The sequence below is a fragment of the Lissotriton vulgaris genome, chromosome 2_2 (genome assembly GCF_964263255.1).
Source record: "Lissotriton vulgaris chromosome 2_2, aLisVul1.2, whole genome shotgun sequence".
Lineage (NCBI taxonomy): Eukaryota > Metazoa > Chordata > Amphibia > Caudata > Salamandridae > Lissotriton > Lissotriton vulgaris.
In genome coordinates, this window is record NC_141688.1 from 186,362,390 (window position 1) to 186,506,568 (window position 144,179).

The 144,179-nt window shown below is 44.4% G+C and overlaps 1 protein-coding gene across 1 annotated transcript; it reads left to right on the plus strand.

Annotated features, from left to right (window-relative positions):
• Nucleotides 1-2,997: 2,997 nt before the first annotated feature.
• On the plus strand, nt 2,998-69,482 carry LOC147729207 (uncharacterized). Its single transcript, XM_086959810.1, has 3 exons — nt 2,998-4,177; nt 28,498-28,520; nt 69,192-69,482. The coding sequence occupies exons 1-3, from the start codon at nt 2,998-3,000 to the stop codon at nt 69,480-69,482; spliced, it is 1,494 nt and encodes a 497-aa protein (XP_086815936.1).
• The last annotated feature ends 74,697 nt before the right edge of the window (nt 69,483-144,179 follow it).

Below are 144,179 nucleotides of genomic sequence, written 5' to 3' on the forward strand. Positions count from 1 at the left end.
ATTTATTTAACCCAGTGCTTAATTTGTAAAATATTAAGTGCAGGTGCTCAAATTTTTCTTTAGGAGGCCACACCCACTTTACCAGCTCCGCCCACTCCTTCCAGAGGCTGCACCCTCTTCCTTTTTTGGCTTCACCCACATCCACAAGTCTCAACACATCAAAGCCACCTCCTCACATCTTGAGTTCCTGCAAGAAGCTGAAGACCCGGCTCTTCACATAAGCACCTCCGGGACCTCAAGTGCCTGGATACCCTCTCGGGTGATTAGTTTGATACACAAATCAATATATCATAACATAATATAACATATGGGAAGCCTAGGAGAACAACTTAAAAGTGAGCTCAAACTAGAGAATGTGTGTAATTCTCAAAATGCAGCTTTAGGAAAGGTCATTGGAGGACTTGAGGCAGCTTTGTAAACTAAGTAGAATGTGCTTGTAATGTGCTCTTTAAAAGATAGGAAGGGGTGAAGGAAGGAATACATTAAAGAAGGCAGCAACAAATGCATGCAGTAACAGGAGTACTGGAGTGAGGACATATATGAGTAACGGATGAAAGGAGGAAATAAGAAAAGAATGTGAAAGGAAGAAAAGAAGGAATAGAGGGCGAAAGGAAGTGAATGATGTGTGATGGATGAATAGAAAGAAGAAAGGAAAGGAGCAAGATAAGCATATGGAGGGGTTGATGATAAGAAAGGAGGAAATTAAAGAAGAGGTGAAGGAAGGAGCAGAAATAAAAGAATGTAAGGAAAGAAAAAACAAAGGACAATTCGAAATAAAGCATCCTTTGTGCTCCCAAGAATCACTGCACCCACACTCTCCAGATGCATTCCTGGAGTAGAGGATGGAAGCTTTCTTGGTCAGATTGCGGTGTTTTGTGTTGTATCTGTATTGTAATGTCATGCGGAGTTGAATGCCTGTAGTGTGATTGAGAGAGGGTTGTGAGCGCGCGCAACCTGGTGAAAATCTTAAGTTCGGAGAAGAGCTTAAGTGGTTCGGGTGTATCGAACATCCAGGGTAATTGTCGACCATTGTAAAGGGGGTCATGAGGTACCATTGATCGCCATCAGGACCGTGATAGGGGGAACGCAAGAGTGAGTGTATGGGTAACGGACGCAGGTCGGAAGTTACTGTGTGTAAGTAACCTATCAGTCAAGGCGATTGTCTGGACGTTCACGGAAAGACATTTTGTCGGTTAAGGTGACAATTACAGTTAGACTGTGGGCGTACAGTCAAGGAAAGTGATCGCTTGGTCGGAAGTAATCATTTTTCAGGGTATGAATGGGACGCATGCATGACCGGGAGACGAGCTGAGAGAGGAGGGGAACTGCTGCGAAGGGGAGACGAGTGACGTCAGAGAGAGCTGCGCTGTGATAGGCCGGTTGACGCGAACCGCGCTGTGATAGGCCGGTTGGTGTGAAGCCGCGCTGGGATAGGCCGGTTAGCGAGAGCCGCGCTGGGATTGGTGGATTGGCATCAGGAAGTAAACGAACGCAGGGAAATAGGAAAAATTGTAGATTTTGAACATGAAGTGTTTTAAATGCTTGAGAGCGATCTTTAAGAGAAAAAGGAGAGAATCCTATTACGGGGAAGAGGCCCCGCCAGAGGGTACACCAGCTTGTTATATGGCTACGAATGTTGGGTTGCATACTATACTGTGGCTTGGTACTTGGAGTAAGATTACAGAAGGGAACGAGGAACTGACTTTTCCGAAATACGGAACGTTTAGATTAGAAGTGTTGCACCAGCTAAAAGCAGTTATGTCTTCATTGAGACCTTTGCCTAGACCAACACAGTTTGAGGCCCTTAATGCGTGGATTAGGGCGGCGCATGACAGGAATCAGAACAGGCATCAAGAAAGGGTGAGACGATCAGTAAGAGCAGTACAAGATGCCAAATGGGATGCGGAAACCAAGAAATGGAGGGTACAGACTATTGAAGTGGATAAGTTGTACCCAGTGAGAGAGGTTACAGGAGAAAAGAGAACCCCAGAGGAGGATGACGAAAGCGAGTCAGAGGACAGCCTGATAGGTAGGTTGTTGATAGATAGACCGCCTCCGTCCAATAGGGAGATGGAAGGTATCGAGCTCCCAAGGGAAGATAGGTTTGGCATAGAGGAGAATAGACCACTCCCTATAACGGATTGGGTACCTACCAAAGGTGAGGAAACACCTCAACCTAGTCCTGTACAGAGGGTAGTCGTAAGGTTTGTGGTGCAGAAGGTGCCAGCAACGGAGTGTGTTGAGTCTCATGGATTGCCAGATGCTCTTCAAGTACCCATTACCATAGGTCCTATAGTGTCGGTTTATAACCCAGAGAAAGTGTGAGAGGAGGAACAGGTACGGATAGACAGAGAAAGAGCTGAAATGGAAAGAAGGAACAACATGACAAATGCCTGGAGGCAATTGCCAGGATCGATAAAATGGAGCACCCCATTGGATTCAGCAGTCGATCCCATAACAGAACAGGGGGGTCAGAGAGGACCGATGGATCTGAGAGGACCACGGCCGAAATCCTTTAAGGAGTTGAGGGCTGACTTGAGGGAATGGGATGCTGCCACAGAAACACAGAGTAACAGGTCAAGAGCGGAAGCTGAATGGGGAAGTCGAGGCAATGGGACATTGTCTCACTGCGGGGCTAGCGAAAGCGGTCAGGAGTGGGACGGTAAGAGTCAGGAGAGTAGAGGAGCTACCCGTCATATCCACGGTGGAAGTAGGCAGGAGCGAGAAGGTGGAAGTACAGAGTGTGGAGGGGCGTCTCGTCTCTTTCACAGTGAGGGAGACCGAAGGACGCAAGAGTACAGGGATAGCTTTAAGTGCACCCTCCGTGCACCTGGCGATAACATACAGCATCGGAACCGCGGGAACATGGGGAGCCACGAGGTGTCTCACCATGCGTCAAGCGATCATGGGCAGGAGCGAGATCGCGGGAACATGGGGAGCCGCGAAGGGTCTTGCCATGCGTCGAGCGATCATGGACAGCAGGGGAATTGCGAAAGCATGGGGAATAATGGAGTGTCTTACCATGCACCTAGAGAAACCAGGCAGAATGGGAAATGTGGGACTATGGGGAGTAGAAAAGTGTTTCACCATACACCAAGAGAGGATAGAACTGCATGGGACCTGGAGAGATGGGAGCATGGGAGGACTCCCCATAACACGCCTGAGCCCAGACGTAGGACTCAGAGCTGTGATGGGAGAGACGTAAATGGGCTCTCTAGAGACAGCACACTGAAAGCTGTGATAAAGGCAAAAAGGCTCGATGTGACCAGTTTAAAATCTGACCTGGACGAGATAATAGATGGTGCGTTGCCTTTAGAAAGGATTGACATGTACGAGCAAGATGAGCTGCTGTTTATAGCAAAGGATATTACTCGAAAGGCAAGAGCAGCTCACGAGAAATTGTCTGAACTGGCAGACAAGTATATGGTAGACTTGTCAAGAACAAAGGCATTACAGGGTAACCATAGGTTGCATTATTCAGATCAGGACCTGGATGAGAGGAGGACAACTGGATTAAAAACACACATAAGGGAACTGATCACAGGAATAAGAGCATGGAGAGATCTGGATAAATGGGAAGAAAGGTGGTCCAAGAAAGGGACTGTCAGGCGGAGCGCGATTGTGATGTCCCCGGAGGGAGAGCCACTGCGGATGGAGGCATTCCCTTTGCGAGAAATAGCGAATGGGAGTTATGTACATGTGCCCTGGAGTAGGGGAGATTTGGCTGCGTTTACCAATTCATTTCCGAAGTTAAGAGAGAATCCTGTAGAATGGTACAAACAGGTAGAGAGGTTTGTCAAGATTTCAAAAGTACTGTGGATTGATTTGAACACTTTATTTGACATTGTGGTCCCAGGAGACTTGTGGATAGCATGCAAAGTTAGTGTCGAATGGCCCACAGCAGAACCAGAAAGAGATGCTCGTACTAATGGTCCGTCAGAAAGAGTAATGATAAAATATGAAAAGGTGATGACATGGCTGAAAGAGAAGGTGCCACCTCAGGATATAGATTGGGTGAAAATAGACCGAACTAGACAGGAACCCAAGGAGACAGTCCATGAATTTTATGAGCGATTGCTGAAAACGTTCAAACAATACAGTGGATTAGATGTAATGGATCCCAAAGACATAGGACAGTTTGTATCGAAGTTCGTTTTGGGGTTGAGACCTGATATTTGTTTGATGATTCAGCAACACTTAATTTGCTGGCAAAACAAACCATTGGATGAAATTTTGAGATACGCAAGGTATTGCAGTGATGAATTAGATTCCAAAACAAAGAAACTTAAGGAGAATTTGATGATGGTTCAGATGCAGTCGGCTGGAAAGGGTGGACAGCAACAACAGGGAACAGGGACGATGGGAAGGAGATCAAATAGTCAGAATAGGGACAACGAGGAAAATCCGAGACCTAGAATAGACTTTGCTACATTGAAAAAGACGACAAAGTGTCACCAGTGTCACCAGGTGGGACATTGGAAACGCGAGTGTCCCTATAACCCTGAAAACGGAGAACTGGAAGTAGAGGAGGAGGAAGTTCAGACCGCTCCAGTCCAAAGGGTGACAGTACCAAAAGGTAAGGTGGCCCAGGGGGGGGCTTCGGCTCCTCGAGCTCAGTGTTCCAGCAACCACCAAAGATTACGACAGGGGGCAAGACCTATAGACAAATGCCTCTTTTAGTAGGAGGAGAAGAGTGTTACTACGTTGATCCACTGACTGGACGGCGTGTGAGTAGAGAGGAGGACTGTACCCTCGGGGCAGTTCTAGAGGTGGACCAAAGAGGACCGTTTGTTGAGGCTGAGGTGGCGGGGTGTCCTACGACCTTCTTAGTAGATACCGGAGCTACTCGATCAACTTTGAGATCAGCCGTGGTTCCGGATCTGCCAATGTCGGGGGAAACAATTCAAGTGGTAGGAGTCGCAAATAGGAGAATGACTAACCCTTTGACAGAACCAGTGCTAGTGAGAATAGGAAACTACAGCAATGAACATCAGTTTGTAGTATGTGATTCTAGCCCTGTGTGTCTGTTAGGAAGAGACTTATTGTGCAAACTAAATTGCACAATATACTGCACGCCTCAGGGAGTAGAGGTACAGACTAACGACGATGATGCCACCTTTAAAGTTGCAAATTCAAGAGTATGCGTAGAACTGTATCCTACCTGACTGTGGAAGAGCTCCCTTGGGACTTAAGAGATACTGTGTCATCTGAAGTATGGGATTTCACTGGAGAAGAGATAGGATTGATTAAAGGAGTAGAACAAGTGAAAATCATGATAAAACCAAATGTTGAATATCCAAGAACGCCTCAATACAAATTGACCCCGGAGACGATTGCAGGAATAAAACCCTTGATCGACTCCATGATTAAGCAGGGAATAATGAAGGAAATCGTGGGTAGTCCATGCAACTCCCCGATTATGGGTTTGCAGAAACCTAGCGGGAAATTTAGAATAGTACAGGACCTCCGAAGGGTTAATAACATAGTTGTTTCAGGTTGTCCAGTGGTACCGAATCCATCAGTGATATTGTTTCAGATACCATTTCAAGCTGAGCGGTTCACAGCGATAGATCTTTGCCAGGCTTTCTTTTCAATTCCATTAGATGAGGAGAGCAAGTTGCTTTTTGCATTTAAGCTGGAAAATCATGTCCTAACATGGTGTCGTATCCCACAGGGGTATACAGAAAGCCCATCGATTTTCAACCAGCTACTGAAGAAAAAACTTGAAAGTCTAGTACTACCACAGAACTCGGTTCTAGTTCAGTACATAGACGACCTACTTGTTGCGTCAGGAACAGAAGAAGCTTGTAAGATAGACACCATCCCCTTGCTGAACCATTTAGCTGAAAATGGGCATAAGGTGTGTCCGAGCAAATTGCAGTACTGTCTGAGAGAAGTACAGTACTTGGGTCACCGAATTGAAAAAGGAAAGCGGAAGGTGTCACCAGACAGAATAGAGGCGATCATGAGGATGAATTCGCCTACGACACAAAGAGAGGTCAGGATGTTCCTAGGAATGGTTGGTTATTGCCGACAGTGGATAGCTAATTTTTCCCTGAAAGCAAAACCCTTACAAAAACTGACGTACAAGGAGGTGAGTGATCCGGTACCATGGGACAAGGATTGTTTGATGTCGTTCCTACAGCTGAGAGATGACTTGTGCCGTGCTCCAGCTTTGGGAATGCCTGATTATGAAAAACCATTTTCACTTTACTGTTGCGAAAGAGAAGGTTGTGCTTTGTCAGTCCTAGCACAAATTCATGGAAATGCCCGTAGACCAGTTGCATATTTTTCGGCTACTTTAGACCCAGTAGCCGCAGCGTTGCCCGGGTGTCTCAAATCCGTTGCTGCAACGGGTGTCAGCATTGAAAGGTGTGAAAGCATTGTGATGGGACATCAATTAGTGGTGTATGTACCTCATTCTGTAGAGCTGTTAATGACCAGGACCAAGACACAGCACTTGACCAATAATAGGCTCAAGCGCTATGAGCAAGTTATTCTTGCTGCGGAGAACGTGACCCTTAAGAGGTGCTCTGTTTTGAATCCTGCCACTTTGATGCCACTTCCTAATGATATAGAAGACGAAGAATGTGAAGATCACGATTGCCTTGATGTGACTGAACTATGCACCAAGCCAAGACCAGATATTGTGGATGAGCCGTTGACTGACCCTGATGAAATTTTCTTTGTTGATGGCTCATGTGTAAGAGACGATACTGGTCAGTTGAGAGCAGCATATGCTGTTTGCACCATTACTGGAGTTATGGAAGCCGCTTGCCTGGAAGGAGTACACTCCGCTCAGGTAGCCGAAATCATTGCATTGACACGTGCCTGTTTAGCAGGTAGCAAAATTCGAGTCACCATTTACACAGATAGCCAATATGGTTTCGGTATAGTTCATGACTTTGGACAATTGTGGTCTCAGAGAGGTTACATGACTTCTTCAGGTTCGCCTATTCGAAATGGGGAGTTTGTGCGACTATTGTTAGAAGCATTACAAGGCCCGGCAGCAATTGCCATTGTTAAATGTGCAGCACACACCAAAGGTACAGATTTTGTGTCCCAAGGAAATCGTTATGCCGATGAGGTTGCTCGCTACTGTGCGGAGCAAGGATACTCTTTCACGGAAGGAAAAGACAGAGTTAAACATGATGCTAGAAACAGTTGATACTTGGGATGATTTAAAAGACATGCAAGAGAACGCATCAGATTTTGAGAAAAAGACATGTGAAACTGCAGGTTGTGTAAAAAGTGAAATGGATTTGTGGATTTCAGCAGATGGAAGGGCAGCATTACCAAATGAATTAGTGAGTCCAATGGCACGACAGATACATGGTCCAGTACATTTAGGAAGAGATGCCATGCTGCGGGTATTTAGGCAGACTTGGTATAACCCAAAGTTCAGAGTTGCCGCAGAAGCAGTGTGTCAAAGGTGTGTAACATGTCAGCAATTGAACGTAGGGAAAAGGACACCAGTTACATTGAGTCACATTGGGAGGTCTGGTGGGCCTTTCAACCGAATGCAATTAGACTTTATTGAGATGCCAAAAAGCAACCACCTCAGGTATGTTCTGGTGGTTGTATGCATATTTTCCAGATGGGTCGAGGCATACCCTACACGCAGGTGCGATACACTCACAGTAGCAAAGTTGTTGCTTAGAGAGTTAATACCACGCTTCGGGGTGCCGACCTCTTTGGAATCAGACAGAGGGACACATTTCAACAGTGAAGTTGTGAAGATGCTTTGCTCTGCATTAAATATTGATCAGAAGTTGCACTGTAGCTATCGACCAGAGGCTTCGGGGATCGTGGAGCAGATAAATGGAACTATAAAATCTCGAATGGCCAAAGTGTGTTCATCGACGTCCTTAAGCTGGTCTGATGCTCTGCCCTTGGTACTCATGAGTATGCGTAGCAAACCAGACAGGAGAACAGGCCTCTCCCCACACGAGGTTCTAATGGGGAGGGCAATGAGACTTCCATCTGTTCCAACTACAGCTTTGTTGAATATCACAGATGATCTGATCCTGGATTATTGCAAGGGACTTTCTGATGTCATTCATTCTGTGTCCCTTCAGGTGCAGGCTGCTGAAATTCCATCTTCCAGAGACCTATGTCACGACCTGTGCCCTGGTGACTGGGTGCTGGTGAAGAAGCACGTCCGGAAGAACTGCCTAGACGTGCGCTGGAAGGGGCCCTACCAGATAATTCTGACAACGACTACTGCCGTGAAGTGTGGAGGGCTGCCAAATTGGATTCACGTCTCCCATACTCGAAGAGTTCCAGCACCCCTGGAAGAAACAGCTCCTCTCACAGATGAACATCCAGCTGTGGACGGCGAACCACTAGAGGGGATCAGTCAAGCTGTGGGGGTGTCGGAGGAAGCGGGGAGTGCTTCAGATTAAGCGGAAGAAAGACAAGACGACAGTGAAACTGAAGTTGCCACAGAAGGAGAAAGTTGCTGTGAATACGGCTCAGACACTGATCAAGTCAAAAGCGATCAAGAACCGAGTGTGAGGACAAGAAATAGGAGAACAAGGCGTGGAGAAGCTAGTTGGCCTGAAAGGAAGAAGAGGCTGAGCTTGAAGCCAACTCCAGAGAGAACTCTTGCTCCTATATCTGAAGACTCAGATCGGGACGAAGGTGCACAGAATCGAGAACAGGAGGGTCCAAGAAGATCAAGGAGGGTGCGAGTGCCCTGCAGAAGATACGCCACTCCTGAGTGGACCTACCTAGCAGCAGATGTCCAGTGCACGGAGATCCGGGAGGGTGAGGGAAATGACAGTGACCAGTACTGACCCAATCATAACATTGGAAGTGGTGTTGTTGGTACCTGGACTTGAGATCGAAGGGTTGCTGACACTCACTGTCCCCAATCCTCCTTATCTGAGCAGAATAAGAGAACTGATTTTAAACAGAGTAGAATTTCCGACTTTTGGTCCAACGATACCAGCACTCGAGGAGATCATTCTTCGCTTAGAACGTTTAGAATACATGATTAGAGCCGCTGGAACACGCATGATTATAGACTGCTAAAGACTTTGTAGATAAACAGATTGAGAGATAACCTAGCGCCAAGTGGAAGAAGAAGAAATTTAGGGACTTTTCCATTTAGTGGACGAAGAAGGGTTAGGGTTGTCTGTTGCTATAATTCAAAAGACTGATCTTGCAGAAGGGATTATCAGCTTCCAGGTGTGGTTCGAAAAGACCGAATAAGCAAAGAAAACACTGTTGAAGGAGCAAAGAAAGGAGACTTTGTGTTATGGCAGAAAAATAGAACTACACTGTCTTGAGATCATGGAGGCCGGCAACCCGAACCGCAAGGCAAAATGCGTAGTAGGCACACTTTTAGTGGGAGTAATTTTTCTTATAGTTTTAGTAGTTACTGTATCATATATAGTGGGACATGAAAATGAAGAGAAGGCAACAAAAGAAGCAATAGTTGTAGTGACACCGAAACCTACTACTGCTGGTCAAAGGGGGGACAATACAAAGAAAGATAAAGCTTTGCTAGCAGCAGAACCTCGTAGGTTGCACGTAGATAAATCACAAGGAAATTACAAATCAAATGCATATGCTAAATTACTTTATGAATACATTGATGCTATGGATGCAAAGGACTGCTATGTCTGCATGCAATTGCCAGCCTCTGTAGACGAAGGTATTAGATACCATCATCTTCCATTGACTTGTGGAATCACATGTAGTTTGTTGCTTAGTATATTTTATGGACACAATAGCTTTGAGTATTATTTTCAAACTTTGACGCTGTTTTACCAGAGGTGCCGGCCTACAAGCACATGAACAAGTGGGATTATTATAAGAGTGAAGATCGATTAAGGAAATTTTTCATTCCTTGGAGAACGCTGGATACTTCATATGCCCGAAGAAATAATTTGACTTGTAAAATGTCAAATTGAGAAAAAGTTTATAGGGCAGGTGGATGATCGATATAGGAGGCAAAAGATCCTAAAGGCTTCGGGCCAATGGAAAACAGATTGGACCGAGGAGGAAAAGTCACACAAAAGGAAGGGTAGTAATGGTCCAATAGCTTTAGATCGAGTGCAAAGAGGGAAACTATGTATATACAGGGGTAAAACCTACTATGAGAATGTGTTTGTGGGAGAAGTAAGTTGTGAACATGCTTTCCAAATAGAATACTATACAAAGGATTTCTTGAAGGGAATGCAGGTGATCCCGAATGTATATTTTGTCTGTGGAAGAAATGCATACGTGAAACTACCGGATAATTGGTACGGATCATGTTATTTAGCAATTGTCTTCCCCAAAATATACCATATTGAGGATCTAGAAATCATAGAGGGAGGAACTCAAGCCAGAGGGCGAAGGGATGTAAGCAATGAAGAGATAATTGGAGACGTATTTGGTGCTATGTTCCCTCTTTTAGGGATAATACTGAATGATGTCAAGATTAGGAGATTGGCAACAGTTGTAGATAGGTTGTCTGCCAGTACTGCTAGATCACTAATGCTGGTGAAGGGAGAGATGGAATCGATAAGGGCAATGGTTCTCCAGAACCGACTTGCTCTAGACGTTCTGTTAGCCAAAGAGGGAGGAGTCTGTAAGGCTTTGAATGTCCAGGAATGTTGCACTTACATTCCAGACAATTCAAAACCTCTTGAAAAATATATAAAGAACATCACTGAAATTCATCATGAGATTGAGGATCTGACACAGGTGAATGTGTGGGAAAAAGTGGGTCATGGAATGGGTAAAGTTGGAGGTTGGTTTGCCAACCTAGGGAAGGGTTTCATTTGGTACATACTGAAACCTATCATCATAATAGTGATTTGTGTAATCACATTGTGGGGGTTGGTGCGGCTGTATCAATGGTATAGATCAAATAGGTTGCAAAGATCCATGAGAGAGCAGGAGCAGAGGTTAGCTGCGATGCAGGATAACCAGTACAGGAGTCTGAGGGCTCTAGAGATGATGAAGCGAGGGAGCACTGCAACGAGTTCTGTTTGATTCAATTCATACTCTCAGGGATGGTGTTGTGATGGTGATGACCTCTAAAGGTCATCAAAGGGGGGAACTGAGAGAGCGCAAATCAAGTAAAATGCAGAGGTGCACCATATTTACAAGCAAGTTGCACCAGTCTAGTTAAAGGAACACATAAGAGTGTCGAATTTATAGAGTGCATACATAAGAGTGTTTAATTAATACAGAGTGCATATATCAGTATTAAAAGCTAATGTAGGAGTGTTTAGAGATGTTAGAATGATATTAAATTCCATGTTATGTGGCTGTTGCAGAGGAGAATGTAATGCTGCTAAAAGTAGAAATGTGTAGGCCTCATGGCAGTTCACTGAGAAAGAATACGTGCCTTTACAATTTCACATGATATGGATTACTGTTGTCATAATTTAAAGTATTATTGATCATAGAACTGAAAATATACGTTTTATAGAAGTGTTCCCTATAACCAGTTGTGTGTAATAAGTTAGAATTAAGCATGAGCGAATTTTGCGGATCTCGCGTTCGCGAATTTTGCGGATTTGCGGATTCGCAATCCGCAAAATCCGCGAATTCCCGCGAATTTGCGGATTTTTTTTTTTTTTTGTGTTCGCCCGTGTTTCTGCCAGTTCGCGAGGGTTTTGTACACTTTCGCAAATTGCGAACTTACCTGTCGGGTCGCAAGTTTCGCGAACTTGTTGTTTCTACGTGTCCAGCCTGTTTGGGACACTCTTCTTCATCACTGCCACTCTCTGTCACCACTGCCACTCTCTGACTACTCATGCCACCCTCTGGCCCACCCATGCCACCCTCTGTTTCATCACCACACCCTCTGGTTGTCCAGTGTACATTATTTTCGGCAAAGCAAAGCACACCTTCCCTGCCTCAAGTGACCTGAATTAATTTGGGGCTGATTAATGTGTCACAGAATATTTTTTTAGCTGGCACCTGCTTCCTTAGTGCGCCCTGATTAGTGATCTTTTGCACTTGCTAAGTGCTTTCATTGTTGCAAAATTAGTTACAACACCTGCCCTGCCCCAACTGACAATAATGAATTAGGGGCTGATTAATGGATTTTAACTTCCAGCCTGGCTCCTGCTTGTCTCCCTTAGCTGTAATTCAGGACCTTTGTGGCATATGTGTAACTATTCTGAGGTTCAGAGCAGGGTCACATAATAGTTTCAACTGGCAACTGAACTCTGGAGGGGCCCCTCAGGAAGCACTACAGGAAATGGCTACTAATGATGAGCCTGAACTTTTGAACCTGGTAAGTAGTTACTTTCAGTTTTGCTAAAATCGTATTTCTGCAATTTTGCACTTATTCGCGGGGCGCGAACTCACGCGAACTCACGCGAACAGTGCGAGCAGTGCGAGCAAAATCCGCTGCTCGCGGATTTGCGGATTTTGCGGGAGATTCGCAAATCTCGCGGATTGCGGATTTCCCGAAAATCCGCAAAATCCGCGAGCGGAACGGATTTTCCGCCCATGCCTAGTTAGAATACTGTTTAGACTGAGAAATAAAGGTTCATAGTGTGCACAGGCCCGTTTCATGTAATTCTAGTAGGCCTGAAGAGATAAGGTCGTCTCTTTTGATCTGCATGTGCTAGTTAGAATCAGGTTGTGTTAAGCATAAATCGTGGACCATGCTCGAAGGTTTACGACTTAGGAGATAAGCTGGAGGCCGGAATTTGGGGCCCACTTCATGGGTGTCTGTTTGCAGGTGCGAGGAGGTTCCAATCAAGTGAGTGATGAATAGAGCTCTGTTCTGGGAGACAGGCACAGGCCTGGAGGAGGGTTCAGGAATTTCCTGGGGGGTACTGTCTTGCCGGAGAAGAGCCTAAGAAGCAAGGTCAACGCTAACAATGAGCCCAGAGGAGTATCAGCATGGAAAAAGCCAGAACCAACACCACGTGAGGGGTGTACGTGAGGGGCGTCTCTGAGGGGCGTTTCTACTGTAATTGTGATTTTGTATTAGGGACAGCACCCCTGGGTGGAGAGGGCAGATGGCCTGAGGAACTTAAGAGAGCGGATGGGTAGGCAGATAGAGCATAACTGCGATGCACAGATTTACATTAAAGACTAAGGGAAAGTGAGTGATCTTCTTTGGAAGTCACCACGGCTGACACCTTTTAGGCTAAGATCTTACTAAGTAGGGATGTCACTTAGTCTAGTGTAGGGACAGTCTAATTTGGATTTTCCTTCCCTTTTGTAAATGTCGCACAAGTTACACCTTGTGTCTATTCTTACAGCCTTGATGATCTTTGAATTAGTTTTGGTGATATTCTTCTGTCGCCTAAGAGTATTTAGAAAATTCATGTTTGTACTAATGCCAGTGTATCTTTTGAACCTTATATTGAGATGTTTGTATCTCCAGTTATCTTTGGCTTTATAATAAAACTTTTAAAACTTATTCGTAGTAAGTGGTTCTTCAGAGTTGTGCAAAGCCTTAAACTGATTAACCTAGTAGAGGATTGCTTTTTACTCTATGACAGGCACAAATTAAGCACTGATTTAACCGTTTGATCAATAACATGTAAACGTGTGCCTTTAAGGAAGAGCTAAGAAGCCAGGCATAGTGATACATGGTGGGCCAAATTTATCATGGTTTTGGGTTACCCTTGTGCCACACAAGGTAGTGCGAAGGTGACGCAAAACCTAAGTGACATTGAGCAAGCTATGCAGGGCCATTGTGTGGCACTGCATGGCTTGATAAATTTGGAGTAACACCAGGCAGTTCAAATCTCTACCTTGAGTTACTCTGCCCCAGGCAGGTATTCCATGGGTGGAGCCTGGGTGTTCCCACACGTCTATCCATGGCATGGATTTTGGCTCATTCCCAGATATACCTAATGGTAAACATGGGAATATGTCAAAATGCTACATCTCCACCGGTTAGGTGTAACAACGAGAAATTTCTTTATTTCTACTTGTTTTTTCTCAATGCAGGCACCCTTGCACCATGACGCAAGGGTGCCTGCATTGGAGCTAGACTGCTATAAGCACCCCAGCACGGTGAAAGGACATGAATGAACCAAATAGTCTTAAATGTGGTGCGCTTCTGTCCTTTCTTTTTCATGAGCACAGCAAGATGGTTTGCAGCATGAAAAAATTATAAATATGGCAGTAATCTCAAATATAATATTGTTCATTAGATTTGTTTCTGTCCTCTCTAGAAGGATGGCAAAATTAAACAGGTAAGTTTCAAACAGTGTCTTATATGATCAAACTCTCTCAATTTCCAGCTTTAATTATTTAATGCTTCAAAATATTTGTAGTAATTATATAGCTGGTTATAATCTGTTATTGAGTGAGGAGCTACTACTAAATGTAGTCCTCATGTAGATCTTTTTAAAGTGTACCTTGGATACACATTTCTCAAGAATGGGGCATATAGACAGCACACCTCTAAAGACATGTATTCCCACCCTACACTCCTGGTAGCTTAATCCCTCTCACACTCCCTCTCACACTCCTGTACGACTTCTTAATGTCGACCATTCTTCCACATGTACAGTAAGAATCTGTGCAATGTATGTTGAAACATATTATGCAGATGTGATTGGCTTTCCCCAATCACTGTAGATTATAAAATATAATATTAGGTTGTAATTGCCATGCAATGTTTTTTGCTACCAAACAGCTATAGATTTGTGTAGCTTTCAGAATCACAAATGTGGCCTGATTTGCGTATGTGTTACATTTTTAGTAGTTATACATTTTTTATTTGAATTATGCGTTTTTAGTTCTGTAGCCGATTGTGGGGGCGAATAGGGTGGGTAGTAATTTAATTATATTACAATTATTGATTATTTTTTTATTCATTATTGTTTGTTTAAATGAGATGTTATAGTGTTAAATGTGTAATGTATTATTAATTAATTAATTAATAATCAGTCAATAATTAATTTTAAATAATGAATTGGTTATTTATTATGTTAATGTGTAATTCATTTTAGGAATATGTTAGACAGTGGTGGGCATGCCATAACAGCCCTCCGTCTTGACGGTCCACCCATATTGACGGCATTGCGTGAGTACTGGGGTGACAAACTGTCCACCACTCTATCTGATAAGTAGTGGCTGCAATGCCTTCATTACCCCAAAATTATCTCGACCAACACTAGGTTAAAGTACGCCCAATTCAATTACTTACACCACATGTATCTCAATCCCCATAGACACTTGTCCTGGATGCCGAGACCAGGGAGCCACATTTGCACACATGGTGTGGGACTGCACTGTTATTCAAATATTCTGGACCGCGATAGCCACCACACTCGCAGAAGCGGCAGGCATGAGGGTAGAGAAGGAGCCTGTACATTTTCTACTGGGTGTCATGAGATGCAGCTCGTCCTATAAGGGCCTGAATAAATTCTAGGACCTACCTTTGAGCATGGCCAAGCGCAGGATTGCCATGGCGTGGAAGGCACCAATGGGCCCCAAGGTCAATACGTGGATGCTTGATCTCCCTAGAGCACTGGTTTCAGAGTGCATGAATAAGCAAGAGGCAGCGATACAGGCGTTAGCGCCCTGCGACAAACTCCTACACAATGGCAGGAATATCTGTCCGTGATTGAGTCTAAACTGTCCACAACACCTCTTCCCTCCTAAAATCATTCATTGATGTGGGGTCCCTGACCCCCTGGGACTCCTGAGACCCGAGAACATATGCCCGCGGCTATCGGGCGCTTGGGCTTCCTGCCTCCTGCCTCTCTCCTTTTGAGACCCCTGCAGCTCATTCCATTGTGTTATCCCGTGCTCACCGCCATCTGCTCATTCATGGCACATCCATTAATATACGATCTACCATCTACCAAGCCCTTAACACCACATACACATCACCCACTGATGCACCAGACTGACAGACACACATATGATAGCAAATCCACAAAAAGATCGGTTCTTCTTTTTTTTTTCTTGTTGGTTTTAATTTTCCTCCTCTTCTTCTCATCTTCTTTTTCCTTTTTTCCTCCCATTCACGTCGATTTTATTGTGCAACTCTGTGAGACTCAATGTAGAAATAGTTTTGAGGAACAATGGCTCACTCCTTCCTTGATATTCCTTCTTTAATTTGACTATTTATACTGGTGCAGTGCCGCGGAGTGAAGCAGCAAATAAACCAACAAAGAGGATTGTAATGATCTCTAGATGAGTGTTTCCCTATTTCCTACCTAAGCTGCTCGAATGTATGATTGTTGTATAATCTCAATGCCAATTTGACTCGGTATGCAGATGTTCATGATGTAACCCCATTAAAAACCAATAAAATCATCTGATAATTTACTTTTTTTAGGTATGTTTTGTGGTGTTTATGTGTAAAGGGTGAGAAGGGTGAGAAGGGTGAGTAGGAATGCATTTTGAATTGAGGAATTAATAATTGGATGTTAATTAATTGTAATTATTTCATATTTATTTTAGGAAATTGTTTATAATTGTGTGTGTTGTGCTTACTTTTAAAGGGGAAAAGAGTAGGTATTAAATACATTTTAATTTCTTTATTATTATGTTTTAATTTAAAATAAGTTTTAATTTGTTTTTATTATTTTATAGTTTAAATTAGGTGTATGTTGTAGATATTATAGTGTTAAAGCATGTGAAGTTAATTAATGTTTATTAGTTTTTTATTAATAATATTTTTTTAATTGCTAATTATGGAAGAAAATGTAATAAAACATGTTTTGCTATTGGTGTGGTGTTATAGGGTAGGAAATAAGATAAATACTTTTACGTATCAATTAAGTTTTTTTGTTCGTAAATATTTACTAGTTTAAAAGAATTGTTTGTAAATGTATTAATTATTTTATTTTACATATTATTTGTAGGTTTTTGTTATATGCAATTACTAGATTTTTTTATTATTGTTTATTTATTTTAATGTTTTTTGTAAATTTTTTATTTTTTATTTTTGTTTTAACTATTTGAGTGTGAAAAGTGAATTTTGTATCTCCACTACCTAACACTTTCCCTACTGTTGCACTCACTGGAGCGGGAATAGTCATTTTCACCCCTCCGCTATCCAACACTTTCCTTACTGTTTTACTCACCGGAGTGGGAATACAATTTTTTAACCCTCCGCTATCCAACACTTATCCTACTGTTGCACTCACTGGAGTGGGTATAGTAATGTTTACCCCTCTTCTGTCCAACACTTTCCCTACTGTTCCACTCTTTGGACTGGGAATAGTATTTATTCCCCTCTTCTATCCAACACTTTCCCTACTGTTGCTCTCACTAGATTGGGAATAGTAATTTTTGCCCCCCACTATCCAACACTATCCAACACTTTCCCGACTGTTGCACTCACTGGAGTTGGAATAGTAAATTTAATTCCTCCGCTATCCAACACTTACCCTACTTTTGCCCTCAGTGGAGTGGGAATTGTAATTTTTACCCTTTGCTATCCAACATTTTCCCTACTTTTGCACTGATTGTATTGTGAAATTTAATTTTAAATATTGTGTAATAGTTAGAAAAGTTGAGATATGGACAGTGCACCAAAAAGCAACATATGCAGGACCTGTACCATAAATTACCAATATATTTTAAATGCAAAACAAGAAGTACCTCCCCTAACAAGGGGATATGAAACAACAAAACTGAATTGGAGCTGCACCACTAGCTACTAAGAAATGTACATGTGAAAATATCCACAATCATTAGAAAATCATAATTCAATGAAGAAGGTGAAAGAGTTCTGAAGTAATAATCTAAGCAGAAATATATAAATCAGTTGGCGTAATCCAATGCCCAAAACTATGTATATATAAATGTAATTGAAACGTGCAGATTCAAATGAGACTAGCACAAGAAGATGGAACAAATTTTGCTTGCGGCCGGACGCAAATCCACCACGCTGGGATGCACAAGTTAGGGTGTACAGTCTCCATCTTCATGTGCTAGTCTCATTTAAACCTGCACGTTTCAATTACATTTATATATAAATAGTTTTGGGCATTGGATTACGCCAACTGATTTATATATTTCTGCTTTGATTATTACTTCGAAGTAGAAACAGATGCCAAGTATCAGCTCTCACAACCAAGGTACAATCCAGCGATCTGGTTGTTGCCTTATAATGATAATGCCCTGAAGAAGTCCTATTTAAAAAGAGCGAAACACGTTTGGCAGTGTCCTTTCCCAGTGGTGTAACAAAACTTGAGGGGGCCCCCTGCAAAGTACATGGAGGGGTCCCCCCATTCTCTGCATCAGTCAAGAGGTCTCAGGCCAGCGACCCACCACACTGCAGGGGCTCACCCCAGCCATAAAAAAGTATTCTGTTTCCTCCATTGGTCACATCCACCCTTTTATTGGGTGATTTACTTAAATCAGTAAATACTGCTGCTGCACCCTCCAGCAAAGTTACATAACATTGCCTCCAGCCGGCCCATCAAACACATCCTCCTACTTGATGACCCACCTTCAAGTGAAGCCCGCTCAGTTAACCACCTCCAAACAAAGACCACTGCCTTCGTACCTGATACTAATGCATCCATTATACTCTACTCTCACTCCTACGAAACCCGCAGTTATTCTTTTCCGCACACCTTTAAAACCACCCCTTGGATGTCACTGTGAACCTGTGACCGTCGCCCACTGCTCGCCTGTCCACCACCGACAGAAAGACTCATGGCCGGTCCCCATCTAATCACTGCCTACCATTAAAGACAGAGCCTTTCAACTGCTGCCCTTCCCAATGCTGCTGCAGTAGTTTAAACAATCTCTTCAACTGACCACCCCAAAACAGTTCTTCCTGCTAGCCTCTACAGCACCAAAGTTGTTCCTGCTACTTTTCATCCTCTGGATGATGCACACAATAATATTATATGTACATAGGGTCTGATTTTTATTTCCTCACACCAACAATAATTGACACTAAGTACCCCACTACACCATACCTTCTGTCAAAGGCAAACCTGACAGGAGCCCAAGGACAAACACAAAGAGAATGCACAATTTTTTCAATTAAACCTATAGTGAAAATGTAGCATTTCTCCATTCACTGTCAGCCCAGCAAAGTCTGAAACCGCACAGTAGCCATCAATACCGGGAACAACTAAAGTGCATTTCCACTTCCATTCAATGGCAGCTCCTGATATAGATACCTATAACTTCTTGACAGCATCTACCACAGACCACAGCATTCTTTGTCTCCATAAGTCTAACTGAATGCTGTCGGTGAATGCTTGTCTTCCCCCTTCCTTACTAATAACTAATGGAGGATAATGAAAAAAATATATAGTATTTTCTTATGCTAATAGAGTATCAAGCACTTGCTGCCCACAGTCCTCACCAGATCCACACATATCAATATTCTGCTATTGCACCTTCCTGTTAAACCTATCATTATCTGGAGATGTTTTTTATCCCTTCCGTGAACTGGGAAAAGCACTACCTTTCACAAAAACAAGTCCTTTTAAAAACCTTTGCTACTTATACAGGCTCACAAAACACTTACTTGTTTTACTAACTGTCGTTGTAAAGCAAACAGGAAACTCATTCTAGTATTGGAATTACGGCTTAGAAGTGTGGCAGTTAATACTGAGACGTAGGATTATTTTTGAATGTCTGCCAGACACTTGTTCTTCTCCGCATGCGCACACAATGCAACTGTACAATTTAGCTTAACAAATTGTTCAGAAACGTACCGGAAGGTAAAGAAACATCCCATATTATTTTTACAAAGAAAAATAGACAAACGTCCACTTTATACCCGATGACATAAAAGCCTTAGCGTGCACTGCTTTTCCAAATCCATCCCACATAATTCAGCCCTGCCAAGGACCGAGCATCTGGCGTTAGATAAGCGCATTTCAGTGTGGTGTTCCAAATCACCGCACTGAAATGCAAAATCACGCATAACAGGCGCCTCCTCGGTTACCAGTGCTCCTACGCAATGCTGGTGTAGTATTATTTCCATGTGGCCGCCGTCTGTTTTCTGGTGCTTCCCCTGTCTCCTAAACGTGATGTGGTAAATTTTGTTATGCAGTACAGCTGCTTGTGTGGTAGTGCTGTAATGAATGTAACCCTGGGAGTAGTTTGCGTAGTAGTGCAACTGGTAGCTATGCGAAGTGCACTTCGCACTATGCGAGCTATGCATAGCACTAAGTGAACTGCATAGTGCGGTATGAAATGCTGTACACGATGATTGCACAGTGCCGGATGCTTGTCTGCACTGTGAAATCTTGCAATCGGCATCTTGCACAGTGCAAGCGCTCGAGTAGATTTGTACTCAAGTGGCAGCTTTCTCATCGTGTTCTGGTAGTTTCTCATGGCGAGCACTCGCAATGAGTAACCTGACCTCCCTGCATTGAGAATCTCGCTGGGTGGTTTATTTTCCATGCTCGCGATCAGCAACTTGATGTTGCTGATTGCGAACAAGAAAAAATCTCACCAGGATGTAATTTTGCTCGCTCGCGGTCACCAACTTGATGTTGTGGACCGTGAGCAAGCAAAAAATGACTGCTGTGCTCCGCGTGTTTGCACTGTGTAACCTGCAAATCGTGTACTAGTGCAAAGCAGTGCAAACTTTGCAAACTACGCAAGTGTAGTACTTTGCCCAGAGTTAAATGAATGTCCCTATTCTATGCCCAGAAATTTTTTCCGCATTTCCATAGTGTGTCCTTAACCCGTTTAGCGCGTCGAGCATTCTGCCCCAGTGCGGACGTTCGATCGCGCTAACGGGATTCGGACGTCCAACGGTCGTGCGCAGCACCAGCGAGGTAGTGCACGCGACGACCGTTGGACGTTCGAAGCACGGAAGGGGTTAAAGTTAGGTCTCACGAGGAGTTTTTTGCAGCGCATGCAATGTACTGGCAGCTCTACGATGTCAGCCATTTTGATTGCAGCATATGAAAGGACTGGTTCCTGACGGGAGCTAGGGGCTTGAGAAGGGCACCGGAGCAATCTGCAAAAACGGCCGCTCTGCATGGAGGAGCCGGGATCTAAGATACCAACACAATGACACCACAGCCCTGAAGTGCCTAATTTCATTGCTGTTTTGTTGTTGGGGGGTAACTGAAATAACTATGAGTAAGTATTAAAGGAATAACATGTGGGAGACTGTTTCCAGGCGATTCTACTTGTTTTCTTTTACACTTCCACATGGTAGTAATAGCTACTTTCAGCAGCAGGCATACCGGAATGAAAAACAAAAACGTTAATTGTGAAGGTCCCGTAACTCCTGTGACCTAGGTGTATCGGTAACTTTAACCTGTGTCAGAGCATTGATTTCTTCGGATGCAAGATAGAAATATAGCTGCACTGATTAAGGGTGTTACATTGAGTAATTGCAAAATGAGTGACAATGGTTTCCAAAAGTGTTATTGTACCTAGGTGACATTGTATTGATACTGCACAATACACTCTCTGAGTGCATAGACATAACCACCCCTCCTCTCCCCTTACTGCCATGAATTATTGATCCTCAGAGGGTCAGCGCCTCCAGTCATCTCTCGTAGTTCCACGTGTTACTGTGGTTAGTCACCTCGCAGCCATCCAATGCCTGTTGGCCCTCAAGCGGTCCTCAATGCTTATCTTTTGACTAGAGTCCATCAAAAGGCATGCTCTAACAGTCTACTACATTGCCTCATTCAGCTTCTCAATTTCGGGCCTCTGCCTGCTGGTGGCAGGCCCTTGAAGCCCTATTTATAAACACTCAAAAGAGGCCTCAGGTCGCACTCTGTCCAGCAGGAGTTGTATTAATGCACCTACAGACCTTGCTCCGCAGACGAGCTGATTGCGCCGAGGGTCTAGGTACCTACCATGGCGCAGGAAGCTAGGAGCATCAGAGGCACCACAGCACATACTGCTTCAGGCGGCTCGGACCTCTCCTCCTTACACTCCTGGCTAAATGGACGAAACACTTCAGACTAGGGCAGTCTATACCTCATAGTCCTAAAATATGTTAGTTCCCAGTTGCACCCTACCTCAGACAAAAGATAACTGAGGAGGCACTAGAGGGTGGGTAACTTGGTCTTACTGTGATTTTAGCATCCCAGAAATAGACTGATTACTAATAGATGAAAGCAGCTCTTTTTGGAAGGGTGAATATGACTACAGATTAGCTTTTAAAAAACACCTTTGCAGCATTTCCACGAAGAGTAACCAGACATTATGGGAGGCCTGATTGGACCTTGAATAACTGCCACTTTTAAAGTGCTGGAGTAAGTGTAACCTGGCGCAAGCAAACCTCGTATTTCTGCAGAGAACATCCTATGTATTTATTTTGTAGAGTTACATTAACATGTAGCTGATGGAAAACGGACTGGCGATTGCAAGTTTTCAGAGACAACTGGCAGGCTGGTCACCGTGAGGGTGCAGAGAGATACACCTCAATTAGAGCACATTTTCACACTGATTCACTCATAGGTGCCAAGGTTTCAGATTGGTAAGTGTGACGTTTTCATAATTTAACTGTAATAATGGTTGACATTTTCACAGTCTGACTCTGCTCAGTTTTCAGTAGCCTGCTGTTAGCTCACTTTAGTTCAGTGACTTTCTTAGAGTTTCTAGTTGCTCAAATGGGCGTAATTGTTAATATTTGTATGTTTCCCTCCTCTTCATTGCTTGATTTTGCTCACTGGATCTTACTGTGATTTGAGCATCCCAGAAATTGACTGATTACTCATAGATGAAAGCAACTCTTTTTTGAAGGTTGAATCTGACCACATATTAGCATTTAAAAAGAACTTTGCAGCATTTCTGCGCAGAGTGACCAGACATTATGGTAGGCCTGATTGGACCTTGAATAACTGCCACCTTTAAAGTGCTGGAGTAAGTGTAACCTGGCGCAGGCATAAGTCTGCAGAGAACATCCTATGTATTAATTTGATAGAGTTACATCAACATGTGGCTGATGGAAAACTAATTAGCGCTTGCAAGTTTGCAGAGACACCTGGCAGGCTGGTGAACGTGAGGGTGCAGAGGAATACACCTCAATTAGAGCACATTTTCACCCTGATTCACTCATAGATGCCAAGGTTTCAGATTGTTAAGTGTGACGTTTTTATATGTTAACTGAAATATTGGGTAACATTCACACAGTCTGACTCTGTTCAGTTTTAAGTAGTCAGCTGTTAGCGCACTTTAGTTCAGTGACTTTCTTAGAGTTTCTAGTTGCTCAAATGAGCGTAATTTTTAATATTTGTATGTTTCCCTCCTCTTCATTGCTTGTTTTTGCTCAAGAGATAGTGTCACTCATAGTCGTTGAAATGTCACTCATAACTACACTGAAATTATCAAAATTTCACACATCGCAATCTGAAACCTTGTTAGCTATACTAAGTCTACCCCACACAGCACATGTGAACATCTCATAATTCCATGCCACACATTACAACTATAAATAATTTAACCCTGCAACATTCCATACCACATAATTATGTGTTTTTGAGTGGTATTAAGTTGTGTCAATATGTTTTGTGAAGTATAATTATATAGGTTGAAGTGTAATTATGTGTAGTTGAATTGTGTTGTATGGAGTGTAATTATGTGGTTTGGAGTGGTATTAAGTTGTGTGGAATGTTATTATGTGATGTGGAGTTATGTGGTATGGAGTGAAGTAGAAATATGTGTTTTTTAATTTTTAGGATTGTGATTACCCTCCACAAAAGACAACTCTGCAACATGCTGCATAATTCCACTCCGCACAATTATACACCACACCATGCCACATAATTCACTACGTCACACAATTCCACAATTTATCCCCACACAATTCATCACACAACATAATTACACTCCACATAATACTACTCTGCACCACATAATTTACCTCCACATACTACTCTACTCCATATTGCATAAATACACACCATATAAATCCAGTCTATGACACGTAGCAACAGTCCCCATCACTACACTTCACACCAGGCCTCATAATACCGCTCAACATGATTTTCACTCAGCACACACTTCTACGTCACACAAATTCAACTCTACACAGGCCGATTCCACACCACATAATTCAACAACAAACTACATAATAGTCAAGTCAAGTCAAGTCATAAAATTTATATAGCGCACTACATACCCAGAGGGTTTCAAGGCGCTTAGGAAGGAGAGGAGGATTATTTGTCAAATATCCACGTTTTAAGCTGCTTTCTGAACGCTAGGTGATTCTGGGTGAGGCGAAGGTAAGCGGGGAGTGAGTTCCATGTTTTGGCAGCCAGGTATGAGAAGGATCTGCCTCCCATGGTGGTCTTGTTGATGCGAGGTACAGTGGCGAAGGCTTGGCTGGAAGAGCGAAGTTGGCGGGAGGGGGTGTAGAAGGACAGTCGAGAGTTGAGGCAATCTGGTCCGATGTCGTAGAGTGATTTGTGTGCGTGGGTAAGCAGTCGGAAAGTAATCCTCTTATTGACGGGTAACCAGTGGAGGTCTTTAAGGTGACCAGAGATGTGTTCGTTGCGTGGGATGTCTAATATGAGCCTGGCTGAGGCGTTTTGGATTCGTTGTAGTTTCTTCTGGAGTTTAGCGGTGGTACCTGCGTAGAGGGTGTTTCCGTAGTCCAGTCGGCTTGTGACCAGAGCGTGGGTGACTGTTTTCCTTGTTTCCGAGGGGATCCAGCGAAAAGTTTTTCTGAGCATGCGAAGAATGTTAAAGCAGGAAGAGTATACGGCGCTGACTTGTCTGTTCATTGAGAGTGAAGAATCCAGGATGACGCCAAGGTTCCGTGCGTGGTCTGTCGGGATGGGTGCATTTCCGAGGGCTTCCGGCCACCAGGAGTCATCCCATGCAGAGGGGGATTTACCTAAGATGAGGACTTCTGTTTTGTCTGAGTTCAGTTTCAGACGGCTTTGTTTCATCCATTCGGCGACTTCTTTCATTCCTTCGTGTAGGTTAGTTTTGGCGGTGCTGGGGTCCTTGGTGAGAGATAGGATCAGTTGAGTGTCATCCGCGTAAGAGATGATGTTGAGGTTGTGTTGGCGGGCGATGGCCGCGAGGGGGCTCATGTATACGTTGAAGAGGGTGGGACTGAGTGAGGATCCTTGTGGTACGCCGCAGATGATTTCAGAGGCCTCGGACTTGAATGGTGGGAGGCGGACTTTCTGGGTTCTTCCGGTGAGGAACGAGGTGATCCATTCCAGTGCCTTTCCTTGGATTCCGATGTTTCTGAGGCGTTGTAAAAGGGTGCTGTGGCAGACTGTGTCGAAGGCTGCAGAGAGGTCGAGGAGGATGAGGGCGACTGTGTCTCCATTGTCTAGTAGAGTTTGAATGTCGTCTGTTGCTGCGATGAGGGCGGTCTCAGTGCTGTGTTTGGCTCGGAAGCCAGATTGTGAGGGGTCGAGTGATTTGTTGGCTTCGAGGAAGGCGGCGAGCTGGTTGTTGACAGCTTTCTCGATGACTTTGGCCGGGAATGGAAGAAGCGAGATGGGGCGGTAGTTTTTGAGTTCGGTGGGGTCTGCTGTTCGTTTTTTCAGAAGGGCGGTGAGTTCAGCGTGTTTCCAGTCTTCTGGGAAGGTAGCGGAGTTGAAGGAGCAGTTGATGACGTCTCGGAGGTGCGGAGCTATGACGGAGTCTGCTTTGTTGAAGATGTGGTGAGGGCATGGGTCTGTGGGGGATCCTGAGTGGATGGAGTTCATCAGGCGGATGGTGTCCTCAGTGGAGATTGGGTTCCAGGCGTTAAGGGTGTTAACGGGGGGAAGATGGTCAGCTGATGGTAGGGTGGGTTGGCTTCCGGGTTGGTTGTCAAAGCTGTTGTGGATGTCAGCAATCTTGTTGTGGAAAAAAGAGGCTAGGGAATCGCAAAGGGTTTGAGAGGGGGTGATGTCATTGGAGTTGGCCGAGGGGTTGGAAAATTCCTTGACGATGTTGAAAAGTTCCTTGCTGTTGTGGGCGTTGTTGTCAAGTCGATCCTTGAATGCTGTTTTCTTGGCTTTTCGGATCAGTTGGTGGTGGGTACGGATGGCGCTTTTGAAGGCGTCCTTGTTGCTGGTGGATGGGTCTTTTTTCCAGGCCTTTTCAAGGGAGCGGCACAGTTTCTTGGACTTCTTGAGGTCATCGTTGAACCATGAGGCCTTCTTGATGCCAAGTTTGTGTTGACGTTTTTTCAGTGGTGCTAAGGTGTCGGCGGTGTTGGATAACCAAAGGGTGAGGTTGGAGGCGGCTTCGTTGGCGTTAGAAGAGAGGGCTGGGGAGGTTTGAAGGAGCGATGTGGAGATCTGCTCTGTGGTGATTTTGTTACACAACACACCACATATATCTGCAATGTACACCACAAAATCCCACATCATGCTACAATATTTAACAGCACAACACATAAGTAAACTCCACTACATACCACTCCACAACACAAAATACCATTCCATATAATCTCACTCCAAGACACACAATCCCACTCCATAACACACAATCCCACTTCCCATAATTCCAGTACACTCAATACCACACAATTACTATCCACATAATTACACTGCACACCATGACACATTATTTCACTACACAGATCCAATCCACACAGCACAATTCCACAACTAACAACTCCAATCCAAACCATATATGACTTGCATATATGCAAATACATATATTGCAAAGCCATGTATTGGAAATGCTTGTTTACCTTCCAATGCATCCCAGTAGATCCTGTTCCTGGAGCGGCAATCCTTCTCCTGGCCGTGTCATCTCTGTGCTGCCTCATCCTTTCTCAGAGGCTGTGTGCCCTGTGGGGAATGCTCTCTCTGAGGTCCTCCACCCCCATCCTTTTTCTGGCTGGCTCGGACTCTGACTGAAAAGAAACAATGTACCTTGTCTCTTTATTTCTCTTCAGTCCTGGGTCCGAGGGTGTAGCTCAGAGCAGGCTGCTCACTGCATCTGCATTAGAGCAAGTCTCTCTCTCACAGCTCTCTATGGAAGAGCTGAGGGGGCCCCCCATCACCTACTGAAGACTGGGAGCCCCCGCACCGTGGTACACCCCTGCCCTTTCCTTGTCTTATGGGAGTGCCAGTGCTACACTTGTTTACAGATGATGTTGATCCAGGTTTGGGATCACTATAGCACTTGAGGTTATTCTTTTTATTCCAACTATATAGTACAACTACATTCCTTTTACAATGATTCGATTTTTTGATTGTTATTTTAGGGGTATTTCTTACGACTGAATATGAAATATGATTTATTAGTAATTTATAACTAAATAATATATATTTGTCCATGTACTGACAATTTTGTTGCTGTACACCAACCTTCTCATTGGTAGAAAGTCTCTTTTTGTTACAGTTGAACTAATGTATTCACGAGTTTTGACACAGAATAGCAGAATGTGTATTTCTGCTGCTGATAGGGGATTCAGCTCCACTTTTGAAGTCGGTATGCGTTTACACTGCACTTTTTATTTTCCAGTTTTATCATTTTTCCCTGAGCTTTGTTGTGGTAGAAATATTCCATTTTTACCTAGCTAATCCAGGTGTCTACAGTAGTAAATGTTGAAATTCCCCTCGTGCTCTGTATACATGAGGAGACACATTTTACTTCAATGGCCAGAAGGAGGCACCCCACACACAGTAGCCAGTACCCTTCTATCCTGCGCGGTAAAGTTTGAACTGTGAAATACCCACCTGTGGGAGCTTCCTTAAGGTACCACATATGTCGATGGTTGGGTTGGTGTGAGGAAATGGGGTGCATTATTTGGTGTGGTTGTGCAACCTCACTGTGTGCTACAGTTGCGAACCCCCTGATGGCCCTTAAGCTTCTTTTGCCAAACCTTCAGCAAACCCCGGAGGTGGCGTGGCTCTCAGCAGCACGGCGTACACAAAGGAAAAAGTGTAAAGGACTTAAACAGCACCAAAACTAATAAAAAAAGAAATTGACAAGACGCTCAAGGAATCGGACACCAATTAATGAAAATAGCTTGTATTTTTATGTATTTTTTAGCATCACTACAAAAAAGTTCCACTGTAGGTTTCGGGAAATATAGAATTTACAAGATGCGGTAAATAAAAGCATTTCACTCAACTGCGATCCGCAACAGGTAACTTCAAAGAATTTGACCCACAGAAACCTTTTTATCAAAACGTTGGACTAGTTGTAATGCGATACCTTAGAAAACGTTAGGTGACCAACACCAGTAGAGAGACAATCAGGGGGACCAGGAAAGTCCACAGAAACAGTTACCTCGGTGGGTATAGCAGTCCTCAAATTAATTTATGCAGTTTGTAATGCGGTCAGCTACCACAGAGGGTTTCTCGGCACAGCATAGTGCAAAAAGTCCGATGCGAAAAGCAAAAATAACCAGGTTTTTCAAACCCTTATGAAAGCTATGATGTGAATTATGATTCCTTAAAGCTGAGGGAAGAGAGTTCCACAGTTTAGGGCCCAGACATGCAAAGGAGCGGCCTTTCATGCTGGGTAAATGAAACCTCGGTATGGAGGACAGTGTTTGATTTGAATATCTTAGCATTTGAGTTGGTTGGTAGGGAGCCACCAGGTTCTGAATGTAGTGAGACCCTAAGCTGTGTTTGGCCTTAAACATATCGCACAATGCTTTTAATGCTTAATGATCTTCAACCAATGTAATTCCTTGAGCAGATGGGAATCTGAGGAAAATTTTGGTAAGCGAAAGAGTAGCCTAGCAGCTGCATTTTGCACCATCTGAAGTGGCTGTACTAGGGTCTTGTCAGTGCCTACGTGCAATATATTATAATAGTCCAATCTGGGTATGATTAGTGCCTGGATGACCGTCCTTTGCGCTGCTAAAGGGATCAGCCAAAGAATCTTTTTTCAGCCATCTGAGAACTGTAAAGCACGTAGCAGTGTCTCGTGATTTAATGGAGAGTTTATTATCAATGAGAACACCCAGTGTTTTACCGGAGGAGACGAGGTGGGCAGTGTCCCAAGGGACTCCGACCATAGGCTAGAACCCCAAAGAGGGGCATTCTTTCCCGGGATCATGACCACTGTCTTATCCACATTAAGCTTGAGGGAAGCACCTCAGGCAAACTTATCCATTGCAATGGTTTGCTATGAAAGTGGTCTAGATGCAAAAGACGAAGGAGGCTGAAGTTGATCTGTCAGTGGAGCTAAGGTAAGGCATTATACTCAAGACTTTGGGTTCCAGATACCATAGGGGCTTGCTATGTCAAGCTTAATTTGGATAAAAGCTAGGCAGGGCATTGCCATACCTGCATGTTCCAGTTTATTACAACGAATGCTCCTTGTGTATCCATACCGCCCGGGGAAGAAAAACTATGCTGTGGAAGGGGTGGAGTTATGTTATGTTTTGTTATGTTATGTTATGTTATGTTATGTTATTTCCATTTCTAGAGCGCACAGCTGCCCCAGTTGACCTGACAATCTAACTAATATTGAGGAAGCATTGATTAATTCTCTCTCCCTGGCTAAATCTAAAATCAAAGTCTACAAATTCATTCTTTTACTGTCCCTTGATTGTTCATTCCTTACTGAAACACGGGTGAGAGATGACTCCAGTCCTGATCTAGTTGAGGCGGCACCTTCTGGCTATACCATTTCATGAATTGATCGTCAAGGCCGGAGAACAGGTGGGATGGCTATATTTGCTCGTTATGTTCTCAGCAGTACTCTTGACCCAGTGGTTCAGAACTTGGGACTCCCTGGAAGTAGCCTTGTTTGCTTAAGTGTTCGGCTAAATACACTTTTCTGGCCTTTTGGTGTATCGCCCTCTGGCTTGACGCACTCTAAATTCTTCATCTGAGGGGATTTTTATTTCCATTATGATGATCTATCTTGCAGAAACTCAGTTTCTTTTCTTGAACTCATGTCCAATTTTGGGTTTTGTCATTTAGTAAAATATACTACCTATCCCGTGGGCCACACTTTGGATAAAGTTTTTACCAAACATGGTGAATTCAGTTTTGAATATGTCCAACCTCTCAACTAGATAGATCATTGGGTGATTCTTTTTCAAGTTTTCTACTCCTGCTCTTCATCTTGGATGAGATTGGTCTCCCCTAAACATACGTCTTGCAGAAATGTTAGCAAACTTACCTAGGAAAACCTGGAACAGGCTCTTGAATCTGCTAGGGCCAGATAGGATAGTTCTATTGCAAATACCACTGAAGGCTTCTAAGCCTGGGTAAATACAGCTTTGGATATTGAAGTGCCCCTCATAGCCAGGACTGCTACCAAATGCAAGCCCTTTGCTCCCTGGTTTTCAGTAGAACCTAATTGTCTTAGGCAGGAATGCTGCAGACAGGAGCATACATGGAAAGATAATCCCCATTTTAAGGAAAAAGAGCCGCATGAAACCCTTCTTATGGGTTATAAGCATGCCATTGTGCGAGATAAAGCGACCTTTTATATGGATAAGATTATATACCCTAATACATTTTTTATGCAGCTGTTTAAACTAGTGAAGGAGCTGTCCAATCCTTCCTCTCAGTGGTCATTTAATCCATCCCAGAATTTTGGGAGACAGTAGCTATTTTCTTTCAGGACAAAATCATTTACATTTTCTCAGACTTCAGTGCAGCTTTGTAATTCTGCTACCTGTTCCCAAGAGAATTATCTTTCTGTTTTACCTCCCCCTTCAACAAACTAAGAAGTTTTTTCCGAGTCTTAGATATGGCTCTCCTAGTGACCCTTATATTCCTAAAACCTAATATTTAGCTTTGGATCCTATTGCTAATTTCCTGCAGAAGGAGTTTAATTTATCACTGTAATCTGGGTTTTTCCTAATGTCTGGTTGGCAGCGGTCATCACCCTGCATCTCAAGGAACCACCTGACGCTAATGAAATAAAAAGTCTCCGCCCCATGTCTTTGCTGCCAGCCCCTGCAAAAAGTTTAGAAAAGGTAATTAACCAAGAATTGGTTAAATGTGTTGAGACCCACTGGTTAAATGTGCTTGACCCTTCTCAGAATGTGTTTACGTCTGGTCATAGCATCGAGGCTGCTCTCATTGTGGCGGCTGATAGTATTCACTGCCTGGTCGAACACGGAGGGGTGGCTATCCTGGTAAAGCCTGTCTGTCTACATCATTTGGTGCCGTCTCGCCCGTACGGATAGTGCATCGTCTGTAGCAAGCCGGGGTCAGCGAGACTGCCTTCTAGCTTCTCCACTCTTTTTTTAATCTACATGCTCATTCAGGCTTCAAACTGTTATACGCTGACGATACTCAAATTATCGTCTCCATCTCAAAAAACTGATTTCAGTGGCGGAGAGGTTCAACCAGTGCATGTCTAGCACTAACAGCTGGATAAGAGACAACTCTTTTAAGCTGAATGCAGATAACACTGTACTTCTGTTTGATTCCCGTAAATCCATCTGCTCTAACATCTGGTGGCCTCAAGCCTATGGATCTCTTCCCACTCCTGGAAAGATAGCAACAAATGTTGGTGTTATATATGACCCCATCTTGAGCTTTGCCACACAGGTCAGTTGTATTACTAGTACTTGTTGCTACATCATAAGGATTTTGTAAAGGTTCTTCAATTATATCCCAGCACAGGTGCATCAATCAGTCATCATCACCTTAGTCACTTGGCAGCTTGATTATTGTAACCCACTGAATCTCAACATTAACAGTTCTTCTCTGAATATATGTCAGGTTGTACAGAATGTGTACGCCTGCTTTCTCTTAAACATCCCAGAGAGGCTTGCAGTCAGAGACGGCATACACGCTCTTCATTGGCTTCCAATTAGGTAGTGCATCTCCTTCAAGGCTCTGTGTATCGGTTTTTGAGAATTGTAAGACAAGGGCCCCAGCACACCTAAAAAATAGGTCTCTCAGATCTGCTTACCTTAAAAAAGTTGCAATTCCCAAATTTAGGAAAGAAAGATGGGGAGAGCGCCCCCTTTCAGCTGCTGCTGCTATGCTGTGGAACGTCATGTCCACTCATATTTCAGCAGTAGACTCCCTTGTGTCCTTCAAAAATCATTTAAAAACCTGGCTTTTTTCAATATAGTTTCCTGTTTTGTGGTTAGCCTTTATCGCAATAGCGCTTTGGTTCCTGAGGTTTTTATTGCGCTATATAATTTTTTATGATATCATATCGACCTCTCTACTCTCGGCCATGGCTTCAGTGCCGGCTGGGAGTATTTCCTGGCTATATTGTAGAGCAAAAATCTTTCGCACTTTTGCCCAGGGCATGCCTGACCTGATTATGAGTACCATTGTAAAGCATTGTGTGCTGTAGATGGCCAACAGTGACAGGGCGTTTAGATGACACACTACTGGGGTTGTTTATACAAAAGTGTGCACCCTTGTGATATTAATGCCTTTCAAGGATTGGCCCCTAAGTGCGCCTACTCCTGTTTTTCTAGGTCACTTAACACCAGGTCATAAATGGTAGTAATTACCAGTGTAGACCAGTACACGACGTGTAATACTACATTGAAAAGTGGGCAAACTTCGCTTTGCCCATATTATTGCCCACATGCGATAATCGGGGCAAAAATACACCCACTAGAAAGAGAATCTGCAACTGCACCATTTATTAACGGGTGGATTTAAATACTCATGATTTATTTAAAACGTGGTCGAAAATGTAGATGCAAACCTGTATAAATGCCAGCTTAAATAATCAATTCTGCAGCTAATAATAGGATGACAAGGATACCTGATTCCAGCTGCAACTCTCAGTTGCATTGCAGCGCCTTTTCCACCTGCGGGTAGAGTGTGGGTCTGAATGGCCATTCTGTCTTTAAAGCACTGGGATCAAAAAACTGTAGAAGGTTCTACTGAGTTGACAGCCCTTTTAACCTCCATAGCATGCAGCATATGCTGTGTGTTCTTTGCAGAATATTGGAAATCCCTCTCCATCCATGCCTATCTGGTTGAAGTAATGCAAAATCTAAATCAGTCAGAGGCGTGCATATTTTATGCAAACAGACTCGCACTCTGCTAAGTGTAAGACTGAAGCACAAAGACAATAATGTGTCAATTGATGAATAATGTATAAAGCTTCATAGTATCAGCGGACTAGATTAAAAACGCGCGCATTACTCTCAAATCACTGTGGCAATGACTTTGATGATTAGAATAATTAAGTCCATTACTGCAAATGGAAATAGTTCTTAATTGCTTCGTCGGCGCAGGAAGCAGTTGTCCCATCGAAAAGATGAATCTCTGCAGTTTGCAATGCCAATTTTTATTTGCGACATGTCACAAACATCTAGCTGAAAAGTTAATTCTGAAAGGAAAATGTCATTCAAGTTGACTTCCGACGAGAATGCATACAGATGTGCAATTTCGTATTCATAATTTGTTTTGCTTTAGAACATTTCTTCAATTGAAAAGTGCTATAAGTAACAGGTGAGAGTGAAATAAATTGGGTAATTAGCTGAGAGGGTGTGGAGGAGAATAGCCACCCCAAATAGAACACTTCTAAAGCCCCAAGGACCTCACTGGGCGTCAATCAGAAGCCACCAGCAGAAACCTGTCCAGGTCGGGTTGCCGCTAGTCAAATGGGCAGTTGCAGGAAAGGATCCTATCACTTGTATAATTGTAACCTGAACAGGAGGTCAGCGTTATCACTCTTGGAGCACACTCCTTCGTCCTGCGTACAAGAGGCAGAGAAGGTCCAGTCCTTAAGGGCTCTTCTAATTTATTTATTTATTTATGTAGTTATTTATGAATTAATTTAAGATACTATTCCAAAATATTTGTTACAAATCCGACTTCACAAGTGAATTGGGCTTGTTATAAATATTCTAAAGAGTCCAAGAATTACATTTGCGGTTGCTTCCTAGTCTGAGATAAAATTATTACATTTAATATTGGATCCCAATGACTTCCTATGTAACAGCCACTCCTGCTACAGCGAACTAGCAGCCTGATTCATGAAGCTAAATTGCGCTCGCAATAGCTGCGAAAATGCTATCGCGGGCGCAATTTCCCTAATCGTTATTCACCACGAAAATAGCGAATTCGCTAACACAGAATTGCGAAATCGCTAAAAGATTCGCAGAATCCCGGCAGTAGACCAGTTGCGAATCGGAAATAGCGAGAAATCACGGATTCTGCGAAAAAAATTGCGAAATCGCAATATCCTCGCAATCGGGATTCATGAAAAATCGCAATTAGCGAAAAAAAACAAAATCGCAGTTTGCGAGGCGCAATTTAAGGACAACCCAAAGCAGGTGGTAACCATCAAACCCATAGTAAAAAAAAAATTTGAAAAACCGTTGGCCAATCAGCAACTGGTACTGGCCTGAACAAACACACTTAAGGAGAAGCAGCATCAGCATAAGGAGTGTCACAATGCCAAGAATGTACATGGTGGTCAGGCGGCGAAGGCTACAGCAAGCAGCACGGAGGAGACGCAGATTCCAGGCCAGGATATTTCGCCAGCGGGTCACCCTGCTGGGCCAAACCAGAGAGCAAATATACGCAAAGTACCGCCTGAATGGGGCAATGATCATCAAGCTAATTCAGGACCTTGACCCCCTGATGCAGCACCCAACAAGGCGGACTAATGCCGTGCCAACACATGTCCAGGTATTGTGTAGCCTGCACCTCCTGGCCTCCGGGAGCTTCCAGGGGATAGTTGCGCCTGCTGGGGGGATATCCCAGCCCACCATGTCCCGCTGCCTAGGGAGTTTCCTTGACGCAATGCTGACCCAGCTACACCACCACATCAAATTTCCAACAAGCCTACAGGATTTGGATGAGACCAAGAATCAATTCTACAATGTCGCCCATTTCCCACACGTGATAGGATGCATTGACTGTACCCACATCCACATCTGCCCACCAGCTGCAACGGAGTACATGTACCGCAATCGCAAGTCCTACCACTCCCTCAACATCCAGATGGTCTGCAATGCTAAGACATACATCACGGACATAGTACCTGGGGAGTACACATGACTCATTCATATTCCGGCACAGCGGCCTCCACACTCGACTGGCCAGGGGAGACTTCGGGGAAGGACACCTACTTGGTAAGTACACTTGGCCCACAATGTCACACTGCGATGAAGTAGCTGCGCTGCACAGGCACTCACCCTCTGCTTCTCTCATTCAGGTGACAGTGGCTACGCCCTGCGTGAATACCTCCTCACCCCATACCTCAACTCTGCTACACCACAGCAACAGCATTACAACGTATCACACATACGCACAAGGAATTGCATTGAGAGGACTTTTGGGCTACTGAAGAGCAGATTCTGCATACTTCACAAGACAGGTGGGGCCATGTACTACAGTCCTGATGTGTGCTGCCGCATTGTGGCTGTGTTTGCAATACTACACAACATTGCTACCAAGCGCCGGATACCTGTAGACATCTCTGGCAGTGAATCGGAAGGGGACGACCGGCCACCTGCACATGTGCGCCATGCACGCGGGGAGAACCCAGCTGAAGGCCACAGACGCCGCAACCACATCACAATGAACAGTTTCTAGTGCACCCTCTCCCCTCACCCAACAAATCACAATTGCATGCAAATTCAAATAATGACAGAACGCCAATGTGTGATGCTATAATAAATATTATTGTTTGATTCACAATAATAGTGCAAGTTGCCATCCTTCTATGCAATCAGTATTGCCCCATACTGCTGCGTCCAAAACACAGGGCAGGCTTATTGTGTCAGCCTGTGCCTGTAAAAGTACATGTTAGTCAGGTGCACCTTCGGCGTGAAGCACCCAAGCGCCTCTCCGGCTCCTCCTCTGCCACCGCACGTGACCCTGCAGTGGGCCTGGTGCTACATCTCAACACCGCTACCTGTGAGGCAGACTGGCTGCTCACACTTGAGGTGCCCTCGCTGGCATCGTCCCCCCCAACATTGCCAGGTAGAGCGGGATGAAGGGCCATAACGGCAGTGGTGAGGTGCTCTAATACACTGGCCACATCCTTGCAGCATTGAATTAGCTGCTGCTCCTGCACCAGGGATCGTCGCGATAGCTGCGACGTGGCATTCCCGATCACATAGTTCGATCGAGTGTAAGCGGACAGCCGCGTCAGTAGCTGCCAGTGGCAGAGGCGGGCGGTGTAGCGCTGGGATATCAGAGCAGCTGTGTTGGCCTCCATGGCTGCCGTCATGCGGTCCATCCTCTCCCCCACACCTGCCACATTGCGGCCAATATTATACAGCTGCATCTGTATGGCCCCTTGCCGGCGTGCCTGCAGCTGGTGAATGCGTAGCATTCTACGCTCTATACTCATGCTCGGCAAGCGCACTTCCATCCCCCTCCTGGCGCTGGGTGCATTGTTCTGCAGGCGAGCCCTGCCACGCCTGCTCTGCTGGCTGGCCACAGTGGGTGGCCGCTGTGTCACCGCTGTCGCTGGACCAGATGTGGATGCTCCAGCTGCTGGTGGAGTTGAGCTAGGCGTAGATGGTGCGCCAGACGGTGGAGGTACAGATGTTGTGGACCTGGCTGCAGGGGTTGGTGCTGCGCCAGACGGTGGAGGCACAGATGTTGTGGGCTTGGCTGCAGGGGTAGGTGCTGCGCCAGACGATGGAGGCACAGATGTTGTGGGCCTGGCTGCAGGGGTTGGTGCTGCGCCAGATGGTGGAGGCACAGATGTTGTGGGCCTGGCTGCAGGGGTAGGTGCTGCGCCTGTTGGTGCAGGCTGTGTTGGTAACGGCACCTCCTCGGCATCCAGTGGTTGCTCATCGATGAGCAGCCTGTCACTGTCGCTGCTGTCTGCGCCACCTGTGAGGGGAAGTGGACGTTCATTAGTTGCATGTATCTGTCACACGTGCAGTTGCTACACGCATGCTGGATGCCATTCCCTGACTGGCTGTGGCATTGCGTACTTTGGAACCTGTCTGGCTGCATTGGGGTACTTGTACATTGTGGCCACACTACATGTCCCACAATGCTTTAGGGCAGTACCTAATGTGCACCGATGGCATGACTTTGGAACATTATGGGAGGCTATAGGGTCATGGCCATTCATAGGGGACAGGGTCGCAGTCGCATACCACTTACCTTGGCTCTCTTGGGTGGGGCGGGATGAGTCCAATCTGGTGACTCCAATGCACGCCTCGGCCTCCAACGTGTCTTCGACGCGATCCTCCAGGGGGTGTATGGAGGGACTGTAGGTCCTCCCCCTCCAGTGGCCAGGGACTCTCCCAGCCTCTCGGCAACCTTCTCCTTGGCACGACCTCGTAGGTCGTACCACCTCTTCTTTAGTTCTTCAAGTGACCTGTCTGCCACGCCCAAGGAGTTCACTGCGGCCGCTATCCCGACCCAGATTCTGCGCTTCTCCTGCTCAGGCACCCTCCTTGACTCTCTCCCAAACAGTTTAGAGTGTTTCTCCACCACCCCTTCGATGAGGTGCTCCAACTCCTGTTCGGAGAACTTCAGTTTTCTCTTGCGCCCGGTGTTGCTGGGCCCAGGTACAGCCCCCTCTGCCATTGCTGCAGTGAGATTGGGTGTGGTATTCCAAGTTTGCAGGTGTCCTTGCAGGAGCTGACTCAGTTGCTGCCTCGAGGTCTGCCTCACTGTGGTGAATGGGGGTGGGAACTGGCTGCTTCCTGGTTGTGATGTCATCACTGTGCTCGAAATGCGACTTCCCGTTTTCCCGATCTCGCGATTTTGCGATCTCGCATTTTGCAATCTCACAATTAGCGATATCGCTATTTGCGATATCGCAAATCCTACACGGATGTTGCCGAAAATAGCGATTATTCTGCGATTTTCGATAATCGCAAACGCTTTTTGCGGCCGCGTGCGAATCGCATTTTTTTCTCGCAAAAAGTCATGAATACCGATCTGTGATTTCTAAATTGTGATTCGCAGTTAATCGCAATTTGAAAATCGCAGATTCCGGTTTTCATGAATCAGGCTGATAGCTTTTACAACCTCTACACTCTAAGACAAGTTGACATTGAACTTTTACATGTCCTACTTTTTAAATACTATGACCTGCCTTATGGGTGGTTAGTCCTACATTGGGGTGACTTATTATATTTAAACGAAGATTTGGGCCTCTCAAAAGGACAGGTGGAATGTGCACTTTGAAAAATATGGTGCATTCCTTACCTTTCACTTTGCAGTTGGGCAGTGCAGAAGGTGACTTGCTCCACTGCCCTACACCAAAACCCCATAAATGAGGCCCTACGGACTTATAGGTAAAGTATATAGGTATAGGTGAGTAAAATATGCCATTCAAGGGTATGCCATGTTCATTATTTTGAAATAGGGAGCACAACTTCACCACTGATTAGCAGGGGTAAAGTCAACAGAGTTATATATCCAGCAAAATATGTTTAAGCAAAAAAATAAAAGTCCAGGGTGACCCTGAGAAAGGATTACCTACTTTAATAGTTTATCAACCTCAGAAGTGTGACCTGTAGTTCATGCACAAATGTCAGCATCAAGAGCCTAACTCACCCAGCCATCTAACCTGCTATGGAATTTCACATATCAGATGAAACTTGCTAGAAGTAAGATGTATTTTATGATATTTTGTAGGGGCAGTGGTGGGGCCAATGGTGCATAAAAGTATCTGTGCCTATTTTTTAACTGCTTTTGTAGTAGGTTACTAGTACTATATCAATATTACTCACATGCTAACATGCTGAAAATGCTAATCACAAACCTGCATGTGGAGACCTCTACCTTTGCCTTATCCTATCTTTTCTGCAGAGATCTCTGCCAAAATCACTACATCGCCACACATCTAGGTATACATTTTGGTAGTATATGTGGTATAGAGTAGAGGGAGTACCTGGAAAATAGGAAAAATGTTCTACTAAATGAGAGGGGGTTGGGGCGAGGTGAGTAGTGGTTAGGGAGTGACATGTTAATACAAACACCACCCACATAAGAGTAAGACCATTGCTATTTATAAACTACACTTCTATAGTTACTACAACCCAAACAGTGCAACATTTTAGTAAAAGTACTCCAGCCCAGCCATAAAGGTAGTCAAGAACAACATATGGGCGGTCATTACTAGACATTTTATAATTATAAAAAACAAATTATTATTTTTAAAAGGTAATTCAATCACTCTTTTACCATTTATTAATGATTTTATGTTTTTTTTAATTAGTACAGCACACACGTTTAATTAATTTTACTAAATGTGAATTAAGCATTATGAGGGTTGCTAATTCTAATTATTTAATTAATGTTTAATTTGATGAACTGCAACATTTTATTTTTTAATTATAGGTGAATAGTAATTATTTCAATTTACTGTTTTACATTTTTAAATATTTTAAATATGTTTTATTAATCATTCAACTTTATTATTTTTCCCCACACTTTCCAAACGGCAGATTTCTGCCCCAGTAGCAGAGAGCAGGATTTACGTGTGAAAAAATAGCAGTAATTTTACACCTGTAAATGTTGTCTCTAACCCCCATGTTCATGTAGTGGAGCCATATAATGGATTTACCCATTTATGGATAAACCTACACATGAATCCGTGAATACCAAAAACATGTAGACTGACACTAATGTGCAAGAATACATTTATACATCAGTACAGCTACATGCATACATTCAACTTTGTGGATACAGCCCAGAGTTTGACTGCTATTTTGAGCATACAGAGAAAAAAAACATTGTGTGAAAATGTCTTAGCATCTTTGAAATATTATTGGCCAGATTCACAAGGTGCAAAAGTACAGGAAAGAGTCAGAAATCTGCTCCCTTGGAGTTTCTCCTATATTTGGAGAAGATTTGTGACTTTCATCACTCACAAATGATTGAAATATATGACAGGTAGAGATACACATCAGTGCTTCAAGAGTCAAAGTAATGTTTATTTAGACTATTGGTCCTTAAACAACGCAAATAAATATGTATAGTTCACTAATATAACATTTATCAGTTTATATGCAATTCTAATATCATAGATAATTTCATCAACAATTTTGTGTCTAAAAACAATATCGCTCAAGAATTCAAGAATAAAGACATACCACTTCATTGCACATAATAAATAAAAGTTTTAACATTTCTACAAGGGTTTTCCCTGTCTAGAATTCGTCTACCAAAATCAAGCTAAAATCTACACCATTTGGAAAAAAAAGTCCTACTTATTGCTATATCCTTCATGTCTCACTATGGCTACCATTCCTTAAATACCTAATACATTGATTATCTTATTTCACCAAGCAAGACCTTTTTTACTGCAATCATGAACCTTCTAATAGCTATTACAATATCCAAGTAACACATATCAACCAGGATTTCTACAGTGTGGACACGGTTCTTAATTCAATATTTGGAAAAAATTGGACAGACAATCAATTTCCGCAGGGGTAACACTTTTAAAACATCCACTAATACGTGTGTAATATTGTATTTTGTGTCCCGCTCGCATGTACAGTTCTCACCGGTTGAATTATTACCAATTTTATTCAGTTGTTTTTATCCAGTGGTAAAAAGATTCCTTATTGTTAATAATTCACACCTAAACCAACGATTTGGTAATGTGTCAAAATAGGGGATCCAAAGTTCCTTCTGCCATGAATTTAGCATAAAGTGAACTAATTTTTCTCTCTCATATACTACCAATCTCTTTCCCGAGATAAATCCTTCCCTAAAGTTCTTAGTTCACCCTTTAAAGACTACTACTTGTAACGTCAGTTGGCATACTCTTACCTTCATATTTCCACATACAGATTTCAATTTCTCTCTGACTCATTTGACCCATTTTAAACCATTTTGCTGGATCTCGTTCTTACATCACTTGGAGACTCCTTGTTCCTCTCCCGAGCCTAGTCTTTTCCAAAATCTTATTAGTGCCACTTCTGCCTTCAAATTCTACGAGTTCATACCCGTCTCTATTCTTATTGCCTGTATCGGGTATGAGCCTGGTAGGGGCATTAAGGTCTTTGGGCCATATGTATGAAGGTAGCAATGAGCGATTCTGTAATAGCGATTTTTAAGAAATCGCTATTTCAAAATCGCTAATTGCTATGTATCTAGAAAATCGCAATTTTATAGCGATTTCTTTGTTATACCTTAATTGAGAATTTGCAAAGTGCGAATTCGCAATTAAGGAATACTTTCCCATTCATTTCTATGGGCCAGGAGGCCCATAGGAATGAATGGGAAATTTGCAATTCGCAATTTGCTAATCGCGAATATTTTCAAGGGTGCAGGGGTGTCCAAAGGACACCCTCTTGCACCCCTGAAATATGCAAGGGTGCACATGTGGCACACATACATGCCCGAAGTGCATGTATGTGCGTCACATGGCACTTTGAAAAATACAAAAATATGCATTTTTCAAGGGATTCGCAACTTACCACCAACTAGAAGTTGGTGGTAATTTGCAATTCCTTAAGGCAAATTGCGATTTTTTTTTGGCTTCTTACATTGCAATTAGGGAATCGCAAAATCTGTGATTCCTTAAATGCAATCACAAAATAAGGAATCGCAAATTTTGCGATTCCTTATTTTGAAAGCAGATTTCCTTGATACATACTATTGTGCCAAATTGCATTCGCAAACGCCGAAAAATTTCGGCGTTTGCGAAGTCAATTTGGCTTGATATATACAGCCCTTTATTCTTTTCCCTTCCTCATTATCACACCCACTTTTAACACTGGTACAAAGCAATTGTACTCCATAATGTAGTTTTGGAGGTATCATGGCCATAAAGGCGCTCCTTAGTCACAGTTACATTTCTTCCAACCAGTCACCAATGTAAGGGCCATAGCCTTCAGGGCCTCCATATGGGTATGCCAATTCATGGACCTTGCAAACCAGACCCTAGATAGTTATATTTGTTTTCTATTTTCAGTTTTGTGGAGCCTAGGTACCATTGAAACGTATCTACTTTTTCCCCAAATACAGCACCTTGGTTGTATCCATATTTACATCAGTGCTTAATTTCCTATAATTTGTGGGTTTTTGTAAATATGTGGAAAATTCGATTAGCAGAATATTGGCTAAAATGTAGATGTAAAAATGTAAATTTCCTTTATTCCCTGCAATCGAACCTACAAACTGGGGCCTACTTGAGGGAGTGCTCAGAATCCCTATACAAGGTTTAGTTTAGTTGTGCTCACCTACATGTGAATGGTGGCCACTCCATCAAGAACACAGATATTCCCACTAAACTCTAAACATGTTGGAAGATGAATAGCTCTTTTTGTAGATGGCCGGTCCTATCAGCTGGGAGAAAACAGAGGCCCTTTACACACTCCTTTTTGGCATAATGTCCCACATGCAGCATGTTCTAAATACAACCCTAAGTTCTGTCACGTTGGATGAACGTTTGAGTTTTGAATTCCACCACACCTGATTTAATGCATATGGTGTGAGTGAGGCTGTGAATTCAGAAAAGTGCTTTATTTTGTGCACTTAACATGACAAGGGGGTTCGACGTAGAAAAACGATGTACCTTTAACCTGGGTAACAATAAACATCTCTGGCGACATTTTATTATTTGAGAAACATTTTATTATGTTTTATGTGTACAGGAAATATTGGAAAGAAAATACATGTAAAGCAATCCATCCAGGGTAACAATAAATCCTGTGCAACAATAAACATCTGACGTCGCTTTATCATAGAATACTAATATTTATCATTGTAAACTTAGATGTGCAAACTGCATTGTGAATCAGTCCTCATGCAAATCTGCTAAACATTTTGGCAGCATAGTTTTCTGAAAATAAGATTTTGCGTACTGGCACGTACTTCTGCCATCATTACAGGGCCGCAAATGGGAAAGCTCTTTTTGGTCCATGCAGGGACATCTTAAGGATTTTGGGGGCCCTGGCTGAACGGACTTCGGGGGTTGGAACAACCTTTAATTTGTGGTCCAATTTCAGCTCCTTCATGCCTTCTTTGGGCAGGTCACTGAGTGCACGGGTACACTGGTCCAAATTCTAAATGCGTTTACATCTAATATTCAGGGTTTGTGAACTTTTTTTAAATATTGTAACCCAGAAGCAGCTCATTAATATTACTGCAAATAATCACTGTGACACCCCCCATTTCTCCAATTTGAGGACCTGAGTAGCTCTAAAAGAACTTTTTTTAGGGATGTTGCATGAAACATAAACACAACATTTCTATTCAAAATGTCTGTAATAGACTTTCACACAACACCCACATTAAAATAAATGAAAAGGAAATTGTATTTAAAACAATCTGTTTGAGAATTATTCAAGGTCATTAGGGCAAGACTCTGCAGAACAGAGCTGACTCTATGAGGGGACCCCCTGAAAGGCTGGGACATGGGGCCTGGGCCGGTGCCTACTTTGCACACACCTTAACATGTCTCTGGATTCATGAATTGCATTTGTAGAACGAGAACTGCGCTAATGACTGAACACAGCACATCTACAATGGATGCCTATTTCTTCATATGACACTGCGTCAAACGAGCAAACCCATTTGACATGTTAAGTCATTGTCATTTTTTCAGACAAAGTCGTGCTGATGACTGCAATCCATCACATTTAAATGAAATTCTACAGGGCTCATCAAATTGCAATCCTAAGTGCCTCTGCCCAGCAGACTGTGCAACATGTTTCATGGTGTTTGACTCCAGACATTTAACATGTCTTACTTGCTCGGCTCATCAGCTTTCTATTTTTTTGCAGGGACATTTTCAGCCTTAAACTGAAGCACAGAGTCCAGCTTCTTACCAATAGTTACGAAATTACATTCTAGTGACACTTGGTTATATTGCTGATTTTTGAACTCATTTGTTAAATTGTTGGCCCTTCGCTACTAAACTACTGTACACAGACTGCAAAGCAAAATGTTAATGTAAATGTGTTGTATTTGTATAGCGCGAACAGTAACCCGTAAGCATCCCGGCGCTTGTACTCCTACCACAAGGGAACCCCTCCTGGCTTTTCCTTGTGAGGTATCCACTCCTGGGCATCCCATGGTGAAACCAGGCATCCCTTGTGTATCGGGGGCCGTTGTGGAGACTAAGCAAGCTATTGCCAAGAGTTGCAGCGTGGGGCCCATGCTTAGATTCGGCACTGAGGCGAGAATATCCGGTCAGAGGAATTTAAGCCCGGTCCCGCCAAGGCAGGAATCGAACCCTAGTCCCTGGCCAGCGCTCTGCATCAAGGACTGCCGCTCTAACCATTGAGACACACTTCTCCAAAATATATTATATGCTATACTCCCCTAGATATTTTCCTGCACACAATGGCCAAGATATGCCAAACATTCACAGATCGCAACGGAACTCAGCAAGACACCTTGATCTGCTGTGTAAAATGGAGAGGGCGGGAACTCTCCATATTTACCATTATTTAATGCATTCCTGTTCTCGCCTTGTTCTGCACACAATGTGCTGGTTTGCACCAATGCAGGCACCCTTGTGCCATGGTGCAAGTGTGCCTGCATTGTAGGCAGGATTGTTTTTGTGGCAGAAGGCACACCTTCCTGTGCAAAAATAATCTTTTGAGGCTATCGTTATGTGTGCTGCAGAGTGCATATATTTCTGCTCAATACACCTTGGGAAGGCGTGGCATTTAGACACATTCCCAGGTCTACCACTCATTGCAAATCTGGGAATATTCAATCTAAGTAAATGTGGTCCTTGTGCACTAAAGCACACAATTTTATAAACATTTTATCAATGTTATACACATTTTAATAAACTTTGCATGCAATGCTGAAAAAGGGCTCCACCCAGACCACTTCGACATTTACATTCTGATTCCTGAGGTCAGGACGATTAGTGCATCATCAGGGTCAACCACCCAAAAGATAAGGCAATTAAAATACCTGACGCGCAGAGATATTAACCAGGGCTTACATGCCACTACCTTAATTATGTATCACAAGACTAGCTGGATTCCCAGGGATTTGAGTCTGGCTTTTAAGTCAATGTTATTCAAGCTCAGCAAAAAGTTCATTGACAAATGATATGCCATGTTGAACAATCCTCTCTAGATCACATTCTTCTGATTATTGAAGAGCTGTCTCCGGTACTTATTGAATTAGTAGACGAAATTCCTGGAGCAACATTAGCTAGCAGACATTTGGCAAACAAATTTGAATGCTATAAATTCAAAACTTGATTCAAAAGCAAAGGAAATTCATGAACTGGGCTGAGGTATATGCTCAGCAAAGAAGTTTCAGGAAACAAACCACCACTTCCTCTGAAGAAAGCACAGCTACCAATAGCAATATACAACCTAACCGGCCACCAATGACTCAAGCGCACAATTTTATAAACATTTTATCAATGTTAAACGCATTTAAACAAACTTTGCATGCAATGCTGAAAAAGGGCTCCACCCAGAACACTTCGACATTTACATTCTGATTCCTGAGGTCAGGACGATTTGTGCATCATCAGGGTCAACCACCCAACAGATAAGGCAATTAAAATACCTGACGCGCAGAGAAATTAACCAGCGCTTACATGCCACTACCTTAATTCAATATCACAAGACTAGCTGGAGTCCCAGGGATTTGAGTCAAGCTCAGCAAAAAGTTCATTGACAAATGATATGCCATGTTGAACAATCCTCACTAGATCACATTCTTCTGATCATATACTCTTAAGTGCATTATAACCTTGCTGTAAATGCTAACGTTGGAATGGCTGCAGGGAAACATGTTGTGTTTGGTGTCAGCCATTTTGGAATCATACCCCCCACCAGTCCTGGCAGCGGGGGTATGATTCCACCCTTCTACAAGGAGAGACATGACATATATGATGGGTAATTTTAAACAGGTTACTAGCATGGGCAGATGAAAATAATGTAATTTCCCCAATTCAATACGGCTTCAGGCCTGGTCACTCAACGGTTACCCAGTGTTTGAACCTGTACATGATTATAGGAAAATACACCATGGCCCGACAAGGTACAATTCACATGGCATTCATGGACCTATTGTCGGCTTTCGACTGTGCAGACCATGGCAGGCTATGGGATGCCATGGCAAAAATGGGTGTAGAGCAGATTCTGATTAATTTGCTAGCCGACATGCACTCCGACACAAGAGCAAATGTCCGTTACACACAAGACTTAAAAGTAACGAGGGACTTTGGAATACATCGGGGTGTCCGCCAAGGGTGTATTCTAGCCCCATTCCTCCTCAACCTTTACATTAATGACCTGGAAGAGCATCTTTTAAGTACAGGAGTAGGTTACCCCTATGTCGGGCGGAAAGGCTTGCCGGTTCTGCTCTACGCGGATGATGCAGTCCTGATATCTAGGACTGCAATTGGCCTACAAGCTCTGCTAAATTCTATCTATGCTTTTATGAAGTCCCGGGACCTGAGTATAAATAACTCAACATCTTATGTCATGAAGGTAGGCCTAGGGAAAAAAAAAAAACTCCTTTAACGTTAATGGGGGAAGAATTCCTGTAGCTAAAACATTTTCCTACCTCGGTGTCCTCTTTGATCATCAATTAAATTGGGGACCTGCAGTACAGAGAAAAATGGGAGAGGTAACTAGAGCCAATGCAGCAATACTTGACTTTGCAAGAAAAATGGGTAATAGTCCGGTGGCCGCATTGCTCCAACTCTATCAAGCTAAGAGCACTGCTATTGCATGCTATGGAAGTGAGCTATGGGGGTATGCCTTCTCTAGAGGCCTGGAGGTTGCAGAAAATAGTTTTTTAAAACGGGTCTTGAGGGTTCCAAGGGGAACAGCAAACTTTTCTGCCCATGAAGAGTTGGGCATGCCCTATTTAAGCGATAGGATAGCCGTAAATCCCTTACTTTGTTGGCTAAACTGTTGGCTAAATATCGATATACCCCTTACCCAACAAATCCTGAAAGAAGCACTAACATGGGAAAACGGGTTTAAAGTCCCTTGGATTAAATACATCAGTAACTGTTTTTCTGAACTAGGGCGTCCTGATCTCTTTGCAACGCCAGAGTCTATCACTAAATCTGATGTCATTTTTGTGAAGAAGACCTTCATTGCATCTAGGTATTTAGCTCGGGAGGAGGTCGAACTAAAGAAAGACAGTGTTCGGAAACATGTGCTACTAAAAACCTCTTTGCGCATGGAACCGTACCTGTCATGGTGCTTGTCAGGTTATGATCGCATTCTGCTGACGAGGTTTCGCTTAGACATATTCCATCTATTATTGGCCGTACCGAGGGGGGCCCATCGAGGCCAAATGTTACCAGCTTGCGGCTGCGATGAAAAGTCTCCGCAAAATCTGGCACACTTTCTATTCATCTGCCCCTTTCATACTGTACCACGGAAGCTATATTTAAAACCATGCCTCAAACAAATGTACTTTGCACAAATCAGACCAGCACTTTAGTACCTCCAACTTCTAAGCTGTGATTGCACTTTATTTGTATGCAGCTTTTTAAAACTAGCACTTACATTTAGGGAAAGCATGGAGGGGTAATTGTGTTGCTGACAGATATATTTTAACTAACATAATCAATTATATTTATATTTTTTATTGTATATTCTGCTTGTGATTCTCTATTCTATGTTGTTTTTAGCAATGCTTGTATTTTATGTATCAATGTATGTTAATTGAAATGTGCTTTTATGGTTGTTACTATGAACAATCGAATAAAGTTTTTTGACTTGACTTGACTTGACTTGTGTTGCTGTATTTTGTGCTTCACTGATACTTTAAACATTGCCCCTTTAGATAGGCCTGACTGCTCTGTGACAAGCTACCAGAAGTTGAACACAGATTATCTTTTAGTATGTATCTGACTGACCCTGACTAGGGTAGTGGTTCCTACTTGGACAGGGTCCATGCTCCTGCCAACTAGAGACTCTATATCTAACAGAACTTTCTCACCAAAAGTCAAAAGCATCACCCAAACTTCATCTGATTGCTATCCGTCCTTGTGGAACTTATCCCTGCAACATCCTGCTGCTTTGCCCTGCTGATAATTTCTGATTCCTTATTATGAGTTTGGCAATGTGAGAATGGGAGGTCAGACCAGCACCCTGCTTCCAAACTGCCAAGCTTGATCCCTGACTGCCCGCCAGATTAGGATTTTACTCCTGGTCTGGTGGGCAGTGCTTTGGCAGCCCAAGGTAGTGGGCCTTAGAAAGGCATTGCAATGGGAATGCCAAAGCAAGTTCCTACACCACATGGACTGTTAAGTCTATGCCATTCATTAGGGAACTGGGGGTCCATGCATACAGGGTGGCACACCATGTGCCCCCTTGCATACATCACCTGGCCCTGAAGCAAAAGGGTGCCCTCTAAGGCTACATTCACCGGCTCCCCGCCAAGAAAACTGTGGAAGTGAGGAAACTTGTAATACGCTTGGCGGTACTTCAGAGGCACCACCAGGCATATTGCTGCGCCACCCCGTGGACCTGGGATCCCCAGTGGTTACAGCAGTCCTTTGGTAGTCCAACCGCCAAACTCTTCATAGGGCGGTTGGACCGCTGGTGCCCACCCTGCCACCATGGCTAAATTAGTCTTATTCAGCCCCTACATCAGAAGGTAACATTTCCAATATAGATGAACCTGATTTCTGTATCTGACCCACTCTCCATCACAGTCAGCCTTAAATTATGCCTAGACCTGTTCAACTGCAACTAGATGACCACCGCTGGAGCTTTACATAATTTGGCACTATTTTCATTCCAACCTTCAAAAATTCTCATCTTCAGTTTAACCTAATGGATTGTTGCTACTTTGCTGTCAATGTATGTATCAAGTTATTCTCTAATATTATAAATGGGAGTGGGGTTTTATTGTGTTGTGTTTTCAGTTTCTTAACAGTTTTGGTATTTTACCAATGAATTACATATTTTCTTAAGTTAATCAATTTGCTCTGTGACATAGCTACTGGGGTGCAACACACATTTGGATTACTGCAACCTTTACTGGACCTAACAAGAACAGTGACATTATTACTTGTGGTGGGCTATCCTCTGCCCCAACTTATAAAACCCTTCCTCACACAGACCATCTAAAGCTGTTCTGTGCTCTTCTGGGGATACTTACATGATTTTGTTTTAAAAAAAGGAAGTCCTTTTGGACTAAGGAACTATGGGCCCGATGTAGGTAAACTCCAATTTACCACTTCTTAAATACCGAATCATACCGATTCGGTATTTGAGAAGTGGTAAATTGGAGGGGGGGAGATGTGGGTATTTCAGAATCGGTAAATACCAAATCTGTAGGATTCGGTATTTACCGATTCTGTAAATACCGAATCGGTATCCCCCATTGATTCCTATGGGCCTTGAAGCCCATAGGAATCAAAGGGCATTACCGAATCGGTATTTACCGATTCGGTAATTACCGATTTCTGCAAGGTTGCAGGGGGTGTCACTTTGACACCCCCTAGCACCCCCAATAAAGACTTGGGTGCCATGTGGCAGGCATACATGCCCTAGGGGCAGGTCTGCCTGCCACATGGCATAGGTGTGCATGCACACATGTGCATGCACACCGGAATCGGTATTTTACCATGAAGTTGTATTTCATGGTAAAATACCGATTCAGGTCCCAGGAGTCTCAGAAGAGTCCCATCTACATTAGGAATTTACTGAATCGGTAGAATTACCGAATCGGTATTTTACCGATTAGGTAATTTTACCGATTCGGTAAATGTGCAGTTACCTACATATGCCCTTGGAAACGGGCACCTACATACCAAATGGCCATTTACCGGTCGGAAACGGCCGAAATCGGCCGTTTCCGACCGGTATTAAGGCTCCTACATCGGGCCCTATGTTCAAGTTCATACCCAAAAAGACCGCATGTTGATTTTAAGAGGTTTCTCTGCATCTACTGATCCATTGTTTAAAGGTCAACAATCTAGGTAATAGGATTTGTAAACCTGAGGAAGACTCAAGTGGCATCAGTGTAGTTGCAACAGTTTAGATACAAATTTTGATGAGGTCTCACAGTTGAGTGAGCTGCATTAGACGAGCAGAGAACTGAGTTAAACATGTAGGACACCAGAGTCAGTACAGAAATGCGTTCAGATTACAATAGGGGCAAGATTATTCTAAGTAAGTTAGAGTAGCGAAAGGAGATTTAATCTAGAATTATTTCTTGAATATTAAAACCTTTGAGCATCAATAGCAGGATGGGTAGATGGACCTTATGAAAGGTTACCCAGTAACAGTGACTGTGTTTTGATCTGAAGTTAATCCCCAACAGAGATCAGGTTATGTCTGGTTGATCTATGTGGTTAGAAAATAGATTCTCATTATGGATTAGGATAATTTCTTCCAGGAAATTGGAGATTTGCATTATGGTGCCACTTTTTTGGGATTTGCCCTGAAAGGATCTATATGAGATGTGCCTGTGCCTAGCTTGGTTGCTGAATTCATATTTTGCCTAATCATGGCCAAGTTAAACTAGAAACTCTTGAGGTCTTGTGAAAGATGCCTGGGTGTGTACTCATCTAAAGTTCATACAATGCAGGGCAGCAAGCAACATTTGTGCGCTTTATTGCATGAATGGGACAGAGCTGATTGGCTCATATCTACTACAATATTCTACTCTTCAACTCTCTTCTAGTGCTGGCACAATGCAGCCACCCATGGTGCAAGTGTACCTGCATTAGGTAGCTTTCTGCGTAAAAACAGTCCAACGAGGCATATTCTTGTTTTCATGTGTGTCGGAGAATTCATCATGCATAGAAAGAGGAAGGAATGAGGAGAAACAAACATCTTTCTCTTCATTATGCCTCTCTGTAGTAGATGTATTGATTACAAGTAATTCCAACTTTAAAAACCTTTTTAAATCACGGAATGCATGACATCCACGGGTGGATGCAAAGGAACACCTATGCTCCACCCGTGGAGTATCTACCACTAAGAAATGTAACACAAAACAAACTGCTGTGGTGTTTGCACATTTCTTTACCTAGCGATGCAAGGCCATACAATTTAAGCCTTGCTTTGCTTTGTTAATCCTAAATAAGCCTTTCATTTTCCAGCATTGCCTTTCGCGAAACATGGATGTTGCAAAGGTTTTGCAAATCTGGGTCCTGATGTCTGAAAGCTATGCTAATGATGATGGTTATGGCTAGTGGGAATGGTAGTAAGCACAATATCATATCGGCAGCCTTCGACACGGTCTCACATACCATCTTACTGGACCGGATGGTTACTGCAGGAATAGGAGGGGTGGCTTTGGCTTGGCTCAGAAACTTTCTTAACAACAGACGCCAAGTCACAGTTTTGGGCCCATTCCAATCTGAAGCTAAAGTCATCAGCTCTGGGGTCCCTCAGGGCTCTAGTTTAAGCCTTGTACTTTTCAACCTGTACATGGTACCCCTGATTGAGCTAATTGCATCATTCCAGATTAGCACAATATCATATGCTGATGACACGCAGATCATTCTGGTGTTGGACAAGGAACTGCCTGGTGCCAAGGAAAACTAGAAAAATTGCCTGACGGCTACGTTTGAGTGGATGACCAACAATCATCTCAAATGTAATTCCGGTAAGACGGAAATCTTGACGTTCGGAATTCAAAATTTGTTTTCTTCGAAACACTGGTGGCCTGACAATGCTGAAGCCCCCCCCAGTACCATCTCTTCTGCTCGAAACTTGGGCATCAAATTCGATGACCAATTGTCCTTTAAACAGCAAGCGGTGGCCGTAGCTGGTATGTGTTTTCACATAATTAAATCTTTGAGGAAGTTTTTTGATCTTTTTCCTCTGCCAGCCAGGAAAACAGTTGCAGTTGCTCTAATAACTTTGAGGCTGGACTACTGTAACAGCCTATATGCTGGAATCAATAAGGCCATACTCCATAGGCTACAGATGGTCCAGCACGCAACCGCCCGGCTGGTGCTACGGTGGCCGCGCAAGTCATCTGCCTCGGCCGCACTCAATGCGCTTCATTGGCTACCAATTGGCAAAAGGATCTTATTTAAGATCCTCTTGATCACATTCAGAGCCGTTCAACAGCAAGGGCCCAAATATCTGTCCAGTGGCTTTAAACTGTATCATCCCCCATCCTCCTCGACCTCTCCGCGGCCTTCGACACTGTCTGCCACCGTACCCTAGTACAACGCCTCAGCAACGTCGGAGTCCAGGAGAAGGCACTGGAGTGGATCACCTCCTTCCTCGCCGGAAGGACAGAGAGAGTCCGCCTCCCTCCGTTCAGATCTGAAGCCACCGAAGTCATCTGCGGCGTTCCTCAAGGCTCCTCGCTCAGTCCAACCCACTTCAACGTCTACATGAGCCCCCTCGCAGACATCGCACGCCAGCACAACCTCAACATCATCTCCTACGCCGACGACACCCAGCTGATCCTCTTCCTCACCAACGACCCCGCCGCCGCCAGAGCCAACCTTCCCGAAGGGATGAAAGAGGTAGCCGAATGGATGAAGAACAGCCGCCTGAAACTGAACTCGGACAAGACGGAAGTCCTCATCCTGGGATCCTCACCCGCCGCTTGGGACGACTCCTGGTGGCCCCCCGCCCTAGGCAGCGCACCCAAACCAACAGACCACGCACGCAACCTGGGCTTCTTCCTGGGCTCCTCCCTCTCCATGACCAGACAAGTCAACGCCGTCTCCTCGTCGTGCTTCAACATTCTGCGCATGCTACGTAAGATCTTCTGTTGGATCTCCACCGAGACCAGGAAGACGGTCACCCAGGCCCTCGTCACCAGCCGTCTGGACTACGGCAACTCCCTCTACGCTGGAACCACCGCCAAACTCCAGAAGAGACTCCAGCGGATCCAGAACGCCTCAGCACGACTCATCCTGGACATCCCCCGTCGCAGCCACATCTCCGGACACCTGAGAGACCTGCACTGGCTCCCGGTCAACAAGAAAATCACCTTCCGTCTCCTCACCCACGCACACAAAGCCCTACACAACCAAGGCCCAGGATACCTCAACAGCCGCCTCAACTTCTACGCTCCCAAACGCCAGCTTCGATCGACCGGCCACGCCCTCGCCGCCGTCCCCCGCATCCGAAGAGCCACCACAGGGGGACGGTCCTTCTCCTACCTCGCCACCAAGACATGGAACTCCCTCCCCACCCACCTCCGCCTGACCCAGGACCACCTCGCCTTCAGGAAGCAACTCAAGACCTGGCTGCTCGAGCAGTAGCGGACCCCCCTCCCCCAGCGCCTTGAGACCCTCTGGGTGAGTAGTGCGATATATAAATGTGATGATTGATTGATTGATCCTACCCGCTACTTGAGGTCTGCTAGTCAGAATCTGCTAATAATCCCCAGATTTAGGCTGGTAACTAAAGGAGGGAAATCTCTGTTTGTCCTGGGCGCTAAGGCCTGGAACAAGCTTCCGCCGCATCTTCGGTCACTGTCCCATGAAAATCATTTTAGGAAATCCTTAAAAACCTGGGTGTTCATCCTCACAGATGCTGCGTGTAAGGTATGTTTCACCGAGCGGCTTTATTCCCTCCAACCTATTCCATCTGGGTTGGTTGAGCGCCAAGATACTCCTTGGAGTGGTAGGAGCGCTATATAAGTGTCCATTACATTACATTAAGTTACATTGAACGCTTGAGATGGGCAAGAGATCCTACAACCTATATGCTATGACCATTCTCCTGAAGTGAAAAGGCTAGCGTTGCTTAAAAATGGCCAGGACTGTTTTTTCTGCTAGAGTGGCATCTTGGGGGATGGACAACTTATGCCTGAGGAAGTGTGTTGTGCTATGTGTGGTCTATCACTAGATTCTGGGCAATAGGCTCTATATTTGTCGGGGTGTGTAGGGGATGACTACATTCTTGCATACATGTCAGCATTATTATATCAATATATTACATCTGTTATTCAGTCTTTATTTTAGAGCAAGGACCTCTGTCCCATCGTACATCCATTCACCTCTTGGTCCTCAGGGAGGCTAGTGGTAAATTTCCTGATGTGTTTTGGAATTTGCTTCCTTAACCCAAAAGTGATATGAGAGAAATAAGACTAAGGGGTAGATGTATCAAGAAATCGTTTTGCACTTCTCTAATAGCGATTGGTAAGGAATCGCTATTAGAGAAGTGCAAAATGGTATGTATGTAGGAATTCTCTATTTTTTAGCGATTCCTTAACATTCCTTAATTGCGATTAGCAAATTGCTAATCGCAATTAAGGAATAATTTTCCCATTCATTTCTATGGGCCAGGAGGCCCATAGGAATGAATGTGCAGTAATTCTCGAATTGCGAATTCGCATTTTGCTATTCGCAATTTGAGAATTATTTCAAGGGTGCAGGGGTGTCTTATGGACACCCTGCTGCACCCCTGAAACTTACATGTGTGTGCATATGGCACACATACATGCCCTATGGGCATGTATGTGTGCCACATGCCACCTTCAAAATAGTGTTATTTTGTTGTTTTAAAGGATTTCGCAAATTAACATGAACCTGAAGTTCATGTTAATTTGCGAGTCCTTAACCTAAATTCGCTAAAAAAAAAAGCTTCATACATGGCATTTAAGGAATCGCACATTTGCGATTCCTTAAATGCTGATGCAAAATAAGGAATCGCAATTTATTGCGATTCCTTATTTTGCTAATCACACATACATCTCAAAAAATGCAAAATGTCCGTTTGCGATTCCTTAAGGCCGAAATTCGCAGAATTTCGCCCTTAAGGAATCGCAAAAGGCTTGATACATCTAGGCCTAAGTGTCTTGTCATCATGATCAATAATGTCTCAGATACAAAAGTCTAGTATTCAGCTTTTGACCCATATTTCCATGCCAAATGCATAAAGGCTTCATTATTGTGTCCACAGCGGCAGCAGGTTGGGTCACCTTTGAGCCAATTACATTTAGTCTTGCTGGAGTATATTACGGCCTTTTTTTTTACAGAGTTATATATAGCACAAATTTGACCTGAAGGCATCGGGTATCAGAGCGCTTTACATGAGTACCAGTAGCCTTACCTGACGACACATTCATTTTTGTTAGGCACGGGGAGATTAAGGGCCAGATGTAGGTAAATTCAATTAAGCGAGTCCTTAAAAGGGATTTTTACAGAATCGCTACTAAGGACTCGCTAACTTGAATGTAGGTAGCAATTGCAAAAATATTTGCAATTCCTTAATATTCCTTAATTGTGAATCGCAAATTTCAAATTGAGAACAAGAACTACCATCCCAATAATTCCTATGGGCTCTGTTAAGCTCAAGGTAATTCCTAGCCAGACAGCCAATTATAAGATGAGGGGGCTGTTGGACCTGTCAGCCTTAGGGTGATCTCCCCCTACATTTTTCCCTTTTGCCTCCCATTTTACCGTACCTTTTTGTTGGACTTAGGCCTCTGGACGCCTCACCACTGTTAAACCGTGCTGAGGTGCAGGTGCTCTCCACTAAAACATTGTGACACCGGCATATGTGCCACAACCCCCTGCTACTGCAGTGAGGCTTAACGTTCCATAGGTTAACATTCAGAACCCCCCTTCTGGAATAATTTCTGACTGGGACCTAATACGTCTGTCATGTTTGGTCTTGGTAGAATCAGGCAGGCGAAACCTTTCCAAATATATATGGGGTTTGGGCACTACTACTCTAGAATTCTTCCTTTTAGAAGCTAGATATTTCTCTGTCTACAGTTAGTCTGGGCACTGCAGACTCCCTCCTCCCATCTGCAGACTGATAGCCTGCATACTGTTAGGTGGGATTGGTGATTCACACCAACTCCCCTTGAATCGTCTGTGACTGGCTGCCCACTGTAGCTGCTTTTTGTCACTGTGATAGCCAGGTCAGGGAAGGCAGGGAACATCCCAGAACTCCCTGGACCCTTACAGAAACCCCAGCCCCCTAGACCCTTCCAGAGACTTCTGCCCCCTTCTAGTAACTAGACTGCAGTGTATAAAATGAAGGGTCCTGGCCACACATCTTGTTTACACTGCTGGAGTACGAGGAAACTTTGTTGGAGTGAAGACTGCTGTGCCAGGAGGATTGCCACCTTTGCTGGGACTGACTGCTCCAAGGAACTGCTGCCCCAGCATGCTGCGCTGCCCTCCTGCCTGCTGATCTTACCCTGCTACGAGAGGACCTATAGAGCATCTCCAGAGTGTGTCCAGAAGAAGAAGGACTGATCCCCTGGTCAGTGGCGTAACGAAACTTGAGGGGCCCCCCCTGCAAACTACATGGAGGCCCCACCCACATTCTCTGTGCCATTCTAGAGCTCTCACACCAGCGACCCGCCATACTGCAGGGGATGCGGAGCTATTGGTATGCCACTGTCACCAATACAGCTGTTATAAGTAACACTGGATGGTGGAGTTAAAGGTTGGGCTTAGTCTGCCAGCAAGCTATCATACGTGGTGGTCCATTTATTACAGGTAGACCGGGGAAGTTTGCCCAATGTTAGGTGAGTTTCCTGATGCAGACTCTTGTCATCAACATCAGGCCCACTCATCGTTCAGTTTTGCCAAAAGTGCATCCAATGCTCCTTTTTGTTTCCGTTTTAAAACATTAGACAATGCGACAATGCAGTATTTCAAAAGCAGATGTAACTACAAAGGGCATTTTTTGATAATACATTTTTATTAGTAGGCAATAGCAATCTTTAGAGGCATTGCATAGCTTCATACACACTTTGACTCCAATTCCATCACAGTCTCCCTCTTTTTTTCTCTCTCTCTCTCCTCTCTCTCTCTCTATCTATCTCCCTCTCTCTCTCTCTCTCTCTCTCGCTCAGTCAGTCTCTCTCTCTGAGTAAGTCAGTCTATGTCTCTCTGTCATTTAGTCTCTCTCAGTTAGTCAGTCTCTCTCAGTTAGTCTCTCTCTCTCTGTCAGTCTGTCAGTCAGTCAGTCGGTCTCTCTCTCTCTGTCAGTCAGTCTCTCTCTCTCAGTCAGACAGTCTATCTCTCTCTCAGTCAGTCAGTCTATCGCTCTCTATCATTCAGTCTCTCTCAGTCAGTCAGTCTATCTCTCTCTGTCATTCAGTCTCTCTCAGTCAGTCAGTCTCTCTTAGTCAGTCAGTCTGTCAGTCAGTCATTCTCTCTCAGTCAGTCTGTCAGTCAGTCGGTCTCTCTCTCTCTGTCAGTCTCTCTTAGTCAGTCCTTCTCTCTTTCAGTCTCTCGCTCAGTCTCTCTCTCTCAGTCAGTCTCTCTCCTTGTCAGTCCCTAGGTCTGTCAGTCCCTCTGTCTGTCAGTCTCTGTATCAGTCCCTCTCTGTGTCAGTCTCTCTCTCTCTATCTCTCTCTGTCTGTCAGTCTCTCTCAGTCAGTCAGTCTCTCTCTTTCTGTCTGTCAGTCTCTCTATCAGTCCCTCTCTCTGTCAGTCTCTCTATCTCTCTCTTTCTGTCAGTCTCTCTCAGTCAGTCAGTCCTTCTCTTTCTGTCAGTCAGTCTCTCCCTTTCTGTCAGTCAGTCTCTCACAGTCTCTCTCTGTCAGTTTCTCTCAGTCAGTCTCTCTCTTTCAGTCAGCCAGTCTCTCTCTATCAGTCAGTCTCTCTCTCTCTTTCTGTCAGTTAGTCTCTCTCTGTCAGTCAGTCTCTCTCTGTCAGTGTCTCTACCAGTCTCTCTCTCTCAATCAGTCTCTCTCAGTCAGTCAGTCTCTCTTTCTTAGTCAGTCAGTCTCTCTCTTAGTCAGTCTCTCTCTTAGTCAGTCCCTCTCTCTGTCAGGCTCCCCCTCTCTCCCAGTCTCTCTCTCTCAGTTTCACTCCCTCAGTCAGTCAGTCTTCCAGACAGTCTCTTTCTCCCTCTGTCAGTCATTCTATCTCTCTTGCAGCCAGCCAGTCTCTCTCAGTCAGTCTCTCTCTCTCTCTCTCTCTCTCTCTCTCTCTCTCTCTCTGCCAGTGACTCTCTCTGTCAGTCGGTCTCTCTGTCAGTCAGTCTCTCTTTGTGAGTCTCTCTCTCTCAGTCAGTCTCTCTGTCAGTCAGTCTCTCTCTCTGTTGGTAGGTCTCTCTTTCTCCGTCAGTCTCTCAGTCTCTCTATCTCTCTGTCAGTCTCTGTCAGTCAGTCTCTCTCTCTCTCAGTCAGTCTCTCTCTCTCCCAGTCAGTCAGTCTCTTTCAGTCAGTCATCTCTCTCTACCTCAGTCAGTCAGTCTCTCTCTGTCAGTCAGTCTCTGTCAGTCAGTCAGCCTATCTCAGTCAGTCAGTCTCTCTCTCTCTCTCTCTCTGTCAGTCTCTCTCTCAGTCAGTCTCTCTCTCTCAGTCTCTCCCAGTCAGTCAGTCCCTCTAGCAGTCAATCAGTCTATCTCTCTGTCAGTCAGTCTCTGCCTCTCTCTCAGTCTCTTTCTCTGTCAGTCAGTATCTCTCTACCTCAGTCAGTAAGTCAGTCAGTCTCTCTCTCTCTCTCTCTCTGTCAGTCAGTCTCATTCTCAATCAGTCTCTCTCTCTCTCTGTCAGTCAGTCAGTCACTTTCTCAGTCAGCCAGTCTCTCTCTCTCAGTCAGTTTCTCAGTCAGGCAGTCTCTCGGTCAGTCAGTATTCAGTCTCTGAGTCAGTCAGTCAGTCTCTACTCTCCCTCCACTCTCTCCATTCTCTCTCTCCATTCTCTCTCTCAACTCTGTCCACTCTATTTCTACTGTCTCTCTCCCCACTCTCCCTCCACTGTCTCTCCACTGTCTCTCTCTCCACTTTCTCTCTCTCTACTCTCTCTCCACTCTCTCACTATCACTCTCTTTCTCTTCACTCTCTTTCTCTCCACTGTCTCCCTCCACTGTCTCCCTCCACTCTCTCTCCTCTCTTTCCACTCTCTCGCTCCACCTTCTCTCCCTTCTCTCTACTCTCTCTCCACTCTCTCTCTTTCTCTCTCTCTCTACTGTCTCTCTCCACTATCTCTCTCCACTCTGTCTATACTCTCTCCACTTGGAGGCGCGCGACATGGCGAGCTAAGATGGCCGCACCTTGAGGAGCTCCGAGATGACGAGCAGCGCTCATAAGGCAAAGACAGACTTTCTGGAGGTTTCACGCAGCTAAAACGGCTGATTCTGCGATCGGAAGCACCCCTCCACCCATGGGTATGCTTGCGCTACGAAATATGGCGGTTTGACTATCTTTTTGTTCTAATATGCTTCTCCTTCATTAGCGGCCTGCATTTTTTTTTGTTTTTTCTTCCTCATACAGCGTTTTTTCATTTTTATGCTGTTTCTGAATACATTTAATGGACTTCCTTCTTGTTATTGTCTATGCTGAACTGCTTGCCTTCTTTCTAGACTCAATACAGCTTATGTGAAGTGCCAACTGTATTTTTGTTTCGCCTCATGGGGTTATCTCATGCGTACATCTGCGACAGGGCTTCTACCCTTGTCTAACACTGTTTTTCACACATCCTTGCCTGCACTTCTTATAATGTGGAGACAGCGTTTAGCTTGTTCCAGTTCGGCATTTCTTTGCATCAGTTCTATGCACAAAAATTAATTTGCTCCTTTTGGCTCCTCATTTCAATGTCTATTGCCTTCATTTCCAGTCAGAATATGGTATGACTGTCTACGGCTCTGTGTTGACTTCTTTTTCACTACTATATCTTGGTGCTGTTGGCGGTTGTCTCTTGTTGCGCCTTAATTTTTGCTACTTTGATATTTTTGCTTCCTTGGTATTTTCTGTCACAATGGAACCTCCACATACTTCTAAGGCTCATGGTGCTGCACCTGGTACACGTAAAGACCCTGAGGCTACTGCCAAATGTCTTAAAAAAGACCCTCCATCTCCATGCAAGTCTCCACTTCCTGTCACGTTGGAGGATATTATGGTGGAATTACGCCTCATTTGTCCATTTATGACCGATACTACACAACCCTTCAGAGGCTTGATGATAAATGGTCTAGTATGGACATGAGACTGACTGATGTGGAACAAAAAGTTAGTGACGCTCAAGATGTTGTAGCCAGGGTTGCTAGTTTAACCAAAGTAGTTGATCAACTCAAAAAGACTACAGAGGATTTGTAAAATCGCAATCGGCGCAACAACCTACGTATTTATGGTATTCTGGAGGTTTCTAAAGGGTCTGATATCCTCCATTTTTTGAAGACTCAAGTCCTTCCTATTACTGGTCTCCCTAAGCATTTGGATGTCAATATTCAAAGGGCTCATCGCCTTGGACCAAAGAACTCTTCTTCTACTTCTAAACCCAAAGGTATTATTGCTTACTACCTTCTTTATACAGACCTGATGACTATTCTCCACTCTGCTAAACAACATAAACAGTTGCTCTGGTCTGGTCATAAGGTTTTCCTCACCCAAGATGTTTCCAAACCAACTGCGGCTCGACAAAATGAGTTTTTGGACCTGAGACCTGCTCTTCAATCGGTGAATACCCGATATGGCCTAATCCATCCCTGTTTCTTCAAAGTGACTTATAAGGAAAGGACTTTCAGCTTCGATGATCCTACAGACCTTCGAAAGTTTATCCATACCCATAAGGATGAACTCACGGAACTCAGCAAACCTTACATTTTCCCGTTTTATGTTTGTAATGTTCTGTATTTGCCTCTAGATATATATTGTTGTTGCATGTTCTTTTCTTCTTATCTCACAGGTTCCCCCTTCGCAGTTGTTGTTTTGCATCCCTTTTTTTCGTGCTGCCCTGATGTTTGTAATGTGCAACCTTTTTTGCTGCCATCCCCACTCATCTGTTTAGTAAGTCCCCTTTGCTTTCCCTACTTGGTTACATTGAGTCTTCGGACCTTTATATGTTCCTTTTTTTTAGCCACAATTGTTGCTTATGTGACCTAATGTATTTTTCTTATCTCCTGCTCGTGCGGTCGTCTGGTTCTTCGCTGCTCCCCCTCCCTCTTCATAGTCTCCTGTTTTAAATGTTCTCTATGACTAAAGTCACTTGGCTTTTGGTCATCTTCTTTTTTCTTACTTTACCTTTGGGGAGTTTTTGTTCCCCACTTTTCTTCTTTCTCTCTGTACTCTTTTTCTTCTTTTCTGTTCTCTCTTTCTTCCTCTTTGTTTTCCCTGGATTTTTTTCTTCTTTATCTTTCCCTTCTCTCTGTTTTAGGCAACTCTTCTAATATCCAGTTTTGTTCCTCTTATCTTTGTTATCCTCTATTGTTTGGTTTTTCTATTTTTTTTGCCATTTATTCAGGCTGCTCACCTTTTTTTAATTTTTTTATTTCATGATGCTCACTGTTATTGTCATAGCAGTAATAACTGTTATTGTCATTTCTTTATTCTATGAAAGGTTTACGTATTATAACATGGAATGTTGAGGGATTGCGTAATCTCAATAAACAACAAATGGTTTTATTGCACCTTGCTAGACTAAATTGTCAAGTCGCTATGCTACAAGAGTCTCACCTTAAGCTCGATGATTTATCAATGTTACGTAAACATGGGGTAGCTGAAATTTTTTGTTCCTCTGCTGTTAATAACAAGAATGATGTGGTTATTTTGTTTAATAAATCTTTAAATGTTTTATTGCAGAACGAATTTTCGGATGCTGATCGTAGATGGTTATATTTAGATGTTATGGTTAATAATCACCAGCTATCTTTTTGCAATGTATATGGCCCCAATGGCGTTGATGTATCCTTTTTGAATTACCTTTCCACCTTTCTTTCCCAACATGCAGCTAAGCACTCAATCTTGGGTGGGGATTGTAACCAACTCATAGACCCTTTCCTTGATAGGAAATCACAGACTAGATATGTCCCGAATAGGATGCAGAAGGGCTTTTTCAAGACCATTACTAATAGGGGATTAATTGATTCCGGGCGCATCTCACACCCTGATACCCTAGAATATTCTTTCTTTTCCCCTGTTCACAAATCACACTCATGGATTGATTATATCTTTCTTACACAATCTGCTCTCCAATTTATGCTCAAAGTCGAGATTGGTTCAATTTTGATATCAGATCACGCTCCTGTCATTCTTGATATGGACTATCCCCTTCCCTCTTCTGCGTCTAAGAGGTGGCGCTTTAACAACTCTCTACTTCTGGATACGCAATTCACTGATCAATTTCTTTCTTTTGCCCAGGAATTATTTCAACAGAACCTCTTCTCCGTCTCTCATTTCTACGTCGTTTGGGATGCTTTTAAGGCTTCTGCCAGGGGTTTAATCATCAACTTTGTATCCCGGAAAAAGTAGAAGGCTCTCTCTCATTAGTCATCACTACTTAAACAAATCAAGGCCCTATAACATAAATATTTTACCTCTAACGGCCATGACACCTTACCTCTCCTTATCCAAGCCAAATTGCAATATAACAAACTTTCTTGGGACTCTGCCAGTAACATTCTTCTCAAATTTAACGCCAAAATGTATGGTGGTCGCAACAAGGCAGGCATATCTTTAGCAAATTATCTTAAAATTAAGAAGCAAAGATCTAAGATTACGGCCATTAAGGATGATTCTGGATCTCTACACTTTTCTGACTCCGCCATAATTGATTGCTTTTCCGATTATTATTCTTCCCTCTATACACCTGAGACTAACCCGTCTTCTGATCTCATTGATGCCTTCTTCCAAAACATTCCTAACTCCCCTGACAATGCTTTTGACCTCTCTTCCTTGGACGCTCCTATCACTGATTCTGAACTTTTGGGGGCTACAGATAAAACTCCTGGACCGGATGGTTTTTCGGTTCGATTTTTTCTCCATTTTCTCAATTTCAAAGCACTTCTGATTCCTCATCTCCTTTCACTTATACATTCCTTTGTTGCCTCTGGGGAGGCTCATGGTTCCTTTACACAAGCAATGCTGTGCTTAATACCCAAAAAAGATAAAGATCCCTCTTTATGCAAGAATTATCGCCCAATTTCTTTAATAAATACTGACTGTAAGATCTATGCTAAACTTCTGACCCTCCGTATTAATAAGATTATTCCTAATTTAGTTAATATTTATCAATCTGGTTTTTGAAAAGGACACTCTATTACAGACAACTCACGAGCCCTTCTCAATATCATACACTTAGCTTCGAAATCTGATTCCTTTATCGCAGCTATTACTTTAGACGCTGAGAAAGCATTCAATAGGGTTTGCTGGGATTTCATATTTGGTTCTTTAAAATGGCATGGGTTTAGCCCTACTATCCTAAATTTTATTAAAATGTTAAACACAGCGCCTACTACATCAGTCTGGGTAAATGGTTGTCAATCCTGATAATTTCCCCTTCTCAGAGGTACCAGACAGGGCTGTCCTCTCTCTCCCCTTCTTTTCATCCTAGCCCTCGCACCCTTTTTAGAGACTATTAGACGTTCCAATGCTTACACTGGTTTTCTCTTTCAAAATGTTGATATCAAATTCACGGCTTACGCCAATGACATCCTTGTCTTTATTTCCAATCCAAATGTTTCCCTTCCTGCCTTTTTTTCTTTGTTACATACTTACTCCTATGTTTCGGATTATAAATTAAATGTTGACAAATCAGAAATCCTTCCCCTAAATAAATTATGCCTCCCCTCAATGTTTACTGCATCTGGCTTTGAATGGTCTTCCTCTCATATTAAATGTCTTGGTATTGTAATAATCTTCGAGGCCTTATTAAACTCACCACACTGAAATTCTTAAAAAACTTACAGCCCTTACTGATAGTTGGTCTCCTCTTCCTCTTTCATGGTGGGGCAGATTAGCCACGATTAAAAACGCTTCTTCCCATTGTTAATTTTTATCTTTCCATGCTTCCTATTTCTCTTCCTAATACCTTCTTTCGTACCATTAATTGTTTGTTCAGCAAATTTCTTTGGAATAATCGTAAACCTAGGATCTCACTGGCCCGTCTCCAACTTCCTTAACACTTGGGGGGTGTACATTTCCCCAATCTCAGACACTATCATTCTGCTTTTTCTCTGAAACAAATTTGGACTTTTTTGTCTGATTGTGACTCATTACCATGCACAGCGTGGAGTGCTTTGGAACAAGCCCAATGTTCTCCTTTTACCCTTCTCTCTGCTATCCAGGTTACCTTACCTACAAAACGTATGGCCTTTCCAACTCTGGTAAACTCTAAGGCTTTGGTTGGTTCCTCGCTTACTGCACACTTCCCCTCTGCTATTAACTCATTGAACTTCCCTCTCTGGTATAATAAAAATTTTAAGATTAACAATCGTGCTTTATTTTGGAAGGAATGGATTGATAAAGGTATCCTCACACCTCAACACCTGATGAAAGACAACACTTTCTTATCCTTTTCTGAGCTACAATCCCTTTATGATATTACCTCATATTCTCTTCTCATTATAATACTCTCAAGGATGCTCTTACCAGTTATTATTACCCTACAACTCCTAACTCTAGTTCTACTCCTTCTCCCGTGCACTCACCTCCTACTCCTACCCCTGTTGAATTCTCCACTCAATTCAAAGCAGCCTTCATTTATAAGCTAATATCCCATCTCCCTTCAATCAGACTTAAGTCCTCGTTGGAACTCCTTTGCGAACAGGATTTAAATCTCGATCTTCCTGTAGATACTTGGTGTCTCCTTTGGTCTAAGATTCACAATCCCTCCCGCTCAGCCAGCACAACACAGACCTTATACTATTTTTATAACAGACTATTCTTTACTCCCAACGCCCGCCAAAGATTTAAACTGCTCGATTCGCCTCAATGCTGGTCCTGTTCTCATGCTTTGGGAGATACCCTTCAAATGTTCTTCCATTGTCCTATAATACATACACTATGGTCTAATGTATGGTCCAAATTAAAGGACATTCTTTTGTTAGACATTCCTTTTCATATTCACCATTCACCAGTTCCACAACGCTGCAGGGACAGTCCTTGGTGTCTTTTCTGTCCTGACGATCCCAGTGGCCAGCGTCAGGGGCGTAACAAACGCCCCCGCAGACCGACGGAACGGGGGGCCCCACTCTCTACAGTTAATGAAGGGGGCCCCGGGACCCTCAGCTCTTCTGAGAGCTGTGCGCGAGGCTTGCGCTAAAGCAGGCCTCTCTCTCTCTCTGAAGCAGGTGCAGCCTGCTCTGAGCCCCTCACCCCCCTACCTCTGACTGAAGAGAAACAAAGTATCAACATTGTTTCTCTTCAGTCAGAGCCGGAGGCAGGCCCGGGACATGGTGGGAGTCGGGCCCCAGAGACAGCAGTCTCCACTGCTCCTCTGAGGCAGCACAGAGCCCGGTCCCCACTCTCTCCTCTCCATAAGCAAAGCCCGCCCCACAAGAGAAAAGAAGAGACAGGGACAAGGATGGGGTGGGGCCCCAGCCCCAGAGAGCAAGAGCAGGAGACAGCACAGAGCACTGCTCGGGACCCTGACAAGGGTGGGAGTGGGGCCCCTGGAGAGAGCATTCTCTAGGGCAAAGCTCATATGAGAAGGGATGAGGCAGCAAAATGGTACCCTCAGGTAAGCACTCTTGTTAGAACACACCATGGGCATCCACAGGGAGGTGGGAAGGGGGGCGGAGAAGGGTGCAAGGCAGAGGAGAGAATGCTGCAAGTCAGAAATGGGTGCAAGGCGGAGGTGGAGTAGGGTAGAAGGGGGAGGGGGAGAAGGGTGCAAGGGGGAGAAGAGAATGGTGCAAGGCAGAGGGGAGAATGGTGCAAGGTAGAAAAGGGTGCAAGGCGGAGATGGAGTAGGGTGCAAGTCAGAGAGGAGAAGGGTGCAAGGCAGAGGGGAGAAGGGTGCAAGGCAGAGGGGAGAAGGGTGCAAGGCAGAGGGGAGAATGGTGCAAGGCAGAGGGGAGAATGGTGCAAGGTAGAAAAGGGTGCAAGGCGGAGGTGGAGTAGGGTACAAGGGGGAGGGGGAGAAAAGTGCAAGGGGGAGGGGGAGAAGGGTGCAAGAGGGAGGGCGAGAAGGGTGCAAGGCAGAGGGGAGAAAGGTGCAAGGGGGATGGTGATGAAGTAAAAAATGTGCCCCCCCTGGAAACATTTCTGCGAACGCCCATGGAACGCACACTACTTTGTGAGGGAGAGTGGGAGAGAGTGGAGAGAGAGAGAGTGGAGAGAGAGATAGTGGAGAGAGAGAGAGAGTGGAGAGAGACAGTGGAGAGAGAGAGAGAGTGGAGAGAGAGAGTAGAGAGAGACAGTGGAGAGAGAGTAGAGAGAGATTGGAGAGAGTGGAGATTGACAGTAGAGAGAGAGAGTGGAGAGAGCATGGAGAGACAGGGAAAAGAGTGAGCGAGAGAGAGTGGAGAGAGAGAGAGTGGCGAGAGAGAGAGTGGAGAGAGAGAGTGGAGAGACTTTCCGCCATTACCTAAGAATGAATTGAGGGATTACAGGACCATTGTCTAAAGAGACTTACAGAACCCTCACATCTCTTCTGTGGTTATACTGAAGCAGGAAAGTCTTGAGTATATGTGCGTTATGTTATTAATGACCTAACCTTGCCTGAAGTATAGATACAGATTTTTATATTTTTATACACACTGGTGTAGTGTCTATTTGTGGTGTTTTACTGTATTATGATGGGTGGGTGTTACGCAAGTACTTTGCACATTGCCTATTGAGCTAAGCCTACCAGCTCTGCTCCAAGCTATCAGGAGGGTGGTCTAGGGTACTTTGAGACCCACCCTGATGGAACCGGTGGTACCTACTTGGGCTAGGGTACATACCCCTGCCAACTAGAGACCCCGTTTCTAACAGACAATTTTAAATTAAATCAGAATCATGCACTTTAAAAAGAAATGCTGCAAGACAATGATTAGACTTTTGCGGAACGTATAAATGCAACATGCTAGAAAAACCCCAAATCTCCACACCATAAGATGCAATAGATAAACACTAGGAGGCAGATCTACAAGAAAGTGCTGCATCGCTGCACTGCAAGCCCTTTGGCTGCCCCACGGTGCAGCACTTTCAGAGCACAAGAACGCAACATATTTACAATGATTTGTTGCATTCCTGTGCTCTCCCCTGCGCTGGTGCACAAACAGCTGCCATGCACCAGTGCAGGCACCCTTGCACCATGGTGCAAGGATGCCTGCGCCATAGGGAGATTGTTTTTGTGCAGGAAGGAGCACCTTCCTGCACAAAAACAATCACTACAGGCATTTTCCTCTTTCAATGTGTGCTGTAGAATGCAGCACGTATTGAAAGAGGAAAAAACGAGGAGTAATGATAACATTTCTCCTCGTGGCGCCTTGCTACGCCACCGCTAGGATGGTATAGCATACTGACGCATGTCCAGGTTTACGATTCCTCATAAATCTGGAAATGTGTCTCGTTCCAAGGGTGTTGCGTGGGAACACCCACAGCAGCACCTATGGAAGCCCCTTTCAAACAAAGTGCTGCATGTAAAGGGGCCATATTTACAAGGACAGGAAAAGCCAAGCCCAGTGACTTTTCCTGTCCTTGTAAATAAGGGCCAGAGAAATGCGCTGCAAGTGCATCGCAAAAATTGACGTATTGGCAGTGCTAGGGGCTTGTAAATCTGCGCCTTAGCTTGGTAGATTTTAAGGATTGCGGAAAAGATATCTTTACCCTAGATTTGAAGCAAAGCTGAATATTACTGCAATGCTACCTGTAAATGCATGGGGGAGTATTTACAAACCACTTGCGCTGCCAATGTCCCACTTATACCATGTTAAAAGTGTCGCACCGGCACCACAAGGGGCTTAGAAATAAGCCCCATGGAATCTAGTGTTAACCATATGGTTCTAGCTAAGAGACGAATAAAAAAGGATCCCCAGGTAGGGAAATGTCTTGACCGTATCAACTTTGTTGCCATGTACAAGTTGGGCTCTGGTCAAGGTGTCCTTAAGCCCAACAATCATAATAATTGGAATGTTAGTAGGTGATCAAACTTACCTATGAAATCAACAAAACTACGCAAAAGACTCTGCAGAACCTAAAACGTATCTGGAAATCAGAACCGCATTATCAGGGTAAAGTATAGCGGGTTAAGGTTGACCACCCACCAATGGTAAATCCTGTGTCTCCTCACACAAAACATTGTAAAAGCTGTTAATAAATAATATAATCAAGAATGAAGCTAAAATAGAGCCTTGTCTGTTGCCACTTTTCAAGGCAAACTTACTAATACATTCACTGAGGGTCCATAATAAACAACAGCTGCTACTACAGAATGTAAAAACTGTAAGAAGGCGACAATGTTCCAAAGTTTGGACCTATTGACTCTGTCAAAGACGGCGGTTCATTCCATAGACCCCAAATGAAGAAGTGAACCTGCCTTCATCTTGGTATCCTTGAATATAATCTAACAAAACGTTCAGACCGTGATCTATCATCATTATACCAATCTCAAAACCATATTGCACATCAGACATAAAATGATACTCACTGGCCCACATAGTAAGCTGACTTAATAGAATACAACCTATCTCCTTCCCCATAGAAAAATATAGTAGATAGGGTGGTAGCAACGTGGGTCATCTCTGTTGCTCTTTTTTAGAAATCAGAGCAATGACATAATAGGACCACGAGGAAGGATTTTGATATCTAAACGCAGTGATGATAAAAAGTGTTAAAAGAGGAGCCCATTTGTCAACATTAGATTTAAATATATAAATTGGTACAGCATCTAGCCAGATGCTATTTTAATGGGAAGTTTAATATTCATATCTCTAACTACTTCCCAACTAAATGTCAAGCGAAGAACCTGGGAGCAACAACAAAATGTTAAGCTGGACGTTAGTGGAATTATTACTAGAAGGGGCATTATAGATGGATGCAAAGTGCACAAGCCCAGAATCTGGACTGATAAGCTGAGCAGAAGGACTCCTGGCAGACTATTCTAAAGAGGGTCAATTAATTACTTTCCAAAACGTGGTAAAATCTTTACAGGAGCATCACTCCATGAAGTCTACGCTGGCTTTTAGTTTAAGCCTAGATTTCCTTTGCTTAACTGCACATTTGTATTTCCGTCAATGGGACGCTACTCTATGTCTATAGCTACGTTTCTCCTTCAAAGTTCCATATGTTTTGTATGTATAACGGAGCAAGAGTAGTCAAACCTTCCACTAGAGACAGAGGGATTGTATGAGTGAAGATCAACCTCATATTAGTGCAAATAAGAAGGAAAGAGGATAAGGTGATCTTATCCAAGGTACTGTCGTCCAAACAAATAAAAAAAGTCCAAAGTTCTGCCTCTAAACAAATCAAGACTAAATTGACTAGAGATAACGTTCTCCCAGTGAACTCTCTTCTGTCCCTGGTCTTCAGCACATACCGACCCACAGAGGGTGTGGTAAGAGGGGGCAGAATTGCCCACCCAAGAAAACATAGCACACAATGGATTATGGTCACTGTACCTGAGTCTAAAGTACTGAAAGATATAGAATTAGTATGCTTTTTATTTAAAGTGTTATAATGTCTTGAATGATCCTACAATATATAGATCTCCTGGCTTGGTTATTCCCAGAAGTATAATTTGTTGCTGAGCTTTAGGCTCCACTGTTGCTGATGCCAGAGGGTTATTAAATAATTCCAACCCAAGTCACAGTGTATACCCTCCATGTATGCAACCACCTTGCCTAATTTCTTGTCATGCTTGCTGAAGGCATTGATCAAGGCAGTGTGGCCCACACAAAGCTGGCGCAGGAGCTCTACTTACTCTGCAGTGAGGGCAGCAGGGGGGACAGGTGCAGGCTCAGGGGTGTCATGTGTGAATGTAACTCATCCCCTCTTACTGGCACAGATAAGGGCAGCACCAGAGGAAGTGGATGGGAGGCTGGCCACTGGTCACTGTGTGGTAGATGATGACGCTGACTCACCATCCCCTGCATCTAACAACAAAGATGCATCACCGCTGGTATCAGATGAAGTAGTTCTCTATGTTTCAGGCACGGATTCCTCCTGCATACTACGGTCCCCCTCAGATGCGCTGGGAAGCCCTGTTTCCCTGGCCCCCAGTGTAGCTGTGGTGCTACTTTCGCCACCACTGGTTTCCATGTCCCTGTCCCCCGTGTCCACAGTTGATTCTGAATGAGAGAGAGAGACAGGGTTATGTTAGTGTCAATATCAGGACAAAGCAATCCAATCACTGCAGTACAGGCGATGCCCAAATCGACATGCTGAACAACACACCCGGCAATCACATAGCAGCACCACACTACATAGACCACTACAGTGCCTGTAACACTGAATCTCTGCCATGACTGAGCCATGTTGAGGACACACAACACAACGCCCTGCCTGTGGATTAAGTGTAAAAGACATACACCTTGACCAGCCCACACCTAGGGGCCTGATTTGTGGACAACACTCATTACTACAGACATACCTTCAGGGTACAGGAAGGGAAAACACCGCCCACCCCCATTAGGACATATCTCAACACAATGCCAAGTGGGCCATACCAAGCATCATTTGGTACTCTGGGCCACCTCGCTGTCAGGTGTGCGGGCATCAACGGTCATGGTGCATGCAAAGTATGCATACATGAACTCAAACTCAGATAGTAGACCCTGCTGTTCCCACCCTTATAGATTACTCACACTCTACCAATACTGAAGTACCATGTGTATCTTTACACATCTGGCAATGAAGAAGAACATCATGGAGGTTCACCTTTGTGAGGGCATTTTGTCACAATGCATGACAATGGCGCACATCCCAGCAGACACAGCACAGCTCCTCCACACGAACATCACATGGTCCCCCGCTGCAACAGGCCCTGTACACATGCATCCACTCACAGCCACAGTCACCCTCCCCAAAAACACACCCCGGCCTTCTTGCCGATGCTACTTCAGACGTGCATCCAGCTCAGGATGAGTCACTGCCAATATGCGGGCCATCAGTGGAGTTATGTTGCGTCATGATAAACGCCCAGTGTGCAGTATCATACTGATGTCTTCCCACCACTTGTGGCAGTGTGTGCGTCGTCTGTTGGAGACCCCCAGGGCTCACACCTTTGCTGCAATGGCCCTCCACACGGCCTTACGCTGCTGTACCTTGAGCTGTAGGTATGGGAGAGAAGAAGGGGAAATGATCAGTCACACAGTGTCATGTACCAAAATCTATCACCACAGTAGCAAGACACCTACTCATGACTATTTTTACAGTCCCAACATCACATACTGGGGGATACCTCACAAGGGCACTCTGCATGGGCAAAAACCATGTGATTGCATGCATTCATGAAGGCTTGCAGGATCACAGATATTCACACACACACACATGCAGGATGACTGCACTGAACACCCTCGTTGGCTTGCAGACATCACCTGTCCCATGCATGTCTGCACACTAGATACATCACATTCATACCTGTGTGTGTTTTGAAGCACTGTGTGCAGGCACTGGGCCGAGTCTCTGGGTTCACAGTGATTCAGCCAACAGTGGCACACAGAAACAATCTCCCAAGCAATTCCTGTCCTGGCACCTACATGTCCAACATCCTGTGACCCTTGATGGCTTATAATGTAACACACACCACTCACACATAGAACTGCAGGCAGGTAAAAGAGTGGCATTGGGACACACACACACCCTCGCCCTGGAGACAGCTTTTTTGTCAGTGTATGACACAAAAGGCCCTATACGCCTTCGAGATCCTTGAGATCGGAGGGGCTTCATTTGGCTGTCTGTCCACGCTTTAAGCTGAGCAGAATGGGTGGCCGCTCCTTTAGGGTGCTAGCGGCAGGTTTATGGAATTCGCTCCCGGTACACATCCGAGCTCTTGAAGATTTGCTCGCCTTCAGGCAGGCGATTAAAACTTTCCTGTTTCCAGTGTCTAGTTAATTTCTTTTCTTTTATTGTGTGTTATGTTATAGCGTCTGTCAAAGCGCCAGGACGCCCCTTTGCTGGGGCAGCTGCGCGCTATAAAAATATAAATAACATAACATAACATAACAATCCCACACCCTCAGGCATATCATGCTGCAGCACAAGTACATGTACTGACACCCGACCTGCGCTACAGGTACCTCAACAATGACTTACCAGTACATTGGGGCCACCATACAGCCTTGGGTACTGTGCCAGCACCTCGTCCACCAGGACCTCCAGCTCCTCGCTTATGAATGGACTGGCACGGATCTTCTCTGTCCTTGCCATCCCTGTGGCCACAGAACACCTGTGTTGGAAGTGACTGGTGAGGGGTCCCAGACAGCAGCAGGGGAGGTTTCCAGGCAGCAGGCTCTGTGAGACTCAATCCCACAGATTTATAGCCCCCTGGGGTCATTTCTGAGCTGCAAAGCTGCAACAATTGGTTGTGTAGTTCTGCCTCATTCAAATTCATCCAATGACCGCCTCCGCAGTAGTAGAGCATGCATACCGTGATTTTCAAAATCATGCCACTGGCGATCATTGCTCCCATTGGCTGTAGGCAATGCTCCATGGCTGTGATGCACCGGAGGGTCTGGGGTACTCTACAGCGATGGGACATCGTTCAAATTCATCCAATGACTGCCTTGGCGGTGGTGGAGCATGCATACTGCTATTTTCCAAACTGCATCATGCCACCGCGATCGTCGCTCCCATTGGCTGTAGGCAATGCGCCATGGCGGTGATGAACTGCCGCGGCCAGGTGGTAGCTATCAGGATTTGGGCGGCGGAGCATGCCCACCACTATCTACACATGTTCAAATGCCAATGGCTACCGCACTTGTGAAAGGGGTGGTGCTGGTGTCGCACCGCCGGGGCCAGGCGGTAGCTACCACGTTTTAAGGCACATGCTATGGCAATGTCAATCGCGAACATTGCATCAGTAGACAGCAGCAACCTGGTTAGGGCACATGATAGGGCACACATTATCACATATGATACACAGGTGGACGCACATTATGTGTGAGGCACATTGGTCTGTGGTCCCTCCCATGTCAATAGGCATTTGATGGTTGCTCATGCTACACAGTGTAAAGCTGGTGTTAATAACGTCTTTGGAATCAATGTGTTGTGTGTCAGTGCTGGCCTTGGCAATGCATATCCCACTGTATGGTGTTGATACTTACTTCTGCTTTCATTTGTAGCTCATGCACACTAGGGACATTTTTACTGCTACTGTTATCATTGTGTTTTGGATGTTTGCCAAGTTACATACATGTAATGTGTGACAGGTACAGCACGATCATCTTACACACGTTGTTGTATGGTACGGTACAAGGTGTACTGATGTGTACTTTGTGTTTCTGTATGTGTGCATTCACATTGACCAATGTGTTGTTTGTGGAATTTGTGTATTGCTATTAAATAGGTGTGCCCTCGGTGTGTCTTATATGTCCACCCATGTGCTTTACCGTCACATCCTTACATGTATCTCAGGATAGTTGTCAGTGACATGTGTCCATTTACATCTCAACTAGGAGGAGGCCTGACACTGAAGACCCTTTGTGATCTGTTGGAGCCCCACCAGCAGCCTCGTCGCCACTACCCAAGAGCAATCACACCAACATAAAAAGTGATGGCAGCCCTCTACTTTTTTGCTACTGGTTCCTTCCAGGAGTCTGTGGGCAGCGCTGCAGGGATGTCACAACCCATGTTCAGCCTGGTGCTGAGGAATGTACTTGGAGCCATGGTGTTTTTTAAGGATAGATACATACATTTCCCTAGGGGAGCAGAATTGGCCAGTGTGAAGGGTGACTTCTATCCCCTTGGGCACATCCCACATGTTGTTGGTGCCATCGATTGTACCTATGTAGGCCTGGTGCCACCACAGGCGAGTGAGTACATTTTCAGAAATCGGAAACATTACCATTCGATCAATGTGCAGGTGGTGTGCCTTGCGGACATAACCATATCACATGTGTGTTCAAGATTCCCCGGCTCTGCCCATGACTCTTACAACCTGAGGAACAGTATTGTGCCCCGGATGATGGTAAATCTGTTACCTGAGCGTACTTGGATTGTGGGTGAGTATGCCTAGTGGTATGGTGTGCTGTGTGTGTGACCTGCTGCCCTCTGCCTTTGCAACATTGCAATGTGTGTTTGTCTGTCCTAGGTGACTCTGCATATCCCAGTCAGCCATGGCTGCTAAGCCCACTACGAAATCCTAGGACCCCGGCTGACATCAGGTACAATGAGGCCTATGGCAGTACCTGACGTGTCATTGAGCTGACTTTTGGCCTGCTCAAATTAAGATTCCCCTGCCTTGACAGGACAGCAGGAGCACTGACATTCTCACCTGGGAAGGTCTGCAAGATCGTTGTGGCATGCTGTATGCTGCATACCTAGCCATTCACAACGGGATCTACCTGCTCCTGGACGATGATGAGGACCCAAGACCCCCGCCTGTTCAGGGCCATGAGTCCAGTGATGCGGACAGTGGAGAGGAGGAAGAAGTTGACATGCGTCAACAGCTCATCAACCGCTACTTCACTTGAAGGTGTGTAAAGATGTACGACTTGCAGATTGTCTGTTGTGTTTGTTGTTGTTCTGAAGGACTATCTGCGGATGGTACAGACAGGCACATGTTGAGTAACCTGTGTGTAGGAACGGTGGCATTGATGTTCCATATGTGGAGGTATGCTGGACTCTATTTGTTAACACCTGCTGCACATGGTCTTGTATGCCTGTAGTCTCATGTTTATGTTTTGTGTAGTGTTATGTATGTGATGCCACAATGACACCAGTGACTATTGTTCTGTTGTGTCTCCCTAGGTGCTTCAGAATAATCCTGCCCTACACACTGTACATCATTTGGACACATGATGGACATTTTCTAAACTGTAAATATTGCACTAAAAACGATAAAGCACAAGATCTGTTGCATTAGGTTTTTTATTTGTAAAGTTGGCATGTGAGGGGTGCGGGAATATTTACATGAAGATGGTGTATGGGCAGTGTTTTGATAGTCATAGTAGATGAGATGCAAGAGTAGACACCACATGGATGTGGTGACCCAGTCCAACGGACAAGTGCCATTACCAAGGCAGTGTGGGGAAGGACAGTCCAAACAGTCAATGCAGTGGGGAAGAGGGTTGCTATCAGGGCTGGCTCCGTGACTGGCGTTTGGCTGGTACTTTGCCTCCGGAGACTCCCGGGCTCTTCTTTGGACGCCCCCTTTATCTTTTTGGTGGTGGGGAGCCTGCTGAATGGCCAGCCGCATCTGAGTACTCTTCCCTCTCTGTTGGCGCAGGTGAGGATGGTGCACTGTCATCCTGCGGCACAACAGAAGGGGGCGGAGGTGTTGGTTGTGGTGCAGTCCTGTCTCTCAGCAACGCCACTTGCTGGGCCATGAGGTCTACCATTTGACCAATGCGTGTGTCGATGGACCCATCAGCAGTATGAGCTCATGGAAAAGTTCATCTGACCGGCCACTTTGTCCCTGGAACTGTTCATATGCACCAGTGACTCTGGTGAAGTGGTCCAGGGATGGTGTGCCAACCTCCTGACGTCTGGGGGGGACCCTGGCCCTCCCACCTGCTCCGCTGCCACGGACCTGTTGCCTCGCCACGGTGGGTCCTCGCACACTCTCCCGGCCCTCCACTGTTGTTGTTGTGTCCTGGTCGTCCCCAGGGACAGGGAGGGTGCTGGTGGTGGTGGCCGAAGTGGCGGTGGTGGAGGCACAGGCTATGACTGCAGGGATCTGCTGTGCAGTTGTTGGTGCAGCAGACGTGGTGGTGGGGAGGATTGGGTCCTGGGACCTGTTGGGCCTTGGCACGCCAGATGGGCGGGCCTGGAGCTCATCGTCCAAACTATCCTGGGAGTCAATATCCGAGAGTCCATGTACCGGGGGTGGAGACTGGCTCTGCTGGTCGTTGTTGTCATCAGCAGCAAGTTCTTCATCACTTGTGGATTAGATTGTGAATGGTCAGTGTTGGTCTCTGTGCAATTATTCTGTTAGCTGCATGTAATCAACTGTCTATACACTACACAATTGAGAGATCTTCACTATTATTAGTAATTACATTACTAGCGAATTACATGGTGGAGTTGGAACATGAATAACTGGCACATGTAATGTATCTATGCATTGAATGCAACTGCTGCTGTGTGTTGTGGTACAGGCCACCCTCCCCTAAACAGAACTCTCCTGCAAGATGGATACCTACCTGTTAGTTTGTTTGGTGTGCTGCAATGGCTGCCACATGCTCCTGGGTGGGGGAGGACTCCAGCTTGATGGGCTGTGGGACAGGGGGCATGTTGGGAGTAGTAGTACAGGCCTCCCTCCCCTAAACAGACCTCCCATGCAAGATGGATACCTACCTGTTAGGTGAGGGTAGACAATGCAATGGCTGACACATGCTCCTGGGTTGTCGGGGGGAGGGCTCTATCTCGGTAGGCTGTGGGACAGGGGCATGGTGGGAGTAGTAGTACAGGCCTTCCTCCCCAAACAGAACTCTCATGCAAGATAGATACCTCCCTGTTAGTTTGTTTGGTGTGCTGCAATGGCTGCCACATGCTCCTGGGTGGGGGAGGGCTCCATCATGGTAGGCTGTGGGACAGGGGGCATGGTAGAAGTAGTAGTACTGGCCTCCCTCCCCCAAGCAGAACTCCAATACAAGATTGATACCTACCTGTTAGTTTGTTTGGTATGCTGCAATGCTGTCACATGCTCCTGGGTGGGGGATGGCTCCATCTAGGTAGGCTGTGGGACATGGGGCATGGTGGGAGTAGTAGTACAGGCCTCCCTTCCCCAAACAGAACTCTCATGCAAGATAGATACCTACCTGTTAGTTTGTTTGGGGTGCGGCAATGGCTGCCACATGCTCTTGAGTGGGGGAGGGCTCCATCTTGATGGGCTGTGGGACAGGGGGCATGGTGGGAGTAGTAGTACAGGCCTCCCTCCCCCAAACAGACCTCCCATGCAAGATGGATACCTACTTGATTGGTGAGGTTGGACAATGTAATGGCTGACACATGCTCCTGGGTGGTGTGGGGGGAGGGCTCCATCTTGGTAGGCTATGGGACAGGGGGCATGGTGGGGGTAGTAGTACAGGCCTCCTTCCCCTAAACAGAACTCTTGTGCAAGATGGATACCTCCCTGTTTGTTTGGTGTGCTGCAATGGCTGTCACATGCTCCTGGGTGGAGGAGGGCTGTGGGACAGGGGCATGGTGGGAGTAGTTGCACAGGCCTCCCTCCCCCAAACAGAACTCTCATACAAGATGGATACATACCTGTTAGGTGAATGTGGACAATGCAATGGTGTTTGGGTTGTGCAAGGTAGTACTTATCAGTGTGTTACTCCTGTAAGACTCAGGATGCAGTATGGCAAGCACCTTCTCCTCCCATGGTGTGAATGTTTTTGGTGGAATGGGAGGGCCACCGCCAGTCCTCTCAGCCAGCTCCCGGTTCTAGTTCCTCTTCTCCTTGACAACCCTCTTGAGATCATGCCACCGCTTCATGATCTCCTTCTTGGATCTTGGGGTTGCCCCTACTGCATTAACTCTTTGGACTATCCTTTCCCACATTTGTTTCCTTGTGGCTAATGGTGTCTGTTGCACCAGGCTACCAAACAGTTGTGGTTCCACTCTGACTATCTCATCAACCATGACTGTCAACTCACTCTCTGTGAATTTGGGCAGTTTCTGTGCTGCCATGGTGCATGGTGTATGAAGTGTTTGTGGGTGCAGGAGTGTGTGTGGTGGGTGTGGTGTTGAGGTGTGTGGTGTGTTGTGTGGTGGGGTATTGTTGGTGCTGGTGTGTTGGTGGTTGTGATGGTGGTAGTGGTGGTGGTGGTGGTGTGTGTGCTGTGTTCTTTTGGCTCTCCTGGCAGATGTGGTGTATGGCCTTCTCTTCTGGAGTGTTGCAAAGGATTGTGGTCAGTGATGGGGTTGGTGTTATGCTCAGCTGTGTGGGTGTGTCCAAATGGTATTTTGATGTCAGGTGTGTTGTGGGTGTAGGTCAATAGATTTGTATTATTTTTTGGGGATCTGTTCGTTAATTGTTATGTGTTTTGTGTATTTGTGGGGCATGGCTACTTTAATTTGTGCCATTTTTGGCATGTTTGCTGTGTTTTGGCATTGACTGCCATGTTTTTTGTGTTTGATCCGCTGCGGTAGCTGTGCTGTGGCTCTCCGCTGTCTCTCCCATTCACTTCTGTTTGTGACCGCGGTGGTCGGAAACAACGGATCGTACCGCGGGACCGTCAGGGACATACTAATTTCCCGTGAGGTGTCTCTGCTTTGCCTGCGACGGGTTGTGAGTTTCCAATGGCAGCGAACGGTTTTTGGATGTCTCCCCCCACGTCGAGCGGTTTTTGTTAGATCGCTACCGCCGCGGTTGGTCTGTTTTGGCAGTTGATCCTAATTTGACCGCCGGTTTATCCGCGGTACCAGAAGGCGGTTGTTTCCCGCCTCCATGGCGGTGGGGGGGATTTTCCGCCCGCTATCCTAATGGGTCCAAAAGTGTTAGTTGGTTACAATGTAATATAGGCTCTTCATTCACTGACATGAATGTTATTAGGACTGTGCATAAAGTTATGAAGAAAAATACATTGAGGAGTATTGGCATGTTAGCAAACAAATATAACACGCATTGGCAAAGCCAAAAGGGCTGGCGTTGTTTGCCAACCTTTTGGCTATTCTTGTCTTCTTTTGTCATGGTTTGTTCGACAAGCTTCTGGGTAAAAAAAAAACATTGACTAAAGGCAAAAATGCTTTTTGATAAAAAAAACACATATTACCAGTAATCACTGGCAATGAACAGGAACACAGTGTGTGTGCATGTGCTTATTTTGAAAGGACAATGTCTGAAGTGGGCTTACACATTACACTTTGATGCATGCTTTATTGGGTTGGAGAAAAATGTGAATAACATGACCACAGACAAATGGATAAATAGTAACAGGAAACCCCTATAGGTAAATACGGCATGCACATAATGTTATTAAAATCAAAAGGCCTTGGCTAACACACACATAAAACAACATTGGCTGTGAGTCTCCTACCTTTGAAAGGGAAGTTAAGAAAGAAATGAGTGAAATAAAGAAAGTAACGAAAGAAACGAAGATAGAATTAAAGTCAGGAAGGTCTCATATTCATCCATGCGTGCCTAGGTCCAGTCCGTCCTCTGTGACAGTCCTCAATGGACTAGGCAAGATAATTTAAAAAAGATTATGTAACTAGGGACAGGGCACCACTTTAAAGACTGCTCATCTTGGCTGATAACTCTGTATATAGTACAAAAATATAGATTACAGCTACAGTCTTAAAATCAATATTAAAATAACAACAGAATACAATGGGAAATAATGATAATATAATTGGAAACACTTAAATTCATTGTATTAAAATTATTTTTACATTTTAAAAAGTGAGAATTTTTGTAGAAGTAAATGGATTTACTTTGACATTATTATTTTAAATGTGTTTTTGAAATACAAAATAATCAAAATGCATTAATAATGTTTAATTTACGTAACATAGATCAATCACAACATTTAAAATATTTTTTGTCTCCATAAATACATATATTTTAAAAACGTCAACAATATAAAATAGTCTCTTCTAAATTTTCAAACATGTTAATCCTGGTTTTAAATATATGATATTGTTTAATAAATGAACATATCTACAGGCTTACATTTACTATTCCAGTGCAACTAAAAATGTGGAAAGTGCATCTATTTAGAAGGGTAACAATTACCATCCTAATGTCAATCCAAATAACACAGGGGAAAATGTGTACATTTTGATTATCACATTACTAGTTTCACTCCAATTGGTATTGGTACATGTATTTAAGTTCATTAAAACCATCCTCGTTTTCATTGCATTAAAACAATTCCTATAATAAAATCTTTATAAAGACTTGTGCCATTAAAAATACTAAGGAGGTAAACCTTAGTTGTCAGCCTAGCTGACATGCTAATGTTTAAAAAGGGGAGCTGGGTAAGCTGGAATCAAATTGTTGCCATTTAAGTTGGTTTCCATTGAATTTTCAACAATGTGGTAAAGAAAGCATAATAGCAACATTGCTTTAGAGCGATTGTGTGCAACACCAGTTGCTTTTGTTCGAAATAACAGCCTGCACCTAGCAGCACAATCTGTTGCAAATGCCCAAAAACACGAGTTAATTAAAACCTATGATGCCTTCTATGGCACCCTCTGCCCGCTGGAGTCACTGGCATGTGAGAATCGGATTACGACATTCCTTGAGAATGTCATTCTCTCATTACCTCCCCAGTCGGTTAGGACGCCAGACCCTGGAGTACCGACTGAAAGAGCGGTGCTTCATCTTCCCCTGAGCCGCTGCCAGGTGGGGTGAGGCCAGTCACCTTACAGATCAAGTGATCGACACAGACTGTAAGGGCATTAGGATTACTCAGGTGACCTTGTGCACTTGTCTTTTATTTCCTTCTGTCACCTTTTCACTTCACTTATTATTTTCTCACGCTGTGCAGTAGCTCTAACGTGTTCAGTTTTGGTCCTGATGAAAGCAAGGACGCAATAGTCCCTATATTGCAGAAACATGTTGACCACCCTTACCTCAGGCAGTCTACATAATCGGACTGCTTTAGGCTCCACATATTTTTAATCTTGGTATTTAAGGCACACATAGAATAAATAGCATTCTGTGCTTTTCTAAACCAATTTTAACACACCCTTTTGTCTTGGTTTCTTTCTTCACTCACTTTTTTCTTGCACTGCACACCCCAGTCCCATGTCTTTGTCCACTCATTAACATCGAGTGGTAGACCACACTGTTACTATGAACACCACTAAAGGGACCCCCTACCACCGGGTCTACCTTTGATTGTGGCATTGATTTTCTCAGACAAGTGGTCCGGATAAAATCCCAAATGAGGAAGGGCGGATCCGAATGGTGACTGATGGGTATTTTCCTCATCCCTTGAGAGCTTTCTGTGCTGAATCAATTTTGAGTTGTGGGTGTTTGGACAACTTCTGTTCACCTCTGGGCGGTGTTTGTTTTGAGACCCTCTGGTACACTTTATTGTGTATATCCTCCCATGCCTAACTGGCAGGGCAGAGTGCTTCTAGTGGGGGACATCACTAAGGAGGAGAACGTGGAGGCCATCTACCAGCTACAATATCACAAAGCCCTAGTAGAGGATGGCTTCCCGGCTGAATTCTATCGATGGGCAGGGGGGAAGATGACCCACTCCCTCCATGCGACCTTCCAAGAGGGAAAGCAGATGGTCTCTTTGGGATCCTTCTCTAATAAGGCAGTAATCCTGGTCCCCCCAAACTGTGTAGAGACCCGTTGCTGTGCAGAAGCTACAGACCAATATCCCTCCTAAAGTGTGACATTAAGATCCTCGCAAGCATATAGTTGTCACGCTAAAAAGCGGTCCTCCCCTCCCTCATACACAATCCACAAAAGGGCTTTGTTCAGGGCCGTTCCTCCAGGAACCACCTATGTACCCTGGCACAAATACTCTCTGGACCACCAGGACTCCCTCCATGCGACCTTATAAGAGGCATAGCAGATGGTCTCTTTGGGATCCCTCTCTAATAGGTCAGTTCTCCCAGTCCCACCCAAAACCATGTAGAGACCCGTTGCTGTGCGGAAGCTTTAGACCAATATCTCACCTAAAGGGTGACATTAGGATCCTCGCGGGCATACAGTTGTCACACTGAAAAGCTGTCCTCCCCTCCCTCATACACAATCCACAAGATGGCTTCGTTCAGGGCCATTCCTCCAGGAACCACCTCCGTACCCTGGCACATACTTTCTGGACCACCAGGAACTTACTGGAGGGGGCTGTGTCCCTATCTCCAGATGCCGAAAATACAGTCATCCTCATTGAGTGAGGGTGTCTTGGTGCCACCACTAAACAGTTTTAACTGGGGGATCAGTTTATCTCTACACTCTGTCTGCTATACGACTGCCGAGGGCTCAGGCCAACTGTGGAGGATCCGTCTCGGACCTCTTCCAGATCCAGAGGCACACACAAGACTATCCTCTGTCTCCATTACTGTTTCTACTGGCAATGGAGCCTTTGGCATCCGTCATTCCCCACTTCACACTCATAGCTGGCATCCCCATCGAGGACGTTCTCTCAAAGATATATCTTTATGCCAGCTACATCCTCCTCACCCTGCGAGATCTTGGCAGCTCCCTGCCAGCGCTAATGTAAGTCATAGATGACTTTGCGACCTTATCCAGTTACAAGGTAAACTGGGACAAGAGTGGAAAGACTCTCGGCTTAGGTACCTGGGCATCTTGGTCAACAGGGGCCTAACTGAGATAGTCATGGACAATCTTCCCCCCCTCATCACAAAGATGAAACTGGACTTTGAAAATTGGTAACTGCTGGGTTTTTCCATGTGGGGAAGGGCACGGTGGTGCGGATGGTTACGCTGCTGTGCTTGACCTACTTGCTCAGCACGATGCCACTAACCACACTATGTCTCATCGACTCCTAGATCTGAGCCTTCGTGTGGGGATCCGCCAGGCGAGACTAGTTGTAGCCAAACCTATGGTATGATACTCCAGTGGCGGCCTGGGCCTACCATCTGTGGAACACTACTCTTTGACTCCACACCTTTCTCAACATGCCTATTTACTGCTGGGTATCACGAACCACCCACAAAGAGTTCATATTGAACATTCACTACTCACATGCCACAATGGGCTTCTTTATGGGGCCCATGCCCCCCGAACTTCACATCCACACCAGGTACTGCAGGCCCTGTCTAAAGCCTGGCTCCATGCTCACCACCTCCACAGAGTGAATCATGGACTATGTAACAGGGTGACACTGTGGGGCAATGACACCTTCCATATTGACGGCTGGATGCTCCGATGGCCACTTTGGGTCAAAGTGGGCATACATACCTTGTGCCAGGTCCTGCTGGATGGAGAACTGAAACCTTGTAACCTTCTGAAGCAGGAATTTGGCCTCCACCCATGACAGGCCTATCAATACCTGCAATTGCAACATTGCCTGGGAGCTGCCTGTGTTCCAACCCAAGGTCCCTGCCCTCCTTACCGGTGGTAGAATACCTGTACAGATGGGTCCCACATCGGGGTGTGATGTTGGGCCTTTACATCACACTCACAAGCAACCTGTTCTCATAGCCCCTCTTCCCAGCCTCCACACCAAGTGGCAGGACTGCCTTCAAATCACCGTCGAGGGAGAGGACTGGCCTGAGAGTCTGGAATCCCCGGACAAAGGTGCCTTGGTAGTCAGATTGAAATGTTGCTTGTTCAAAACACTCCATGTGTGGTACTGGACCCCACAAAAACAAAACTACAAGGGCTGGCCTCCTACCCCACTCGAATTGCTGGAGGTGCTTGGCTACCCAATGCGACCTTACCTACATCGTCTGTGAGTGCTCTTCAATCAAATTTATTTATATTTATTCATGCAATTTTTTGAGTGCACAAATACCCTTAGGTGTCTCGGCGCTGCAGACAGCTGTGTTGAGGAAGAGATAGTGGGGAGGTTTATTGATTGAATAGCCAGGTTTTCATTTGTTTATGGAAGGATAACAGAGTGGGTATGGTTTTTATATGTAGGGGGAGTGTGTTCTAAAGTTTGGCGTTGGCGACAGTGAAACTTCGGTCGCCCCAGGTGGTCTTTTTTGGTGCTGGGGACAATCAGCAGATGTGCTGCTGAGGAGTGTAAGGATCTTGCCGGCCTGTAGGAGCGTAGACTTCTTTTAAGAAATTCGGGTCTTGTGTTGTGGATTGCCTTGTGGGCAATGCAGAGGGCTTTGAATTTGTTCTGCTCTTAATGGTCTCCCTGTGCAGCTGTCGAAGTACCTTGGAGATAGGTTTGAACTTAGAGGTGCCTGAGAGAATTCTGACTGCTTTTTGTACCATCTGCAGTTTGTGTGGTAAGCTTTCCTGGACATTAATAAGTAGACCGTTACAGTAGTCTAGCTTAGAAATAACAAGCGTGTTGATGCGAGTTCTCTACCAGCCTCAGGTGGAAGGTGAGGTAGAAGTTTTTTTATCAACCTGATGGTGAAAAAGGATGATGAAACGATGGAGTTGGCGTGATGAAGACAAGAACGTTTATCGTCAAACATGAATGAATGAATGAATGATTACGTATTTGTATCGCACATGGCTACCCGAAGGCATCCTAGCGCTTTAGACCAACGTTCATTCACCAAATCTAGATAATCAGGAGGGTTTTCAGCATTTTTCTGAAACTAAGATGGTTACCTTCCAGTCTGATGGAAAGTGGAAGATTGTACCAGAGTTTTGAGGCCTGTAGGGAGAAGCGTGGGCCACCCATATGCACTCTCCTTATTTTGGGGACTGTCAAGAGATTTTTGTTATAAGATCTTAATTCCCGACCAGGGGAGTACCGACAGAATAATGATTGCATCAATGCAGGTCCTGATTTATTGACTGCTTTATGGACCGTAACCAGAGCTTTAAATTCGATCCTCTGTTGCACTGGCAGCCAATGAAGCTGATGGAGTGCATGACTCTTACTTTTCTGACTTTAGTGACAGGAGGTGGAGGTGGGCCTAACTCTACAGGCCACCAGGAAGAGGACCAGCTAGGGGAGAGATTACCAAAGATGTTATGTTATAGGGATCCATGTTAAAATCACAAAATCAAAAATATCGATGAAAAAAATATCGATGTAAAAATATCGATAACAAAATATCGTCTCCCTATACTTAAAAAGGTAAGCACAGTAATAGGGACTCAAAATTATCAATGTAAAAAATATAGATGTAAAAAATATCGCCTTTAAAAAATAACATAACTAAAATTAAATGAAAGTATTATTATTATTAACAAATTGAATTCATTTTAATATATATATTAACTAATTATAACAAATAAACTAAATGTAATTAATATAAACAAAAAAGTGTACATAAACATATATTTACTTAAATACATTTTATTAACTATTATCTTTATTTAATTTATAAACTTTATTAATTAAATAAAAATAAAATAAAAACATAAATAATGAAAAATAAATTAAAATATTTAATATATTCTATATTTAATTAACACATTAAACTATTAAAAAACCCATAAATTTAATAACAAAATAAAAACAGTAATAGTTAAAACATTAAATAGCGGGAGGGAAAAAATTACTATTCCCACTCCAGTGAGTGCAACAGTAGGCAACACGCTGTATAGCGTAGGGGTAAAAATTACTATTCCCACTCCAGTGAGTGCAACAGTAGGGAGAGGGCTGGATAGCGTTGGGGTAAAAATTACTTTTCCCACTCCTGTGAGTGTAAAAGTAGGGAAAGCGCAGGATAGCGGAGGGGTAAAAATTACTATTGCCACTCCAGTGAGTGCAACAGTAGGGTAAGCACTGGATAGCGTAGGGGTAAAAATTACTATTCCCACTCCAGTGAGTGCAACAGTAGGGAAAGCGCAGGATCCCCAAACAATAAAAAAAAAATATATCAACATTTTTAACAAATCTAATTTCTAATTTTACCATACTTAATATATAATTATAAATATATTATTCTTAGCACCACAAAATCCACAACAAATACCTAAAATTAATTCCACAATTACTTTTAATATTTACTAATTAATTATTGAAAATTAATTTTTTATTATTTATTAATTCAACAATTAATTACTTACCATCTTTCACACCATTTACACATATAAACACAACAACACACACCTAAAATTAATTACACAATTACAATTAATAATGACTAATTAAATATTTAAAATAAATGTTTTATTATTTATTAATATAACAATTAACCACTCACCAGCTTTCACACCATTAACACATATATACACCACAACACACACCTAAAATTAATTACACAATTACAATTAATAGTTATTTAATTATGTAAAACTAATTTTGTATTATTTAATAATTAAACAATTAATTACTTACCAGCTTTCACACCATTTACACATATGTACACCACACTACACACCTACAATTAATTGCACAATTACAATTTATAATTACTTAATAATTAATAGAAATTAATTTTAAACTATTTAATAATAATCAATAAAAAATGAATTACTTACCACCCTTCACACCATTTACATATATAAACACTACAACACACACCTAAAATAAATTAAACAATTAACATACTTAATTATTAATTAACTAATTGAAATTAATTAACAACGAATTATTAAAATATAATCAATTAATACATTAATACACTAATTCATAAATTCATTTTACAAAATTCAGTTACTTCCCACCCTATTCCCTCTATAAACCCACAACCCACAACCCACAACCCACTAATAACGCAAAATAAACCTAAAATAAATTAATAAGTAGAAACATTCTAAAATATATACTTAAATGACAAACAATTCTTATTAAAAACACTAAAATGCATAACATTATTAAAAAATCATTATTTTAGTAAACTGTATTTTTTTTTAAATTTTTTGTATCCTCATATTGCGGAAAATTCTATGTATGTGGAGTTTCAGGCTTCTACCTCTTATTTCCTTTACTGGAACTGCCCCTTGGTCTCTCTTATTTGGGGAGTTTACCGTCTTCTCGATATTTTCAGAGGAGTGCCCTTAAGCCATTACATAGTAACAAATCTGATTTGGAGATGCGGGGGGAGCTAGCTACCTTGGCTACTCGACGAGTATCATACTCGTCCACCAGATGTTGATTCGCATTAATCATGGGACCGTGTGTGCCAACCCTATATTGGGATTTAGGTGATTTTCGAAGATTTCCCAATATTTGAATCTCTTACAGGTATTTCCCCTCCTGTCTAATTTGTTAATCCTTAAGACAGAGTTCATCCAATCTCCATGTGTTGGAGGGGATGTCCCCACCCAGTTGATGCAGATTTCCCTCCTTGACAGTACAATTAGCACAAAGAGTAGATTTTCTTGACATTTAGTTAATCCCCCTCCATCTCTTGTCTCTTCAATCCCAAAAAGAGTAAGGATTGTACTTACAGTTAGCTGTTTGTGCAGTTTCTGAACATGTGGACATCATCTGTTTTTCTTCCCCACATTTCGGAATTTTTTTTACGCCTGCGTTTTTAAATTTGGACAGTTTTTTCGGTGTCCAGTATGCACGGTGTATTGTGTATAGATGGTTTCTTTTCAAAGCCGCTGACTTTAGGGTTGACCAGCATTTTCCTGCGGATTTTTCCCATATTCTGCCCAGATTGGCTATTTGTAAGTCTCTCCCCCAGATTTGATTCTGGATCTGTGTGTCTCCATCTCCTGCAGCTATTAAGGCCCAGTACCACTTTGCAACCTCTTTACTAATGGGTGAGTTTTTTACCCTTTCCAGCTTTTCATTCTCTTGGTTATTTGCAGGAATAGTTCTGGCCCAGCTTGAAATTTGGTAATACTTAAATTTGGAGACTGATTAGTTAGTAATTCTTTGTAGTTCTTCACACGTAACCAGAGTTGATCCTTTTAATAATTGACCCCAATAGTTGATATTGTCTAATTTCAAGGGGTTTGCCATTATGTCTTTTAAGCATTCTGGGGTTCCGGGTGACTCCCATATGGGGGCCATTGCGCTGTAGTATTGAATGTTCAAAGTTGCTCTGATTTGAGCCCACAACTTTGCTGCCTCCCTTAGAGTCTTCTATTTTTTTTTTAAAGAATTTTGGGTGACTGAATTTGAAAAGAAAATGATGCACTTGTTCTGTCATTGCTTGTAAGTATTTTGGATAGTATTAATGACTTTTTAGCAGTGTCCGCATGTTTTTGAACTAAAACGCCTTGTGGTACTCCACCAAATCTGGGCTTGATAGCCCTCCATCGTGTATTCCCCTCCTAAGATTTTTCCAGGATATCCTCATTCCTTTCGAGGCCCATATAAAGCTGGTGATGTCTCCCTGTGGTTTTTTTAAAAGGGCTTTTCCAAATTCCAACGGAATGGTATTAAAAAGATATGTGTACTTGGGCAGAATTGACATTTTGACGATATTTGATCTTCCTATAAAACTTAGGGGTAAACTGGACCACACTTTAAGTACCTTTCTCACCTCTCCTGCCACTTTATTGAGATTACACTGTGGAATCTTCTCTAGTTCCTGGTTTACTAGAATACCTAGGTATTTTATTTCCTTCTTGATGTTCGAGCTTTTGAAGTGTGTATTCCAGGTCATTATTTTGGTTTTAGTATGGTTTACCAGATAACCTGAGACTTTCCCAAACGTACTTATAATTTCTTCTATGGCTGATTTAGAGCTGACATAATTGTCCGTAAAAATCATCAAGTCGTCTGCGTACAGTGCGATCTTTTTTTCCCATGCTTGATACCTGAACGGGGTTATTTCTTTGGTATTTCTTAATTTATTTGCCAGCGGCTCAATATATAGGTTAAAAATCAGAGGCGAGAGAGGGCACCCCTGCCTAATTCCTCTTTCTATGTTCACATCCTCTGTGAGACTGCCGTTAACTAGAATTTTAGACCTCGGTGTCTTGTAAATTTCTTTCACGACATGCATGAAAGGTTGGCCTATGTTGTTTTTGGTCATGATCTTTTAAAGGAAGGACCAATTGACTCTGTCGAATGCTTTAGCGGCATCAACAGTGAGTAAAGTGAGGTGAACTTTCTTTTGCGTGCCTATGTCGAAAGTGCTAAGAAGTTCATGTGTGATTTCATGCAGTTGTCTCCCCTTAACAAATCCTTTTTGATCCAGGTTTATAAGTTGGGCCATTACTCTTCCTAGATGGGCTGCCATGATTTTTGTAAAGATTTTGTAATCTGCATTAAGCAGTGATATAGGTCGGTATGACTCGCATCTAGAAGGATCTTTACCGGGTTTTAAAATGATAGTAATTATTGCATGATTCCAGGAGTCGGGTATTTTGCTTTGTTGTTTAAGAATCAGGTTTGCCAACTCCGAGCTATGTGGTGACAATTTGTCTCTTAATGTCATATATAACTCATTTGGTAGAGCGTCATGGCCTGCTGCCTTACCTTTTTTAAAACTTCTGATTACCTCCTTTACTGTATTTTTGTAAACGATATTTATTTCAACGATATTTTTTTCATCAATATTACTTACCTGTCAGTCGATATTCTTGTCATCTATATTTTTGTAGTCGATATTTCTTCCAAACGATATTTCTGTGGCAATATTTTTGTCCCACAATATTTCCCCGTCGATATTCCTGCTCTGCACCATGTTATAGTATATGCATTTGTACAGCGCACAGATACTCCAAGGAGCTTGAAGCAAGGGTCCAGAATAGAAATGAATAGGAGAACTAGAACAGATGAGTTTTTAGCTGTTTTTTTACGGATCAGAGGGTCTTTAACACCCCTCAAAGCCAATGGCAGAGCATTTCAAGCCTGCGCCACCAGCCGTACAAAAGAGCTCCCACCAAGCCTTTGGCACTTAAATGTAACGCCCTGATGTTCCCGGGATCGGGGACAGCCCGCAAATACTTTGGACAACAGACAACCAATCAAAGCCTTAACGATTTAATGTTCAAAGGTAAAGAGCAATGCTTTTTATAGGTACACACAATATAGTTAGTATCAAAGAGTGTCAACGATACCCAATCACAGCTCCAGGATGGTCTCACCGTCCTTCGCATGAACACCAGTCCCAGTGTTCTTGCAACGAAGGACACTGTGCTAAGTAGCAGCCGACAATGCCGTTCGACAGCCGTGATGGGTTTGAAATGCTGAGCCCAGGTCCTGATCTTTGGAAGGGCTCGGATGAATTTAACGAACGAGGGAATGCCCAGCCGGGCACTCTACCTTTTGTTTGAGTAATGGCAGGGAACAGGCACTCGACCTTTACCACTTCGTGAGCCCTAACCTACTGATTCTCAGGAAGCCCCAACAGTACAGCTCAGGCAGAGAGCAGCCGCTTGATCTTGCCTGACTTCGGAACAAGGTGTTTTGGTTCTGATACACTAAGACGCGGCAAACACCTCAGTGGTGTGTGTCTCAGTGACAAGTAAGTTAAACCTCTCCGGTAGGATCAGCGATTGTCTGTTCCTGCACCCGGGTAATGAAAGAGTTAAGCACAGCCGTGCTTCTCTGGCTTCTGTATCTCGGACGCGGCAAACACCTCCGTGGTGTGCGTCAAGGATACAATCACTAAGCGGATATCAAGATAAACCAGAGAGCGTCCGCTCAATCTGGTTTCGGCGTCCTATGGTCAATACCTGCTTGGACACTAGGGAGGGAAATCCTATGACGCCAACAACAGTACGAATATCCGACGCAGCGTCCTCGCGTCTGCCGGCTTATGTAGGCGTGTTCGTTCCGCTCTGCCTCCCGCTACGCATGCTGGTAAACGTAGTTCCTGTGGCTCCGCTCCGTGCCTCAGGGTAGTCCGCGGGTCAGAGCGATCATGACAGTACATACTCCCTCCATCAGCCCCTCCCAACCGGACCCGCACTAGTCGGGTGTTTCTTGTGGAACAGGGAGACCAAGCGGGGTGCGTGGATCCCTGCTGACGGCTCCCAGGATTGTTGTTCTGGGCCATAGCCTTTCCAGGCTACCAGGTACCATAGTTTACCCCGTCGCCACTTGGAGCCCTTGGTGCCAGCGACCTTGTATTCTTCTTCAGAATCAACCGCAACTGGGGCCGGGACTGGTCTTGCCCTTTCATTTGCCGGTATGAGCAAGGAAATGTGAAAGACAGGATGTATACGCAGACTTGGAGGCAAACACACCTTCACATTCACGGGGCCGATGCTCTTGGTGATACGGTAGGGACCAATATACTTGGGATGAAACAAGCTGCAATTGCGAAATCTCATGTTCCGAGTAGACACCCAAACGTAGTCTCCCATTCTGTACAGAGGCCCAGGCCTCCTCCTCCTATCTGCCACGGACTTATACTCCGCCTTGGCCTTGCCCAAAAACTGCCAAGATCGAATCAGGGTTTCCTTGATGTTAGCTACTCTCTTTGATGTTTCAGGCATCTTGTCTTCTTTGAGAGGGTGAACAAAAGGGAGGAACCTGGGGTGATGACCGTAGTTGCCGTAGAAAGAGGAAACCTTGGTAGAGCTATGCGTAGCATTGTTGTATGCTATTTCAGCGATCCATAGCAGATCCACCCACTCATCCTTCCCTTGCTCGACGAAACAGCGCAGGTATTGTTTGAGCGACTGATTCAGGCGTTCTGTCTGGCCATCCGTCTGAGGGTGGCAACTTGTGGACATCGCCGATTTGACGTGCAGCGCCGAACACCACGTTCTCCAGAACTGGGCGGTGAACTGTGACCCTCTATCTGACACTATCACGTTGGGCAGGCCGTGCAATCTCACCATGTTCTTCAACAACAAGGATGCCAAAACACCCGCAGAAGGTACTTGTTTACAGGCGATAAATAGACCATCTTGGTGAGGTAGTCGATAACCACCAGGATAGCCGTGTTTCCTTGATCCGCGGGCAGCCCTACAATGAAGTCTAGGGAAATGTTCTCCCAGGGCTTGCTTGGTGTAGGGAGGGGTTGGAGGAGCCCTTGAGGCTTTCTGTGATCGACCTTCATGGAGGCACAGGTGGAGCAGTCGGCTCCCCATCTCCTGACATCCGTTCTCATGGCCGGCCACCAGAACTGTCTTCCCATGCTGGCCATCGTTTTCTCAAAACCGAGATGCCCTGCACAGGGCGATACACACCACCATTCGAATGCTTGCTTCCGGAGTCTGGAAGTTGGTAGCAAGAGACAACGCCCTCTCATCGGAATCCCGTCCACGACTTGCCATTCCCTGTGGCTGCGGAGCCACCTTTCCCAAGTGAATGAACGGATCCCCGTCTGGATTGGCTTAAGGAATGCATCCGGTTGAATAACTCCCAACACCACCTTGGGATGAATAATGGATTGTTCCAAGGCCGGACTCGGGTCCTTGGCCGCTGTCTGCCGCGACAGCGCGTCCGCCTTCCTGTTTTCCGACCCAGGCCGATATGTGATGTGGAAGTTAAACCCAGAAAAGAAAAGCATCCACCTCATCTGTCTGGGTGATAGGTATCTCGCCGCCATCATAAACTGTAGATTCCTGTGGTCTGTGTAGACCGTTACCACATGACGTGCCCCCATCAATAAGTGACGCCACTCGGTGAAGGCGTCCTTGATCGATAGTAGCTCTTTCTCCGCGATGTGATAGTTGCGTTCAGCATCATTTAACTTCCGGGACATGAATGCCACAGGATGAAGCTCGCCTGTCCTGTGATGACGTTGTGACATTATGGCACCCAACGCAACCTCTGACGCATCGGCTTCCACCACATACGGTTGCTCTAGATCAGGGTGAGCCAATACTGGAGCTGAGCTGAAAGCCTTCTTCAGCCCCACAAATGCTCCCTGCACTTCTTGATTCCATACAAACTCTTGAGATTTCCGTAGAAGATGTGTTATCGGGGCTACCAATCCTGAGAACCCATCAATGAAGCGCCTATAAAAATTGGCGAACCCAATAAAGCTCTGCACATCCTTAACCCCCCGCGAGACTGGCCATTCTTCCACTGCCCTGATCTTACGTTCCGCCATCTCTTGCCCGTCTGGGCTCAGCATCACTCCGAGGAATTCGACGGACGTGACATGAAAGTCACACTTGCTGAGCTTGCAGAACAGCATATTCTCTCGTAGCTTCCGGAGTACTGCCTGAGCGTGTACGATATGGTCTTCCTCTGTGTTAGAATAGATGAGAATATCATCGATGTATACCACCATGTATACATCTAGGACCTCGCGGAACACCTCGTTGAGGAAGTACTGAAAGGCCGCAGGGGCATTGCAGAGACCGAAGGGCATGGCGAGATATTTCAAGAGGCCAAATCGGGTCTTAAATTCCGTCTTCCACTCGTCGCCCTATCTCATGCGCACCAGGTGGTAAGCCCCTTTGAGATCCAACTTAGTGTAGACCCTGGCCTTCTTCACCTGCTCAAGGAGAACACTTATAAGAGGCAAAGGGTACTTGTTTTTTATGGTGATGGCGATAAAGGCGCTAAAGTCCACGCATGCCCTCAACTCGCCATTGGCCTTCGGAATGAAGAACAGGGGTGATGTAGCAGGCGACTTGGAGGGTCTGATAAACCCCAACACCAAGAGCTTATCAAGATATGCACGAAGATGGATGTTCTCCGGTTCGGTTAAGGCGTATAGTCTGCTGCTTGGAACGCTTGCCCCCGGTACCAGGTCTATTTGGCAATCTTACTCTCTGTGCGGAGAGAGTACTTCAGCCCGTACTTCATCAAACATGTCCTCATAGTCCAGGTATGCGTCGGGGAGCGCTACCTCCTTCTCAGCTGCAGTGGCGACCGTGTGTCCTTCGCCCTGATGGCTGTGGAGGGAATCTTGTCGCTTTACGCACCGTCGCGAGCAAAGCGGTGAGGTCATCCGGATGTCATGGGTTGCCCAATCTATGGATGGGTTATGCTTTTTGAGCCAGGGCAGACCAAGTATAACACCGTACTGTGGAGCTCGGATGATGTTAAAGTCATTGTATTCTTCATGCCACTTCCCATACCGTACAGGAATCTCTCTCGTGTGATGTCCGATGGGTCCTGTGGCTAAACGTCTCCCGTCCACGGCATATACCTCTTCGGGTATGGCCTTCAGAATAAGCAGGATACCCAATCTGCGGGCCTCATTCTGATCCATAAAGAGTCCGGTGGCTCCAGAGTCCACCATGGCCACTACAGGTATCCATTGTTCCTGAACCCCAACGTACACCGTAATGAACAAATGTTGCTCCCCTGCTTGATCCGAACGAGACATAGAAGGGATGGTTACGTGACTCCAGGAGGCCCCCTCGCTATTCCGGGAGTCCGTTAGTTTTCCGCCGGTGCATCCACCACCGCCGTCACCGTACGGTTGGACCGGTATCGGCTGGTCTTGGGTTTGGCAGGGCATTCGCGGATGTAATGTCCTTTGTTGCCGCAATATAAGCATAGTCCTTGCTTGCGTCTTGACTCCTTCTCGGTGGCCATTAGGCTGGCCCTTATGGCTCCAATGTCCATTGGTTCGGTATTTGCAGGTGGGCTAGGTTCGAGGCCTCCCACTGCCCCATAGGGGGTCACAGGTTTTCCTTCCCTCTTATGGTCGCCTTTCCTCTCGCTCAGCCTATAATCCAGCCGCAACACCAGATTGATTAGACCCTCACATGTTATGGGTTGGGGATCGATCTGTGCCACCACGTCTTTGAGCTCCTCGCTCAGACCTTGATGGAACAGCGCAGTTTGTTTGGAGAGAGGCCGCTTGGTTTTGGCCACTAACCGCCTAAAAGAGTTCAGGTACTGCAACAAGTTACCACTGCCTTGTTTCAACTCTAACATTTCACGATCTGCGGTATAGGAATCCGCCCTCCTGTCAAAGACCTTCAGGAATTCCTTGCGGAAAGCACCCCAATCGCACAGGAGTGGGTCATCTCTGCCCACTAGCGGAACCGCCCATTGCGCAGCGTTGCCTGCCAGGTAGGAGATCAGGAAGGCCACCCTGGCTTGACTGCTGGGAAACACCTTGGGCTTGCAGGACAAATGCAACACTATCTGTGTGAGGAACACATGCACTGTATCTGGATCACCACTGTATCTCTCCGGTGTGGCCAGAGGGATAGAGACCGGCATTTCTACCACCACCGGAGTGGAAGATGTCTTGGCGGTAGGACCTGGAGCTAAGGGGTCTGCCTGAAAAGCGTCCATCCGGGCCTTGACGTCCGCTGTCTCTTGTCTAGAGGTGGCAAGTTCCACTTGCAACGCGGCTTGAACGGCCAACGCGCCGTCTATCGTTGCCATTGCTGTACCCCCCGACCAGGGGATAGTTATGGTTGTAGGGGTCGGATATTTTGTAACGCCCTGATGTTCCCGGGATCAGGGACAGCCCGCAAATACTTTGGACAACAGACAACCAATCAAAGCCTTAACGATTTAATGTTCAAAGGTAAAGAGCAATGCTTTTTATAGGTACACACAATATAGTTAGTATCAAAGAGTGTCAACGATACCCAATCACAGCTCCAGGATGGTCTCACCGTCCTTCGCATGAACACCAGTCCCAGTGTTCTTGCAACGAAGGACACTGTGCTAAGTAGCAGCCGACAATGCCGTTCGACAGCCGTGATGGGTTTGAAATGCTGAGCCCAGGTCCTGATCTTTGGAAGGGCTCGGATGAATTTAACGAACGAGGGAATGCCCAGCCGGGCACTCTACCTTTTGTTTGAGTAATGGCAGGGAACAGGCACTCGACCTTTACCACTTCGTGAGCCCTAACCTACTGATTCTCAGGAAGCCCCAACAGTACAGCTCAGGCAGAGAGCAGCCGCTTGATCTTGCCTGACTTCGGAACAAGGTGTTTTGGTTCTGATACACTAAGACGCGGCAAACACCTCAGTGGTGTGTGTCTCAGTGACAAGTAAGTTAAACCTCTCCGGTAGGATCAGGGATTGTCTGTTCCTGCACCCGGGTAATGAAAGAGTTAAGCACAGCCGTGCTTCTCTGGCTTCTGTATCTCGGACGCGGCAAACACCTCCGTGGTGTGCGTCAAGGATACAATCACTAAGCGGATATCAAGATATACCAGAGAGCGTCCGCTCAATCTGGTTTCGGCGTCCTATGGTCAATACCTGCTTGGACACTAGGGAGGGAAATCCTATGACGCCAACAACAGTACGAATATCCGACGCAGCGTCCTCGCGTCTGCCGGCTTATGTAGGCGTGTTCGTTCCGCTCTGCCTCCCGCTACGCATGCTGGTAAACGTAGTTCCTGTGGCTCCGCTCCGTGCCTCAGGGTAGTCCGCGGGTCAGAGCGATCATGACAGTACATACTCCCTCCATCAGCCCCTCCCAACCGGACCCGCACTAGTCGGGTGTTTCTTGTGGAACAGGGAGACCAAGCGGGGTGCATGGATCCCTGCTGACGGCTCCCAGGATTGTTGTTCTGGGCCATAGCCTTTCCAGGCTACCAGGTACCATAGTTTACCCCGTCGCCACTTGGAGCCCTTGGTGCCAGCGACCTTGTATTCTTCTTCAGAATCAACCGCAACTGGGGCCGGGACTGGTCTTGCCCTTTCATTTGCCGGTATGAGCAAGGAAATGTGAAAGACAGGATGTATACGCAGACTTGGAGGCAAACACACCTTCACATTCACGGGGCCGATGCTCTTGGTGATACGGTAGGGACCAATATACTTGGGATGAAACAAGCTGCAATTGCGAAATCTCATGTTCCGAGTAGACACCCAAACGTAGTCTCCCATTCTGTACAGAGGCCCAGGCCTCCTCCTCCTATCTGCCACGGACTTATACTCCGCCTTGGCCTTGCCCAAAAACTGCCAGGATCGAATCAGGGTTTCCTTGATGTTAGCTACTCTCTTTGATGTTTCAGGCATCTTGTCTTCTTTGAGAGGGTGAACAAAAGGGAGGAACCTGGGGTGATGACCGTAGTTGCCGTAGAAAGAGGAAACCTTGGTAGAGCTATGCGTAGCATTGTTGTATGCTATTTCAGCGATCCATAGCAGATCCACCCACTCATCCTTCCCTTGCTCGACGAAACAGCGCAGGTATTGTTTGAGCGACTGATTCAGGCGTTCTGTCTGGCCATCCGTCTGAGGGTGGCAACTTGTGGACATCGCCGATTTGACGTGCAGCGCCGAACACCACGTTCTCCAGAACTGGGCGGTGAACTGTGACCCTCTATCTGACACTATCACGTTGGGCAGGCCGTGCAATCTCACCATGTTCTTCAACAACAAGGATGCCAAAACACCCGCAGAAGGTACTTGTTTACAGGCGATAAATAGACCATCTTGGTGAGGTAGTCGATAACCACCAGGATAGCCGTGTTTCCTTGATCCGCGGGCAGCCCTACAATGAAGTCTAGGGAAATGTTCTCCCAGGGCTTGCTTGGTGTAGGGAGGGGTTGGAGGAGCCCTTGAGGCTTTCTGTGATCGACCTTCATGGAGGCACAGGTGGAGCAGTCGGCTCCCCATCTCTTGACATCCGTTCTCATGGCCGGCCACCAGAACTGTCTTCCCATGCTGGCCATCGTTTTCTCAAAACCGAGATGCCCTGCACAGGGCGATACACACCACCATTCGAATGCTTGCTTCCGGAGTCTGGAAGTTGGTAGTAAGAGACAACGCCCTCTCATCGGAATCCCGTCCACGACTTGCCATTCCCTGTGGCTGCGGAGCCACCTTTCCCAAGTGAATGAACGGATCCCCGTCTGGATTGGCTTAAGGAATGCATCCGGTTGAATAACTCCCAACACCACCTTGGGATGAATAATGGATTGTTCCAAGGCCGGACTCGGGTCCTTGGCCGCTGTCTGCCGCGACAGCGCGTCCGCCTTCCTGTTTTCCGACCCAGGCCGATATGTGATGTGGAAGTTAAACCCAGAAAAGAAAAGCATCCACCTCATCTGTCTGGGTGATAGGTATCTCGCCGCCATCATAAACTGTAGATTCCTGTGGTCTGTGTAGACCGTTACCACATGACGTGCCCCCATCAATAAGTGACGCCACTCGGTGAAGGCGTCCTTGATCGATAGTAGCTCTTTCTCCGCGATGTGATAGTTGCGTTCAGCATCATTTAACTTCCGGGACATGAATGCCACAGGATGAAGCTCGCCTGTCCTGTGATGACGTTGTGACATTATGGCACCCAACGCAACCTCTGACGCATCAGCTTCCACCACATACGGTTGCTCTAGATCAGGGTGAGCCAATACTGGAGCTGAGCTGAAAGCCTTCTTCAGCCCCACAAATGCTCCCTGCACTTCTTGATTCCATACAAACTCTTGAGATTTCCGTAGAAGATGTGTTATCGGGGCTACCAATCCTGAGAACCCATCAATGAAGCGCCTATAAAAATTGGCGAACCCAATAAAGCTCTGCACATCCTTAACCCCCCGCGAGACTGGCCATTCTTCCACTGCCCTGATCTTACGTTCCGCCATCTCTTGCCCGTCTGGGCTCAGCATCACTCCGAGGAATTCGACGGACGTGACATGAAAGTCACACTTGCTGAGCTTGCAGAACAGCATATTCTCTCGTAGCTTCCGGAGTACTGCCTGAGCGTGTACGATATGGTCTTCCTCTGTGTTAGAATAGATGAGAATATCATCGATGTATACCACCATGTATACATCTAGGACCTCGCGGAACACCTCGTTGAGGAAGTACTGAAAGGCCGCAGGGGCATTGCAGAGACCGAAGGGCATGGCGAGATATTTCAAGAGGCCAAATCGGGTCTTAAATTCCGTCTTCCACTCGTCGCCCTATCTCATGCGCACCAGGTGGTAAGCCCCTTTGAGATCCAACTTAGTGTAGACCCTGGCCTTCTTCACCTGCTCAAGGAGAACACTTATAAGAGGCAAAGGGTACTTGTTTTTTATGGTGATGGCGATAAAGGCGCTAAAGTCCACGCATGCCCTCAACTCGCCATTGGCCTTCGGAATGAAGAACAGGGGTGATGTAGCAGGCGACTTGGAGGGTCTGATAAACCCCAACACCAAGAGCTTATCAAGATATGCACGAAGATGGATGTTCTCCGGTTCGGTTAAGGCGTATAGTCTGCTGCTTGGAACGCTTGCCCCCGGTACCAGGTCTATTTGGCAATCTTACTCTCTGTGCGGAGAGAGTACTTCAGCCCGTACTTCATCAAACATGTCCTCATAGTGCAGGTATGCGTCGGGGAGCGCTACCTCCTTCTCAGCTGCAGTGGCGACCGTGTGTCCTTCGCCCTGATGGCTGTGGAGGGAATCTTGTCGCTTTACGCACCGTCGCGAGCAAAGCGGTGAGGTCATCCGGATGTCATGGGTTGCCCAATCTATGGATGGGTTATGCTTTTTGAGCCAGGGCAGACCAAGTATAACACCGTACTGTGGAGCTCGGATGATGTTAAAGTCATTGTATTCTTCATGCCACTTCCCATACCGTACAGGAATCTCTCTCGTGTGATGTCCGATGGGTCCTGTGGCTAAACGTCTCCCGTCCACGGCATATACCTCTTCGGGTATGGCCTTCAGAATAAGCAGGATACCCAATCTGCGGGCCTCATTCTGATCCATAAAGAGTCCGGTGGCTCCAGAGTCCACCATGGCCACTACAGGTATCCATTGTTCCTGAACCCCAACGTACACCGTAATGAACAAATGTTGCTCCCCTGCTTGATCCGAACGAGACATAGAAGGGATGGTTACGTGACTCCAGGAGGCCCCCTCGCTATTCCGGGAGTCCGTTAGTTTTCCGCCGGTGCATCCACCACCGCCGTCACCGTACGGTTGGACCGGTATCGGCTGGTCTTGGGTTTGGCAGGGCATTCGCGGATGTAATGTCCTTTGTTGCCGCAATATAAGCATAGTCCTTGCTTGCGTCTTGACTCCTTCTCGGTGGCCGTTAGGCTGGCCCTTATGGCTCCAATGTCCATTGGTTCGGTATTTGCAGGTGGGCTAGGTTCGAGGCCTCCCACTGCCCCATAGGGGGTCACAGGTTTTCCTTCCCTCTTATGGTCGCCTTTCCTCTCGCTCAGCCTATAATCCAGCCGCAACACCAGATTGATTAGACCCTCACATGTTATGGGTTGGGGATCGATCTGTGCCACCACGTCTTTGAGCTCCTCGCTCAGACCTTGATGGAACAGCGCAGTTTGTTTGGAGAGAGGCCGCTTGGTTTTGGCCACTAACCGCCTAAAAGAGTTCAGGTACTGCAACAAGTTACCACTGCCTTGTTTCAACTCTAACATTTCACGATCTGCGGTATAGGAATCCGCCCTCCTGTCAAAGACCTTCAGGAATTCCTTGCGGAAAGCACCCCAATCGCACAGGAGTGGGTCATCTCTGCCCACTAGCGGAACCGCCCATTGCGCAGCGTTGCCTGCCAGGTAGGAGATCAGGAAGGCCACCCTGGCTTGACTGCTGGGAAACACCTTGGGCTTGCAGGACAAATGCAACACTATCTGTGTGAGGAACACATGCACTGTATCTGGATCACCACTGTATCTCTCCGGTGTGGCCAGAGGGATAGAGACCGGCATTTCTACCACCACCGGAGTGGAAGATGTCTTGGCGGTAGGACCTGGAGCTAAGGGGTCTGCCTGAAAAGCGTCCATCCGGGCCTTGACGTCCGCTGTCTCTTGTCTAGAGGTGGCAAGTTCCACTTGCAACGCGGCTTGAACGGCCAACGCGCCGTCTATCGTTGCCATTGCTGTACCCCCCGACCAGGGGATAGTTATGGTTGTAGGGGTCGGATATTTTGTAACGCCCTGATGTTCCCGGGATCAGGGACAGCCCGCAAATACTTTGGACAACAGAAAACCAATGAAAGCCTTACCGATTTAGTGTTCAAAGGTAAAGAACAATGCTTTTTATAGGTACACACAATATAGTTAGTATCAAAGAGTGTCAACGATACCCAATCACAGCTCCAGGATGGTCTCACCGTCCTTCGCATGAACACCAGTCCCAGTGTTCTCCCAACGTGAGACAGTGCTAAGTAGGGGCCGACAATGCCGTTCGACAGCTGTGATGGGTTCGAAATGCTGAGGGTACAACTGAGGTTCCCGACTTCTCTTCGTGCAATGTGGAATAATCATATGTACACTTTCCGCTCAGCAGATGAGGCAGACGATCTTATTCAAAAAATCACGGAAGGAGGTGCGGTAGAAGGGAGGTTAATCATTTTAAAATTAGGGAGGCCCAGGACCAGAGAGATTCAGGGTAAGTAAAAAAAAAGGGTAATGACGTTATTTGACCTGAGGACCAGACACCATTTAGGCTTAAACCTAATAATAGTGAGGGTTCTCCAGAGGGGGGTTGGGGAACAGGCGGAGATGGGCAATCTTAAATCTGGGTCGCCTCTGGACCCCTGCCCTGCCAAATTCATGGCAAAAATGGCGGAAGTTATAAACCCGCTGGCGAATCCACTCCTGAATCTCTCGTTGAGCCAGGGAGTTGTTCCGCAGGCCTGGAAGCAGGCAATGGTCATCCCTCTGCTGAAGAAGCCTGGTCTCGATCCTGAGGTTCTGGCCAATCACAGGCCTATTTCTCTCCTGCCGGCTTTTACGAAAATTTTGGAGAAGCATGTGCACACGGTGCTCTCCAATTTTCTGGAAACTCATGAGATTCTGCATGCCACTCAATCCGGCTTCCGCCCCAATCTTAGCACGGAGACCGCGCTCCTGGAGGTGTCAGAAGCCATTAAAGGGGTACTGGACTCCGGGGGCAAAGCCATGCTGGTTATGTTAGATCTTTCGGCGGCCTTCGACACCGTCCCCCATGAGGGCCTTCTCCCAAGACTCTATGAGATTGGCCTACGGGGGACGGTGTTCAGCTGGTTTTCATCTTTCTTAGCTGGCTGCCGACAAACGGTCTGGGCCTCCCCAGACTCTGCCGTGATGCCGCCATTGGGAGTCGGGGTTCCACAGGGCTCTGTATTGAGCCCGACTCTTTTTAACATCTTTATGGCCCCTCTGGCGGCGTTGGCAGAGTCGTTTGGGGCCCAGATCGTATCCTACGCCGACGACACCCAGCTCCTCTTTTCTTGTAAGAAGGGAGGAGACTTTGATAGAGAGAGTATCCGGGACTGCCTTGGGGCTGTTTTTAAATGGTTCCAGCTGAACAGCCTCAAGTGCACCTCAGATAAGTCTGAGGTACTCTTCTTTGGGTGTGCATCGGATCCGGACTGGCAGGCTTAGTGGCCCATTAACATGTTCCCTCCGTCTTGCTCATCCCAATTAGCTAAGAACTTGGGGGTCAAGATGGACAAGGGTCTGACGCTGAGGTCCCAGATCCTAGGTGTGACGGGTACATGTTTCGGCCTCCTCAAGATGTTCCGGAAGTTTCTGCCTCTCCTGTCTGAGGAACACAGGAAGCTGACTGTGCAGGCACTGATCGGCTCAAGATTGGATTACTCCAACGTCCTCTACTTGGGCCTGCCAGAGTATCTGCTGCAGCGGCTTCAAATTGTGCAGAATGCGGCCGTGAGGGCCATTTATGGCCTAAACAGGCGAGCCAGCGCTGCTGGCCTTTTGCAGACCCTACACTGGCTGCCTATCCGAAAATGGATTGCCTTTAAGGCGTTTACTTTGGCCTATAAAGCTCTTCATGCTGTGGGAGCTAAGTACCTCCAAAGGAGTCTCGCCTTTTACCACCCAGCCCGCTCTCTCAGATCAGAATCTCTGTTTCTGGCGGCTGTGCCGCGTGTAAAGAGTGCCCGCATTGGAGGCCGCTCCTTTGGATTGCTGGCGCCACAGCTGTGGAATACTCTACCGCTGACACTTCGCGGAGCTACTAATCTACTTGCTTTCAGGAAGGGCCTTAAAACCTGGCTGTTTGCCCTTTAGGCTGTCTTTCCTCTGCTCTGTTCTCTACTAAGTTGTTTTATTACTGTGTTGTGTTATTCTGCTGTAGGTCTCATTATCAAAAGCGCCGGGACACTCTTTTTGAGTAGACGTGCGCTATATAAGAATAAATATAACATAACATAACATAACCTTAGAGAGTGGGAACTGACCTGTGTCTCTTTTTATGGACCAAATATAGATGATCCCATAATTATTTGTAAATTACAATGGGTCTTGATGGAAGAAGCTTCACCAGCAGTTATAGGTGTAGACTTCAATGTCCTTTTAGAACCCGTTAAGAATAGATCAAATCAGAGCCATCACATAAGAGCTCCCCGGGTACGTCAGGCCCTTAATAATATGTTATATGACTTGGAGCTTGTAGATCTGTGGAGGGCAAAGAAAGGTAACATACAGGGTTATACCTTCCACTGTAAAAAATATGGGCATCCCTCCACAATTGATTATGTATTGATTAGCCGGCCTATCCTGTAGAATATGATATCAACAGATATTCTGCCTAGTCATATATCTGACTATGCCCCTGAAACATTTAGTTTAAAATGGAGTCGAAGTAGTGTAAGACCTAGATGGACACTTAAAAGATCTGCTCTATCTGATCCTGAGATTGTTATAGATCTTAAAGGGGCAACTCAAAATTACTTCTTGGACAATATGGGCTCTACATCAAATGATTTTGTGTGGGATGCCTTCAAGGCATTCCTACGGGGTTCTTACATGGTTGCATTAGTGCAAAGAAAAAGGAGGGAGCACATGACCTTCGGCTAATAGTGGAAAACATCTCCCAGCTAGAGGCAGACAGGACTAAGTCCAATCAGGTGACAATGGACAGAATATCTAAAGTTCAGAGAGACCTGGATAACGCTCATCAAGAGTTAGAAATAAGCTTGACCAAAAATGCAAGGCACAGGGATTATCTAAATCCATGCAGAGCTTCAGCTATGGAGAAAAGGCATGAGCACTCTTGGCTTGGAAAGCCAATGCTGATCGTGCTAAAAATCATATAAGTGAATTCATTAATAATGAAAACGGGGGTATCTCGAGCAGATTAGCAGGCAGATATGCAAGTACGGCTTATCTCTCTTTTTTGGTAGCTCTATAGGAAAGAAGTTACACTTAACCCGGATTCCCTCAATTCTTGGCTGATGAGAAATCCCTTTCATGGTTAACAGAAGAGAGCAGTGATCTTCTTGATGCGCCAATAACTGAGGGTGAGATTAGAGAATAAATCAAGAAATCCAAAAGCAACGAAGAAGCGGGTACAGATGCTCTCCTTAGTGAGGTATATTAGCTCTTGCAAGATGAACTGGTTTTGATTATGGGTGTTTTGTTTAATTCTGTTTACCAGTTAAAAGGTAGGATGCCCAGGTCCTGGAAGGAGCCAACCATTGTTCTTATTCTAAAACCTGGTAAAGATCCGCAAAAGGCAGAATCCTATAGACCGATCTCCCTGCTAAATGCAGATTATAAGATCTTATGAGCATTTTGGCAGGGAGGTTAGCCAAACTTACCTCACAATTGATAAATACTAAGCAGAAGGGCTTTATTCCCAAAAGATACATCTAGGAATTGGCACAACAGGTGTTAGGCACTATCGATCTTTCGCCACGGCTCAATTTGAACCCTCGGCTGTAGTGGCATCGATTGCAGCCAAACCATTCTACAGAGTCTGTTGAGTTTATCTTTGGGAGGTTTTGAGGGTTTTGTGGTTCCGGCCTATTTTTATTCAAAGTTTGGTGAATTGTTATCAGGGGACTTCTGCTAAAATCTTAAAAGTAAATGGGGTTTTAACCTCTAGTTTTGATAACCTCAGAGGGACAAGACAGGGCTGCCCCTGTCACCTTTGCTTTTTAACATACATATAGAGGGCAGACTAATGGATCACCCCTTTAACCCCTTGCGTGCGGGGCGTATCCCCCGCCTGTGCTGACTCCGCCTTGCGCGGGCGGAGTCATGACGGAACGGTTACGTCATCAGCACAGCTCAACCGATGCTGATGACTGAACTGTTCTGTCATCAGCATGGAAGGAGTTAAGATCCCACCAGTACAGCAGTAAGGTTGCCCAGTATGCGGATGATCTGCTATTATATACGGATGATTCTGTGGAAACAATACACAGGGTCGAAGCCTTGTTGTTGTTAGAATTTGGAACATACTCAGGATATGCTGTTAACACCCCTAAAACAGAGGTGATGCTTTGGAATATAGATAACAGGGAGGGTAATGTAAGCCAAGAATTTAAATACCTAGGTATCACAATTATTAAAGAGATTGAGAAAATCCTGCAGGTTAAACTGAATAGAATGACCAAAGAAGTTTGCCGAATTTTGGTCTGGTGGAGAAACCTCCCGTTAACTATATTTGGAAGGGTTAACCAGGTCAAAATGGTCATACTTCCTAAGCTGACATATCTTTTTAATGCCATTCCCCTTACTTTTCCAAAATCAGGTATTAGTAAAATCCAAAGTAAGATTACGAGTTTCATCTGGGCATATAGAGGGACTCTATTGGCTTGGAAGAAACTAAGGCGAAGGCTGATCAAAGGGGGGCTGGCTCTCCAAAATTTAAAGTGGTATTGTTTTGCCTTTCAATTAAAAAATATCCATCTGAGGCTCTTGAAACCAGATGAATCAACTTGGGGCACGCTGTTAGCTGAAATGATAAGGCAGGAGGGTGGAGATTGCTTTTTATATAACTTCGGAGCACCAAGATATTTTTTAAAAGTTGGATTAAAAGTGCTTAAGAATGCTCATAGTGTTTGGTATAAGCTTAGAACCAGTTGGGGCATAGGGTACTTTTCGGACTTTGCCCCAATCTAGTTTTCCTCCAGGACTCCGGAGTTTCTTAAAGATCATCTGGCAATACCAATTAAAAGAGCAGGTATCACCATCTGGTCAGATCTGGTGTTCTTGGAGAGGGTGCACCCATGGGAGGCTTTAAGAGCAAGGATTGGAGACGGCCTCTCCAGGTTTGAATATATACAACTGGTTTTGTGGTTTGCAGCTGAGCATAGAGAAATTCAGAGGCTATGGGAGGTTGAGTGTCCTCTTCAAGATATCAACCTTAAATGTAAGGGAATCTTAAAATGGTATAAAATGTTGGTTGAGGTAGAGGATAAGTAACTCCCCCTCTCAACTAATATATGGAACCAAGTATCCCTTGAATGCAATATTGAAGACCTCTAAGAACCATCTCTAAAGCTTTTTTATAAGTATATTAGGCCGGCCAATTGTAAGAAAAATCACTTTTATGTCATTACTAGACTATATTACACTACTGCCAGGATTGCAAAGTTTGCCCCTCTTTCAGATCCTAGATGTCCAAGATGTTACCATGCCCAGGCCAACAATCTACATATCTATTTTGAGAGTCCTAGAATCTCTTCGTTTCAAGGAGTGGGGGTGGGAGGGGGGAATTGAGGTAGCTGTAAGCGGGATATTCAGAGTGAAAATTTGTGTAAATATATCCATGGTGTTTTTTGGCAATGACCGTACCTCGAGCAAGAAATTGAGACACAGAGGCCTATTGCTGTCTTTGATTTTAACAGCACAAAGGGAAATATGCCTGAAGTGGAGAGATCCCTTGCCTCCTAAACTTCAGGATTGAAATAAATCAGCTGCTGTAATGGCTAGACTGGACCAGGGTAATGTCAACAACAATGGGTTAAATATCTAGCAGGCCTTTACAGAGTGGGGTAGAGGCCTGGGTTTTGTGTAACTCTCGATGGTCTACTGATTACACCAAGCCCCGACAGCAAAGGGGCTCGTCCGGTTTGGGATCGAAATGAATGCAGTGGCTACGGGCGCACAGGATGGGAATGTGGCTAAGAATTGCAGACGCTTTTGGTGAGATGAGGAAAAACACCTTGTTGAATCTGAAGATTCACTGATAGAAATAGTTCTATCTCATAGCACAGCAAAATAAAACAAATCATAGAATAAAAGAAAAGGGTGTCCAAAAGAACTCTGAGCAATCAGTAAAGAACTCAAACTGTAAAACGAATCACTGACAGAATATTGGCGTCGAAAATATCGCTATCAAAAATATCGGAGGTGGAATATGGACGGCAAAAATATCCAAGTCCTATCTACATTAAGGGAAGTGCAAAAATATTGAGAAAAAATATTGTTGTAAAAAATATTGTTGTAAAAAATATTGTTTTTTTTAATCTTTGAAAATAATATGAAATTAAATAAATAGTACATTAAATTCAAATAAACATAGTTAAAATATATTTAAATTTACAAGTAATACATATAATATAAAAATAATAAACATATATATATATATATATAATATATTATGTATTCCCAAGGTACAGCTCCTCCCGGGAAATACGCCCTTCGTCTAGTGGCGCACAGGGGTCGGTAGAGCCAAAGTCGGCAATTTGTATTCCATAACGATAATAAATAACAGCGCGCTCTCAGTATTGAGTTCTAGCAGGTCTTCATTCCAATGTAACGCATTTCGAGAGACAGTGCTCTCTTGATCACACACTGGGCGCTTGTGAAAGGGTGCAATACATAGTCTCAATGAACATGCAAAGAAAGAGTATTGTAGATACTGATACTCAATCTGCCACTTGACGCTAGTATTGCTAATATTGGTACATATGGAATTGCGTGTAACCCATGACAGAAATTGTATCCTTATTCGTGTGCATTACATCACTTAATATATATGCTTACTTAACACTATTTACATTTAATTACTCTAAAATCTTATCAATTGTTAAAACATTTATAAACTATAAATACATACATACGCATACAACAATAATATAAAGAAAAATATCAAAACTATATATAACAAAGTTTGATAAATAATTTGAAATAAATTAGACACTACATTAACTAAAACAATAAATATTGGATAGCGTAGAGTTTAAAACTACTATTCCAACTCCAGAGGGTGCAACAGTAGGGAAAGTGTTGGATAGCGTAGGGGTAAAAATTACTATTCCTACTCCAGAGGGTGCAACAGTAGGGAAAGTGTTGGATAGCGTAGGGGTTACAAATCACTACTCAAACTCCAAAGGGTGCAACAGTAGGGAAAGTTTTGGATAGCATAGGGGTTCAAACAACTTACTAATATTTAAAATAATATTTCTTTTGTAAAAAATAACAATTTAAGTATTATTTGCAACAAATTAATTAACAATACCAAGAAATATTTTAAAACATGTTTTACCAATTAATATTTAATTACCAAATTAAAATAAATACAATGAAATAATAATTATTAAAAGGTATTGAAGAAATAATGATAAAACAAACAAAATATTATTATAAAAAACATTTAGCAATTAATTAATTAATTATTCATAAACAATTCATTAAAAATTAAATTATTATTAACCATGTATTACCAATTAATAATGGATTAAAAATAATGTTATTATCAATACTCAACACTAAAAAAAATATTTAATTAATTACAATTAAATTACTTCCCATCCTTTTTCCCTTTAACCTCACAACACCCTTCAATAATACATTAATACACTTAGGGGTCGATTCCGATTTGGGAAATTAATCCGTATGACGATTCGTATTCGTGGCCGTTTCCGTCCGAATCGTACGAATCCATCCGAATCACGTAGTACAATAAGTTGCGAGGAAATATGTCCGAATCATTGGAACCGTACGAAAATGAAGGGTAAATCTGTACGACATTGACCCGCACAGTGAACTGTACGATTCGTAAAAATGCGATACGACCGGCCAAGTACGATCCGGACCGGGGAATGAGTATGCGATTCATACGGTAAACTACGCGTATGAGCAATTCATACGGAGGGCAACACTATCACATACGCACAGTACCCCTAAAATCAAGGGGTGTATGCACAGGGTGAACTCACCGTACACCTAGGACCTTGGGGTGTACGAACCGTACGGTCAGTACACCTATGATCATGGGGTGTTCGCACGGGGACATACGCACCATACCCCTGAAATCCAGGGGTGTACACACCTTACCCCAATGCACCGTACCCCTGCAATCATGGGGTGTACGCACCATACCCAGGGGGGTCTGTTTTGTATGAATTTCGAGGGGAAATCAGCTTTTACGGACATTTTAAGCTCCCGTATAAAAAGAGTTGTACGGAGTGTTGGCGATACGGTATGTGCGATTTGTACAGATTAGTGAGTTGTACGGTCTTCGGTACGATTCGTACGGAGAACTGCTTTGGGTACATATCGTACTACATCGTACGTACGGGTACGGTTCTGTATACGAATCGTACGGTAAAAAAGCTCCGTACGGAGGGCATTTTACCGAATCGGAATCGGACCCTTAATATATTTACCAATTAAGAAAAATCAATTACCAATAATTAAAAATAAATTACCAATTAATAAAAATTCATTACCAATATTTACCAATGTATAATTAATTAACATGAAAGTATTTATCAATACCAATATATAAAAATTACATATTTACTTACTTACAATTAAATTACTTCCCACCCTATTCCCCTATAAACCCACAACCTACTACAGACCTAAAACAGAAAATTGAATTCAAAATATGTAATATTGCCTACAAAATATTTAATTAATTTACTATAATTATTTTACTTCCCACCCTATTTCCCTATAAACCCACAACCTGCTATGGTACTAAAACACATATTTACTTAAATAAATTATGAGTAACTTCTAAAAATGTAATACATATATTTTAAAATTAGTACAATATTTAACAAAAATTATAAAAACACATAAAATAAAATACATAACACTAATAATATTGATATTAGTAACATCAATATTTTTGCTATCGATATTACTAACTTTAATATTAACAAAAAGAATATTTCTTACCTTCAGGTCGATTTTCTGGTCGTCTATATTCTTGATTTCAATATTCTTTCCCTCTGAAATTATAGACTCAATATTATTGCCTGTCGATATAAAAAAAATTATATTTAGACTGTTTACTCTGTAAAACATAGGGAAAAGTAAAGAATAATAGAAGATATATCAATCAATCAATCAATCAACATATTTGTAAAGCGCATTACATATCCACAAGGGTCTCAAGGCGCTGGGGGGGGAGGCTGCTACTGTATGAAAAGCCAGGTCTTGGGCAGTCTCCTGAAGGTCAGAATTTCTTCGGTCCGCCGTGGGCGGATGGGGAGGTGAGGTAGGAGAATGATCTGCCACCTGAGGTCACTCTTCGGATGCGGGGGTCGGTGGCCGGGGACGGTGTATGATCTACACAAAAAAGCTAATATGATCTTCTTCTTAGAATGGTCAATTGATCATTTTGACACTAGTCAAGCCTTTTTTTCTGGTGCAGACTTGCATTTTAAAACTTGAATGAAAATAACTGTTAGTATTTTTCCCTGTCTGGCATCAAACTTGGTGCATGCAGAATTCTAGACTAAGCAGCAGCTCCAAGTTACTGCCAGATAGAGTTGTGAAATGGACCTGTAAGCTATCTGTCTCTAATGCTTTTTCCTCATTGTTAGTGCTGTCATTTCTCTTGCTATTGTGCCCTCAAAGCACACATCTGTTGAATGAGCCAAGTGAGTCTCCTGCTGTTTTCTATTTCAACCTGAAGAAAGCAAGCTCTATCATTGTACCCAGCAGTAAGCAATTTGCCAGTATGCTTTCAAGGGTGCATCACATGGGTAGTACAGTAGCATTCCCATGCAACCACCCATGGATTTTGATGCAAATCCTTAGCTACTAGTATTTGTAGACAGGGTCGTACACCAAAAAATGACTCCTCGTTGAGGCAGTAATAAAGTTTGAGACTTAAAATCTTTCAAATACTGAATGTGTGCTTCACTGTATAGCACGAGCACAAAGACAGGCAAGATTTTAACTATGTCTACGTATATTTTTTTGTACTGGGTGGATACCCTTCCAGTACACAAGCTATACTAGAGGCCTTATATGAGTTTGCAGTCTGTGAAATGTAGTATCAGTGGTTGTGGTCTGACTGCCAAAGCTTAGCGATCCATTGCCATATTACGAGATGGGAGGATGGCATTTGAAAAGATGGTGGCTGAACCACTGACACTGGGTTCACTTTCATGGGATAAGCAGGTGCCACATGGCGGTACAGGGCAGTTTCACCACTGTCAGTATTATGAGTTGGCTAGGTGATGAGCTGACCACAGCGGTGGGACTGCCAGCTTCAAGTCGGCAGAAAGGAAGGATTTGGGGTACGTATTCACCCCTTGTCTCTTCTTTCTGCCAGAATTTCATGTGGATGTCTTTCTTCTGGTCTTGCCTTCACAGCAGCATCTACGACTCTGTTTGCAGTGATATACAGGTGAGTCCATTTAGTACCATATACCCAGTGCCTGGACTGCCCATAAATGGTCCAGACTCCAGCAATGAATAGGTGATATTTCCCCTATGTATTAATCAATCAACAATCAATCAGAGGCCTGCAAAGTGTAACTACTCACCCATTAGGGCCACAAGGTGCTGGGGGAGTGCTGCAGGTCCATCAAACTGCTGTGGTTCAGTTGAAGAGCCAGGTCATGACGCCCTTTCTGAATTAACTCCTCCCCTGCTGATGACAGAACTGCTCCGTCATCAGCTACGGTTGGGCTGTTCTGATGACGGAGCGGTTCCGTCATGGCCCGGCCGCCGCGCCTGCGCGGCGCTGATTTCATACCTGAGCGGCCGTTCTAATGAGCGGGGCGTGTCATGACGGATCCGCTCCGTCACCAGCACAGCTCAACCGCGGCTGGTAACGGAGCGGTTCTGTCACCAGCATGCGGCCGCCGCGTGGCCGCCCCACCCCGTTAGCGCTGCGGCGGAATAGCCGCCGCAGCGAAAGGGTTAAGGCAGTGAGGGTGTTTGCCTGAGGTGGAGGCAGGGTGTTCCAGTTTTTGCTGTGAGAAATGAAAAGGCTCTAGCTCCGGCAGCGGTCATAAGGATACGTGGGTAGCTAGCCAGGATCAAATTCAGCTGGGTGGAGGTCTCTGGTGGGTACGTGCAATGCGAGGCAGTGTTTGAGGTACGCAGGTCCCAGGTGTAGGGCTTTGCACGTGTGTGTGAAGAGCCTGAAGGGGATTCCTTTGTTGACTGGGAGCCAGTGGAGGTCTCTTAGGTGGCTTGTGATGTGGTAACAGTGGATGAGTTCTGCAATTTCTTGTGAATTTTCTGGGTGATGCTGGTGTAATTCGCTGTATTCGATTCTGCTGCTGATGAGTGCATGGGTGGCCGTTTTTCTGGCCTCTGTGGGAGCTGGCTAAGTGTGTGTAAGTAGGATGATGGGACAGCGCTGATCTGGTGGCTGATGGTGAGTGAGGAGTCGAGGATTATGCTGTGGTTCCGAGCATGGTATGTAGGTGTGGGGGAGATTCCATGGGCTGTGGGCCACCAGTAGTCTTCCTAGATGGAGGGGATGGAACCCATGATGAGGACTTTGGTCTTCTCTAAGTTAAGCATGAAGCAGCAGTTCTTCATTGAGGCGGCCACAGCTTTCATCCCATCATGAAAGTTGTTCTTGGCAACTGTTGGTTTGTTGGTGAGAGAATCAGCTGGGGGTTGATGGTAAAGAAGAATATGTTGAATCCCTGGTTCCTGACGATGGCTGTGAGCGGGGCCATTAGGATTGTTGAAAATGTGGGGGTCAGGGAGGAGCCCTGAGGCACTTCGCATTTGAACTCTGTGGGTTTTGAGAGGAACGGAGGAAGTCTGACTCTCTGTGTTGGGTTGGTAAGGAAGACTTTAGACACTTGCGCATAAGGTGCAGTGAGAGAGGGTATCAAAGATGACCGAGAGGTGAAGGAGGATGAGGGCTGCACTTTCGCCTCGGTCCAAGAGGGCAAGGATGCCGTCTCTGGCGGCAAGTAGAGTAGTCTTGGTGCTATGATTGCTTCGGAAGCAGGATTAGGAGAGGACTAAGATGTGTTTTACTTCGATGAATTCGGAGAGTTGGGTGTTGATGGCCTTCTCAATGACCTTGGCTGGGAAGGGGAGAAGTGAAATGGGTCTGTAGTTTTTGAGGTCTGTCGGGTCTGCAGAGGGTTGCTCTCTGTAAGTATCATGCATATGTGTGCATCCAACACATTAAGCATTCAAAATGCCCACACAGACATCAATACATATGGAAAAGTAGTTACCAACGCTGAAAGATCCTTTGCAGCTACACCACGGGCACCGTGGTGAACTCATAATGCGGCGGTCAGATGATTGGTGGTACAGTGTACAGGCTGTTGGGCCACCAAATTTGTATTCAGGCCCTAAATGTCAATCAGACACCAATACACTGTGGTGCACGGGTGTGCGTATGGCACAAGTCAGCCAAAATGCAACAGTACTGAAAGAGAGATAAATAGCACAATATCTTATTAGATACAGCACTGTCCTACTCCGGCCTTTTCAGCCAATGCAGCACGGCAACTCTGATTGCTGCTCTACAAGACCTCTCTGAAAATGTTTCCCTTCGGGTGCCACCGCGCAGTGCCCTTTTGAACATAATGACTGCAGTGTCAAATCCAAGGACAATTACTCAATTCAAACCCACTTCACCCATAGCATCATTACTTTTGCAGGGTGAGGTCTGGCATTGCACTAGTAACAAATAATACGTATTACCAGAAGAAATTAGGAGGTGAAATGACACCCCCCAAATCAAACAGCAAATAGGGGGCCAGAAGGCAGCCTTTTTCATTCAAGTTTCAATGGCTCAAAATCAAATAGCCTACCACTTAATAAAAATATTAACATAGATCATAAAAGAACGAGACTGAATGATGTGGGTCTGTAACAAAAAGAGATTTTTTTCTTTTTTTGGGCGGGATGATTTTAAAGCAGCCAGAATAATCTATTTCTGCAACTGGGATTCACTTGAGCTTGTGCTACTTGTTTAGAGCTTTTCGATATTGGGCAGCAATATATTTTACCTTCCCTGCTATCAACCAATTTGCAAGAATGAAGGTGAACTCAGATTGGCTATTTATTTTAGAAACCGTCGAGCAGTCTATTATAATTTTCTTCCAGTAGGGGTTACTGTCTGCGAAGAGCAAATCAATAACCCATTGTGTACCCAGTAACATTGTAATTGTAATTGAAATTGCATTTATATAGCGCTTACTACCCCGTGGCGAGGCGCTGAAGCGCTTGTCAAACCTGCTTCGTTTTCTCCAGACATGTTTTATCGGCGATTGTCTTTGCCATGTTTTACAGATGAACACTTCCGCCAGATGCAGGCTGCCTGGATCAAAAGGACAATTTTCTGACATTTAATAATATTTAAATACATAAATTGGCGTTACCACTCGGGGTATAACAAGGTCTACCCCAGTTATGACAGCAAAAGCCACTTTTCGCTAGATGCGACTAGCTGTACCACTATCGCCTTTTCATATCAAAGTTAATGTACAATATGCATGCAGTATGGTCATTTGTTTCACTTCAAAGCAATGACCTTAGCCATCAATCCAAGGGAACCATCTTTGACAGCCTCTGGCGACAAGTCAGCATCTGAGATGGGCTCTCAGCTTCCCGTTAGACACGCCAGCTTAGAGGGCCAGGGTTGAAATGTCCCTGCAAACCCTCGAGGGCAAGACTCAGAAGGGCGTGGAAGTCACTGCTGCTTCCAAGGGGAGATGGCAACGATATGGTCGCAGTAATTAAAGCAATTTGTTTCAGTTGTATGTTTTGATGTAGAACCAAAGCCTGCTTCTTAAATTGGAAAAGAAGGAAAGGAGATCAAATGGAAGTCAAAGAATCTCGGGGAATTGGAGGAGTTCTGAGTCCTTGCTGATTATGCAAATTACTTACGCGCACGTGGGTTTTGCGCATTCTTCTGAAATTCTAATTTTCAATCATTTCCTACTGCAGAGAGGCATTTTTTACATCAAGAGGAGGCTCAGTGTTAATTATTCCTTGCATTCCGGAAGATTGTTCCAAAGTGATTGTAGATAATGTGGATTCTGACAAGCAGAAAGTATTTTGTCAGAGGTACATGTTCAAAGTTGGCCACGTCAACAATACAGGTTAAAAATAAAGGGGCATACGAGCAACGGCAGTATCACCGCTTTAGCTGCACTTTTTGCCGGTAAGGCAGCCATATTTGTATCGCCCTATCAGTAAGCTGTCGCTAATACCTGTTAGCGACAGCTTTATGGCAAAAGCAACCATTTTGGGTGCCGCTTTGCATGTCAGTTACCTTCCGCCTATTACCAAGGCACGCGAAGCGATAAAAAAAAGCACCCTAACCGCGTTTATCGCTGGATTTTAACACCTGCTACAACCCTGACTTAGACGTAGTTTTCTATGGGATGTGGATTATACGGCTGAATCCTCACCTGCCTATTAGCGACCTTTTCGTTAGCGCTGGGAATTAATCGCTGGAATTCCAGCGTTATGGCTGGAGAATCGCTGCTATCGCTGGTTTATTATCGCCTTGGAGATAAACGTTGATAATAACGCGTTATGTCTGCGTTGTATACCAGAGATAGCCGGCGATAAAAAATACAGCGCAAAGCGCGCTTTGCAATAATCATCGCAAGTCCTTGCTAATATGGCCCAAAGAACTTAAAAAGTACCAACCTTGTTAGGTTAAGGAACACATTTATTCAAACAATTCCACAAAATGTAGAAAACGTAATATAAGGGCAAAGTAAGTATGACAGTTTGGGGTATATTTACAAGCCCTATTGCCCCACAACGTCACTTTGTGGGGGCGATAGGGGTTTTGCCTTATTTACAAGGCAGCTTTAAGCCACTTAAGACTCCCTTGTAAATAAGGCGCCCTTTCAAGCTGTACTTAGCAAGAAGCAGGAGAGCAATGGGTGTTGCTGTGGACATTCCACCACAACACCCATTGATTTTGACCCTGCCCCCTATTTACAAGGGTAGTGTAAAGAAGAGGCAGAGCCAAAATTAAGACCAGGGAAAACCTGGTCTCATACGGGTGAAACTAGGAAAAATACTTTATTTCTCCTCGTTTTTGTTGTTTCCATGTGAGCTGCGTTGTGCATCACAGATGGAAATAGCAAAACGCCAATGATTGTTTATGTGCAGGAAGGTCTCCCTTCCTACACATAACCAATCATTAAAAAAGATATGTTGTAACTTCTATGTGTGCTGTATTAAGCAGCACACATAGAGAGATATTCTCAAGAACGGGCGATAATTGTCGCCAACCTAGGTTAACGCAAGTTTACATAACGCTGTCTATCGCTGGAAACTAAAGCTGTGATAACAGCGTATTCTCAACACGCCGGCAACAGGCAATAGTTTCCCAATAACACGTCAAATGTCCACGTTAAAATTTACCGGGACTCCGATAAAAATGGAAATCCGAACATGAAATAAGTTGCGATGGGCCCAACAGTGATAAAAACATCAGCGTTAAGCAGTGCCAGCCCTGCTATTCCCACGTCAGGCGACAAAAAAATCACCATAAAAGCTGCAAAAAAGAAAAAAAAAGAAACCCAAACTACTGAAAAGCGCCATGGAGGAAGGTGGAGCAACTACAGAGGCCAACCAGAACCCCACAAACCCACTGGCCAGGATACTATGTAGTAGCAGAGCACAATATAAAAACATTTATAACATAACATAACTGGAGGAACAGCCAGGGACCTCAGGGAAGGAGAAGGCAAGGAGAAGAAGAGGAACATGCGATTCAGTCCGCAAGAAAACAAGATCCTGATTACTGAGGTAATAGAGCACCACCACCATTAACTGTTCATCTTCTCCACTGTGTCATTGGTAAATAAAAATGCAATATGTCAGTACATCTTGGCCAAGGTGAATGCAGAGAGAAGTGCCAAAAATCGCTGGAATGATGTGAAGCGCAAAACCAAGCTGAAACTCGCCAACAACCGGAAAACAGCAATGCAGACTGGAGGTGGGAGTCAAGCGCCACAGCAGGAGCTTTGATAAGATGGAGGAAATGGTGTCCACAGTCATCAGTGGGGAGACAGTGGCAGGAGTTGGGTGACCGGATACTGCTCAACATAACCTGACCCAACTGCAACAGGAGGAGTAACGACCAGGGACTGATGGCAACGTGGCACACATGCACAATTAAGTATAGCACAGTGCACACCCCCAATGACTCTGGATCATGTCCCTGTTCTCCTTGGCATACTGCACCATACATAGAAATAGCAAGTAGGCCCAATCGACAATGTGCCCTGAGGGGGCCCTCCCCACACATCACTAATCTCAAAACAAACCCATGCACATGTGCTGAACCCAACAAAGCTGCGGGTCCATGAGCCACACTGACAATGCAAGTGACACTGCATGATGATTAAGCTGAAGCTCAAGTCAGACAAGACGGAGGTCCTCATCCTCGGACAATCCCCATCATGCTGGGACGACTCCTGGTGGTCCATGGCACTGGGCACCGCACCGACACCCACGAACCACGCTCACAACCTGGGATTCATCCTGGACTCCTCCCTCACGATGACCAAGCAAGTCATCCTCATGCTTCAACACCCTGCGCATACTCCAGTAGATCTTCCGATGGATTCCCACCAAAACCATAAGAACAGTCACCCGGCCCTCTTCACCAGCCGACTGGACCACGGGAACGCCCTTTAGGCAGGAACCATGGCCAAACTTCAGAATCGTCTCCAGCGCATACAGAACCCCTCCGCACCACTCATCCTCAACATCCCTCGCCACAGCCACATATCCGCCCACCTGAGAGACCTACACTGGCTCCCTGTCAACAAAAGGATCACGTTCAGGCTGCTCACACACGCACACAAGGCGCTCCACAACACGGGCCCCGAATACATCAACAGCCGCCTCTCGTTCTACACCCCCACCCGCCAGCTCCGCTCCACCAGCCTCGCCCTCACCACCGTCCCACGGATTTGCAGAACCACCACCGGAGGAATATCATTCTCCTACCTGGCAGCGAAGACCTGGAAGTCCCTCCCCAAAAACCTACGACTGACCCCGGACCATTGCACCTGAAGGAAACGCCTCAAGACCTGGCTCTACGAGCAGTAGCACCACCCCAACCCCACTCAGCACCTTGAGACCCTCACGGGTGAGTAGCGTGCTTTATAAACGCTTGATTGATTGATTGATTGATTGATTAGCATGGCTGCAGTCCAATTATCATGACATGGTGCACGCCACAACACTGAGTTGGCTGAGTATGGACCTCACCAGTAAAGGAGCAGGTCACACTCTGACACATCCATGTGCAAAAACAACCCCTTGACGTCATCCCCCTTGCCTCTGGGCTATTCCTTCTGCATCTGCAGTGGGGTGTGGTCCACCTGCTTCATGTTCCTCATCATCGTCCAGTGCATCTGGCACTTGAATCATTGGGGCATTGGTGCATACACATATGTTGTGTAATGCACAACATGCAATGATCATCTTGCACACTATTTCTGGGCTGTCCAGGAGTCTTCCACCTGTGATGTCCAGGCACCTGAAACGTGACTTTAACCCACCAAATGTGTGCTCAACAATGCCCCTGGCGTGTTTGTGGGCCACATTGTACTGCCTCTTGGCCGGGGTGTTCAGGGCTCGGTGGAGTGTCATCATCCACGGGCAAAGTACATATCTGTAATCACCTGTGAGAGGTAAGTGAGATTAATGTAAATTGGGGGTACTGCATGCTGTGTTGGCTGACTTACAAATTTTGTGGTGTGTGATTTGTGCAACTTTGGGATTCATGTTTGCCATGTATTGCTTCTGGCAAATGTGCCGGATCAATGTGTATTATGTAGCCTAACAGCTGCTCCTCCCTACCCCTGAACCTATTTACTTTTGTGTTCTGTGCGGTTGCATTGTTTGAACTCCTACAGCACACCATTGCCATGCCTGTCTGCGCATGTCACCAAGCCTGACAATAACACTGTAATGTTGGCCGTTGAAGGTGGGCCGCCATGTGTGTGTAGGCCTATGGTAAGGGTAGGGTGGACAAAGATGTAGAGTTCAGGTGTGGCTGTACTAGCGCTGCGATTGAGGCTAGGCCTTTGGCTTATGCTGCCGCAGTGAAGATTCACACACAACAGTTGGAAAGTATGAGCCAAGACCCAGAGCGGGCTTGCGCTCCTTTATTTTTCCATTCGGGCGAGCCCGCCCTCCAGGTGCATGCTACATTGCAACACATTGTCGATTAAGGGCTGGGTGGCGCCGACACTACAACAGAGACACACGCCATAGTTACTTTTGTGGCCAGGCCGGAACTGAACCAAGCAGAGAGCCCAGATCTGGACCACGCCCATAGCCCCAGGCCATTTCTTCACACTCCTCGCAAGTCTACGCGTGGGCTACCACCGAAGTGCTGGGATGTTGTGTGTTTCATAATACATCACCAGACATTACACCCAGGCTTTCCAGCAGCCTTCCTGGGACAGTAGTGGCCCCGTGACTGTGAAGGGCTTCAGTGGCGTTACCGAGGACCTGCTGTTGGCTCCTGGAGGTGGGCTTGTGGGGTTGCCCCACGGGACGATGACTTGTGGTGCACAGAGGTAGTAGCACCTGAGGCACTGCGTCTGGCATGGGCCTACCGCCACGTGGCGATGACTTCTAGTGCACTGAGGAAGGCGGGTGTGTAGCCTGTGATGATGCAGCAGGCCTGGAGGTCCAGACGGCGGACTGGAATGGATTTGTTTGAGACTAGTTGGACCACAGTGTTGGCCGGGGGTAACAGTCAGCACACACAGAACTCTGCGGTGCTGCAGGGTGCGCTAGCGGCTTTTTGCATTGAAGCCAGCGATCGGCTGAGGAGGCTGCCAAACTCGCGGGCCTCGGACTTGACGATTGCACCGGCACATGGTGGGCCCTCTTGGAGATAGGTTGATGGCAGCAGGTGAGAAGTGAGGCCTGGGTGCGCATGGGAGGGTAATCACAGATGGGCGCCGGACGGGTCTGGGGATCAGCAGGCTGGGGTGCAGCAGGCGCACAGTTTCATGGTGGTCAGCCTCATGGTAGGGTGAAAGGCGCCGCCATGGCAGACCCGGCCCTGCAGGTGAACACAAGATGTGCGCTGGGTGGCGTGTGACATAGCCACTATGTCGCCGGTGTAAATTGGCTATTTAAGGTGTTTGGCCACATCTGTGTAGGCCTATGGTCAGGATATGGCGGACACAGAGACACACACAGAAGTTACTTTGGTGGACATCCCAGAAGTGAACCACACACAGAGCACCGGGCTATTTATTCACATACCTACGCTGGCCTGGCGTATGCCGACCCAGCCCACTACGATTACGCTTACAGAGGGGGGTGGCATAGCTACATGTCCAAGGTCTTCCCCTCTGCCTAAGGTAACATGGTTGCATCCACTGTCCACAACACTACAAACACCAGCATATGTCCACATGGGCATGTCTGTGCTCTGCATACTCAAGACTGTCCAGCACATCACCGCCACACTTGGCATTGTGCACATTCTTATTCATGGGTCTATTGCCTCCTTTGCACATTCTTGGTCCCACCTCTCCCAATATTCTGCAATTGTGTGGCAGAGGGGCTATTCCTTTGTGGATGGTTTGTCGACATGTCTGGCCGCTGTTACCACAGGTACTTGTGTTGTCTTGTCTGGTAGGTGGGCATGTTGGTTGGCATGTTCTATGAGATTTTGTTACATGTGCATTCCCACAGTTGTGAGTTATATGATTGTGGAGTTGAGGTGTGTGGTGTGTTCTGTTGCTACTTACCAACAAGCAGTGCATTTCCATAGGGGCCATCCTGAAAGTGCTGGTTGATGATGGACTGTTGGAAGTTGTAGGAATCATGCACACTGCCAAGGAAGTTGGCGATGACAGTGGTGAACAGTCCCCGGTGGCCCACTATTGCCTGGGCATTGATGGAATGTGTGTGCTTTCTGTTGCAGTAATTGTGTGCAGTTTCTGCAAGGGGCACAAGTAGGACATGTGTGAAGTCGATTGCCCCCAACACGTGCGGGAAACCAGCTATGGGGTAGAAGCCTTGCTTGGTCTCCAGCTGTTCCTGCGCATTGTGGGGGAAGTGAAGGTGCTGGGTTATCAAGCTGATGATGGCATCCAAGACAGGTGTAAGGAACTTCGATAGGGCTGGCTGTGAGACTCCTCTGACTCTTGCAGTTGTTGGTTAGAAGGTACTAGAAGCCAACAAGTGCAGCACAGCCAGAAGCTTTGTCTGCGGGGAGATATTGGTTTTCTGCTGTGTTTGTACCATCGTTTGTATATAGAAACAAGGTGGTCCCTGACAACAAAAATGTTAATCACTCAATTAATGTGAAACTCGTTATTTAAAGTAAACAGATTATAAATCTGAAAAAAGGAGATGTGTTATTTGCAAAAACAACATTAGCACAGCAAACCCAACACAAGCAATACAAAAGGCCACTTAATGCTCAGTCTCTTCTCAGTACAATAGCAAATTTATTTACACACATTTGCTTTGTACTGAGAAGAGACTGAGTATTAAGTGGCCTTTTGTATTGCTTGTGTTGGGTTTGCTTGTGTTGGGTTTGCTGTACTAATGTTGTTTTTGCAAATAACACATCTCTTTTTTCAGATTTATAATCTGTTTACTCTAAATAATGAGTTTCACATTAAATGAGTGATTAAATTGTTTTTGGTCGGGACCACTTTGTTTCTATATACAAACTATTACCCAGGTCCTTTGACTGATTGGGTTAACCCCATTGGTTTAATGGTGTTTGTACCATCAGCCTGTGGGCAATGTGGGTCAGGATGTGGAGGATGGTTGTCCCTTTGTCCCTCTAGTGGGCAAAGACATCCTCTGGCATCAAGTCTCTAAGCTGTTGCCTTTTTAGAGGTTCTGCTGTCTTGTTCTACACTGCCTCAATCACAGTCCATGGGGGGGTGGGCCTGGGGGTGGGAGTGATCCCTGGGGTGGTGGCAGTGCGTGTTGTGGCCCTCTTGGGTCTCCAAGTTGCATGATTTGTAGCACCATAGCATCTGTTGGATCTCAGATGTGGCTTTGAGCTGGGATCTCTTTCTGCTGCAGGTTTTCATGAGGTTTTCAAGTCCCTGCTGCTAAAGTGCCTTACCGCCTGTTTTGGACTGCATCACCAATTTGGCTGGCTTTGAGAATATCGCAAAGTGGTGTTATTGGGAGTTTTTGCACGGGAATGCCTACTCTGAATATGTTTAGCATTAGTCAGCTTTGGCGATGTTTTTAGCGGCAGCTACCGCAGGTAAACTGATGATGTCAGCTGTCGACTGTTAGCACAGGCTTGTGAATACGGCAATAAATCTATCTCCACTTTCGTGGCGGAAAAGTGCTGCTAAATCGGCAATGAGTCCTTGAGAATATCCCCATAGAAGTTACAAAACGCAATATAAACATTGTTTATGTGCAGGACGGGAGACCTTCCTGTACATAAGCAATCTTCTCCTCAACGCAAACACCCTGGCACTATGGTTCAAGGGTGCCTGCATTTGCGCTAAGCTACTAAACTTAGCGCCAGCGCAGGGGGAAATTCAGGCCGGCACCATATTCTTGTAAATATGGTGCAGCTCTGCGTTTCTAAAGTGACGGAGAGTGTCATTATCCTTCGCTACTTTGTTGTAAATATGCCCCTTTTTCCCTTGACAAAATAATTTCGAAAAGGCATTCTGAATACCCCTATGACTTTAAAAAAAAGTATATATATGTATCTATGGGGTATTTGTATAGAACGTACCTAGTCGAACATGCAGTAAGGCACTGTGGAGGGTAAAATCCAGTTATACAGTCAGAATATGACAGGAGAGTTAGCTGGTTGTTGAAATATGCATGTGTATGCATAAAACTCAAAGTAATTTATAGAGTTAACCAGGAGCAAGGAACCTTAAATAACTGACAAGTGAGTGACCATGTGCAGGTATATGCTAGTGGAAACAATAAAAATTGTGCCTTTTGAGTTAAAAACATTTCTGGTGATCAACTAAATTCTGTGCGACAAGCATGGAAATAATAGCTGCAAAGGGTTGCACATGGTCAGGTACTTTTGTTAAAGCATTCCCACCTCTAGCCTTCCATCAGTGCAGGAAAAAGTGAAAATATGAAGCAGCAGAGACCCAAATTGTTTATGCAATTTCTGGTGTAATGGCTAATTTGAAGAAAGACCTTTAATTCTTCAGGACCGACTCTTAAGAAGTTGGACAAATGTGTAAGTTGCAGAAGGCATTCTGAAAATCTGCTTTAAGGCCCACAGGTAAATTTGCATTGGCAGTTGTTCCATTTAAATTCCCACAAGCAGGTAACAGATTTCTCAGCTCTCTGCGACCTTTGCAACACCAGTTATTCTAAAGAGAAAACATGCTTTCTGGCAGGTCCTTTGCCATTATAGCCCTGTTGACTAGCAGAAACCTTCAAGTGCATGTTTTGAAGAAAAAGATGGAGATGCCAGTCTACACTACTGTGGGAGTTGGGTTCCACATTCTAGATCTACTCTGGAACCCCAGGCTGATATTTGTGTCAGCATGGAAGTATGGAAGGGAGGAAAAACTTTGGCCAATCAATATTTACAGTTCCAATGGACTATGACTACGTAGAATCACAGACTCCCAGTTAAGTTTAGTTAGTTAATTACAAAGCCAAGAAGAATTGGACATACAAACACCACAGAATGAGGGTGTAGATTACATTGGAAATACATTGGAACTAATACAAAGCCAAACCTATGGGTGAAGTTAAAACTATGGCATCAACATCAAGATTTCCCTTCATTGGAGGTACGTAGGTATAAAGCATTTAGCCGTCCTTAGTCTACCACTAGCGCTACATCCCTACTTAGTATTTCACAAGGCAAATCCATATAGGTGTCAGCGTGTGACGTCATCCTGAGAAGCCTCTTCACGTTCAGATGGGTCAAGTAGTTCTGTCAGTCAAGGCAAGGCAGAAATCCCCGGATACTGTCACTAGCTTAGATACTATGGGGTATATTTACAAGAATTGCCGCTAAGCAAAGTTAGTATTGCTTATCAGCATTTACTTACTGCTGAGTATTGCCGAAAAATATTGCCAAGGTACTGTCGTATTTACAATTTGTCGCTACATGGTGATAGGATATGCTCACAACAGCGAATGTTTCGGCAAAAAAATAACGTCACTTAGATAAAAATCTTGCCGCTAATGTGAAAGAAGTCACGGCCGGCTAGTTAGAGGCCAGAAAATTCAGCTTAGTCAGCATCCCGTTACTTTTTTCATGCTTTGTGGGAAAACAAAACCACAAAATGCCTGCGTACCACAAAAACAAAATACAAACGTGGAAGAAAAATGGAGCAGGCTGGACCCAGTTTAGCAGGCAATACCAACCCTCTGACCAGCCAGAGTCCCAGGGGAAGAGAAAAAGGAAAAAAAGATTCAGTCAGGAGAAAAATGAGATCCTGATTGCGGAGGTGACGGAGAATCAACACCAGCTCTTCGTCAGCTCCAGGGTGTCATTGGGGACCAAAAATGCCATTTCGTAGTCCATTGTGGCCAAGGTGAATGCAGAAGCAGATGTGAAGAGGACAGTGGCCAACTGCAAATAGCACTGGCATGATGCCAGGCGCAAGACTAAGCAAAAACTATCCAACATTCAGCAGCCAGCACTGCAGACCAGAGGTGGGAGTCCAGAGCCACAGGAGTAGCTTGATGCCTTGGAGGAACAGGAGTCTGCAGTCATCTGTGAGCAGTCGGTGGACAGGATAGTGCTGAATATGACCAGCTACATTAGCAACAGGGTAAGTAACAAACAGGGACAGTGGGATGGGACAGTAATGTTGCTACTGTCCATCTAAATATGTCTTAGTGCCCATCCACACAGTGTGCAGACCAAATTCCAGATACGTAAGCACTTGGGGGTATATTCACATGTCACTTTAGCTGTTGAACACATATAAAGACACATACTGGTGGTGCAAGTGACTTTTAATACAGCACACATGCACATATACATATGCAGATATATAGACCTTTGACCACACATGTGTCTCCTAACTCTGGGTTACCTTAACAAGCAAAGGGCCATATTGACTAGAGAAGTGGCGGAGCTTTGCATTAGCCTCCTCGGCTCAGCACCATGCTCTGCCAATTCAGTAACACTGGGTTGCATCTTATTGACAACAATATAATGCAGCCCTGCATTTCACCCTGTGCTGTTTTAAAAGTTAGCTGCCCACCACCAATGCAGGCAGCCTCGCACCTCAGTAAAAGGGTATCTGCATTGCGGGAAGGTTTGTTTCTGTTCAGGTAGGTCTCCCACTCCTGCACACAAACAATCATTGGCCTTTTGCTGTTTCAATGTGTGTTGCACAACGCAGCACACATAGAAACAGCAAAACCATGGAGAAAAAAAAGTCTCCCCTCGTATTGCATTGTGAAGACCAGTGGATTTAAGCTGCGTTGTAAGCACACATTGCCACAGGAAAGTCAATCAAAGTGGTGTTATGGGTTGTATATATTCCAAAAAGTAACTGAGCATTGGTCAGCCCACTTGGCTCAACATAACCCTCTGCTACTTTTGAAACACAGCACAGCACTGTACATATACAAATGGGGCTCAGTCCTGTACCACAATATGGTTTGGTGATCAATGTAGTTGACTACTGCAAAAGCAGGAGGGCCTGCTTTTGAACTAGTCAACTACATTGATCACATGAGGATGCACAATGGTGAAAGAGTGCCTTTGTTATGGCTAGCCAGCTACATTAAATGCAAGTGCATTCCAAAATTCCATGCAACAACGTAATGTAGAAAATAAGTCTGAGCCCTGCTTCACAGAAGTAGATGAGTGCTGTGTCATTCCAAGAAGACTAACGCTGCGTTACATTACCGGTTTGTCAGAGGACGACAGTTCCATAATGAAAGTTTACCTTCTATACATGGTATTTCCACTTCTCATCAAGTGGGTCAACGCAGCCATGTTAATATTATTAAGCATGCTAACCCTCATTAAACAGACTCTTGATGATGGTCTGGTTGCAATAGTGCTATGGATATTTTCTACTAGCAAATGTAACAGTGTAACTGCTGCATTTATGTGTGCAGATGAAAGAAGCACACATAACTACATCAAAAACGGCAAAGTGCACTCACCCAATTTACCCACATCAAAAGCTGCAGTGCCATTGCAAGCAACCTTTGTCAATTATGTGCACACTCCATATTGACAAAAATGAACATACTGGAGGGCCAAGGTGCTGTCCACCTTTAAGTAAAAGGGATATGCATTTAAAAGTACAGTGTAAGCAGCAGCATTGTAGGAATGTGTTACCTAAAATCATAACATGTCTGTTCTATTTGCTATGCTCCCAGAACCACACATTCTCTGTCAGGCTCATGTTAAGTGAAGTATGACGATGGGCCCCATTCACAATATGGCACTAATGCATGTCATTTTGCTGCACGTTGCCTTGACCTGATTCATGTAGTCATCGACATACAAGTATTTACTTGTGCTGTTCGGTACACAGACAATTATATCGAAGTTTAAATATCGATGGGACATAATATTGAAGGTAAGTAATATCGACAGTCTTAATATCGATATTAGTATGATATTAGTAATTTCGAAGCTTTAAATATCGATGCCAATAATATCGAAAAAAATAATTTCGATGTTACTAATATCGATTTTTAAATAAATTTTGTGTATATTATATTGTATTTATTATGTTTTATTATTTATTTTTAATGTAATTTAATTAAATATTGTCTTTTAGTACTGTAGCGGGTTGTGGGTTTATAGGGGAATAGGGTGGGAAGTAATTTAATTATGTTAAATTAATTATTAATTAGTAGGAATTATTAATTAATTAATTGAGAATTAATTTTTAATTTATTTTAATTAATTGATTGATTGATAAATATGTTCTGTAGCGGGATATGGGTTTATAGGGGAATAGGGTGGGAAGTAATTTAATTATGTTAAATTAATTATTAATTAGTAGGAAATATTAATTAATTAATTGAGAATTAATTTTTAATTAATTTTAAATAATTGATTAATTGATAAATATGTTCTGTAGCGAGTTATGGGTTTATAGGGGAATAGGGTGGGAAGTAATTTAATTATGTTAAATTAATTATTAATTAGTAGGAATTATTAATTAATTAATTGAGAATTATTTGTAATAATAATAATAATAATAAAGAGCTTATAGAGCGCTCAGTAACGCCATCACGGCGTGTCCCCGCGCTGAAGCTATCATTGAAACAGCATAGAAGCCCAGGATCTATGCAGTATATAGATGTGTTTTAAGCATAGCCCTAAACCGCAATTCACTGCTCTCCAGTCTCAGAGCAGGGGGGAGTTTGTTCCATTGTTGAGCTGCTTGGAGCGCAAAGGAGCGTCCGCCCATTCTAGCCTTCCTAATCCTGGGGACTGTCAGCAATCCGGTACCCTCCGAACGGAGGGTCCTAGTAGGTTCATATCGGCTGACTAAGTCCTTTAGGTATGTCGGTGACCTGTCCCAGACAATTCGGTGGCCGAAGAGGAGGCACTTAAATAGCACACGCTTCTTCACAGGCAGCCAATGAAGCGCGTCCAGCGCCATTTTCGGGTTGGCTCTCCTGGGTCTTCTTAGCACCAGTCTGGCGGCGGAATTCTGTATGACTTGTAGACGGCCTATGCTGCCCTCGGTTGCCCCAAGGAACAGAATGTTTCCATAATCTAACCGCGAGGTCACCAGTGCCTGCGTTAGTGTCCTTCTGGCCGATAAAGGGAGGAGGTCTAAAGTTTTATTTAGGGTCTTTAGTACTCCAAAACATTTGCCCACAAGCCGCCTTATGTGGCCATCATATGAGAGAGAGGGGTTCATCCAGATTCCTAAATTCTTAGCCTCCTGACAGGGTATAGGGGTAGGGCCCAGACATGAAGGCCACCACTCGGCCGACCAGTTTTCGCTTTTACCCCCTACCACCAGCACCTCTGTTTTAGAGCCATTGAGTTTTAAACAATGGGCATCCATCCACTCTGCTAGTGCCTGCATACAGGATTTAAAGTTGTTAGGGGTGTTGGAGGTGTTCTGCGATAGGGAGATCATCAGCTGGGTGTCGTCAGCGTACGACACCAATTCCACCCCAAAAGAATGTACAACTTTCGCCAGGGAGGCCATGTATAGGTTAAAAAGAGTAGGGCTCAAGGCTGAGCCCTGAGGCACTCCCTGGTCTAGTGACATCTCCACTGAGCGGCATGTCCCTTGCTGTACCTGGAAACATCTTTCCGTAAGAAACGATTGCAGCCAGCACAGCGCAGGACCAACGACCCCGGCTTCGCTCAGACACCGTAGCAAGATGGAATGCGCTACGGTGTCAAAAGCCGCGCTTAGGTCGAGCATGATCAAGGCCATTGTATGACCTGCATCTGCCCCTGCTCCTAAGGTCTCAGTGGCTCGTAGGAGGGCCGTCTCCGTGGAGTAGCCCGCCCTAAATCCTGATTGTGAGGGATGGAGTAAATTCCATTTTTCCAGGTGCTCCGTGAGCTGAATGTTAACCACCTTCTCAGCCACCTTCGCCACGCACGGCAATAAGGAAATAGGTCTAAGATTTTCTAGCACCTCCATGCTTACGTTCGGTTTTTTCCTTATTGGCAGTACTATGGCCTTCTTCCACTCCATAGGGACTTGTTGAGTGGAAAAGGAGGTTTGTAGGACGTGTCTGATGTGAGGTTCCAGGGCTGTTAGGCCCTCTGAGATGACCCAGGCCGGAGCCGGACTTCACACTTCGACAGATCTTTATTAGCTTGTCAGCTGCGGGGACCTCGAATGTTAGTAGTGAGGACTCAGGGGCTGCCGGTGAGCTGTCTGCTATAAATCTATACCCTTATCTGGTTGTTGAGAGAAGGAAGCATAAATCTTTTTGACTTTACTAGAGAAAAAGTCAGCGACTTTATTGCAACCAACCTTGGAGGTCTTTGTGGGGGTGTTAGAGCTAGAGACTAAAGATATTTCTTTGTATATTTTGAACAATTCGCGCGAGGAGCTCTCGGCATCCTCAATACGTGTCTGAAAGTATTTGGCTTTAGCTCTACGCACCGCATACTGGTAGCTCCGGTGTGCTGAGCTATAACTGTTTTTTGCTTGTTCACTCGGGTTCCTTCTCCAGCTCCTTTCAAGCTTTTTACAGTTAGATTTGATTTGCTGGAGTTCGGTAGTGAACCATGGGGCAGTACATTGTCTGCCTTCTCTAGCTTTACCCTTGCACATGGGAGCTAGCTCATCCAGGGTGGCAGTTACAAGTAGATTAAATTCCTTGTTCGCCTGATCACTATCCGTGGAACGTAATGGTTGTGCTTTCTGGATGGCGCCTATAAAGTTTTCTTTAGAGTATTGTCTCCATTTGCGTTTCATAATGTTTCCATTTCCATTGTCAATAGTCCTAGCAGTCTGGTAAAAACACTGAAAAGGGACCAGGAAGTGGTCAGTCCAAGGGAGCTGACAAGGGGTAAGGACTTTTATCATATCCCAGCTCGCGAAGATAGGGTCTAAGCAGTGACCCCTCTGATGTGTAAATTGAATTAATTGATTAGTTGATAATTATGTTCTGTAGCGGGTTATGGGTTTATAGGGGAATGGGGTAGGAAGTAATGTAATAATGTTTAAATAATTATTAATTAGTAGGAATCATACATTATTTAAAAATAATTGGTAATTATATTTAATTATTTTGGTAATTATTTTTAATTAATTGATAAATATGTTCTGTAGCGGGTTATGGGTTTATAGGGGAATAGGGTGGGAAGTAATTTCAATATGTAGAATTAATTATTAATTAGTAGGAAGCATACATTTATTTTTATTAATTGGTAAATAAATTTAATTAATTGGTTATTAATTTTAAATAATTAATTAATTGATAGATGTAATTTACAAGTATGTAATTTAAACCCCTACGCTATCCAACACTTTCCCTACTGTTGCACTCTCTGGAGTTGGAATAGTAATTGTTACCCCTACGCTATCCAACACTTTCCCTACTCTTGCACTCTCTGGAGTGGGAATAGTAATTTTTACCCCTATGCTATCCAACACTTTCCCTACTGTTGCACTCTCTGGAGTTGGAATAGTCATTGTTACCCCTACGCTATCCAACACTTTCCCTACTGTTGCACTCTCTGGAGTGGGAATAGTATTTGTTACCCCTACGCTATCCAACACTTTCCCTACTGTTGCACTCTCTGGAATTGGAATAGTAATTGTTACCCCTACGCTATCCAACACTTTCCCTACTGTTGCACTCTCTGGAGTTAGAATAGTAATTGTTACCCATACGCTATCCAACACTTTCCCTACTGTTGCACTCGCTGGAGTTGGAATAGTAATTTTTAAACCTACGCTATCCAACACTTTCCCTACTGTTGCACTCTCTGGAGTTGGAATAGTAATTGTTACCCTGACGCTATCCAAAACTTTCCCTACTGTTGCACTCTCTGGAGTGGGAATAGTAATTTTTACCCCTACGCTATCCAAAACTTTCCCTACTGTTGCACTCCCTGGAGTAGGAATAGTAATAGTTACCCCTACGCTATCCAACACTTTCCCTACTGTTGCACTCTCTAGAGTGGGAATAGTAATTATTACTGCTACGCTATCCAACACTTTCCCTACTGTCGCACTCTCTGGAGTGGGAATAGTAATTTTTACTCATGCGCTATCTAAAATGTATTTAGCTTTTTTATTAGTATTATGTTGTTATTAATTGTTATTTATGTGAATATTTTATGTAAATAAATGTATTAGTAATTTATTAAATTTTTATTTGTTTTTAAGTTATGACAATAATTTATTTAGAGTTATTATTAATGAAAAATATATGATGTATTATATATTGATTAACATTAATTTGCATTACATTATGTATTAATTTTAAATATTATAGTACATTTTTAAATATGTTTATTACATTTATAAGTATTATTTTATTAATATTAAATTTTTATTATCTTTAAAAAAAACTATATTTTACAAAAAACGATATTTTTGTCATTCTATATTTTATTTTCGATATTTTTGTACTTACCTTGTTAGGGATAGGATTCCTATAGTTTTGACTTCGATATTTTTGTTCCGATATTTTTGTATATCGATATTTTTGTTTTCGATATTTTGTCAGACATTCGTGCTGTTCAGTTAGCAGTATGTCATTGTCATCATGGTCTTGGTTTTGGATGTCCAAGACATATTGAAATTGACATGCATGGCTCTTAGGTAAAGTCAACACAGGCAGTGTACAAATGCATAGCTATTGGTGTGTGTAAACGCCCTACAAGTAACAAAGCAATCCAATTTCCCTGAGCAGAAGATCATGTATCATCCATGTGCCCATCCCTGTGAGGTAAAAAAAGATGCACCAATTTCAGAAGCCTGCCTCAACGTCCTATGTCTTACTGCTTGCATCATAATACCATTGCCAATTCACCAAAGTACAAGGGTGACTGGATAGAGGGAAAGGCTGTCAATGAACAAGAAGGTGTCCTTCCCTGCACATTAACATCTATTATTGGGATTGACCAGTGTCAATGTGAGTTGGTCACCTTTAAGCACATAGATACGTCTAAGAGTATCAGAAATCAAACACATCTACTTGTCATCTCATTGTGTACATCACTGTTTCCCTTATCTAAAGTGCATGATTGTCCTCCTCATGCCACAGTACATAATACGTATCATTACCAACAACAAGGGGGGGTGAAGTCTAATCTACACCTTGAAACCAAGTGACTAACATCAATATGCAAACTTGATTGAGTATGAGTGACTCATCCACAATGCAGTTGAAAGACACATGAATCAGATTAATTCTGCATTGTCAATAAGGTGAATAAACCAGCACCCCGAGAAGTTTTAAATAGATGATGTCACAGATGCTGCAGGGGTGTAGAAATAGGCCCCTCACTGTTGGCATACAAGGAAACTATCCTAAACTATTATCAACCAAAATGTCACATCAGTGATGTTGTCCAATTATTTACAAAGCTGTGTGCAATAGGTGTAGCATGTAAGAATAGAGAATGGAAAGTGTCATGCCATCTGATTGTCAACTGCGTAAATGCCTGACCAAAGTGGACAAACATATACAACGGTATCGGCCCTTTAGATTGCAGAGTAAGAAGCATCACCTTCTGCTCAGCAGCCTGTCCCACTCTTCAAAGGAGAAGATGAAGAAGAGCTCACAACTATCAACCAGGGCACCCTTCAAGAGCTACTTGACCCCATAGGCAGCCCATCTCTGGAAGTAAAGAGATCCAGCATCATCAAAGCCTCTCCACCTGTAGCGCAAAACATACAGCAGGCACCACCTAGCACCACAGCTGTCACCCGGGACTCTGAGGACCCACTGTTACATTTCCAACATAGTGCAGTAGAAGTCCAGCGTGAGATGGCTGGTCAGGTGCGGGTGAGGTTGGACTGCCTGGTGGCCAAACTGGAAGAGATCCGTGGGTGCCTCAGACACCTTAGGTACCACCTAGAAGCCATCAGAGGTACCCACAGTCTGCTCAACACCCTCCAGCATTTCATGGGTGACATTGATGGTGTCCTTACTCAGAGAGAACAACAACTGTTCTGTTCAAGTGGCTCCAGCGTTGTTGCCAAACAGTTGGTTGAAATGCGCAAGATCATGGAGAACATGGAGCGGAAGCAGGTTTCACAGTTGGCTGCTATGGCTGCCTAACACATAGACGTTGCTGGAGTCTTGCAAGCCCTGCTGCTCATCAATACTGCAGTGATGCCTCATCTGTTGGCACTAGTGAATGCTGCTGCACCTACAGCATCCACCTCTCCACCCTCTATGTGTCTCTGCCTCTCAGTGCTGCCGCCCATCCACCATCACCCTCGCGAGAGGCACATGAAAAACAGAGGAGAAAGTGTGGATGAAACAACATTCATAAGGAGAAGGCAGCGGTAGCATTCATCTGTGTCAAATGTATAGTGTCTGCTTAGCCTTGTGCTTACCATCATGTCTCGACACATCATCTGCCACCGTCCACAGACAGACTCTGCTACATTCACCTTGGACTTTTAATGGACTGCCAAAGTGGCCATTGATCACAATGACACAACAATCAGCCTCCTGACTGAAGTTTTCCTTTTTCTCAACGTGTCTCTGAACATGTTCCACCCAAGGACTCTGTCTGGCCATCCACCGGCCATGTCCACAATGTGGGCATTGTTGTCAAGTGACCATTCAAGTTTTGATGCGTCATCAATGTATTAGCAGTTTACGCAGGCGCAACTTATCCAGAGGGCCATTTGAAAAAGGGTTACTGCTAAGTCTGTGTCCCTGATAGGAAGTGAGATGACAGGATGTGTGTGAATTATCTAATCCTTTTTTATCTCAAAAACAACGTTGTTGCTGGAAGTTCACATTTCCCTATGTTCAGCATGGGGATAGGGACTTGTTAGAATATTCTGGTCAGTGTCATACCACACAAAGTGGTTTTACTTTACTTTGCTAACAAGTCATACTTGGCAGTTATACTCATAGTTAATGATGTGGACAATTGCTGTTGTGATGGATGTCATGCCATGCCACATATCCAGATAAATCCCCACCATATTAAAAAAGATAATGAAGCATAATGTTTTTACACACTCCGTCATAAGATGTAAACTAACTCAGAAAACTATCCCTATGCAAGGTCAGAAGTCAACTTTGCCAGCCTAAATATCATGCATGTTTTCTAGTCACAATCCAACAGCAGTATGACAGTAGCTTTTCTCTAGACGATGATATCATGACCACACTTAGAAATTCAAAAGAGTTGTTTTGTGATGGCATCTGTTATATCCTACTTCCAAATCACCAGTCCATCAAATCACTTCAAACCTAAGTGACACCACAAATCACGAACCAATAATGATGTATTCATCAGAAAAACTACTACCTGACCTAAAACTACTACTAATCACCTATTATAACCTAATCTGAACTAACGTATGCTATAAAATTGTACACTAAACTAACTACCTTACCTAATACTATACAACACTGAGCAACATATATGAGACATTAACCCACCTCCCCCCTTAAGACATTAACCCACCTCCCCCCTGTAGGCGGAACAAAGACAGCTTAACTTAAACATGAACTACCTACACATATATCCTAAACAAATATATATTTTGGGGTATGTTTTTCTATAAAGAAAAAAATACATCAGAAAAGTTTCTTACAGCATCAATGCTAAGAATATATGTGCACAATTATGCCATTATGTAAACTTGACTACTCTCCTTCCATATTTAACCATATTGCTAAGTACTTGGTGTTACCCTATGTACAAACATTCTGCGTTAATGCAGTCGCATATGTGCAAATAAGCCATCTGTGCAAAATTATCCGCTTTCATACCTCCATGTGCAAAAATTGCTAGATTAATTCATATTCGCTTATGACAACTGATCCCAGTTGTCATGAAGAGCTCACTCCAATTCCTATATCAAAAAAAGTGCTAAGTGCTGTACAAAAAAATGAGTGAATGATAAAAAATTTATAGTAATGCATTCAAAGATATATGTATATACAATGAAGCTTTCTGCAGAGTTGTTGACTATTTATTATACATTACAATACATATACTATCAACAAACGGCATAGAGGGCTTTACAAATGGATTTTATCACACAACTTGTAGAGCACCTATTCATATTGTTTAAATCACTTTCATCCGGACAATTTCATCAGTCTATCCAAGTCAATCATGGTTCTGCAATCCTGCGGAATGCTTCGACCTATTGGCAAGAAGAAAATACATTTTTTCTATAGTCTTATTTCTCTTCTTCTCTTTTTTTCTTTTTTTCAAAGTTCTAAAAGAGTATGGATGCAAAAACAGAAGGAAGGTTGTGAACGCATGGCTATAGGTTAGATATACACATGATTCAATAAATGACTAATTAACAGATTGTTTTTAAAGAAATGTGTGTAAATCCTCCGTATTATTCAGGCCCTGGGGAAACTTATATATATATTTGGATGTATATATATATATATATATATATATATATATATATATATATATATATATATATATATATATATATATATACATTTTGAAATACTTACCAACCACTTGAGTTCTATTGAAGTTTGTATAGAAAGAAGACTTAAAGTTTATAGCCAGGTCCGGAGTGTAATATTTGTAGAGGGGAGGCCAGGGAGTAATAAGATGTGCAGCAAATGTAAACCATTGATTGTGTTGTCTATTCAGTCCGGCAGATGCTGATTGGTGAAGCAAGTCAAGAAAGCATTATAAAGAGACAGATAGCCACCTTGCAAAGACAGGTAATTAGAGTAAAGTAAGAGAATTATTAAGGTTTAGTCTTACAGAAATTGCTAATGTTGTTCTTTTTCAGGAAGCACTCTAAAGCCCTGAAGCAGTGCCGTCCAGCAAGAAGAAGACGTGGCGTGTCTCTTTCTATCCCAATTCCCTTTTTCTCCTCTTTGTTGCCAGAGTTTCTAAATTATCTTGGTAATTAGGTTTGGGAATTGAGGAAAAGTCATTTGCTCCTGCGGAAACCGATGTTCTGGATTGGTACTTGACATTCCTTGAGCAAAAACCCTAAGCGTATATGCCATGTTAGATTCCGGAGCCACTGAAAACGTCATAGACTAACAGTATGTTTGGAACATGGGGTACCTTGTGAAAGTAAGACAGCCCCAGAAATAGTAACAGCAGTCGTTGGAAAGACCTTGACGTCAGGACTGGTCAGATTCCATACCACTCCTCTTAAGATACAATTAGGAGAAAAACATTTTGAACTTACACAATTTGACCTCATAGATGCTCTGCATTTTTGCCTCATTCTAGGCATGCCCTAGTTAACTTTGCATGACCCTATTACTCGGTGGGCAGACAGGACCGTTTCCCTAAACTCAGAGTATTGCAAGGAGCAGTGTACCAAGCAATCCATCTTCCAGGAAAGAACCTCCAGTACTCAGGATGCTCTGCATGCCACACGATGTGAGGATATCGGGTATGGCTGCTCCACCATCTGACCAGAAGCATACAAGGAATACAAGCCGGTTTTTAACAAAGAGGAAGCGACCCGATTACCCCCACATAGGACATACGATTGTCATATCGACCGTATGCCTGGAGCTGGCATCCCTTTTAGTAGGGTTTAGGCCCTTACCGAATTCGAGACACAATACCTGAAAAAGTATCTGGAGGAAAGCTTAGCATCGGCTTTATCAGACATCCTCTTCCCCAGCCTCTTCTCCTCTCTTCTTTATCCCTAAGAAGGATTGTGCAGATTTAAGAACCTGTATTGACTATAGAGCACTCAGTTAAGTGACTATAAAAAACTGATACCCCCTGACATTGATACCAGTACTACTAAACCAGCTAAAGGGTGTACAAATATTCACTAAACTAAACCAGCACAGGGTATGCCACCTGGTAAGAGTTAAAACAGGTGATGAATGGAAGACAGCCTTCAGAACAAAATTCGGGCTGTGCGAATACCAGGTGATGCACTTCGGGTTCTGTAATGCCCCTGCGGCGTTTCAATAGTTCATGGATGAAGCCCTTTGGGATTTTTTGGACACGGTTTGTATCATATACATATACAATATGCTCATATATTCGTCACACTCCCAAAAACACATGAAACATGTAAAGGCAGTAATAGAGAGACTTCAACAACATTCACTCTACGCTAAATTGGAAAAATGCCTTTTCCACGTTCATGAAATAGCTATGTAGTCATCTAAGTATACAATTACCACCCATACAGTCATTGAAAAACTGAGGCACACCCATGAACTTTGAAAAAGCCACAGAGTACTATTGTAGTAAACCTGTTATTCATCTAGTAGCTAAGTACTCATTTAATTACTGAGGGAATATTCTTGTACTAATATACTCACCCCAGCAGTACACTTACTTTCATACAAACTCCTAAGGTTTAACAGTGGAGTCATGGAATTACTCAGACAATAGTCATGCACCCTAGTAATCAGCCAGACAGTATTGATGCACTCATTGAATCATCCAGGCACTAATCATGTAGTTATATAAACACCCAGGCACTACCCCATACTAAACCAAAAATACAGGGGCAGCAGCCAAGTAACCATGCAATCACTGAAACACTAGTGATGCACTCATGCAATCCCCTAGGGGCTATGCATGTTCTAAAACAATTATGGATGCACTTTCCATGCACTCTATAAATCATCTATATGCCATCTATGCACTTCTACAATCGTCCAGACACTAACATCGACTGGATTCTCCGGCAGGGATCATTGCTCAGCCCCACACTTTTCAACATCTACATGACCCCCTCGCTGCCATTGTGAGAGAGCATGGGCTCAGCATTGTATCCTATGCCGACGACACCCAGCTCATCCTCTCTCTCACGAACAATCCCAAAGACACCAAACTCCGCTTCCAAGAAAGAATGAAGAACATGGCTGCATGGATGAAGGACAGCTATCTGAAGCTCAACTCATCCTCGGACCCTGCACCTTTGCCTGGACAACACCTAGTTGCCCTCTGCCCTCAGAAATCCATCGACTCCTACAGACCACGCACAAAACCTTGGCATCATCCTCGACTCCTCCCTCTCAATGAATCGACAGATCAACGCAGTTGTTTTCACCAGCTCCAACTGCCTACGCATCCTCTGCAAGACCTACAATTGGATCCCCCTGACTGGAGAAGGATCGTCCCCCACGCGCTCATAACCAGCAGACTGGATTACTGCAACACCCTATATGCCGAAATCAACTGAGCTCTACTACACAGACTCCAGACCATCCAGAACGCCGCTGCCAGACTCTCCCTCGGGACTCCACGTCACGAACACATGACCCGACACCTACGAGATCTTCACTAGCTCCCCATCGGGAAGAGGCTCACCTTCAAACTCCTCACCCACGCCTACAAATCATTCAACAACATCGGACCAAAATACCTCAATGAGAGAGAATCTTTCTGTTAGAACCGGGACCACCGGCCGACTTAGGGTAGCATGGCACAGAGTGGGTAGGCTAAATCCTGAAGGCAATTGTGACATACTTGCGCAGCACAAACTACAACACCCCAGCGCAAACCCACCAAAAATGACACCACACCGTCTTAGTTTAAAAGAAAATAGAGGGGGGCGTGGCTTGAGCGCCGCACAAAGATGTCGGAGCTCCGCTAATCGAGCACCGGCACCGGCAGATTTCCTCGCACTCACCGGACTTCCACAACTGTTGAGCCCTGCTTCACTTGTAGGAGCATGAGGTGAGCAAATACCTCTGATCCTTTCTTCTAAAAGCCAGCGTTACGTGCTAATTTTCGCTGTGACGCGGTCCGCTTTTGCCACGGCCGCCATTTACTTTTTTTGCCGAGTTTTTTCTGCGAGTGCAAATTCCTTCATGAATGCCTCGTTTCTGTTATCTGCGATACCTATTGCTGTCTGCCTCCTCTGTTCTCAACCTCTGAATTACAGCGGAATGCAGTCTCAGTCACAGTTTTATTTGCTCCTTTTTCCATACTGAAGTACTGACACCATGTAAATAACACTGCTTCTCCTCAACATTGATATTTCTGTTTGGCGCCTTTTCTGACCGCATTTCATTGTCGCATTGATTCTTGATATGCCACAGTGTTTTTCTTTATGCAATGTTTCTACAGAGGCTTTCCTACAGACGATGAATGTGATGTACTTCTATCATGCTAAATGAACTTGCGTCTTCTTAACATTGCTGTCTCTGTTTGGCGCCTTTTTTGACCGCTTGTATTCTACGCATCCTCTGATGGTGTGCCACAGTGTTTTCTTTGCGCACTACTTCTACGGAGGTTTTCCTGAAGAGGGAGTTGACATGTACCGCTGCCATATTGAATGAACCTCCGTTCCCTCAACATTGCGGTCTCAGTTTGGCGCCTTTTTGACCGCAGTCTCTGTACGCATTGAATATTGGTGTGCCACTGTGTTTTTCCATTGCGCACTAATTCTACAGAGGTTTACTTGAAGTCTGTAGTTGTAACATTGTCTACCCTCTTCTTACATGGGGAAATTGCATACCCTCAAGCTTACATCTTCGGTCAAACCACGTAATTCCTCGGATTCTTATTCTGCGCTTCCAAATATGGATGATCCTGCTTCTCATAAGCTTGACTTAGCTCCTGGGGCGATTCCAAAAATGACTTTCTCAAGCAAACTTTTGCAACCTGCTTCGACGAAACGCTTGAAAAAAGATCCCCCCTCCACAGGCTCCCTCTATTCTCTATTCTCTATCCTCTATTCTCATTCTGCCTCTATGGATCTCATTCTTGAGGAAATTCGTGCGCTAAAACCCTTCATGGCTGAGACTACTAAGACATTACAATTTCTTCACGACAAATGGTCCTCTCTTGAATCGCGTGTTCTTTTAGTGGAACAATCCACGGAGACCTTTCAAGCCTCATGCTCTAGGATTTCACTTCTGGAAAAAGATGTTTCACTTCTGAGGAGGCAGACGGAGGAGTTGAAAAATCGTAATCGCAGAAATAACCTACGAATTTATGGACTTCCTGAACATACAGAGGGGTCCAATCCAACTGCATTTTTTCAATCCTTTCTGCCAAAAATTTTGGACCTTCCTCCATCCTCTTCACTCAATATACAATGTGCGCATAGACTTGGTCCTAAAATCTCCGCTACACCTCGTGGCGTCATCATGCTGTTCCTGCAATATACCGATCTACTTCACGTTCTTTCAGCTGCCAAAGCTAGACTTAAAGCTGATGTAGCTCTCCTCCAAGAATCCCACCTTTCGGAATCCGAGGCTTTGAAACTCAAACGTTGTTGGGTGGGTCATGTTTTTCACTCTCCTGCTCTGGGTAAGAAAAATGGCTCTGTTATATTGTGTCATAAAAAGTTAACTGTTTCTGTTATATCCCAAGAATGTGATGTTAATGGTCGTTGGGTACTTGTTAATCTACTCATAGATAAGATTCCCATAGTTATTTTTAATGTTTATGCTCCCACTGGTGTTGATAAATTGTTTTGGCCTGCTATTTCTGAAAAGCTTGTTACGCTTGATGAGAAAGATGTTATTTTTGGTGGTGACTGCAACCAAGTACTCGGCCCCATTTTAGACAGGAATTCTACGGTCAAATTTGTTACTTCCAAAATGCACTCCCAATTCACTGCATCTATTCATAACAACGCATTAGTAGATATATGGAGACTTTGTAACCCGACCTCAGAGAATATACTTTTTATTCCCCTACCCATCACTCCCAATCTCGTATTGACTACCTTTTCCTTAGCAAATCCTTAGCTCAACTTGTCCTTCACTCAGATATTGGTTCTTTTTTAATTTCAGATCACGCTCCTGTTTTTGTTGATATTGACCTTATCCCCTTTTCTCCTCACCCCGAACGCTGGAGATTTAATAATTCTCTACTCCTTGACTCTGATTTTTGTACCCAATTTACTGTTTTTGCCACTGAATTTTTTACACTTAATCATCTCCCTGAATCTTCCTTTGTAGTGGTATGGGATTCTTTTAAAGCAGCTGTTAGGGGTTTTGTCCTTAATTATGTCTCTCAAAAGAAAAGGAAGTCGATATCTAAGTCAACTCAACTTTTGGATAAAATTAAGCAGTTAGAATACACTTACTATAATTCTGGTTCTGAAAGTTCCCTTCGCGAGCTCATCTCAGCCAAATTCGATTTTAACAAATTTACCACGAATGCTGCTTCTAATTCTTTACTTAAATGCAATTCCCGATATTATGGGGGTCAGAATAAAATGGGAAAGTTACTGGCCAACTATCTTAAAATACGGAAAGAAAGGAGAAAGATTGAATCTGTCCAAGGCCCAGCGGGAGTATCTCTGTTTAAAGATAAAGATATATTACATGAATTTGTTTCTTTCTATCAAAACTTATACATTCCTGAATCTCGTCCTGACCCCACTGATATTCTTACTTATTTCCAAAACATTCCTCCCCCTCCTTCTTCTCATGTTGATTTTCACACACTTGATTCAGATATCACCCTCTCTGAAATTTCACACGCCGTCTCTGTGCTTCGTCGCGGTAAGGCGCCTGGACCTGATGGTTTTACTATCGAATTTTACAATCACTTTTCCTCTCTTCTCCTTCCTAAACTGCTTCTGTTATTTCAATCTTTTGTCGATTCTGGATCTTCTCGGGGCACCTTTCAAGAAGCATTAATTTGTCTAATTCCCAAACCAGACAAAGACCATACCTTGTGTAAAAATTTTCGCCCCATTTCCCTTGTAAATACAGATTATAAGATTTTCGCCAAAATTTTAGCTCTCAGATTGGACCCCCTTTTACCGGACATTATTGGCCCAGAACAATCAGGTTTCGTTAAAGGTCGTCTTTCGTCGGATAATTCCTGTGTTTTCTTTGATATTTTAAGTAAGGCTCCCTCACTTTCCTATCCATTAGCTGCCATTTCCCTTGACGCCGAAAAGGCATTTGATAGAATTGGATGGGACTTCATGTTTCAAGCTCTTCGTTGGATTGGTTTCTCATCTAAATTTATTTCTCTTATTTCTTTACTTTATTCTAGCCCCCATGAATCAATTTTTGCAAATGGTATAACTTCAGATTATTTTCCCCTTCAAAGGGGCGTACGCAAGGTTGTCCCTTATCCCCTCTTTTGTTTGTTTTAGCTTTAGAACCCTTTTTGACAAAGATTAGATTTGATGACAACATTTCTGGTTTTCATTTTGGCTCCCAACAACAAGTTAAATTATCAGTTTATGCTGATGATATTTTGTTATACTGTTCTGATCCCCAATCCACCTTACCTTTCTTTTTAAATCAAGTCTCCTCTTTTTCTAATCTACGGTGGCTTACTGTCTTATTATTGATAAATGTGAAATTTTACCCCTAAATCCTCTTTGTCAAAAGCTTCTTTTTGATGCTTCTGGATTCTCTTGGCAACCTTCTAACATTAAATATCTGGGTGTTTGGTTTGCTACACGTCTCTCAGATACTCTTAAGTTTAATTTTGATTCACTTTCTGCAAAACTCAATGCGGCAATTGTCCGATGGAACCCTCTCTTCCTTTCATGGTGGGGCCGTCTCGACTCCATCAAAATGATGTTGGCACCTTTGGTGCTCTACTACATCTCAATGATTCCCATTCACATTCCAGACTATTACTTCAAGTCGATAGACTCTATCCTGCTCAAGTTTTTGTGGAAGGGTAAAAAATCTCGAATAGCTCTTTCTGCCTTGAAAAAGGATAAATCACTAGGTGGGGTTAAATTTCCTAACTTCAAATCTTATCATAACGCTTTTTCATTAAAGCAAGCTTTGCGATGGCTTTCTTCTACCCTCCCTTTTTATCCTCCTCTTTGGCTTAAATTAGAATCTTCCTTTCTTCATCCTTTTGAATTTAGCGAGGTTCTCTCCTTTTCTTCCAACGTGACGTCTCTTCGCTCCCCATCATTTCTCGTTCTTGTTCTCTTCTTCAACCATACTTACCATCCTCTTACCCTTCTGCTTCCTCCACTCATGTCCAACCTATTTGGCATAATAAACACCTCAAAATTCGTAATCGCTCTTTATATTGGAAAACCTGGCACTCTCTTGGCCTAAAACGGATCTCTCAACTTCTCTCAGACAATCAACCACTTCCCTTTCAAGATCTCCAGAAGCTATTCTCTTTACCCTCCTCTTCTCGTTCACAATATCTATCACTCCTTCCCTCTCTTACCCATTATCTACATTAACTCCCTGCTACGAATTCTGTTCCGATTGCCTATCTTCCTGTGTACGTTGCGCTCGATCACTCACCCTCTGCTACTTTTCTCTATAAATCAATTTAATCTTCTACTGATTGAATCAAATCCAAGGTTGAGTTGGCTTGGGAAAAAGATTTTTCTCAGACTTGGTCTTTTACTTTATGGGATAAAATTTGTTCAAAAATCCATAGTACCTCCAGAGCTGCTAACACTACGCATACCCTATTTTTCGTTTATAATCGTACATTATTTACTCCATTACTATTGTCATCTTTTTCCCCAGACACTCCTTCCACTTGTTGGTCCTGTCCCTGCTCCTCAGCTGATTTGAAACATATGTTGTTCGATTGTCCTCCCATTTTACGTTTTTGGCAATTGGTTTGGTCCCAGTTTAAGAAGATTTTCAATTTCCAGTTCCCTTTTTCCATTGATAACATTTTCTAGGCTCTCTTTCCCCTATTTTTGCCAATTCCTCACACAGCTATAAATTAATTGACCTTTTCATAGCTATTGCCTTACATCATATTACCTCTCATTGGAAACAAGCTAATGATGTTTCATTTCGTGCTTGGTGGAATGCAGTATGTTTTAACCACCGTCTAGATACTAATTTTGTCTCCCCCATTTCCCTTGCAATCAAACGTGATCTTTTATGGCTTCCACTCACTGAGTATTTATCCAGAGTTGATACAATCCCACCTGTTTCCCATGTTCGCACTGATGAAGTTCAAAAACCACCATGATTTTATTTTATTTTCTTAACTGCATTTAATATTTTTCATATTATTTCTATGTATTATTTTACAGGTTATGACATCATTACTTCTTTTTAGTAACATTATTATTTTATATGTTTTCATGTATCGTTTCATCAATCATATGTACTTTCATGTAAGAGAGATTTCTTGTTTTTTATAACTTATGACTGTTTCTTCATTTTCTGTCTTTGCTTCTTTATACTTCAATAAACTCAAACTTAAAAAAAAAAAAGAAAATAGAGATGCTTTATCCTTTTGCATTAAATAAGGTTGAAGTTTTCAATAGTTAATAAATTAGGACTTCGGGCATTTCATTATTGGATTATCTCAACAATTGACATTTCATTGCATTACCTCACAGTATTTAATAAAAAATAGTTTTTTAAACACGTTGAATATGCAATTAGCAGGTAAATACATTAAGCATATATCAACAGGTACATGCAACAGTTTAAACCAAGCAGTTAAGTGCATTAGATATGGAATCAGCAGGTATATGCAACAGTTTAAACCAAGCAGGTAAGTGCATTAGATATGGAATCAGCAGGTATATGCAATAGTTTGAACCAAGCAGGTAAGTGCCACCGTAGATTGTTAGTAGTTCCCTAGTCGGGGTACGCTGTCTGTACTCAGTTCCTGCGCAAGAAAGTGTTCAAATATGCTTAACTCTAGGGAACAGGTACTCACTCTCTTAATAGAATCTTGCCATGGTGCCCTGGGGGAGAGAGGAACGACTTAGGGGCTTAGTTCCTAGTAACCCCGTTCATAGCAGTTCCCCCTTCTGTCTGGGGAACTAAGCTTCACCAACACCACCCTAAGTCAGGCCTTCCCCAATACCTTTGTGCCCATCCAGCGCTTCTGATAACCTCCTCAGGTTAGGAAACTGTAGCACAAATGTTCCCCTTCCTCCCGCTCAGGCCTCACACCACTTCGCCTGGGAGGGGATAGGGCCTTGCAGTGACGCCGCTGTAAACAGAGGTCCCACCGCCGGTGGGCCTCCTCTTGCTCTTTCTCCTGCCCTCAGGAACTGGTGGAGGGCAGTTGGACCGACCTCCTGAAGGGCCGTGGTGGTTTCCCCTCTCCTGTGAAAGCTCTAACTCGGAGACAGGGAGGTGATGCGCTAGGCAGGATTCCTGGTTGCTAGACGACCCTCTCTAGCGTCTCCCTCAGACCTCGCGTTGTTCCTCTCCAGAACGGCCCGGCCCCACTCAGCATTCTGACCAGTGCGGTGATGAGACCAACAGACTTGGCGCTTCAGTGCTCAGGAGGGTGGGAAAGAGCTAATCAGAGAGGCGCTAGCAATAAGGTGCGCTTTTAGGACACCAGGCTGGCGGCAGTCACGCAGGGCAATAACAGCACACTAGCGCCAAGTGGCAACCAGGAAGCAAGGGCAAAGGTTGTGTCCCAGCCTCACTTCAGAGGTCGCTGAGAGGGACCTCTGCACAGTGTACAACCCCCCCCCCCCCCGGACAGTCCTAGGTTCCCAGGGCCGGTTCAAGGTCTCTCTCACCAGCTGAGGAGCAGTACGCTTTACACGTGGAAGCACTGGGGCGTTGTTCTCTCTGTTCTTCTTTAAGACAGGCACAGATCAAAACGTAGGAGAGCAGCACCCTCACACCAAACCGCAGCCCCAGGGAGCAGTCAGTTCCGCCTGTGACACAATCCCTCTGACGCCACAGTCCCCACTCCAGCCAACCCAGCAGTGTGACAAGATGGCCGCCCAGTACCCTCCCTTATATAACCTGGGCCCAGGTCACTAGAGGAAGGTTCTGGAAACCCCTAATGCTATCCTATGGGCTAGAGCTCTGAGGTAATTTCTGACAGGCGACCATTTTATGAAGCTCACCTATTCCACCATTCTAGAAAGGCACAACTGCACCTCAGCACTGATTGGCAGTGACGAGGTGCCCAGAGACTTAAGGCCACACAAAAAAAATTGGTGGAAAAAAAATGTGAGGCAAAAAGAGCAAAGAAATAGGGGGAGACCATCCAAAGGCTGACAGGTCTAACCCCTTCCACTTACCCAAAAGAAACCTCTGCTCCACCGACCTTGTCCTGGCAGAGGTCCCCGGCATTGTCAGAAACAGAACAGGCAGTAGAGCCTTCTCCTACATCGCAGCCAAGACCTGGAATGAGCTTTCCGTGAACATTAGATGTTCCCCAACCTGGCACACTTTCAGGAAGGACCTCAAGACCTAGCACTACGACTGTTCTGGAGCTGCCC

Excerpts from the sequence above, each read along its gene's own strand:
- LOC147729207 (XM_086959810.1), top strand. The coding sequence starts at position 2,998 with ATGGGGAATAATGGAGTGTCTTACCATGCACCTAGAGAAACCAGGCAG. Across the intron at positions 4,178-28,497 it reads GGGGTTGAGACCTGATATTT|ATGGGAATCTGAGGAAAATT; the intron begins GTTTGATGATTC and ends TTCCTTGAGCAG. Across the intron at positions 28,521-69,191 it reads GGAATCTGAGGAAAATTTTG|ATAAGGGCAGCACCAGAGGA; the intron begins GTAAGCGAAAGA and ends TTACTGGCACAG.